General features: G+C 47.5%; 6 protein-coding genes and 1 long non-coding RNA gene across 14 annotated transcripts; 6 read left to right on the top strand and 1 right to left on the bottom strand.

Annotated features, from left to right (window-relative positions):
* The first annotated feature begins 9280 nt into the window (after window positions 1-9280).
* Window positions 9281-12121, top strand: LOC146424262 (M-phase inducer phosphatase 2-like). Its single transcript, XM_085042808.1, has 9 exons — window positions 9281-9340; window positions 9504-9602; window positions 9813-9986; window positions 10108-10203; window positions 10568-10630; window positions 10739-10837; window positions 11299-11432; window positions 11546-11657; window positions 11933-12121. The coding sequence occupies exons 1-9, from the start codon at window positions 9281-9283 to the stop codon at window positions 12065-12067; spliced, it is 972 nt and encodes a 323-aa protein (XP_084898934.1). The 3' UTR covers window positions 12068-12121.
* Window positions 12122-28638: 16517 nt separating this feature from the next.
* Window positions 28639-30815, top strand: LOC146424261 (M-phase inducer phosphatase 1-like). Its single transcript, XM_085043242.1, has 7 exons — window positions 28639-28726; window positions 28848-28943; window positions 29308-29370; window positions 29478-29576; window positions 30038-30171; window positions 30285-30396; window positions 30676-30815. Exons 2-7 carry the CDS (start codon window positions 28890-28892, stop codon window positions 30808-30810), a joined length of 597 nt encoding a protein of 198 aa, XP_084899368.1. The 5' UTR covers window positions 28639-28726; window positions 28848-28889; the 3' UTR covers window positions 30811-30815.
* A 9470-nt stretch (window positions 30816-40285) lies between these two features.
* On the top strand, window positions 40286-41791 carry LOC146424260 (M-phase inducer phosphatase 2-like). The gene is made up of 5 exons (XM_085042807.1): window positions 40286-40477; window positions 40688-40861; window positions 40983-41135; window positions 41211-41381; window positions 41669-41791. The coding sequence occupies exons 1-5, from the start codon at window positions 40286-40288 to the stop codon at window positions 41789-41791; spliced, it is 813 nt and encodes a 270-aa protein (XP_084898933.1).
* Window positions 41792-58259: 16468 nt separating this feature from the next.
* FSD1L (fibronectin type III and SPRY domain containing 1 like) lies at window positions 58260-82841 on the top strand. Of its 4 annotated transcripts, XM_085043241.1 has the most exons (15): window positions 58260-58349; window positions 62767-62862; window positions 63793-63924; window positions 64459-64560; window positions 67043-67065; window positions 70027-70148; window positions 73017-73226; window positions 73555-73653; window positions 74926-75052; window positions 76712-76744; window positions 79910-80007; window positions 80463-80714; window positions 81036-81124; window positions 82379-82416; window positions 82455-82841. In XM_085043241.1, the coding sequence occupies exons 1-15, from the start codon at window positions 58335-58337 to the stop codon at window positions 82570-82572; spliced, it is 1554 nt and encodes a 517-aa protein (XP_084899367.1). In that variant the 5' UTR covers window positions 58260-58334; the 3' UTR covers window positions 82573-82841. The 4 variants fall into 4 exon arrangements, with proteins under 4 accessions (XP_084899367.1, XP_084899363.1, XP_084899365.1 ...); XM_085043237.1 differs by lacking the exon at window positions 82379-82416 and having other exon boundaries at window positions 82499-82841; XM_085043239.1 differs by lacking the exons at window positions 76712-76744; window positions 82379-82416 and having other exon boundaries at window positions 79913-80007; window positions 82499-82841.
* On the bottom strand, window positions 71638-73019 carry LOC146424259 (uncharacterized). Its single transcript, XR_014847004.1, has 3 exons — window positions 72876-73019; window positions 72381-72494; window positions 71638-72288 (listed from the first exon to the last, which is right to left on the bottom strand). It is a non-coding gene; the product is annotated as an uncharacterized LOC146424259 (long non-coding RNA).
* Window positions 82842-85880: 3039 nt separating the features above from the next.
* On the top strand, window positions 85881-99035 carry FKTN (fukutin). Of its 5 annotated transcripts, XR_014846676.1 has the most exons (11): window positions 85881-86053; window positions 87233-87292; window positions 89155-89358; window positions 90803-91080; window positions 91852-91984; window positions 93584-93713; window positions 94831-94964; window positions 95188-95312; window positions 96495-96549; window positions 96861-97035; window positions 98094-98229. XR_014846676.1 is itself a non-coding variant. In XM_085041852.1 (9 exons), the coding sequence occupies exons 1-9, from the start codon at window positions 85949-85951 to the stop codon at window positions 96483-96485; spliced, it is 1269 nt and encodes a 422-aa protein (XP_084897978.1). In that variant the 5' UTR covers window positions 85881-85948; the 3' UTR covers window positions 96486-96504. The 5 variants fall into 5 exon arrangements, 4 of the variants coding, with proteins under 4 accessions (XP_084897978.1, XP_084897976.1, XP_084897977.1 ...); XM_085041852.1 differs by lacking the exons at window positions 96861-97035; window positions 98094-98229 and having other exon boundaries at window positions 96386-96504; XM_085041850.1 differs by lacking the exons at window positions 96495-96549; window positions 96861-97035 and having other exon boundaries at window positions 85882-86053; window positions 98094-99035.
* Window positions 99036-123846: 24811 nt separating this feature from the next.
* On the top strand, window positions 123847-125116 carry TAL2 (TAL bHLH transcription factor 2). The gene has a single exon (XM_085042515.1). The coding sequence runs from the start codon at window positions 123851-123853 to the stop codon at window positions 124202-124204; it is 354 nt and encodes a 117-aa protein (XP_084898641.1). The 5' UTR covers window positions 123847-123850; the 3' UTR covers window positions 124205-125116.
* Window positions 125117-138776: the final 13660 nt, after the last annotated feature.

The following is a 138776-nucleotide window of genomic DNA, read 5'->3' as shown; positions in this document are numbered from 1 at the left end:
GTAGTGAGAATCCTATTTTGGGTGACTGGGCTCAGTGGGACCCTGAAGGGGTGGCTGTTCTTAACACGAGGGTGCCCCAATCTCTCCCTGGCCAGTGGCCTCCCAGTGCCTTCTGCTTCAGTCACTCCTTGGTCGCCTGTCCCCCCTCTCCATTTCCCCAGATTCCTGAGGCGCTCATGTCACTCCAGAATTCCCCAAGGGGCTTTTCCATGTGATCCCCAGAGACCCTTTCCCTGGCTGGCTGACCTTGGCCTGCTTCTTGGTGTTGGGCCTTCCTTGCCCTTGCTTTGCTTTGGTTTGGGCCCCACAGGAGAATCCATCCATGGCCAAAATCCCCCTGGCTCCCCTTCTGCATCTCCTCAGCCCCCACCCATGTCCTGCTCCAGCCCAAGCTGCTGCCAACAGGTTCCATAATATCTCAGTTTTTGAGACAAAATTTCATGAGTAAACGCTCTGGAATGAGTGCTTCCTCCTACAGGAAGGAGCTTCCCCCTTTCTTGCCAGTGAGAGAAATTAACAAAAGAAGGTGAAGGTGGGAAAGTACCAAACTATTTTTTAACACAGAACTGGGAAAACAAAGAGCACTGGAGAAAGGATGCCCACATGGAACCCAGAACTCATATCTGTAATCCTGGGGAAGGGGAAGGAGAAGGGGAAGGGGAGTACACAGCAGCCTGGAGAGGGGCAGATGGAGAAAATACCTGTTGACTCTTGGACGCCAGTCCTCCTCCTCACAGGAGGTGAAACTAGTGGATTCCTGTGTACCTTTGCACCTTCACTCACTGGTGTGGCCTTCCTTGGGGTTCAAACTGGCCAGGGCCACCCTGCAGGCTCCCTGGGCTGGAGAGAAGGGAAGAAAGTTAGGGAGGCTAGGGGGAGGAAAGAAAAGGAAAACATAACCTTTTTCTAAGCTAGCAGGAACAAGAAATAAAAGCACCAAGACAGCAGTGCAATGTTGCTGGTGCACTCCCTCCTGAAGCCCAGCGGAGAGCCCTCTGCAGCCAGGGCTGTTGGACTGAGCTGCACCTGGGGTCCCATGGCTCCAGCCTTGACCCCCGGGTCTATCTCATAGATACAGAAGGCATGGGCATTAAGCAGACAGTTAAGGAGTAAAGCAGCTTCATAATGTCACCCCAGGACATTCTACCCCTTATTCTGTGCCAACAGCTTCATTGCCAATTTAATACATTTTAAATCTAAACAAAACATATATACATATATAGATATATATATATGGATATATATATATACACATAGTTATGTGGAAACAGTGGCAGCCACATTTAACAAACATATATTGGCATTCAAACATTCAAACATTATAAGCAGTTCTCACCAAATCTCCTTGTGCTACACAATGTGTTTCTCCATCCTTTTGCATTATCCACCAGGTGCAACCTGGGTCCTGAGCAAAGATAACCCCACACATGGGTTTGTCTTTACTCAATGCAGAATTAATCCAGACAGTTTTTCCCAAAAGTCCCCTGACATGGACTGCTGGCACCTTGTCTCCATCTGCTTTATGCAGGGGGTCAGATTGAGCAGGGCTTGCTCGGCTGGTGGAGCCTTGGGTTTTAACTCACCATGTGGCCTTAGCTAAGTGCATCTCCCACTTTTTGAAAGTTCCCCCACCCAGTGCCTTCAAGGTGGTTTTGAGAAGGCCATTGCACCGTTCCACTTTCCCTGCCGCTGGTGCACGATAAGGGATATGGTGCAGCCATTCCATACCATGTTCCCCAGCCCAGGTGTTTATCAGGCTGTTCTTGAAATGAGTCCCACTGTCAGACTCCATCCTCTCTGGGGTACCATGCCTCCAAAGGACCTGCTTTCCAAGGCCCAGGATGGTGTTATGGGCAGTGGCATGAGGCACAGGGTAGGTCTTCAGTCACCCAGTGGTGGCCTCTGCCATTGTGAGCACGTAGCACTTGCAATAGCAGGTTTGAGGCAGTGGGATGTAATAGATCTGCCAGGCCTCCCCATACTTGCATTTGGATCACTGCCCACCATACCACAGGGGCTTCACCCCCTTGGCCTGTTTGATTGCAGCACACGTCTCACAGTCATGGATCACCTGGGAGATACAGTCCATGGTTAGATCCACCCCTTGGTCTCGTGCCCACTTATAGGTGGCATCCGTGCCTTGATGGCCTGAGGCATCATGGGCCCATAAAGCTAAGAACAGCTCTCCCTTGTGAAGCCAATCCAGATCTACCTCTGACACCTCTATCTTCACAGCCTCATCTACCTGTGTGTTGTTTTGATGTTCCTCATTAGCTTGGCTCTTGGGGACATGGGCATCTACTTGATGGACTTTCACGGGTAGCTTGTCTACCTGAGTGCCAATGTCTTTCTACTCCTCAGCAGCCCAGATTGGTTTTCCCTTATGCTGCCAATTGGCCTTTTTTCCACCTCTCCAGACACCCCCACAGGGCATTGGCTACCATCCATGTATTTGTATAAAGGTAACAATTTGGCCACTTCTCTCTTTCAGCAATGTCTTGGGCCAACTAGATGGCTTTGAGTTCAGTGAGTTGGCTCGATCCACCTTCTCCTTCTGTAGATTCTTGTTGTGTCATGTGGTGTAGCAGTGGCGCTTGTCCACATGGGTTTGAGTGACCAGCTGCATGGGGCAGCGGCCCCAGAAGAGGAGTCCTGGGTGTCAGGTGAGGTTTCAGTCAGGGTGACAGAGTAGTGCACACCTTGTGGCTGGCGCCATCAATATGCAACAGGCAAGCAGCCCATTGGCCCTGCACATCTCCCCTCCCCTACCCCTTATCTGGTCTATGTTCTAGAACCTTCGCCTTTGTTCTCCCCAGCCGGGTTCCCCCATTGGATTTTCAGTGTTTGTACCCTCCCCTGAAGCGCCTTCATTGTTCTGTACCCCTGTCTATCCCAGTCCCAACACGCTCCTGTTGGACCTTCATAGTAAACCCCTTCCCTTCACCCGACCCTCTTAAACCCTTGCCACCGTGTGCTCGCAGCTCTTGAGCCTCGGATCCAGCCCCTTATCCAACCTCCTCATTCCGCTCCTCCTTCACTCCCCTCCTCCTCTGCCCACTGTCCTCAATAAATCCCTGGATTCCAGCCTCAGCTGCCTATGTTTCCTTCTTTGTCGCCATGGTTCCTGCCTGCCTCCATCCCCTGGGACTCCTCACACTAACCTGCGAGCTCCACTGCCGTGGCCAGTCCAGCGTGGACTCGGCACAGCTCGGCTCTGCAGCCCACCTCTTGGCTGCGGCTCTGGGGCACGCTGCCGTACCAGAGAGGGAAGCTGCAATGTGGGGCTCCATACAGCTGCTTCCCACTTCCAGTTCATTCCTATGATGCGACAGGAACTGTCAGTAAAAAGAGCACAGTGTGTTTCTTCTGCTGGCAGTTGGTTGTATGGTGGAGCTTCCTCAGCATGCCTCATTTGTTCTTGTTCTTCTTCATCAGTGTGACCAGAGCTTTCACCTTCAGGCCAATTTGTAATTATTTCCAAGATCCCAGAGCAATTCAGTTTCCACTGTGGGCGTGTTGTGTGATGAGGGCAATCCATTCAATCCATGTGGCATTGGAGGCATGATGGGTAGAGGGAAACTTTCCCTTCAACATCCACCTGAGCACTGGTAGTCGGGGTGCCAGGAGGAATTGTTCTTCAGTGCCAATGGCCTGTGAGGCAGCTTGGATCCCTTCATAAGCTGACAGAATTTCCTTTTCTGTTGGGCTGTTGCACAGTCCCTCTGTAACTTTGGCTCCAGAATCCCAGTGGTCAAAACCAAGTCTCCCCAGGAACCTTCTGCCAAAGGCTCCAGGACAGTCCATTGTTCCCAGCTGCAGAGTAGAGCATGTATTTCTCCTCTGCTCCTGTCCTGACTGGGCCAAGGGCTACTGCATGAGCTATCTCCTGCTTGATCTGGGTGAAGGCTTGCTGCTGTTCAGGGCCCCAGTGGAAATCGTTCTTCTTACGGGTAACCAGATAGAGAGGGCTCACTATTTGACTGTACTCAGGAATATATATTATCCAAAAGCCCATGGTGCCTAGTAAACCTTATGTTTCCTTCTAGTTGGTTGGTGGAGACATAGCAGTGATCTTATTGATGACCTCAGTGGGCATCTCATGTTGTCCGTCTTGAAAATTCACCCCCAGGAATTAGATCTCTTTGGCAGTTCCCTTGACTTTGTTCTTTTTGATGGCAAAGCCAGCTTCCAGGAGAATCTGGATGATCTTCTCTCCCAAATACCTCCAATACCATGTTCACCCACACAATGATGTCATCGATGTACTGGAGTACTAGAGATGTTCTGGAGCCTCACCCTTTTCCAGCTCAGCCTGGATCAGCCCATGGCAGATGGTGGCAGACTGTGCTTCCACCCCTGGGCCAGTCGGTTCCAGGACTACTGCACGCCCCTCCAGGTGAAAGCAAACTGAGGCCTGCACTCTGCTGCCAGAGGAATGGAGAAAAATGCATTTGCAATGTCAATAGTGGCACCACTTTGCTGCCTTGGTCTCCAGCTCATACTGGAGCTCCAGCACATCTGGCACTGCAGTGCTCAGCAGTGGAGTCACCTCACTGAAGCCACGACAGTCCACTGTCAATCTTCATTCCCCTTCAGACTTGCACACAGCCCAAATGGGGCTGTTGAAGGGTGAGTGGGTCTTGCTGACCATCCCTTGACTCTCCAGCTTATGGATCAGTGGGAGGATGGGAACCACAGAATCTTTATTTGTCTGGTACTGCTGGGGATGCACTGTCAAGGTGGCAATGGGCACTCGCTGCTCTTCTCCCTTCAGAAGCCAAACTGCAGAAGGACCCTCAGACAGCCCAGGCAATGTGCCTAATGCCCTCTGTCTCCACAGCAGCTATTCCAAAGGCTCACCTGAGTCCCCTTGGGTCTTTGAAATACCTGCTCCGGAGGAAGTCTCTGCCCAGAATACACCAGGCCTCTGGGCCAGTAACAATAGGATGTGTCTTCCACTCTTTTCCAGTTAGGCTCTCCGTGGCTTCCAGCAGGGTCAACTGCTGTGATCCCCCGTCACTGCAGAAACAGAAACCAGTTCTGCCCCCACGTGTCTCAATGGGATCAAGGAGCACTGCATGCTCTTGTCAACCAAGGCTTTGTATTTTTGTGGTTGTGATGTTCCAGGCCATCAGACCCACCCTGTCCAAAAGACACGATTTTCCCTCGCCTCTACCTCGCTAGAGGCAGGGCCTCTCTAATTCTGGTTATCAACTGAAATTCAAGCTACTTCCATTCTGGTGGAACTCCCTCTCTGAGCATTACCATGTTTCACCATGCTGCAAGAACAGAAGTTGATTTTCTCTCCCACCTCTTCATGTCTTCCCCATGGTCACACAGGAAAAACCATACTTCTGCTCTTGGGATGTACCCTCTGTCCCTAGCTGCAGGACATCTTCTTCTGGAAGCAGGGCCTCTGGTCTGTACTGATGTGACTTGAAGAAGGATCTCCTGCAGCTCCTTCCTGAGTTTCTGACGAGTCTTCTCCATCCTATCTTCTATTTTCTGGATGGCCTCTGACAGATTCTTTTCCACAGCTGCAATCCTTTCTTGTGTTGGGTCCTGCACAGTGTCTGCATACACCCAGAGCCTCCTCACCATGGTACTCACTGTTTCTTCCATGTAATTCCACGTCATCATTGCTAAAGCAGGGTGTGCTCTGGTGGTGCATGTCGTGCCAGTTTCAGTCACATCATTGGGGTACATTTTACCATGTCAGGGCTCCTAATTGTTTGGTCATCTGAAAATATGATCTCTATCACTGCCGGTTCTCTCAGGCATTGAATCCCTTGCTCCATGGTCTTCCAGAGGTTTAGCTGCAGCTGGAGATCTTCTCAGCACAGCTATCTTTCCTTCACGCTGCTTAAAAGCTGTGTCCAGAGGCTGAGAGCTTCAGGCCCCCTTGTCATCCCTTGGTCAATACTTAAATCAAGGGACAGGTACCCCAAATGTCTCGCTTCAGTGCCATCCAGAATTGTGCCATCACCTGCAGCATCCCAGATTCAGACCATATAATTTAATAGAGTTTCATCAGGCTGTAGGGTGAAATGTTTAGTCAAGGTATGAAGGCTTTCTATGGACAGGACAGGAATCTATTGTATTCCAATGATTTCTGGCTCAGATTCCTGCGCCAGCTGTGCAGGTCCTGGCTGCCCATCATCACCCACTGGGTGAATGGATTTGGTTTTATGTTTCCTTCTCTGAACAGGGGCAGTTATTATTAGTTTCAGCTCCCCACCTGTTTTAGCTCCAGCTGCAGTGATTGGGGTGTCTGCTGACTTATTCTCTTGCCCCTCTAGCTGTATCTTCTGCCCTACAGTATCTAGCAGTGAATGGTGAATGTTGGCCTGGGCCCAGCACATTGCAATGAGCTTCTTTCCATTAAAGTTGTTACTGCAATTTTTCTTCAGACACTTCCCCACTTTGGCTAGATTCTGAATTTCTTCAGTATGGAGGTTCCAAGCTACTGGGTCAGAAAATTGATTCAGGGTCTGGCCTATGTCATCTCATACTCCACACCAGTTAGAATTTTCCACAACTGGGGCAGGTATCTGGGCAATCCCTCTGGAAATCTCAGCTCTTATTTTAGACAAGCTGGTCACTGCATAGAGGAGCCCTGCTTGATAACATAACTAGAAGTTGTTATCTTTGACATCCGGGGGAAACTGAACATTTGGAAAAGTTGCTGTGCCAGATCTGAAGGGGAAGAAGGAGATGAAGGGCTGGGAATTATCATGCCCTGCATTTCCCCGAACTGGGGGTAGTTGCTAATACATCCTGTGTTTTTACCCTAACTGGGTGTAATTGTTATTACATCCCAAAAGAAAACTACCAAGGCCAGAATGCCAATTACCACTCACAAGAGCAAAACAAAGGACAGCACAAAATGGAAAAACTGAAGACCTTTGTCGGAAATCACCCGCAATTTTATTCTGGGTCAAATTCCCATTTCGGCCCTTAAAATGTTTTAAGGCAGCAGTCAGCAATACTTGAATAGTGTAAAATGTCAGAGGCATGAGTGACGCACAGCTTTCTCAGAATTCCTGGCTGACACAGAAGTATCTGTACACATAACAAACAGATGGATATTACCGTGAGCAGGAGGAAGTGGTGCTTTCTGCGGGGTCTTGTCAGAGCTGCTGGCGCTCGGCAGAGGAACGGGGCGCCTTCCCTTCCCAACCCTGTGAAATGCCTTTGGAGTCCTTGGGGTGCTGTGATCTCCAGGCACAGGGAGAAAAGAGAGACACAGCAACCACTCCATTCTGATTTTTCCCCACACTCTTCACCTCCGGTAAAATTCCATTTGCTTTAACACATTCGTGAGGAAACCGAGGCAGGCTGGAGCCACGGAGGAAATAAACACCAGGGATTCCAAGATTTCAGCCTCGCTCTCCTCACACGGGATGCAGCACTCAGCGGCACGGCCGGGCCGGCAAGGCGCTGTCAGGCCATCAGTCGGTCCCCCGCCGCTGGGACAGGAGGGCCACCAGCGCTGCCCGAGTGTCGCTGCAGGGAGGAGCTCCCGCCCTGAGGGGCCGTGAGGGGCCCGGCCTGGCCCCGCCCCTTCCCTTGGCCCCGCCCCTTCCTGCCTGCCCCGCCCCTTCCTGCCTGGCCCCGCCCCTTCTCGCCCCGGCACCCAAACCGCCCCGAGGCTGAGGCTCCGCCCCCGAGCGCCGCCGACACCTCTCATTGGCTGCCGGCGTCCCCTCGCGCCCAACGCCACCTCCCCTTGCCTCGAGCCGTCGCCTCGTGCCCAACGCGCTCTCTCTCCCATTGGCTGCACCTGCCGCTGTTGTTGTTATTGCTGTTAGAGTAAACAGCAGCGGGCGGCTGGCGCCTGTCACCTGTCGCGTCGGTCACCTCTGCCAGCCTCTGCCAGCCTCTGCCAGCCTCTGCCAGCCTCTGCCAGCCTCTGTCGGTCACCTCTGTCAGCCTCTGCCAGCCTCTGCCAGACTCTGCCAGACTCTGCCAGACTCTGCGAGCCCTTCTTTTCTCCTCCTACCCCTTGTCACCTCTTGCCACCTGTCCCCTGTCCCCTGTCCCCTGTCCCCTGTCCCCGGACACTTGCCGGAGCTCGATCGTCGCTCGCTCGGTCCCTGCCCGGACCATGTCACTGTGCGGCGGCCGCGGGCTGCCCGGGCTGCTGGCCATCTCGCCGCTGCCCTCGCCGGGCACGGCCCCGCTCACGCCGCTGGCGCTGGACAGGTGAGGGGGTGGCCGGGGGCCGGAGGGCTGCGGGAGCTTTGGCCACCCGCCCCACGCGGGACTCGCCCCACGGGACACGGCTGCCCCTTTGCGCGGCTCGGGGCTCGGCGCTGGGGCTCGGACGTGCCTTTGCAAAGGGGGCTCGGACGCTTTTGGGATGCCCTCGTTCGGCTCGTGCCCCCGCCCCAGGGCCAGGGGAACGAGGGGCCAGGGACAGCCGGGCCACTGACACATGCCCGTCCCGACCACCCGCAGGCACAGCCCCAAGAGGCGCTACAGGGGGCTGCCCATCCCGCTGCTGTGGGACACGCCGTCCCCGGAGCCGGTGGCCTCGCACTGTCGCCGGGACTCCATCTCCTCGCAGCCCACGCGAGCAGGTGAGGGATGGCGCTGCTCTGCCCCACAACCGTCGCCAACCGCCCCTTGGCGGGCCTGGCGTCGTGCAGGGAGTGCCGGACAGCGGGCAGGGATGTGGCGGGGGGCTTGGCCGAGGGGCTGGAGGTGGGGGAGCCTGTGCGGGAGCGATGGGCGGGAGCCCAAAACCGCACTCGCCGGGGCTCAGCCAGGAGCCGCTCCGGCGGGGACCGTGCTCGGCGTGACACGCGACATTCCATGGGGACCGGTGCTGCCAGCGGCGGCGCCACCCTCCTGCTGGGGGACAGGAGCCCATCCTGCCCAGGGCCCTGCCAGGAGCCCGATCCCCACCCCGGCCTAGCGCTGCCCCTTGTTCCCGCAGGGTCGCGGCCGGACTGCCCTGTCCTGAAGGGCATCTCGCAGCTCCAGCTGCGCAGCGGCACAGGGCGGCGACGCCACAGGGAGCCCGAGGGTGATGATGATGATGAGGTGAGTGGGGCAGCGCGACCTCGAGGGGCAGGGCGGGGGCAGAGCGGTGCTGACGCCGTGTCCTCCCCCGCCGCAGGAGGGCTTTGTCCCCAGGAAGCTGCAGCGGCTGGGCCAGCGGAGCCCACTGCCCGCCGGCCACGGGGCTGCCGAGAGGAACCCCCTTGCCGAGAGCTCCCGGCGCACATCAGAGCTGCTGGTGAGAGAGGCTGCAGGGCTCGGGAGGGCACCGGGGATGGCTGATGCTGGGGCTGCACACACGGCAGCTGCCGCTGCAGCCTTGCCGGCTGTGCCTGTGGGACATGGATGGGCTTGGGGCTCACGGGGACAGCCCGTCTCCAAAGCTGGGAGGCACTGGGAGGTGGATGGAGCTTGGCTATGGGATCCACCTGTGCCTGGGGTGGCAAGGAGGTGGCAGGACTTGTCCCCTTCACAATCTGCTCTGCCTCTCCCCCAAGTGTCCCCAGCTGCCGCCCCGACAGAGTGATGCCGCTGTGGCCCAGCGGACGGAGGAGCTGGTGAGCACGCCAGTGACGAGCAAGGAGGAGGCAAAGCTGGTACGTGGCAGCCTTTGGCGGTGGCCCACAGAGCCCCACAATGGGAAGCCTGAGGCCGGAGCTCTCTGGGCTGGGGGCTGGTTGATGAGCAAGAGCAGCCCAGGGGCCGTGGGCTTGTCTCGGGCCAGGGCAGGGAGAGCCTTGCCCGCGGCCCTGCTGGTGCTGGGGACTCGGCAGAGGCGCAGCCAGCAGCACGGGCTCTCCCCACAGCGTCCGGGGAAGCGCAGCCGCTGCCGGCAGCTCTTCCGCTCGCCCTCGGTGGCCGGCAGCGGCCCCAGGCCCGTCCTGAAGCGGCGACAGCCCTCGCACAGGGACAGCCCCGGCAAGGCCAAGCGGCAGAGGACGGCGGGCGGCAGCCCTGGCCAGGAGACGTCAGCGGAGCCGGTGGGTGACGGGCAAGGCGAGGGCCGAGAGCCAGCCTGGCTGCGGTGGCACTGCGCCGCGCCCCGGCTCTGCCAGCAAGCCTGCTGACGTCGGGGGCTGTCTGTGCTTGGTGCCTCGGCAGGGAGCGTGGCTGGAGCCTCGCAGCTGTGCCCAGCCCGAGGAGATGGAGAAGCTGCCGGCCAGCGATGAGCGGGAGCTCACTGGGGACTTCTCCAAGGTAGGGCCACGAGGATGGGGCAGCTCTGGGGGTGCCGCCCCCGTTATTGTGAAACAGGGACCGTGGTCAGAGCCCCGCAGCCCTGCAAGAGCCCAAAGGCAGCTGGTGGCCCTTGCCTGGGGCCTCGGGGCCTCGGGGCTGTGACTTGGCAGCCTGCAGCCCCTGCAGTGCATGAAGAGCCCCATCACAGCTCTTTTGCTCCAAGCCCGTGCTAGGGCCACGTGTCCCCTGCGCAGATTGTCCCCTCCCTCCCGCAGAAGGGAGAAGAGCAGGCCTCTGGGGTGGCTTCGGGGCTGGGGGGACAGGTGTTAGCCCCGGGAGGTGTCCCTGGGTCGGGTACGAGCCCAGAGCCTGTCTCCTGCAGGCTCACCTCCTGCCGACGGTGGACGGCAAGGACCCGAGCCTCAAGTACATCTCCCCTGCCACGGTAAGGGGGCTGCAGCCCCTCCCCAGCCCCACCGAGGGGCTCCCTGCCTGCTGTCCCCCTGCCTGTCCCCCCTGTGTCCCCTCCCTCGGTGACAAGCTCTCCCCGCAGCTGGCAGCGGTGCTGACGGGGCGCTTCAGCAGCTCCATCGAGAGAAGCATCGTCGTGGACTGCCGCTACCCCTACGAGTACGAGGGGGGCCACGTCAAGGTCAGAACCCCGCTGGGGCCGGCAGGCAGGAGGGTGTCCGGAGCCCAGCCACCCTCAGAGGTGCTGAGCCCACCACGAGGGGCTGAGAGCACAGGGATTCAGGATCCCCCCGGGTTTGTTCAGTACCCGCTGAGAGATTTAGCAGCCCCTCCAAACATACTGAGCCCCCACCACAGATGTGACAAACAGCCACCCGGAGGTACTCTGAGCCCCCAGAGGGGTTGAGCGGCTCCCCATGAAGGGTGCTGAGCCGCCCAGGGGGATGGAGGAGCCCCGTGAGAAGCGCCAAGGCACACCTCCCGGGTAAAGCTAGGTCCCCAGCCGAGAAGAGGAGGCTGATGATGGCTCGCTAGTCTGGGAGATGGTGCTGCTGGGGGAGGCAGTGGGACAGCGCGCTTGGGTCCCTGCAGCAAATGCAGTGGGAGGCAGAGGGCAAACAGGAGCGTGCTGTGCCTCGGCAGGGTGCTGTGAACCTGCCGCTGCAGCACGAAGTGGAGGCATTCCTGCTGGAGCAGCCCGTGGTGGCCCCGGCCGGCGGCAAGAGGGTGATCATCATCTTCCACTGCGAGTTCTCTCTCGAGCGGGGGCCCAAAATGTGAGTGAGTGAGGGATGGCACGGGGGGCACACTGGGCTGTGCCAGCCGCCCAGGCACGGCCGGATGGCGGCACGGGGCTGATGCCGTGGCCTTTGCCCGTGGCCTTTGCCAGGTGCAAGTTCGTGCGGGAGAAGGATCGCTCCTGCCACGAGTACCCGCAGCTGCAGCAGCCCGAGCTGTACGTGTTGAAGGGCGGCTACCGGGAGTTCTTCTTCCAGTTCCCGGTGAGTCCCCGGCCCGCGTCCCCTCGGGGCCAGGGGGTCCGTGCCGGGAGGGCAAGGAGCGGCGGGGCCCGGGGCGGTGGCGAGGGGCAGCTGTGGCTCTGAGCATCCTCACAGCTGCCGTGGCAGGGAGGGAGGGAGGCAGGGAGGGGATCTGCGGGGCTCTCGGGGGCTGCGCCGATCGGGAGGTTGTTCCGGGGGCGCTGCGTTTGTCCCGGGCTGGGGGCGGGCCGGGGGCTGCTCTGTGCTGCGGGGGCTGACGGGGCCGTGGCTTGCAGGGCCACTGCGAGCCCCGGGGCTATCGGCCCATGCACCACCCGGCGTTCAAGGAGGAGCTGCGCAAGTTCCGCGGGCGCTGCTGGCTCGGCGAGCGCGGCCGGCGGGAGCTCTTCAGCCGCGGGAGGCACCTGTGAGCGCTCGGGGGTCCCGCAGCCCCGCTGGGGGAACGCTGGAGCTGCGAGCGGGTGAAGGCTTCTCTCGGCGGCATCGGATGCGCCTCGGCTCGCTCTGCTTTGTTAGGATAATTTTGGGGTGGTGTTAAGTTTAATTTAGTGTTAAGACCGGTTTAATGCTTTTTTGTTGTTATATATATTGTTGTGTTGGTTCATGGTTAGAAATATTGTTGTGCTTGTTCATGGTTATAAATATTTTGGTGTTTGTTCATTGTTATAAATATTTTGGTGTTTGTTCATTGTTAGGATTGTTAGTTCCAGTTTCTATCAATAAACTCCTATTGAAGGAGAACAAATGCTGCTCCTGAGCTCTCACTGCCCACCGCAGGGCTCTGCAGGGATGGGTGCCCCTGATCCCGGGCTGGGGGCACGGGCAGGCTGGGCTGGAGGCGTCTGGGGGCTTGGGGACAGCGAGAGATGGGCCGATGGCTTCCCTGTGGGACGTGGTGGCTTCCCCAGGAACAGGGTGGCTTAGGTAGCAAGCGTTGGCCCCTTGGCTGCTGTTCCTGCACGGTGGGGTGGCAGTGCAGGATGGCCCTGGACACCTCCTGGCAAGGGACCTCCTTTCCAGGGCATGCTGGGCTTGGCAGGACTCCTGGGACACTTGGGTTGGGGACTTTCTGCCCCTTTCCCTGGGACTCCTACAGGCATGTTATCCCTCCTTTTAGGGGGAACTTCTGGCCTTTGCAGGACCCCAGGGTAGTGAGAATCCTATTCTGGGTGACTGGGCTCAGTGGGACCCTGAAGGGGTGGCTGTTCTTAACACGAGGGTGCCCCAATCTCTCCTTGGCTTGCCAGTGGCCTCCCAGTGCCAACTGCTTCAGTCACTCCTTGGTCGCCTGTCCTCCCTCTCCATTTCCCCTGATTCCTGAGGCGCTCATGTCACTCCAGGACTCCCCAGGGGGCTTTTCCATGTGATCCCCAGAGATCCTTTCCCCGGCTGGCTGACCTTGGCCTGCTTCTTGGTGTTGGGCCTTCCTTGCCCTTGCTTTGCTTTGCTTTGGGCCCCACAGGAGAATCCATCCATGGCCAAAATCCCCCTGGCTCCCCTTCTGCATCTCCTCAGCCCCCACCCATGTCCTGCTCTAGCCCAAGCTGCTGCCAACAGGTTCCATAATATTTCAGTTTTTGAGACAAAATTTCATGAGTAAATGCTCTGGAATGAGTGCTTCCTCCTACAGGAAGGGGCTTCCCCCTTTCTTGCCAGTGAGAGAAATTAACAAAAGAAGGTGAAGGTGGGAAAGTACCAAACTATTTTTTAACGCAGAACAGAACTGGGAAAACAAAGAACACTGGAGAAAGGATGCCCACATGGAACCCAGAACTCATACCTGTAATCTTGGGGAAGGGGAAGGAGAAGGGGAAGGGGAGTACACAGCAGCCTGGAGAGGGGCAGATGGAGAAAATACCTGTTGACTCTTGGACGCCAGTCCTCCTCCTCACAGGAGGTGAAACTAGTGGATTCCTGTGTACCTTTGCACCTTCACTCACTGGTGTGGCCTTCCTTGGGGTTCAAACTGGCCAGGGCCACCCTGCAGGCTCCCTGGGCTGGAGAGAAGGGAAGAAAGTTAGGGAGGCTAGGGGGAGGAAAGAAAAGGAAAACATAACCTTTTTCTAAGCTAGCAGGAACAAGAAATAAAAGCACCAAGACAGCAGTGCAGCGTTGCTAGTGTACTCCCTCCTGAAGCCCAGCGGAGAGCCCTCTGCAGCCAGGGCTGTTGGACTGAGCTGCACCTGGGATCCCATGGCTCCAGCCTTGACCCCCGGGTCCATCTCATGGATACAGAAGGCATGGGCATTAAGCAGACAGTTAAGGAGTGAAGCAGCTTCATAACGTCACCCCAGGACATTCTACCCCTTATTCTGTGCCATCAGCTTCATTCCCAATTTAATACACTTTAAATCTAAACACAAACATATATACATATATAGATATATATATATGGATATATATATATACACATAGTTATGTGGGAACAGTGGCAGCCACATTTAACAAACATATATTGGCATTCAAACATTCAAACATTATAAGTGGTTCTCACCAAATCTCCTTGTGCTACACAATGTGTTTCTCCATCCTTTTGCATTATCCACCAGGTGCAGCCTGGGTCCTGAGCAAAGATAACCCCACACATGGGTTTGTCTTTACTCAATGCAGAATTAATCCAGACAGTTTTTCCCAAAAGTCCCCTGACATGCACTGCTGGCACCTTGTCTCCATCTGCTCTAGGCAGGGGGTCAGATTGAGCAGGGCTTGCTCGGCTGGTGGAGCCTTGGGTTTTAACTCACCATGTGGCCTTAGCTAAGTGCATCTCCCACTTTTTGAAAGTTCCCCACCCAGTGCCTTCAAGGTGGTTTTGAGAAGGCCATTGCACCGTTCCACTTTCCCTGCCGCTGGTGCACGATAAGGGATATGGTGCAGCCATTCCATACCATGTTCCCCAGTCCAGGTGTTAATCAGGCTGTTCTTGAAATGAGTCCCACTGTCAGACTCCATCCTCTCTGGGGTACCATGCCTCCAAAGGACCTGCTTTCCAAGGCCCAGGATGGTGTTATGGGCAGTGGCATGAGGCACAGGGTAGGTCTCCAGTCACCCAGTGGTGGCCTCTGCCATTGTGAGCACGTAGCACTTGCAATAGCAGGTTTGAGGCAGTGGGATGTAATAGATCTGCCAGGCCTCCCCATACTTGCATTTGGATCACTGCCCACCATACCACAGGGGCTTCACCTGCTTGGCCTGTTTGATTACAGCACATGTCTCACAGTCATGGATCACCTGGGAGATACAGTCCATGGTTAGATCCACCCCTTGGTCTTGTTCTCACTTATAGGTGGCATCTGTGCCTTGATGGCCTGAGGCATCATGGGCCCATTAAGCTTGGAACAACTCTCCCTTGTGCTGCTAATCCAGATCAATCTCTGACACCTCTATCTTCACAGCCTCATCTACCTGTGTGTTGTTTTGATGTTCCTCATTAGCTTGGCTCTTGGGGACATGGGCATCTACTTGATGGACTTTCACGGGTAGCTTGTCTACCTGAGCGCCAATGTCTTTCTTCTCCTCAGCAGCCCAGATTGGTTTTCCCTTATGCTGCCAATTGGCCTTTTTTCCACCTCTCCAGACACCCCCATAGGGCATTGGCTACCATCCATGTATTTGTATAAAGGTAACAATTTGGCCACTTCTCTCTTTCAGCAATGTCTTGGGCCAACTGGATGGCTTTGAGTTCAGTGAGTTGGCTCGATCCACCTTCTCCTTCTGTAGATTCTTGATGTGTCATGTGGTGTAGCAGTGGCTCTTGTCCAGATGGGTTTGAGTGACCAGCCGCATGGGGCAGCGGCCCCAGAAGAGGAGTCCTGGGTGTGAGGTGAGGTTTCAGTCAGGGTGACAGAGTAGTGCACACCCAGGGCACCTTGTGGCTGGCGCCATCAATATGCAACAGGCAAGCAGCCCATTGGCCCTGCACATCTCCCCTCCCCTACCCCTTATCTGGTCTATGTTCTAGAACCTTCGCCTTTGTTCTCCCCAGCCGGGTTCCCCCATTGGATTTTCAGTGTTTGTACCCTCCCTTGAAGTGCTCTCATTGTTCTGTACCCCTGTCTATCCCAGTCCCAACACGCTCCTATTGGACCTACATAGTAAACCTCTCCCCTTCACCCGACCCTCTTAAACCCTTGCCACTGTGTGCTCGCAGCTCTTGAGCCTCAGATCCAGGCCTTTCTCCAACCTCCTCATTCCGCTCCTCCTTCACGCCCCTCCTCCTCTGCCCTCTATCCTCAATAAATCCCTGGATTCCAGCCTCAGCCGCCTATGTTTCCTTCTTCTTCGCCATGGCTCCTGCCTGCCTCCATCCCCTGGGACTCCTCACACTAACCTGTGAGCTCCACTGCCGTGGCCAGTCCAGCGTGGACTCGGCACAGCTCGGCTCTGCAGCCCACCTCTTGGCTGCGGCTCCGGGGCGCGCTGCCGTACCAGAGAGGGAAGCTGCAATGTGGGGCTCCATACAGCTGCTTCCCACTTCCAGTTCATTCCTATGATGCGACAGGAACTGTCAGTAAAAAGAGCGCAGTGTGTTTCTTCTGCTGGCAGTTGGTTGTATGCTGGAGCTTCCTCAGCATGCCTCATTTGTTCTTGTTCTTCTTCATCAGTGTGACCAGAGCTTTCACCTTCAGACCAATTTGTAATTATTTCCAAGATCCCAGAGTAACTCAGTTTCCACAGTGGGCGTGTTGTGTGATGAGGGCAATCCATTTAATCCATGTGGCATTGGAGGCATGATGGGTAGAGGGAAACTTTCCCTTCAACATCCACCTGAGCACTGGTAGTTGGGGTACTAGGAGGAATTGTTCTTCAGTGCCAATGGCCTCTGAGGCAGCTTGGATCCATTCATAAGCTGCCAGAATTTCCTTTTCTGTTGGGCTGTAGTTGTGCACAGACTCTCTGTAACTTTGGCTCCAGAATCCCAGTGGTCAAACCCAAGTCTCCCCAGGAACCTTCTGCCAAAGGCTCCAGGACAGTCCATTGCTCCCAGCTGCAGAGTAGAGCATGTATTTCTCCTCTGCTCCTGTCCTGACTGGGCCAAGGGCTACTGCATGAGCTATCTCCTGCTTGATCTGGGTGAAGGCTTGCTGCTGTTCAGGGCCCCAGTGGAAATCGTTCTTCTTACGGGTAACTAGATAGAGAGGGCTCACTATTTGACTGTACTCAGGAATATGTATTATCCAAAAGCCTATGGTGCCTAGTAAAGCTTGTGTTTCCTTCTAGTTGGTTGGTGGAGACATAGCAGTGATCTTATTGATGACCTCAGTGGGCATCTGATGTTGTCCATCTTGCCACTTCACCCCCAGGAATTGGATCTCTTTTGCAGTTCCCTTGACTTTGTTCTTTTTGGTGGCAAAGCCAGCTTCCAGGAGAATCTGGATGATCTTCTCTCCCAAATACCTCCAATGCCATGTTCACCCACACAATGATGTCATCGATGTACTGGAGTACTAGAGATGTTCTGGAGCCTCACCCTTTTCCAGCTCAGCCTGGATCAGCCCATGGCAGATGGTGGCAGACTGTGCTTCCACCCCTGGGGCAGTCGGTTCCAGGTATACTGCACGCCCCTCCAGGTGAAAGCAAACTGAGGCCTGCACTCTGCTGCCAGAGGAATGGAGAAAAATGCATTTGCAATGTCATAGTGGCACCACTTTGCTGCCCTGGTCTCCAGCTCATACTGGAGCTCCAGCACATCTGGCACTGCAGCGCTCAGCAGTGGAGTCACCTCACTGAAGCCACGACAGTCCACTGTCAATCTTCATTCCCCTTCAGACTTGCACACAGGCCAGATGGGGCTGTTGAAGGGTGAGTGGGTCTTGCTGACCATCCCTTGACTCTCCAGCTTATGGATCAGTGGGAGGATGGGAACCACAGAATCTTTATTTGTCTGGTACTGCTGGTGATGCACTGTCAAGGTGGCAATGGGCACTCGCTGCTCTTCTCCCTTCAGAAGCCAAACTGCAGAAGGACTCTCAGACAGCCCAGGCAATGTGCCTAATGCCCTCTGCCTCCACAGCAGCTATTCCAAAGGCTCACCTGAGTCCCCTTGGGTCTTTGAAACACCTGCTCCAGAGGAAGTCTATGCCCAGAATACACTGGGCCTCTGGGCCAGTAACAATAGGATGTGTCTTCCACTCTTTTCCAGTTAGGCTCTCCGTGGCTTCCAGCAGGGTCAACTGCTTTGATCCCCCCGTCACTGCAGAAATAGAAACCAGTTCTGCCCCCACGTGTCCCAATGGGATCAAGGAGCACTGCATGCTCTTGTCAACCAAGGCTTTGTATTTTTGTGGTTGTGATGTTCCAGGCCATCAGACCCACCCTGTCCAAAAGACACGATTTTCCCTCGCCTCTGCCTTGCTAGAGGCAGGGCCTGTCTAATTCTGGTTATCAATTGAAATTCAAGCTGCTTCCCTTCTGGTGGAACTCCCTCTCTGAGCATTACCATGTTTCACCATGCTGCAAGGACAGAAGTTGATTTTCTGTCCCACCTCCTCATGTCTTCCCCATGGTCACACAGGAAAAAACATACTTCTGCTCTTGGGATGTACCCTCTGTCCCTTGCTGCAGGACATCTGCTTCTGGAAGCAAGGCCTCTGGTCTGTACTGATGTCACTTGGAGAAGGCCCTCCTGCAGCTCCTTCCTGAGTTTCTGACGAGTCTTCTCCATCCTATCTTCTATTTTCTGGATGGCCTCTGACAGACTCGTTTCCACAGCTGCAATCCTTTCTTGTGTTGGGTCCTGCACAGTGTCTGCATACGCCCAGAGCCTCCTCACCATGTGTCCTAGGTTGCAATATTGATGTAGTTAAGTATTCTATTACCACCAGCTGTGGGCCATTAGCTGCTATCACCCACTCCGGATGACAGGCAATGGGCCATCCTTAGCTATTATCACTTGCTAATGGCCCACCCCGCATGACAGGCAATGGGCCATCAGGGACCCACCGTGTGACTCGTGGACTTATCTCATCCCATTGTGAGATGCTCTGCCAAGGAGGGAGGAGCCAGGTGTTCCCACCTGGATATAACCTGGCCTTGGAACTGCCTGAGCTAGCCCTGTCTACTGGGTTCCCAGAGGACCAGAGCTACTACTGGATCTTCAGCTGGAGGCTAGACCTTCACAGGATCACCGCTTCAACTGGACTACTTCAGTTGGACTGCTACTACCACCCTAACAGGGTGTTAGGTTGTATCTGACTTTGTCAGTGCTTTTTCTTGTATTATTTCACTTTTTTTTTTAATTTCAGTCTTGACTTGTGATCTCTCACTGGTTTGTTTCCAAACCAACACATATTTTGGCGCCCAACGTGGGGCACGACCTGGGGAAACGCAGAAATCCTATCACCATGATGCTCAGCTTATCTATATGGGTGCTTTATCTCGCTCTCTATATCTTTCCTCAACTGGGAAGCTATCTGCCCGTCGTATTGCTCTTGTTACGATCAGGGCATAGCATGAAAATTGCTCTATTGGTTTATTATGCCTATTGCATAGTAACCTGTGAGGCGATGAACACCATTCGGTATATTTACTCGACTTTGTCTGCCTGGCCTAACCTGAGCTGCTCCATCTGGGACCTCCTCAGCAATCGCACCCACCCTCTGGGGCTAGGAAGAGAGAGCGGTTTCTTCCAACATTTCAGGTCAGGCACAGCCGTCCTTGACAATATTGAGTTCTCTCTGGATGCTAGGGATGGCATAATGTTTTTGTCAGTTCTGTTCTCTTTGACCAGCACCGTGTACCTCATGCTGAAGATCAGAACATTATTTTGTCTTCTTGAGGAGAAACAAAGCAAATCAGAACAGCCGAAGCCTGTAGCAGTTGCCCCCGTCCAGAAAAAGAAATCAAAAAGCAAATCAGTCCGCATAGCGACTGATGGGGATGCGGCAGGACCATCTCACCAAGCAGAAGAGACAGAGCCGGAGATTATCACTCGCTCTCTATCCCTGGGGGAGCTGCGTGACCTACGGAGGGAATTCACCCGGCAGGCGAATGAGTCCATCTTAACCTGGCTGCTCCGCATCTGGGATGCCGCCGCTAATGACACCATTCTGGACGGAAGTGAGGCCAGGCAACTGGGATCCCTGTCCCAGGATGTGGTCATTGACCAGGGAATTGGGAAAACCCAGGAAACTCTCAGCCTCTGGCGGCGATTGCTGGCGAGTGTACGGGACAGATACCTGTGCAAAGAAGACCTCCAGATGCACCAAAGAAAATGGAACACAATAGAACAAGGTATCCGATGCCTGAGGGAATTGGCCGTGCTAGAGATCATTTTCTCAGACAATGAGAGATTCCCCAAGAGCCCAGATAACGTCCAGTGCACTTCACAAATGTGGCTAAGATTCGCGCGGCTCGGACCAGAGATATACTCTCGTTACCTGGCAACACTGCAGTGGAGGGAAGGCGAAGACCAGGTGGGCGTGTTAGCAAACAAACTGAGAATTTATGAGGACACTGTCACCGCCCCACTACGCACCCAGGTCTCATCAGTGGAAACAAACCTGGCCGAGCAAGTCCGGAGCTTGATTGAAGAGAATCAGAAACTAAGGAAAGAGCTCAAAGAAGGATTTTTCCATGCCACACCGAAACCAACCCGAGTCTCTGCCATCAGGAGCAGACATCCCCCAGCCAAGGAAAGAAGACAAACTCCACGACGTGACCTCTGGTTTTTCCTTCAAGAGCATGGGGAAGACATGAGGAAGTGGGATAGGAAACCCACCTCCACCTTAGCAGCCCGGGTACGTGAATTGAAAAAGGAAACATCCACTTCAGGAGGCTCATCTAGGTACAACACTGCCCCAGTCTCTTGTGGACAGAACTCCAGACAGAATGGAAGTGATAATATGACTGATCCGCTTGAAGGGACCTCAGGAACACATTTACAGGAGAAGAACATCGTGCACCAAAAACAGGATTAGAGGAGCCCTGCCTCTAGCCAGGTAGAGGAAAGGGACAATCGGATCTATTGGACTGTGTGGATCCGATGGCCTGGCACGTCTGACCCACAAAGATACACGGCTTTGGTTGATACCGGCGCTCAGTGCACCCTGATGCCATCCAGGTATGTGGGGACCAAATCCATTTCTATTTCTGGGGTGACAGGAGGATCCCAGCAGCTGACTGTACTGGAAGCTGAAGTGAGTTTAACTGGGAATGAGTGGCAGAAACACCCCATTGTGACTGGTCCAGACGCACCATGCATCCTCGGCATAGATTATCTCAGGAGTGGATATTTCAAGGACCCAAAGGGACATCGCTGGGCTTTTGGGATAGCAGCCGTAGAGACAGAAGACATAAGACAACTGAATACCCTGCCTGGTCTCTCAGATAACCCGTCTGCTGTAGGACTACTGAGAATTGAAGAACAGCGGGTACCAATTGCTACAGCAACAGTGCATCGCCGGCAATACCGCACTGACAGAGACTCTGTGGCCCCATCCATAAGATGATTCGGGATCTGGAGAGCCAAGGGGTGGTCAGCAAGGCTCACTCACCCTTTAACAGCCCTATATGGCCAGTGCGTAAGTCCAGTGAAGAATGGAGACTGACGGTGGATTACCGTGGCCTGAATGAAGTCACACCACCACTGAGTGCTGCTGTACCGGACATGTTGGAACTTCAGTATGAGCTGGAATCCAAGGAAGCAAAGTGGTATGCGACCATTGATATTGCCAATGCCTTTTTCTCCATTCCTCTGGCAGCAGAGTGCAGGCCTCAGTTTGCTTTCACCTGGAGGGGTGTGCAGTACACATGGAACCGACTGCCCCAGGGGTGGAAGCACAGTCCCACCATCTGCCATGGACTGATCCAGGCTGCACTGGAAAAGGGTGAGGCTCCAGAACATCTGCAGTATATTGATGACATCATTGTGTGGGGGGACACAGCAATGGAAGTATTTGGGAAAGGAGAGAAAATCATCAGAATTCTCCTGGAAGCCGGTTTCGCCATCAAGAAGAGCAAAGTCAAGGGACCTGCCCGAGAGATCCAGTTCCTGGGAGTAAAGTGGCAAGACGGACGGCGTCAGATTCCTTCTGAGGTCATCAATAAGATCATCACGATGTCTCCACCAACCAACAAAAAGGAGACACAAGCCTTCCTAGGCGCCATAGGCTTTTGGAGAATGCACATCCCTGAGTACAGCCAGATTGTGAGTCCTCTCTACCTCATCACCCGCAAGAAGAACGATTTCCACTGGGGCCCTGAACAGCAGCAAGCCTTCACCCAGATCAAACAGGAGATCGCTCATGCGGTAGCCCTGGGACCAGTCAGGACAGGACCAGAGGTAAAGAATGTGCTTTACTCTGCATCCGGGAGCCATGGTCTGTCCTGGAGCCTTTGGCAGAAGGTGCCTGGTGAGACCCGAGGTCGACCACTGGGATTCTGGAGTCGAAGTTACAGAGGGTCTGAAGTCAACTACACTCCCACCGAGAAAGAAATCTTGGCAGCTTACGAAGGAGTTCAAGCCGCCTCAGAGGTGATCGGCACAGAAACACAACTTCTCCTTGCACCCCGACTGCCAGTGCTGGGGTGGATGTTCAAGGGAAGGGTTCCCTCTACCCACCATGCCACTGATGCCACATGGAGCAAATGGATTGCTCTCATCACACAGCGCGCCCGTATTGGAAACCCGAATCGCCCTGGGATTCTGGAAATCATAACAAACTGGCCTGAAGGTGAGACTTTTAAATTATCTTCAGAAGAAGCAGAGGAGCAAGTAGCACGTGCTGAGGAAGCACCCCGTATAACGAGCTGCCGGAGAGTGAAAGACGCTATGCCCTCTTCACCGATGGGTCCTGCCGAATTGTAGGCGCAGATCGGAGATGGAAAGCTGCAGTATGGAGCCCCACACGACAAGCTGTACAGGCTACCGAGGGACAAGGTGGATCGAGTCAGGTCGCAGAGCTTAAAGCCATCCAACTGGCTTTGGATATTGCCGAACGAGAGAAATGGCCAAGGCTTTATCTCTACACCGACTCTTGGATGGTAGCCCATGCACTGTGGGGATGGTTAGATCGCTGGAGAAAGGCTAACTGGCAGCGCAGAGGAAAACCCATCTGGGCCGCTGAGATTTGGCAGGACATCGCCGCCCGGGCAGAAAAGCTGACCGTGAAAGTTCGACACGTGGATGCACATGTACCTCAGAGTCGGGCTAATGAAGAGCATCGTAACAACGAGCAGGTGGACCGAGCTGCCAAGGTGGAAGTGTCACAGGTGGATCTGGACTGGCAGCACAAAGGAGCATTATTTCTAGCTCGTTGGGCCCATGATGCCTCTGGTCATCAAGGGAGAGATGCGACATACAGGTGGGCTCGTGACCGAGGGGTGGACTTGACCATGGACAGCATCTCACAGGTCATCCACAGCTGTGAGACTTGCGCTGCAATCAAACAGGCCAAGCGGGTGAAGCCTCTGTGGTATGGTGGACGATGGTCGAAGTACAGGTATGGGGAAGTATGGCAAGTTGACTACATCACACTTCCCCAAACGCGCCAAGGAAAGCGCTACGTGTTGACCATGGTGGAAGCAACCACAGGATGGTTAGAGACCTACCCTGTGCCTCATGCTACTGCCCGGAACACCATCTTGGGTCTGGAAAAGCAAGTCCTGTGGAGACATGGTACCCCTGAGAGAATCGAGTCTGACAATGGAACCCATTTCAAGAATGGCCTCATTAGCACCTGGGCTAGAGAACACGGAATTGAATGGATATACCACATCCCCTATCATGCACCAGCTGCTGGGAAAGTTGAACGGTGCAACGGAATACTTAAGACAACTTTGAAGGCACTTGGCGGGGGAACCTTCAAAAATTGGGAACTGAACTTAGCAAAGGCCACCTGGATGGTTAACACAAGGGGTTCTATCAATCGAGCCGGTCCTGCTGAGTCCGAACCTTTGCACACAGTGGATGGAGATAAAGTCCCTGTGGTACACGTAAGAGGTTTTTTAGGAAAGACTGTTTGGATTAGTCCCACCTCAGGCAAAGGCAAACCCATCCGTGGAGTGGTTTTTGCCCAAGGACCTGGTTATACTTGGTGGGTGATGAAGGCAGATGGGGAAACCTGTTGTGTACCACAAGGGGACCTTATCTTGAGTGAGAACTGTGTAGATGGTAATAGAATAAGGGGTGGATAATGTCCTAGGTTGCAATATTGATGTAGTTAAGTATTCTATTACCACCAGCTGTGGGCCATTAGCTGCTATCACCCACTCCGGATGACAGGCAATGGGCCATCCTTAGCTATTATCACTTGCTAATGGCCCACCCCGCATGACAGGCAATGGGCCATCAGGGACCCACCGTGTGACTCGTGGACTTATCTCATCCCATTGTGAGATGCTCTGCCAAGGAGGGAGGAGCCAGGTGTTCCCACCTGGATATAACCTGGCCTTGGAACTGCCTGAGCTAGCCCTGTCTACTGGGTTCCCAGAGGACCAGAGCTACTACTGGATCTTCAGCTGGAGGCTAGACCTTCACAGGATCACCGCTTCAACTGGACTACTTCAGTTGGACTGCTACTACCACCCTAACAGGGTGTTAGGTTGTATCTGACTTTGTCAGTGCTTTTTCTTGTATTATTTCACTTTTTTTTTTAATTTCAGTCTTGACTTGTGATCTCTCACTGGTTTGTTTCCAAACCAACACACCATGGTACTCACTGTTTCTTCCATGTAATTCCACATCATCATCACTAAAGCAGGGTGTGCTCTGGTGGTGCATGTCGTGTCAGTTTCAGTCACATCATTGGGGTACATTTTACCATGTCAGGGCTCCTAATTGTTTGGTCATGGGAGAATATGATCTCTATCACTCAGTTCTCTCAGTTCCCTCAGGCATTGAATCCTTTTGTCCATGGTCTTCCAGAGGTTTAGCTGCAGCTGGAGATCTTCTCAGCACAGCTATCTTTCCTTCACGCTTCTTAAAAGCCATGTCCACAGGCTGAGATCTTCAGGCCCCCTTGTCATCCCTTGGTCAATACTTAAATCAAGGGACAGGTACCCCAAATGTCTCGCTTCAGTGCCATCCAGAATTGTGCCATCACCTGCAGCATCCCAGATTCGGAACATACAATTTAATAGAGTTTCATCAGGCTGTAGGGTGAAATCTTTAGTCAAGGTATGAAGGCTTTCTATGGACAGGACAGGAATCTATTGTATTCCAATGATTTCTGGCTCAGATAGCTGCGCTAGCTGTGAAGGTCCTGGCTGCCCATCATCACCCACTGAGTGAATGGATTTGGTTTTATGTTTCCTTCTCTGAACAGGGGCAGTTATTATTAGTTTCAGCTCCCCACCTGTTTTAGCTCCACCTGCAGTGATTGGGGTGTCTGCTGACTTATTCTCTTGCCCCTCTGGCTGTATCTTCTGCCCTACAGTATCTAGCAGCATACGGTAAGCGTTAGCCAGGGCCCAGCACATTGCAATGAGCTTCTTTCCATTAGAGTTGTTAATGCAGTTTTTCTTCAGACACTTCCCCACTTTGGCTAGATTCTGAATTTCTTCAGTATGGAGGTTCCAAGCTACTGGGTCAGAAAATTGATTCAGGGTCTTGCCTAGGTCGCCTCATACTCCACACCACTTAGAATTTTCCACAACTGGGGCAGGTATCTGGGCAATCCCTCTGGAAATCTCAGCTCTTATTTTAGACAAGCTGGTCCCTGCATAGAGGAGCCCTGCTTGATAACATAACTAGAAGTTGTTATCTTTGATATCCAGGGGAAACTGAACATTTGGAAAGGTTCATGTGCCAGATCTGAAGGGGAAGAAGGAGATGAAGGGCTGGGAATTATCATGCCCTGCATTTCCCCGAACTGGGGGTAATTGCTAATACATCCTATGTTTTTACCCTAACTGGGTGTAATTGTTATTACATCCCAAAACAAAACTACCAAGGCCAGAATGCCAATTACCACTCACAAGAGCAAAACAAAGGACAGCACAAAATGGGAAAACTGAAGACCTTTGTCTGAAATCACCCGCAATTTTATTCTCGGTCAAATTCCCATTTCGGCCCTTCAAATGTTTCAAGGCAGCAGTCAGCAACACTGGAATAGTGTAAAATGTCAGAGGCATGAGTGATGCACAGCTTTCTCAGAATTCCTGGCTGACATAGAAGTATCTGTACACATAACAAACAGATGGAAATTAGCCGTGAGCAGGAGGAAGTGGTGCTTTCTGCGGGGTCTTGTCAGAGCTGCTGGCGCTCGGCAGAGGAACGGGGCGCCTTCCCTTCCCAACCCTGTGAAATGGCTTTGGAGTCCTTGGGGTGCTGTGATCTCCAGCCACAGGGAGAAAAGAGAGACACAGCAAACACTCCATTCTGATTTTTCCCCCACACTTTTCACCTCCGGTAAAATTCCATTTGCTTTAACACATTCGTGAGGAAACCGAGGCAGGCTGGAGCCACGGAGGAAATGAACACCAGGGATTCCAAGATTTCAGCCTCGCTCTCCTCACACGGGATGCAGCACTCAGCGACACGGCCGGGCTGGCAAGGCGCTGTCAGGCCATCAGTCGGTCCCCCGCCGCTGGGACAGGAGGGCCACCAGCGCTGCCCGAGTGTCGCTGCAGGGAGGAGCTCCCGCCCTGAGGGGCCGTGAGGGGCCTGGCCTGGCCCCGCCCCTTCTCGCCTGGCCCCGCCTCTCTGCTGTGGCCCCGCCCCTTCCCTTGGCACCGCCCCTTCCCGCCTGGCCCCGCCCCTTCTCGCCGTGGCACCCAAACCGCCCCGAAGCTGCGGCTCCGCCCCCGAGCGCCGCCGACACCTCTCATTGGCTGCCGGCGTCCCCTCGCGCCCAACGCCACCTCCCCTTGCCTCGAGCCGTCGCCTCGTGCCCAACGCGCTCTCTCTCCCATTGGCTGCACCTGCCGCTGTTGTTGTTATTGCTGTTAGAGTAAACAGCAGCGGGCGGCTGGCGCCTGTCACCTGTCGCGTCGGTCACCTCTGCCAGCCTCTGCCAGCCTCTGCCAGCCTCTGCGAGCCTCTGCCAGACTCTGCCAGCCTCTGCCAGCCTCTGCCAGACTCTGCCAGCCTCTGCCAGACTCTGCCAGACTCTGCCAGACTCTGCGAGCCCTTCTTTTCTCCTCCTACCCCTTGTCACCTCTTGCCACCTGTCCCCTGTCCCCTGTCCCCTGTCCCCTGTCCCCGGACACTTGCCGGAGCTCGATCGTCGCTCGCTCGGTCCCTGCCCGGACCATGTCACTGTGCGGCGGCCGCGGGCTGCCCGGGCTGCTGGCCATCTCGCCGCTGCCCTCGCCGGGCACGGCCCCGCTCACGCCGCTGGCGCTGGACAGGTGAGGGGGTGGCCGGGGGCCGGAGGGCTGCGGGAGCTTTGGCCACCCGCCCCACGCGGGACTCGCCCCACGGGACACGGCTGCCCCTTTGCGCGGCTCGGGGCTCGGCGCTGGGGCTCGGACGTGCCTTTGCAAAGGGGGCTCGGACGCTTTTGGGATGCCCTCCTTCGGCTCGTGCCCCCGCCCCAGGGCCAGGGGAGCGAGGGGCCAGGGACAGCCGGGCCACTGACACATGCCCGTCCCGACCGCCCGCAGGCACAGCCCCAAGAGGCGCTACAGGGGGCTGCCCATCCCGCTGCTGTGGGACACGCCGTCCCCGGAGCCGGTGGCCTCGCACTGTCGCCGGGACTCCATCTCCTCGCAGCCCACGCGTGCAGGTGAGGGATGGCGCTGCTCCGCCCCACAACCGTCGCCAACCGCCCCTTGGCGGGCCTGGCGTCGTGCAGGGAGTGCCGGACAGCGGGCAGGGATGTGGCGGGGGGCTTGGCCGAGGGGCTGGAGGTGGGGGAGCCTGTGCGGGAGCGATGGGCGGGAGCCCAAAACCGCACTCGCCGGGGCTCAGCCAGGAGCCGCTCCGGCGGGGACCGTGCTCGGCGTGACACGCGACATTCCATGGGGACCGGTGCTGCCAGCGGCGGCGCCACCCTCCTGCTGGGGGACAGGAGCCCATCCTGCCCAGGGCCCTGCCAGGAGCCCGATCCCCACCCCGGCCTAGCGCTGCCCCTTGTTCCCGCAGGGTCGCGGCCGGACTGCCCTGTCCTGAAGGGCATCTCGCAGCTCCAGCTGCGCAGCGGCACAGGGCGGCGACGCCACAGGGAGCCCGAGGGGGATGATGATGATGAGGTGAGTGGGGCAGCGCGACCTCGAGGGGCAGGGCGGGGGCAGAGCGGTGCTGACGCCGTGTCCTCCCCCGCCGCAGGAGGGCTTTGTCCCCAGGAAGCTGCAGCGGCTGGGCCAGCGGAGCCCACTGCCCGCCGGCCACGGGGCTGCCGAGAGGAACCCCCTTGCCGAGAGCTCCCGGCGCACATCAGAGCTGCTGGTGAGAGAGGCTGCAGGGCTCGGGAGGGCACCGGGGATGGCTGATGCTGGGGCTGCACACACGGCAGCTGCCGCTGCAGCCTTGCCGGCTGTGCCTGTGGGACATGGATGGGCTTGGGGCTCACGGGGACAGCCCGTCTCCAAAGCTGGGAGGCACTGGGACGTGGATGGAGCTTGGCTATGGGATCCACCTGTGCCTGGGGTGGCAAGGAGGTGGCAGGACTTGTCCCCTTCACAATCTGCTCTGCCTCTCCCCCAAGTGCCCCCAGCTGCCGCCCCGACAGAGTGATGCCGCTGTGGCCCAGCGGACGGAGGAGCTGGTGAGCACGCCAGTGACGAGCAAGGAGGAGGCAAAGCTGGTACGTGGCAGCCTTTGGCGGTGGCCCACAGAGCCCCACAATGGGAAGTCTGAGGCCGGAGCTCTCTGGGCTGGGGGCTGGTTGATGAGCAAGAGCAGCCCAGGGGCCGTGGGCTTGTCTCGGGCCAGGGCAGGGAGAGCCTTGCCCGCGGCCCTGCTGGTGCTGGGGACTCGGCAGAGGCGCAGCCAGCAGCACGGGCTCTCCCCACAGCGTCCGGGGAAGCGCAGCCGCTGCCGGCAGCTCTTCCGCTCGCCCTCGGTGGCCGGCAGCGGCCCCAGGCCCGTCCCGAAGCGGCGACAGCCCTCGCACAGGGACAGCCCCGGCAAGGCCAAGCGGCAGAGGACGGCGGGCGGCAGCCCTGGCCAGGAGACGTCAGCGGAGCCGGTGGGTGACGGGCAAGGCGAGGGCCGAGAGCCAGCCTGGCTGCGGTGGCACTGCGCCGCGCCCCGGCTCTGCCAGCAAGCCTGCTGACGTCGGGGGCTGTCTGTGCTTGGTGCCTCGGCAGGGAGCGTGGCTGGAGCCTCGCAGCTGTGCCCAGCCCGAGGAGATGGAGAAGCTGCCGGCCAGCGATGAGCGGGAGCTCACTGGGGACTTCTCCAAGGTAGGGCCACGAGGATGGGGCAGCTCTGGGGGTGCCGCCCCCGTTATTGTGAAACAGGGACCGTGGTCAGAGCCCCGCAGCCCTGCAAGAGCCCAAAGGCAGCTGGTGGCCCTTGCCTGGGGCTTCGGGGCCTCGGGGCTGCGACTTGGCAGCCTGCAGCCTCTGCAGGGGATGAAGAGCCCCATCACAGCTCTTCTGCTCCAAGCCCGTGCTAGGGCCACGAGTCCCCTGCGCAGATTGTCCCCTCCCTCCCGCAGAAGGGAGAAGAGCAGGCCTCTGGGGTGGCTTCGGGACTGGGGGGACAGGTGTTAGCACCGGGAGGTGTCCCTGGGTCGGGTACGAGCCCAGAGCCTGTCTCCTGCAGGCTCACCTCCTGCCGACGGTGGACGGCAAGGACCCGAGCCTCAAGTACATCTCCCCTGCCACGGTAAGGGGGCTGCAGCCCCTCCCCAGCCCCACCGAGGGGCTCCCTGCCTGCTGTCCCCCTGCCTGTCCCCCTGTGTCCCCTCCCTCGGTGACAAGCTCTCCCCGCAGCTGGCAGCGGTGCTGACGGGGCGCTTCAGCAGCTCCATCGAGAGAAGCATCGTCGTGGACTGCCGCTACCCCTACGAGTACGAGGGGGGCCACGTCAAGGTCAGAACCCCGCTGGGGCCGGCAGGCAGGAGGGTGTCCGGAGCCCAGCCACCCTCAGAGGTGCTGAGCCCACCACGAGGGGCTGAGAGCACAGGGATTCAGGATCCCCCCGGGTTTGTTCAGTACCCCCTGAGAGATTCAGCAGCCCCTCCAAGCATACTGAGCCCCCACCACAGATGTGACAAACAGCCCCCCGGAGGTACTCTGAGCCCCCAGCGGGATTCAGCGGCTCCCCATGAAGGGTGCTGAGCCGCCCAGGGGGATGGAGGAGTCCCGTGAGAAGCGCCAAGGCACACCTCCCGGGTAAAGCTAGATCCCCAGCCGAGAAGAGGAGGCTGATGACGGCTCGCTAGTCTGGGAGATGGTGCTGCTGGGGGAGGCAGTGGGACAGCGTGCTTGGGTCCCTGCAGCAAATGCAGTGGGAGGCAGAGGGCAAACAGGAGCGTGCTGTGCCTCGGCAGGGTGCTGTGAACCTGCCGCTGCAGCACGAAGTGGAGGCATTCCTGCTGGAGCAGCCCGTGGTGGCCCCGGCCGGCGGCAAGAGGGTGATCATCATCTTCCACTGCGAGTTCTCTCTCGAGCGGGGGCCCAAAATGTGAGTGAGGGAGGGATGGCACGGGGGGCACACTGGGCTGTGCCAGCCGCCCAGGCACGGCCGGATGGCGGCACGGGGCTGATGCCGTGGCCTTTGCCCGTGGCCTTTGCCAGGTGCAAGTTCGTGCGGGAGAAGGATCGCTCCTGCCACGAGTACCCGCAGCTGCAGCAGCCCGAGCTGTACGTGTTGAAGGGCGGCTACCGGGAGTTCTTCTTCCAGTTCCCGGTGAGTCCCCGGCCCGCGTCCCCTCGGGGCCAGGGGGTCCGTGCCGGGAGGGCAAGGAGCGGCGGGGCCCGGGGCGGTGGCGAGGGGCAGCTGTGGCTCTGAGCATCCTCACAGCTGCCGTGGCAGGGAGGGAGGGAGGGAGGCAGGGAGGGGATCTGCGGGGCTCTCGGGGGCTGCGCCGATCGGGAGGTTGTTCCGGGGGCGCTGCGTTTGTCCCGGGCTGGGGGCGGGCCGGGGGCTGCTCTGTGCTGCGGGGGCTGACGGGGCCGTGGCTTGCAGGGCCACTGCGAGCCCCGGGGCTATCGGCCCATGCACCACCCGGCGTTCAAGGAGGAGCTGCGCAAGTTCCGCGGGCGCTGCTGGCTCGGCGAGCGCGGCCGGCGGGAGCTCTTCAGCCGCGGGAGGCACCTGTGAGCGCTCGGGGGTCCCGCAGCCCCGCCGGGAGAACGCTGGAGCTACGAGCGGGTGAAGGCTTCTCTCGGCGGCATCAGATGCGCCTCGGCTCGCTCTGCTTTGTTAGGATAGTTTTGGGGTGGTGTTAAATTTAATTTAGTGTTAAGACCGGTTTTACGCTTTTTTCTTGTTATACATGTTGTTGTGTTGGTTTATGGTTAGAAATATTGTTGTGCTTGTTCATGGTTATAAATATTTTTGTGTTTGTTCATTGTTATAAATATTTCTGTCTTTGTTTATTGTTAGGATTGCTAGTTACACTTTCTATCAATAAACTCCTATTGAAGGAGAACAAATGCTGCTCCTGAGCTCTCACTGCCCACCGCAGGGCTCTGCAGGGATGGGTGCCCCTGATCCCGGGCTGGGGGCACGGGCAGGCTGGGCTGGAGGCGTCTGGGGGCTTGGGGACAGCGAGAGATGGGCCGATGGCTTCCCTGTGGGACGTGGTGGCTTCCCCAGGAACAGGGTGGCTTAGGTAGCAAGCGTTGGCCCCTTGGCTGCTGTTCCTGCACGGTGGGGTGGCAGTGCAGGATGGCCCTGGACACCTCCTGGCAAGGGACCTCCTTTCCAGGGCATGCTGGGCTTGGCAGGACTCCTGGGACACTTGGGGTAGGGACTTTCTGCCCCTTTCCCTGGGACCCCCATAGCCATTGGTGTGAGAGTCTGAAATAATTCATGCCTCAAACACTGATATAAAATTTTGCTCATTATAACAAAGACTGTATAAAACATCTACAATTAAAGAAGCCTCCCTGAAAATACCTGGCAGAGACTTTGGACTAAAAGTCAGACTGCTGGGATTAGATTAAGGAAATCTATTGTTCTGTCATCTCAGGCTGAGTGAAAGGTGTGCATCCACAATGGCCCAACCTACCAGTTGCTCTGAGAATCATCCCTGGGTGAATTTGGGTTGAGGGAAAGCAGAGCTCACTGAAGCCAGGTTCACACAGACTTTCCCCACAGCCAAGGGGGGAGGAGGTGGTTTTGGTGCATGGCATAACCTCTGGTCAGAGGCAATAAACACCCATCCATCCTCTGTTACACAAACTGGTTCCAGCTGTGGAACCCCCAACCCCACTGCCCACATCCACGGGGCTTCCAGGTGAGAGGCAGCTGAGGGGGAGTCATAATCCATAAAAGAAATCCCACAGTGCTAGGCCTTGCACCACAGGACTGCAAGCAGAGTCTGCTACAAGAGGCTGCCCCTTCCCCCCAGGGGGACATGCCTGGACATTGTCACCTGGCCTGAGTGTACATTAACCCATGGGATTCTGTGCTTCTCAGGGGGAGCATCACCACCAAGCAGACCAGCTGGAGAGGAACAATGCAACATTGTTGAGATCCATGGATGGTGATATTTTCTTTATTCTGTCTCTGTCACCCTATTTCTGTCCCTCCATCCTCTTTTCCTGCTTCTCCTTTTCTTTCTTTTCTTCTCTCTCTATCTCTCATATTTACCACCAAATAAAATCCATACTATTGACTCGCATATGGTGTCATATGCACCTTAATTGGGGCAGAGGTCTTTCTAAGAATCTTAATAATTGGATCTTAACAGCCCCTGAGCAAAGATAACTCCACGCAAGGGTTTGTCTTTACTCAATGCAGAATTAATCCAGACAGTTTTTCCCAAAAGTCCCCTGACATGCACTGCTGGCACCTCATCTCCATCTGCTCTAGGCAGGGGGTTGGATTGAGCAGGGCTTGCTTGGCTGGTGGAGCCTTGGGTTTTAACTCACCATGTGGCCTTAGCTAAGTGCATCTCCCACTTTTTGAAAGTTTCTCCACCTTCAAAGTTCCCCTAGTGCCTTCAAGGTGGTTTTGAGAAGGCAATTGCACCGTTCCACTTTCCCTGCCGCTGGTGCACGATAAGGGATATGGTGCAGCCATTCCATACCATGTTCCCCAGCCCAGGTCTTTATCAGGCTGTTCTTGAAATGAGTCCCACTGTCAGACCCCATCCTCTCTGGGGTACCATGCCTCCAAAGGACCTGCTTTCCAAGGCCCAGGATGGTGTTATGGGCAGTGGCATGAGGCACAGGGTAGGTCTCCAGTCACCCAGTGGTGGCCTCTGCCATTGTGAGCACGTAGCACTTGCAATAGCAGGTTTGAGGCAGTGGGATGTAATAGATCTGCCAGGCCTCCCCATACATGCATTTGGATCACTGCCCACCATACCACAGGGGCTTCACCCCCTTGGCCTGTTTGATTGCAGCACATGTCTCACAGTCATGGATCACCTGGGAGATACAGTCCATGGTTAGATCCACCCCTTGGTCTCGTGCTCACTTATAGGTGGCATCTGTGCCTTGATGGCCTGAGGCATCATGGGCCCATTAAGCTTGGAACAACACTCCCTTGTGAAGCCAATCCAGATCTACCTCTGACACCTCTATCTTCACAGCCTCATCTACCTGTGTGTTGTTTTGATGTTCCTCATTAGCTTGGCTCTTGGGGACATGGGCATCTACTTGATGGACTTTCACGGGTAGCTTGTCTACCTGAGTGCCAATGTCTTTCTACTCCTCAGCAGCACAGATTGGTTTTCCCTTATGCTGCCAATTGGCCTTTTTTCCACCTCTCCAGCCACCCCCACAGGGCATTGGCTACCATCCATGTATTTGTATAAAGGTAACAATTTGGCCACTTCTCTCTTTCAGCAATGTCTTGGGCCAACTGGATGGCTTTGAGTTCAGTGAGTTGGCTCGATCCACCTTCTCCTTCTGTAGATTCTTGATGTGTCATGTGGTGTAGCAGTGGCCCTTGCCCACATGGGTTTGAGCGACCAGCTGCATGGGGCATTGGCCCCAGAAGAGGAGTCCTGGGTGTGAGGTGAGGTTGCAGTCAGGGTGACAGAGTAGTGCACACCCAGGGCACCTTGCGGCTGGCACCATCAATATGCAACAGGCAAGCAGCCCATTGGCCCTGCACATCTCCCCTCCCCTACCCCTTATCTGGTCTATGTTCTAGAACCTTCGCCTTTGTTCTCCCCAGCCAGGTTCCCCCATTGGATTTTCAATCTTTGTACCCTCCCCTGAAGCGCCCTCATTGTTCTGTACCCCTGTCTATCCCAGTCCCAACGCGCTCCTATTGGACCTTCATAGTAAACCCCTTCCCTTCACCTGACCCTCTTAAACCCTTGCCACCGTGTGCTCGCAGCTCTTGAGCCTCAGATCCAGCCCTTTCTCCAACCTCCTCGATCCGCTCCTCCTTCACGCCCCTCCTCCTCTGCCCACTATCCTCAATAAATCCCTGGACTGCAGCCTCAGCTGCCTACATTTCCTTCTTCTTCGCCATGGTTCACTTCCAGTTCATTCCTATGATGCGACAGGAACTGTCAGTAAAAAGAGCACAGTGTGTTTCTTCTGCTGGCAGTTGGTTGTATGCTGGAGCTTCCTCAGCATGCCTCATTTGTTCTTGTTCTTCTTCATCAGTGTGACCAGAGCTTTCACCTTCAGGCCAATTTGTAATTATTTCCAAGATGTCAGAGCAATTCAGTTTCCATTGTGGACGTGTTGTGTGATGAGGGCAATCCATTTAATCCATGTGGCATTGGAAGCATGATGGGTAGAGGGAAACTTTCCCTTCAACATCCACCTGAGCACTGGTAGTCGGGGTGCCAGGAGGAATTGTTCTTCAGTGCCAATGGCCTCTGAGGCAGCTTGGATCCCTTCATAAGCTGACAGAATTTCCTTCTCTGTTGGGCTGTAGTTGTGCATGGACCCTCTGTAACTTTGGCTCCAGAATCCCAGTGGTCAAACCCAAGTCTCCCCAGGAACCTTCTGCCAAAGGCTCCAGGACAGACCATTGTTCCCAGCTGCAGAATAGAGCATGTATTTCTCCTCTGCTCCTGTCCTGACTGGGCCAAGGGCTACTGCATGAGCTATCTCCTGCTTGATCTGGGTCAAGGCTTGCTGCTGTTCAGGGCCCCAGTGGAAATCGTTCTTCTTACGGGTAACCAGATAGAGAGGGCTCACTATTTGACTGTACTCAGGAATATATATTATCCAAAAGCCTATGGTGCCTAGTAAAGCTTGTGTTTCCTTCTAGTTGGTTGGTGGAGACATAGCAGTGATCTTATTGATGACCTCAGTGGGCATCTCATGTTGCCCATCTTGCCACTTCACCCCCAGGAACTGGATCTCTTTGGCAGTTCCCTTGACTTTGTTTTTTTTTGATGGCAAAGCAGGCTTCCAGGAGAATCTGGATGATCTTCTCTCCCAAATACCTCCAACACCATGTTCACCCACACAATGATGTCATCGATGTACTGGAGTACTAGAGATGTTCTGGAGCCTCACCCTTTTCCAGAGCAGCCTGGATCAGCCCATGGCAGACGGTGGGACTGTGCTTCCACCCCTGGCCCAGTCGGTTCCAGGACTACTGCACGCCCCTCCAGGTGAAAGCAAACTGAGGCCTGCACTCTGCTGCCAGAGGAATGGAGAAAAATGCATTTGCAATGTCATAGTGGCACCACTTTGCTGGCCTGGTCTCCAGCTCATACTGGAGCTTCAGCACATCTGGCGCTGCAGCGCTCAGCAGTGGAGTCACCTCACTGAAGCCACGACAGTCCACTGTCAATCTTCATTCCCCTTCAGACTTGCACACAGCCCAAATGGGGCTGTTGAAGGGTGAGTGGGTCTTGCTGACCATCCCTTGACTCTCCAGCTTATGGATCAGTGGGAGGATGGGAACCACAGAATCTTTATTTGTCTGGTACTGCTGGTGATGCACTGTCAAGGTGGCAATGGGCACTCGCTGCTCTTCTCCCTTCAGAAGCCAAACTGCAGAAGGACTCTCAGAGAGCCCAGGCAATGTGCCTAATGCCCTCTGCCTCCACAGCAGCTATTCCAAAGGCTCACCTGAGTCCCCTTGGGTCTTTGAAATACCTGCTCTGGAGGAAGTCTATGCCCAGAATACACTAGGCCTCTGGGCCAGTAACAATAGGATGTGTCTTCCACTCTTTTCCAGTTAGGCTCCCCTTGGCTTCCAGCAGGGTCAACTGCTGTGATCCCCTGTCACTGCAGAAATAGAAACCAGTTCTGCCCCCACGTGTCTCAATGGGATCAAGGAGCACTGCATGCTCATGTCAACCAAGGCTTTGTATTTTCGTGGTTGTGATGTTCCAGGCCATCAGACCCACCCTGTCCAAAAGACACGATTTTCCCTCGCCTCTGCCTCGCTAGAGGCAAGGCCTCTCTAATTGTGGTTATCAACTGCAATTCAAGCTACTTCCCTTCTGGTGGAACTCCCTCTCTGAGCATTACCATGTTTCACCATGCTGCAAAAACAGAAGTTGATTTTCTGTCCCACCTCCTCATGTCTTCCCCATGGTCACACAGGAAAAACCATACTTCTGCTCTTGGGATGTACCCTCTGTCCCTAGCTGCAGGACATCTGCTTCTGGAAACAGGGCCTCTGGTCTGTACTCATGTCACTTGGAGAAGGCCCTCCTGCAGCTCCTTCCTGAGTTTCTGACGAGTCTTCTCCATCCTATCTTCTATTTTCTGGATGGCCTCTGACAGACTCGTTTCCACAGCTGCAATCCTTTCTTGTGTTGGGTCCTGCACAGTGTCTGCATAAACCCAGAGCCTCCTCACCAAGGTACTCACTGTTTCTTCCACGTAATTCCACATCATCCTTGCTAAGGCAGGGTGTGCTCTGGTGGTGCATGTCATGCCAGTTTCAGTCACATCACTGGAGTACATTTTACCATGTCAGGGCTCCTAATTGTTTGGTCATGGGAGAATATGATCTCTATCACTGCCAGTTCCCTCAGGCATTGAATCCCTTGCTCCATGGCCTTCCAGGGGTTTAGCTGCAGCTGGAGATCTTCTCAGCACAGCTATCTTTCCTTCACACTGCTTAAAAGCTGTGTCCACAGGCTGAGAGCTTCAGGGCCCCTTGTCATCCCTTGGTCAATACTTAAATCAAGGGACAGGTACCCCAAATGTCTCGCTTCAGTGCCATCCAGAATTGTGCCATCACCTGCAGCATCCCAGATTCGGACCATACAATTTAATAGAGTTTCATCAGGCTGTAGGGTGAAATCTTTAGTCAAGGTATGAAGGCTTTCTATGGACAGGACAGGAATCTATTGTATTCCAATGATTTCTGGCTCAGATTCCTGCGCTAGCTGTGAAGGTCCTGGCTGCCCATCATCACCCACTGGGTGAATGGATTTGGTTTTATGTTTCCTTCTCTGAACAGGGGCACTTATTATTAGTTTCAGCTCCCCACCTGTTTTAGCTCCAGCTGCAGTGATTGGGGTGTCTGCTGACTTATTCTCTTGCCCCTCTGGCTGTATCTTCTGCCCTACAGTATCTAGCAGTGAATGGTGAATGTTGGCCTGGGCCCAGCACATTGCAATGAGCTTCTTCTTTCCATTAGAGTTGTTACTGCAATTTTTCTTCACACGCTTCCCCACTTTGGCTAGATTCTGAATTTCTTCAGTATGGAGGTTCCAAGCTACGGGGTCAGAAAATTGATTCAGGGTCTGGCCTATGTCATCTCATACTCCACACCAGTTAGAATTTTCCACAACTGGGGCAGGTATCTGGGCAATCCCTCTGGAAATCTCAGCTCTTATTTTAGACAAGCTGGTCACTGCATAGAGGAGCCCTGCTTCATAACATAACTAGAAGTTGTTATCTTTGACAAATGGGGGAAACTGAACATTTGGAAAAGTTGATGTGCCAGATCTGAAGGGGAAGAAGGAGATGAAGGGCTGGGAATTATCATGCCCTGCATTTCCCCAAACTGGAGGTAATTGCTAATACATCCTGTGTTTTTACCCTAACTGGGTGTAATTGTTATTACATCCCAAAAGAAAACTACCAAGGCCAGAATGCCAATTACCACTCACAAGAGCAAAACAAAGGACAGCACAAAATGGAAAAACTGAAGACCTTTGTCTGAAATCACCCGCAATTTTATTCTCGGTCAAATTCATTTCGGCCCTTCAAATGTTTTAAGGCAGCAGTCAGCAATACTTGAATAGCGTAAAATGTCAGATGCATGAGTGATGCACAGCTTTCTCAGCATTGCTGGTTGAGATAGAAGTATCTGTACACATAACAAACAGATGGATATTACCGTGAGCAGGAGGAAGTGGTGCTTTCTGCGGGGTCTTGTCAGAGCTGCTGGCGCTCGGCAGAGGAACGGGGCGCCTTCCCTTCCCAACCCTGTGAAACGCCTTTGGAGTCCTTGGGGTGCTGTGATCTCCAGGCACAGGGAGAAAAGAGAGACACAGCAAACACTCCATTCTGATTTTTCCCCACACTCTTCACCTCTGGTAAAATTCCATCTGCTTTAACACATTCGTGAGGAAACAGAGGCAGGCTGGAGCCACGGAGAAAATAAACACCAGGGATTCCAAGATTTCAGCCTCGCTCTCCTCACACGGGATGCAGCACTCAGCGGCACGGCCGGGCCGGCAAGGCGCTGTCAGGCCATCAGTCGGTCCCCCGCCGCTGGGACAGGAGGGCCACCAGCGCTGCCCGAGTGTCGCTGCAGGGAGGAGCTCCCGCCCTGAGGGGCCGTGAGGGGACCGGCCTGGCCCCGCCCCTTCCCTCGGCCCCGCCCCTTCCCTCGGCCCCGCCCCTTCCAGCCTGGCCCCGCCCCTTCTCGCCTGGCCCCGCCCCTTCTCGCCGTGGCACCCAAACCGCCCCGAGGCTGAGGCTCCGCCCCCGAGCGCCGCCGACACCTCTCATTGGCTGCCGGCGTCCCCTCGCGCCCAACGCCACCTCCCCTTGCCTCGAGCCGTCGCCTCGTGCCCAACGCGCTCTCTCTCCCATTGGCTGCACCTGCCGCTGTTGTTGTTATTGCTGTTAGAGTAAACAGCAGCGGGCGGCTGGCGCCTGTCACCTGTCGCGTCGGTCACCTCTGCCAGCCTCTGCCAGCCTCTGCCAGCCTCTGCGAGCCTCTGCCAGACTCTGCCAGCCTCTGCCAGCCTCTGCCAGACTCTGCCAGCCTCTGCCAGACTCTGCCAGACTCTGCCAGACTCTGCGAGCCCTTCTTTTCTCCTCCTACCCCTTGTCACCTCTTGCCACCTGTCCCCTGTCCCCTGTCCCCGGACACTTGCCGGAGCTCGATCGTCGCTCGCTCGGTCCCTGCCCGGACCATGTCACTGTGCGGCGGCCGCGGGCTGCCCGGGCTGCTGGCCATCTCGCCGCTGCCCTCGCCGGGCACGGCCCCGCTCACGCCGCTGGCGCTGGACAGGTGAGGGGGTGGCCGGGGGCCGGAGGGCTGCGGGAGCTTTGGCCACCCGCCCCACGCGGGACTCGCCCCACGGGACACGGCTGCCCCTTTGCGCGGCTCGGGGCTCGGCGCTGGGGCTCGGACGTGCCTTTGCAAAGGGGGCTCGGACGCTTTTGGGATGCCCTCCTTCGGCTCGTGCCCCCGCCCCAGGGCCAGGGGAACGAGGGGCCAGGGACAGCCGGGCCACTGACACATGCCCGTCCCGACCGCCCGCAGGCACAGCCCCAAGAGGCGCTACAGGGGGCTGCCCATCCCGCTGCTGTGGGACACGCCGTCCCCGGAGCCGGTGGCCTCGCACTGTCGCCGGGACTCCATCTCCTCGCAGCCCACGCGTGCAGGTGAGGGATGGCGCTGCTCCGCCCCACAACCGTCGCCAACCGCCCCTTGGCGGGCCTGGCGTCGTGCAGGGAGTGCCGGACAGCGGGCAGGGATGTGGCGGGGGGCTTGGCCGAGGGGCTGGCGAGGGGCTTGAGGTGGGGGAGCTTGTGCGGGAGCGATGGGCGGGAGCCCAAAACCGCACTCGCCGGGGCTCAGCCAGGAGCCGCTCCGGCGGGGACCCTGCTCGGCGTGACACGCGACATTCCATGGGGACCGGTGCTGCCAGCGGCGGCGCCACCCTCCTGCTGGGGGACAGGAGCCCATCCTGCCCAGGGCCCTGCCAGGAGCCCGATCCCCACCCCGGCCTAGCGCTGCCCCTTGTTCCCGCAGGGTCGCGGCCGGACTGCCCTGTCCTGAAGGGCATCTCGCAGCTCCAGCTGCGCAGCGGCACAGGGCGGCGACGCCACAGGGAGCCCGAGGGTGATGATGATGATGAGGTGAGTGGGGCAGCGCGACCTCGAGGGGCAGGGCGGGGGCAGAGCGGTGCTGACGCCGTGTCCTCCCCCGCCGCAGGAGGGCTTTGTCCCCAGGAAGCTGCAGCGGCTGGGCCAGCGGAGCCCACTGCCCGCCGGCCACGGGGCTGCCGAGAGGAACCCCCTTGCCGAGAGCTCCCGGCGCACATCAGAGCTGCTGGTGAGAGAGGCTGCAGGGCTCGGGAGGGCACCGGGGATGGCTGATGCTGGGGCTGCACACACGGCAGCTGCCGCTGCAGCCTTGCCGGCTGTGCCTGTGGGACATGGATGGGCTTGGGGCTCACGGGGACAGCCCGTCTCCAAAGCTGGGAGGCACTGGGACGTGGATGGAGCTTGGCTATGGGATCCACCTGTGCCTGGGGTGGCAAGGAGGTGGCAGGACTTGTCCCCTTCACAATCTGCTCTGCCTCTCCCCCAAGTGCCCCCAGCTGCCGCCCCGACAGAGTGATGCCGCTGTGGCCCAGCGGACGGAGGAGCTGGTGAGCACGCCAGTGACGAGCAAGGAGGAGGCAAAGCTGGTACGTGGCAGCCTTTGGCGGTGGCCCACAGAGCCTCACAATGGGAAGTGTGAGGCCGGAGCTCTCTGGGCTGGGGGCTGGTTGGTGAGCAAGAGCAGCCCAGGGCCCGTGGACTTGTCTCGGGCCAGGGCAGGGAGAGCCTTGCCCGCGGCCCTGCTGGTGCTGGGGACTCGGCAGAGGCGCAGCCAGCAGCACGGGCTCTCCCCACAGCGTCCGGGGAAGCGCAGCCGCTGCCGGCAGCTCTTCCGCTCGCCCTCGGTGGCCGGCAGCGGCCCCAGGCCCGTCCTGAAGCGGCGACAGCCCTCGCACAGGGACAGCCCCGGCAAGGCCAAGCGGCAGAGGACGGCGGGCGGCAGCCCTGGCCAGGAGACGTCAGCGGAGCCGGTGGGTGACGGGCAAGGCGAGGGCCGAGAGCCAGCCTGGCTGCGGTGGCACTGCGCCGCGCCCCGGCTCTGCCAGCAAGCCTGCTGACGTCGGGGGCTGTCTGTGCTTGGTGCCTCGGCAGGGAGCGTGGCTGGAGCCTCGCAGCTGTGCCCAGCCCGAGGAGATGGAGAAGCTGCCGGCCAGCGATGAGCGGGAGCTCACTGGGGACTTCTACAAGGTAGAGCCGACGGTGGGCGGCAAGGACCCGGGCCTGAAGTACATCTCCTCTGCCACGGTAAGGGGTCTGCAGCCCCTCCCCAGTGAGGGAGGGATGGCACGGGGGGCACACTGGGCTGTGCCAGCCGCCCAGGCACGGCCGGATGGCGGCACGGGGCTGATGCCGTGGCCTTTGCCCGTGGCCTTTGCCAGGTGCAAGTTCGTGCGGGAGAAGGATCGCTCCTGCCACGAGTACCCGCAGCTGCAGCAGCCCGAGCTGTACGTGTTGAAGGGCGGCTACCGGGAGTTCTTCTTCCAGTTCCCGGTGAGTCCCCGGCCCGCGTCCCCTCGGGGCCAGGGGGTCCGTGCCGGGAGGGCAAGGAGCGGCGGGGCCCGGGGCGGTGGCGAGGGGCAGCTGTGGCTCTGAGCATCCTCACAGCTGTCGTGGCAGGGGGTGAGGGAGGCAGGGAGGGGATCTGCGGGGCTCTCGGGGGCTGCGCCGATCGGGAGTTTGTTCCGGGGGCGCTGCGTTTGTCCCGGGCTGGGGGCGGGCCGGGGGCTGCTCTGTGCTGCGGGGGCTGACGGGGCCGTGGCTTGCTGGGCCACTGCGAGCCCCGGGGCTATCGGCCCATGCACCACCCGGCGTTCAAGGAGGAGCTGCGCAAGTTCCGCGGGCGCTGCTGGCTCAGCGAGCGCGGCCGGCGGGAGCTCTTCAGCCGCGGGAGGCACCTGTGAGCGCTCGGGGGTCCCGCAGCCCCGCCGGGGGAACGCTGCAGCTGCGAGCGGGTGAAGGCTTCTCTCGGCGGCATCGGATGCGCCTCGGCTCGCTCTGGCTTTCTGGGATGGTTTTGGGGCGGTAATTTAGTGTTAAGACCGGTTTTACACTTTTTTCTTGTTATATATATTGTTGTGTTGGTTTATGGTTAGAAATATTGTTGTTCTTGTTCATGGTTATAAATATTTTTGTGTTTGTTCATAGTTATATATACTTTCGTGTTCTTTCATGGCTATAAATATTTTGGTGTTTGTTTATTGTTACGATTGTTACTTACCTTCTTTATCAATAAACTCGTATTGAAGGAGAACAAATGCTGCTCCTGAGCTCTCACTGCCCACCGCAGGGCTCTGCAGGGATGGGTGCCCCTGATCCCGGGCTGGGGCACGGGCAGGCTGGGCTGGAGGCGTCTGGGGGCTTGGGGACAGCGAGAGATGGGGCGATGGCTTCCCTGTGGGACGTGGTGGCTTCCCCAGGAACAGGGTGGCTTAGGTAGCAAACATTGGCCCTTTGGCTGCTGTTCCTGCACGGTGGGGTGGCAGTGCAGGATGGTCCTGGACACCCCCTGGCAAGGGACCTCATTTCCAGGGCATGCTGGGCTTGGCAGGACTCCTGGGACACTTGGGGCGGGGACTTTCTGCCCCTTTCCCTGGGACTCCCCCAGCCAGGATACTCTGTTTTCTCGGATGCTCTTCTGAACTCTCCATCAGCCCTCAGGGCTGGGACACCAGGTTCTGAGGGGAGTCTGGGCTCAGGAGCATTCCCAGAGCTGTACAGCCCCATTTTGGGGGTCAGGGCTCAGCAGGACACCCAAGATCATGAAGCCCCTGTCGTGATTTCACCCTTTTTAAATGCCAGGCACCTACGACATCTGCTCTCTCTGCTGCTTTCTCCTGCTGTAGCTGTGCAGAGGAGAAGGGAAAATTCACACACATACACACAGGGCTCATTGGTTGAGTTAATGGACTGGGGGAGGACACACTCAAAAAGTGAAAAAACAGCCTGAAATCTTCAAGTTATAAATCTTCAAGTTATTGGTAACCTAACTCTAAACAGAGTCACAGTAGGCAAATGAACCTGCCACAACATGGGTCCTTGCCCACGAGGCACAGACCTCCGAGTCGAGGCCAGGCTGTTCCATTTTGGGAGCAAGGCCTTTCTCTCTGCTGGGACTTCCACTGGATCACAGCTTCCTCCAGGCATCCACCTGCTCTGGCGTGGGCACCTCCCCACGGGCTGTGGGTGCATCTCTGCACCCCCGTGGACCCCATGGGCTGCAGGGGGACCACCTGCTCCCCCATGGTCATCACCACGGCCAGCAGAGAGATTTCAGCTCTGGCCTGGAGCACCTCCTCCCCCACCTTCTCCCTGACCTTGGTGTCTCCATGTTGTTTTCCCCTCACATTTTCTCACCTCCTCCTCCTCCTCTGTCTAAAAATAAGTGCATGCTCACATTGTTTTGATTTCTTCTTAAATATGTTTTCACATAAATATGTAACTAACATCCCTAATGGGCCCAGGCTTGGCCAGCAGCATTTCCATCATCTTCAGAGCCATCAGAGACTGGCTGTGCTGAACATAGTAAAAACTTCCAGAACATTCACACAGGACACACAGGAGCCATTTTTGTGTCCCTCCCCACCCACTAACAAAAGCTGGGGTAAACAAAACTAACTCATTAACACAGGGGAACGTTTTCTCCCAACCCTTCAATCACTCCTCCAGGCCTACCACAACAGCTTTTGAAGGGTTTAAAGTTCGTCTTAGATGCTAATGACAGCTTGCTGATGTTCTGGTCTAAGCAAAACCAACACAGCCCCCAAATTCTGAGACCCTTCTGTAGTGTTTCCTGCCCCTCTCCATGGGAACCCCAGGAAAACGATACACTTCTTGAGTGGGGCTGGGCTTGGCAGCACCCCCAGGGCTTTAACATCTCATCCCTCTCCCTGGGACCCCCACAGCCACTCTACCCCTCTTTTCTCAGGGGGTCTTCTGGCCTTTGCAGGACCCCAGAGTAGTGAGAATCCTATTTTGGGTGACTGGGCTCAGTGGGACCCTGATGGGGTGGCTGTTCTTAACACGAGGGTGCCCCAATCTCTCCCTGGCCAGTGGCCTCCCAGTGCCTTCTGCTTCAGTCACTCCTTGGTCGCCTGTCCCCCCTCTCCATTTCCCCAGATTCCTGAGGCGCTCATGTCACTCCAGGGCTCCCCAGGGGGCTTTTCCATGTGATCCCCAGAGACCCTTTCCCCGGCTGGTTGACCTTGGCCTGCTTCTTGCTGTTGGGCCTGCCTTGCCCTTGCTTTGCTTTGGGCCCCACAGGAGAATCCATCCATGGCCAAAATCCCCCTGGCTCCCCTTCTGCATCTCCTCAGCCCCCACCCATGTCCTGCTCCAGCCCAAGCTGCTGCCAACAGGCTCCTGGATCAGCTCCTTCCTCATGGATAATCCCTTTTGGAAACTCTTCAAGGAGCATCTGCACACACACAGCGCAAGAGGCAAGTCCTCAGTTAAAGAGAAGCTGTGTGTGTTTGCAGGGAGAATAACAAGGGGGCTGTGGGGTGCCAAGAAGGCCACTTAATCTGCCCCAAAACTGAGAATATAAAGCAGAAAGCAGCAGTGCCAATTGCCACTCACAAGAGCAAAACAAAGGACAGCACAAAATGGCAATACCAAGACCTTTATCTGAAATTACGTGCAATTTTATTCTTTGTCAAATCTCCATTTGGCTCAAAATGTTTTAAGGCAGAAGTTGGCATTGCTTGAATAGCACAAAATGTCACAGACATGAAGCACAGTTTTCTCAGAATTCCTGGTTGAGATATGAATAAATACATATTTTTAAAAACACATGGAAATTCCTTGTGAGCAGAAGGAAGTGGTGCTTTCTCACATCCAAAGCTTCCAGCTGGATCTGCTTCTTGCTCACAGGTAGATCCTTTTCCTCAAGGTTCCTCTCCTCCAGGATATGGGCATCAAATTGTCCCTCTGAGCTACAGACAACATCATGCCTGGATTTCCTGGAGTTTCTGGAAAGAGGTAAGGGAGGGATGCAAAATGATCCCCGAGCTACTGTGGGATGGGTGGCCAGGAAAAGCAGCTCAGGAATTAAGGTCAGATTATTGTCCTTCAGGTGCTAATTTGCTCTTGAATGCTCATTAAAAATAATAATAGTAAAGACACCAAATGTAAAACCTTTCAGGGACTCAAGTGCACTTAAAAGCAATCCTGAAATTTGATAATCCTTCATGGCATCAAGTGCACAAAAAATAAAAAAGGACTCAAAAGGAGAATTCTGCTTTTAAACTGTTAAAATGAGTATTTCTGAGTTTCTAAATCAAATATTTTAGCACAAACTAAAAGTTAAAGGAAAAAAAATTCAGCAAAACCAGCCAAACAATCTGTGCAGTCAGTACCTCAAATTTTAATCTTCAGTATTCTGTCTCATTAAACAGGCACATTCCAGAAGAAATTGAGGTAAAATTTTAACCAGCATTGAAAATGTGTCTTGAAAGAACTAAATACAAATTAAATGAACAGGTAACCTTCCCTGGGCTCATTTCAGGGCTAAACCATACATGAAACAGCCACGGTTGGGCTGCACATTTATTTGTTACCCTCTTCCAATCTTCACTGAAGATTGGCCAAGCTGCTCACTCACCTGGGGCTTAAAAGGTTTCTAGCCTGAAGGATCTACATGGTGTATTAAATTTCTTTTTCAAAAGATGGTGAACAATTTGACAAATTAAATTTACTGGTATAAAACTCTAAACCAAAAACTTGTTATCTTGTAATAATGCCTTTAATTGCATAAGGAAAATAGTGGATGGACCTGAAGAAAACTTATAGAATTCTTAAGTACTGCAGTCTGGCAATTTAGTATCTCCTCAGGTTTGGTCTTATGCAACACCTCTTCTGAGAAATGACCTTCACTCCCAGTACTACTTTAAGCCTTGAGATGCTGCTTCCCTGTTCAAAAATTGTGCTCAGAAATCCTTCATATTGCATATGATTCATGATTTCTAAGAAAAGCCTCACTAACTTTTGAAACTCCCAAGAAAGTTAAAATAAGATACAACAGTGTTATTTGGCATGAAATATTTACCTTTATTATTGCTTGCCAAGAAGTGCATCCATTATAGTAATTTGCAAAACTTGCTTGTTTTGAAATACATCAGGTGTGCTCTGCCTGCTGATATCTCTGTTTGTGATCTGTGTTGCTAGATAGTGATGTTGTGCTAAATTTAACTTTTTTATCACTTGAAAAAGAGAATCTATAGCTATAGCTATATCTATCTGTATATATATATAGATATAGTCTATCTATCTATATATGGAAATAATTATGCAGCTTTTCCAGGAAGTTGTTTTGCCAAACTACCCAAATAATTTTCCAGATAAAATAACAAATGTTTTTGTTCAGCTTGTACTCATGGCAACTGAGGAACCTTCCTTTAACAGGTGGAAGGAAGAAAGGAAAAAACCAGTACATTCAATAAACTGCATAGAATATTCCTGAACTAGGTTATTTCACACACAATTAATCTACAGAAAGCTTCATAACAGTGTCTTATTTCCTTCATTGTCAATTAGGCAAGCACTTTAACCACAACCCAGTAATTGTGTTCTGTGTTTCACCATTTCCCTCAGAGATGCAAAAAATGGGAATATAGAAGTTTTTTCCTACATCAACTGTAGGGAAATCCCTGAGTGATCACCCCTACAATTTTCAGGCTACATTGATCCCTGGAGGTGACAGAAAATTGTTCAACGCAGTTCCAAAACAAGTGTGGTTATTTTTTTTTTCTTGTTTCTATTGTAGAAAGCTACATTCCTTAATGTCATAAAGGTTGCCTTAATGCACCACTAAGGCCATAACAGGAAAAGAAAAAGTCTCTGGAAGAATGGCTAAACATCATAATAATAGTGATTTATTTTTATTTTTCCCTCTTCAGATAGATTTTTGCTACTGCTTCTCATGAGAGAGCTATGGCAAACTATAGAAACTTTGCTTTTACTGCATATGAAATAGATACAGACTTCACGAGAAGTTTCTTTATCAAAATTATTGATTACTTTTTCAGCTGAAGAAAATTCATTTCTTTCCCTCAGAAGCAGAGGAATTAATATTTTATGGTTAAATCTTGCTGATTTCAGCCAGATGTCACTCTTAGTAATTTGCTTCCAGACTGCAATTTTCTTTTCTTTTTTTTTTTAGAGGAGAACTTATTAATGCTGAAAAATAAATTAAAAAAATGATCAAAAGAAACCCCCCAAACAAGAAACAAACCTCAGCCTAGGAACTACATTACTCTCTATTGATAGCAACAACAACAAATATTCAAATAAAACTCAACTACCTTTGGATTTAATTTCACAGAGAGGAAATACAAAATGATCAGGCATCAAGAAGCATTTTGATAATAACAGAAAAAAAAAATCAATTTTCATAGACTCTGGGTAGAACACAAAAGCCATACTTCTTGATTTATATACCATGAAAAAAACAAGGGATACTGCTTTTTTGAATGGTTTAAATTGTGGGCAGTGTAGCCATTGCTCTTTCTTGAGCCAGTCAGGTACAATAAGCCCAAAAAAAAAGTTCTACTTCAGAAAGACTAGCCAACAAACCCTTCCAACCCATAAAGTGCTTTCTTTACAGAGCCAAATAATAGACTTTTCATGCTACAATAAAGCTGGGAAAGATTCCAGGCTGACGTTGGTGATATGATTCACAGCAGCCTTAACATTTACTGAAAGGAACTGTTATTGTCTTTGTAATACCCCAGGAAAACAATACTATTTTTATATATAGTTGTTTTGGTTCATGTTATTGTACTTTTGACTTCAAAAAAACTTTTGAATAGTACCTGCTTAAAGCATAATGTCAATTAAACTGACCTCCTTGCTCAGTTCTATCCAAAATCATCCAAATTACCTCACGCTGTGGAAAAGCTTGAGGAAGACTTCTGTCACCCTTCTCATCACAGCATGGAAGGCAACCAGAGCTCAAGTTCAGAACTTGTTTCCAGGTCTGTGAGTTTGGGGTACATCCAGCTGCCAGCAATGCCCCAGCACCCCATTTTTAGCTGCTGAGCCACCTCCTAAAATGGATGTTTATGATGAAATTGAGCATTTTCAGCTTGCACAACATAATTGCATTAATTACAACACATTAGTAGGATGCAGAGGTACATTTTAGATGTGATAATGGTTATTTTCCATTAATGTGTTCTAATCTTTAGCAAGGTCTCTCTCACAGGGATCTTTAACCCTTCAAAAACTGGGAGTAGTTGATGTTATAGACAAGGTGCACTTAGAAGAAAACCTGCTGTTTGTTCACAGTCTGAAAGCACTGATTAAACATTGTTATTACACAATATCTGATGACCTATTAAAATATGGGGAGGGGGAGATAATATCAAATCAAATTAAGTTTCAATTAATTTCAGTGAATGTTGCCACACCAGTTTGGCTCTGCAATATCCTCCATAAATAATTCTGTTTGCTTCAATTTTCTCTGTGTTGAGCCATACTTATTCTTCTGGGACACTTCTGGCCTGTTCTTTCCACTATGCAAGATGAGGAAACCAAACCAGATCTGCTCATTTCGCTGCAGATCCTTGAAAATTGAGTTTTCCCAGACTGCTGGATCTCACTAGCAGCCCAGAGCTCATTAGGGAATCTGATTTAATGTCTTGGCAGTGTACAACTGCTTCCCACAGCATGCATGGATACATGGCATTCCCTGGATTTGGAAGCCCCTCAGCAATGATGCTCCCATTGTTCTGACTGGAGGCTGAGTGCAACTCTCTGAAAGGAAATAGTGACTTCTTTTTCTCCTCTAGTTTCCCATGGCAGAGCACACTGCTCTTTTTTATATCTATTCTAGGCCTCCTACAAACCAGCAAAGGGCACTTTGTCCTGTGAGAGCCCATGATATGAAATCTTTGACCAGAAAAAATAATCCCAAATCAGCCTGCAGTCTTCAAAGTCACCTCCTGGATTGGCTCCTGTTCTGAGTGAGCTGGGCTGTGTGGCTCAGTGCTCCCCGGATGCAGACATCCCAGTAGAGCTGCCAGAAGCATGGTGAAGAGAAGAGAAGCTTCTCTCTCCACTATTCCAGCCCAGAGTCAGGAGATGATCTTCCCAGGCTCCTGTCTTTGCCTCCTCCCATCCTTGCTGGTTGCCAAGGTGATGCACTGGATGTTCGTGCTCTCCAAGGGTGGCAGAAAATCAGCCTTTGGCACAAACTTGATTTGCTACCTTTGTGTTTCAGGCACAGTAATCAGAAGACCCATTTCATGCTCCCCAGATTCTTGTGAACTCATCATGCCAGCCACGGGTTATTTCTTGCTGACAATCTTCTGCTGTGCAGCCAGACTTCCTGGCAGGATCTGGGAAGTTCAGGGATCAGATCCATCATCTGCTGCAGCACTCCTAAGATGGCACACAAGCATATGCAACACTGCCTTCACAGAGGTGCAGAAATGTGACTTTCAACCCTTTTGTAATTCTCTTCTTGTCCTTCAGGGTCACACTCCTTGAATTCTGCTTTTTACCTCACCTCAATCATTGCAGTAGTAATTTTTTATTTTCTTTGAACACACAGGAGGTTCTTCATGCCACATGTAGAACTCAGTCTGTGCTTCTGCTGACAGTTTCCTCCTCCATTATCTGCCTTAAGCCCTTTCTCTCCCCGACACTCTCACCCAAACTTTCCCTGGTTTTGCCTCCCTGTTTTCTGCTGTCCCATTATTTCCCAAGATCAAACCCTTGGTCCCAGCCTTGCACACCACCTATGATCCCCACCTCTCCCCCACCCAGACCTTCCCTCCACGACTTCTCTGCTCCTCCACCTCAGACCCAAGGTGTCAAACAGGCTGCACACCCCAACTCTGCTCCTGACAGCTGTGACAAACCTCCTCACCTTTCCACCTCCATCTCTCTGTCATTTGTCAAGCTAGATATAAAATCTGTCTCACAGATTAAACATCACCTGAGAGAAAGGAGAATGGAAGCTGTCTCCAACTCTGGCTTGCCCTGATAGCAGATGGACAATATATTGAACTCCCTGCTCTGCCTTTTACAAGGTCAGTTGATGACCATGTAGTTCTGCTGCTATTTTAAGCTTTAATCTCCTTGCTTTCTGCTGGCAACAGTGAAAGTGGATGCCTTGCTACCTCCTTGCACATCCTCTGTGGAGGAAACCAGGGTTCTCACTCCCTGCAAAATGCCATGGTGGAATTTTCAATTGCTCTTGGCTCTGACACCCTCAACAAGCAAAGCAGAGGGCACAAAGAAATGCACTTTCAAGTAGTTTTAACCATCTCACCTTTATATTATTTGAACAAGGACTCTATACAGGGTGGATTTGAACTTCACTCTTCAAGTACCATTAAGGTGGAAGGGCTAGATGCAGGGTCCCTTGTTAGCACTGCATGCTCCACAGGGCAACAAAACCATAAATAGAAGCAGCAATTTGTCTACATTTCATTCAGAGACAAAACTTAGACTCAGGTCTAGTGGGGATGTGGCAGAAGCCCTGGGATAATGCAGGTCATGGCAAAGCCAGCAAAAGTGCTTGTAAATTCACATCCTCCATCTCTCCGCCTTGGCTTGGCTCTTCAGATCTTTAACAAAGTTGTCCAAAAACTTCTATTGCCCTGAGCAAAACTGCAGCTACTTCAAAAGAGAACACGCCCCCGGGAGGATTGGGTAAAAACACTATTAAATATAAATGCCTGTCGGACAAAAGCCAGTGACTCATTCGGCCAGCAAAGAGCAGGCTTTTCCAGCCAGGCACAGGAGAATCTCATTCTCCAGACTGACGGGGACACAGTGCCATCAGCTGGGCGCTCGCAGCCACCAGCCCAGCGCTCTCCCACCCGAAGGCAGGGGCTCCACACAACCATAATTTTCCCCTGGAGAAGCTCCCTGTGGCTGACAACAGCCACACAGAGCCTGTGCCTGCCCTAGGTGAGGAGGACAAGCCAGCCTGCGGCACAAAATCAGGATTAGGAGGTCTTGAGCCCATTAGGAGGACAGCAGTTAATCCTTGCTGTGAAGGAGCTTTAGGGACCTTGTGTCCTGCAAGGTGCATCCTGCCCTCCACCATCTACCTGGAGTAGGCATTCGTGCTGGTTTTGGCTGGGATAGAGTTAATTTTCTTCAGAGTCGCTAGGCTACTGGACTAGGCTGTGTTGAAAACAGTGTTGGTAACACAGGGATGTTTTTTATATTGCTGAAGAGGATTTGCACAGCATCAATCCCTTTCCTGCTTCTCACACTGCCCTGCCAGCGAGGGGGTGAGCAAGGATTTGGGAGGAGGCACAGCTGGGAGAGCTGATCCCAACTGACCAAGGGGATATTCCAGACCATATGGTGTCGGGCTCAGCACACAGAGCTGTGGGGAGAAGGAGGCAGGGGTGTGTTTGGAGCAATGGCCTTTGTCTTCCCAAGCCACCTGTGATGGAGCCCAGGTTTCCTGAGGATGGCTGAACACCTGCCTGCCCATGGTGAATTAATTCCTTGTTTTCCTTTCCTCGTGTGTGTGGCTTTTGCTTTCCCTATTAAACTGCTTTTTATCTCAACCTATGATTTTTTTCCCTTTTACCCTTCTGATTCTCTCCCTGATCTCGCTGGAGGGGCAGTGAAGGAGAAGCTGCATGGGGCTAGTTGCTGGCTGGGGTTAAATCAGTGACACCAGTGGTGGCCTTGGCCCTAGCACCACCGTGCCAGGCAGGCAGAAGCTTTTGCCTGCAATTTGCTTTGGGAACCTCTTAAAAAGAAATGGGAGATCCATGTGACAAGCTGGAGAAGAAGTATTCCTTAATCTTTAATGGCCAGAGGAGTGCAGCTGGCTGAATAGCCCAGTAAAGTGCATGCAGCCTTGAAAACCTTATTAATTATGCTCCCTCTCTTCCAAACTGCAAGTGGCCTCTCCACTGCAGTATGCCAGCACATCTCTCCCTGAAAAGGAGAGCTTATATTTTCTTCTCTCCTCTTGCCTTCTGCTCCCTGAGAAAACCAAGCAGCTACAGACCCTTTTCCCCAGGTGTGCTTGCTATTATGCCAGGTGAAAAAACTCCCTTTCTCTTCTTTTTCCATCTTTTTGTTACCCCTGCTCCTCCACAGTTTATCTCCCCACTGCCTGTCTTCTTTCTGCTGCTGGCTGGCTTCAGGGCTTCTCAAAACTGGTTTTAAAATGTAAAGTGACTTCTGAACTGTGTGGCTCTGGGCCAATCCTTCACTAAGGTGGCTAAGAAAATGTACTTATTCCCTGCTCTCTGATGTGGGTCAAAGCTTATTCCAATAGGTGCCTTGGCGTGAGAGGAGCAACTTCAGAAGCTGACAAGATGATGTGATTTTAGGGACTCAGGCTTCAGCTTCATGGGTGGGTGAGTCCTGAGCAATGTATGTGTTTTCCTGTAGTGGGTTTTTGGTTTCTTTTCTATCAGCTCTCATGAATTTCTCTGTTTCTGCTTAATTCAAGCCATGTATGTGGGTATATCCAATTTATACAGATATATCCTGTCTCCTGAAGGGTTTCTCTTTCTCCCTCAGGGGTTGTTGAGGGAATTGTCCTGCCTGACCACTCTGGAGTCACTTTGGGAATCACACTCCCACCACACAAGTCCTTATCTGCTGGGTCTGAAGCAGTTTCACAGTAGACAGTGAGAGACAGCAAAAAAAGAAATTCACATTACTTAAATCAAATTGAAGGCCAAACTCAACTCAGCTGGGTCCTTTTGAAACTCACCCAACAGAATCAGTAGCAGGAAAATGAAATTCACAGCAGGGCAGTGTCCCAGACATGGAACAAGTCCTGCCAAGGATGTGTTACCAGAGCAGCACAAGGCAATGGATAGCATGAGCAGAACTGATTTTACTGGGCTTGGATACTCCCTTTTATCCCTCCCACAGCTCGTGTAATTTAATGCCAGGCCAATTATCTAGGATGGAGAACGGCTGTTTTCTTTCAGTCCTGGCTACATGAGCTCTGCATCAACTTGTGGCACTGAAAGGTTGTTTTCTGCAGGCTTAGATATACCCAAAATATGCACCACCTATCTCCTCTGCAGCCACGTGCAGTTTTTGTTATGATTCTGCTGATCTGAACAAGACAGGGCACAGCTGTGAGTGTCTCTGTGATACCTGTGGTGCCATGGCATGGAGTAGGAGCCAGGGAGTTTGGAAGTTTGTCTCACAAATTTAGAAGTTTGTCTCACAATTCTCACTCAGACAAAGGAGCTGACTTAAAATATGGGTGTGAAACGGTGTGTGGTGTTAAAGAGAAGGTCATGCATGGTAGCAATATCAAGAGGGACACCCTAGGGACACTGAAATAGGAAGTGGGAGAGAAAAGAAATGTGGAATTTAACAGTGAAAGGTACTCTAGAGAGCACAAGGTGTCTAACTGATTAGCTTAGGTATGGTTCTCTGTCATGTCTTCTAGATTTTTTTTAAACAGATAATAACCTTTGTGAGAACATGAGAACTACGAGGAGCATGTACAGGTGTTTCCAACAAACCCACAGAATTAATCTGTGTGGGGCAAGAGGTTTATGTCTTCTGGAAGAGGCTGTGGTTCAACACCAGGCCAGCAATACTCTCCTCCACAAGCTACAGTGCTCCTGTGGGGCAGCATGTCCTGCATCCATTGCCTTCCCTGCTAACTGTGCTCACAGGAATCAAGTTTCTACCCAGGCAAACAGCAAAACTTCCAACATCCAGGTGCTGTGACTGACAAAGGAAGTGCCTGCCCATGCCACGTTTCTTCTTTTCTTGTTTTCTCTTCCCCTCAGAAATACCCAAAGCTTGAACTCCAGGCTGCAGGGAGCAAGGGGGAGAGAGCCAGCACAGCCACTCTACTACCTGGTACAGGATGTGTCCTTAATGCATTTGGACTCCAAGTTTTTCTGTCACATTGATGATGTCAAGAGCTGGAGTTGGGGAGAAAAATATTTCATCCTGCCTATCCTGATTTGTTATCTATTAAGTGAGGATGGTGGTTTCTACATCAATCTCACTTAACTCCTCTCCTCCCTCCTTGCAATTCACTGGAGACAGATATGCCTCTGACTTACAGCATTTTAAATGATAAAAATACTGTTTTTAAAGATTCAACACCCTCCCTCCCCCATTTGACACCATATTTATACTGGGCATGAAGGTATCACTAAATGCAGAGCAATTAAAATCTCAGGGTTTGGGGGTTTTTTATCTCATACCATGAGTTTCCTCACTTTTACCCTTCCGATTCTCTCCCCATCTGGCTGGAAGGGCAGTGAGAGAATGGCTGTGTGATGGTTGGTTTCCAGCTGGGGTTAAACTAAAATATGTGTATAAAACCAGAAATACAGTAGATTTTAATGGGAATACTAGTGGAGGAAAATCAGTTGGTCAAGTCTCAGAACACATTTTCACTCTCCTCCTTTGCTAATTGGAAGACTACTAAGGAAATTCATTAAAAAAATCAAAGCTCTACTGTACTGAGTATATGTACATAACACACAGCTCTTATCACAAAGCTGTGTTTGTGAGTAGATTTTAATTTTAAATAGGTGCAGAGCCTACTGTAGAAACAATAAAGCAGATTTGATAGTCACAGCCTTCTCTGCATGCACATAAATAAAACCTTCAGTGTCTCCTTCAGTGCAATGACTGATTCAGAGAACTGAGAGAAAGCCTGTTTTCCTTTGCCCACTGTCTTCTGTCCTTACTGTGCAGCAGAACTCTCTGAGAGAGGCAGCAGAAGCTGTTAGTGGGGAGAAAGGAACTTCACAAATCTTATTTTTTTGAGTTATGACAGGAACATTGTTAATTACTTTCAAAGCAACAAGCCGTCAGCGGTGTGACTTCTGAGGCTTTGGTGTTCATCAAGGTAATGAAGTGATAAACAAGCATTGTCATGATCTCTCTGCCCACCCACAGTGACTCTCTGCAGTGCAGCTCAGCCATTTCCAGGAATTTTGATGGGAGGAAAAGCAGGGAAGTCTTTTTTGTTCTTAGATTATTTCATGTTCCATACACAGAGGCTTCTCTGCTGCTCCACTGATCCTCCTCTGGCTGGCTGGTCGTGCTGGTGGCTCGACCTTCTCAAAATAGGGGAAAAATATGGATAAACAAGGAAAGAATGATGCATCAAGAAAAGCCTGCACCAGTGAAGAGCCTGCTGATGCAGTTTGTGACTCACTCCTTGCTTTGTCCATTTACAGACCCTCAAAAACACAGGAGGGCTCCAGGAGTGAGCTGGCCTTGTGGGGTTGGTTTAACCACCCCAAAAAAAGGTGTTTTCAAAGTCACAGTGACTTGGAGCTGAACAAGGAGAGGGGCTGGTTGGAGGCAGAACAACAGTGAGCTGCGCATAAGCATGTTCATGGAAATCACCATGGGGATCAGCACTTCTCAAAGCCAGCACAAACAAAATTCACTGTGTCATAAAGGCCTTCCTCCTCCCTTGTTATTTGGTTTGCTTGGTTCCTCAGACAGAGCTTAGGAAGCATTATATTATGCTGGCAGAAGAAAATTGCCCTGGGGAAAAATCCTTCCTTAAAACTCTAACCTTTGCTTTAACAAAAAGTTTGGTAAATAGGTGCATCTAATTCACCACCCTGCATGGAGACAGTTTAAATGCAACTTCTGCTTCACTATTCTGTGATTGCCCAAGTTGCTCCATTATTGTTTTAGGGGCCTGAAATATTTCTTCCTCCTCCAACTTCCTGCCATTGTTTCCTTTGGGTCATCTGTCTGGGACATTTCTTTTTGGCCCAAAATATGCTGTGTTAACTCTGAAGATATTCTCTATCCCCTCTAGTACCACCATCTGTGCCAGGGCCTCACGATCCCCACAGTGAAGAATTTTCTTCCCAATGCCTAATCTAACCCAGCTCTGTGCCAGTGTGAAGTCATTCCCTCTTGTCCTGTCCCTCCAGGCCCTTGTTAATAGTCTCTTTCCTTCCTTCTTGTTGGCTCCTTCAGGTATTGGAATTGAAATCAGATCTCCCCAGAGCCTTCTCCTCTCCAGGCTGAACAATCCCAATTCTCCCAGCTTTTCCTTGTAGGAGATGTGCCCCATCCCTCTGATCAGCTCAGTGGGCCTCCTCCAGACTTGTGTTCACAAGGGTGCTGAAGGAACCCACCAAACTGTGGAAATACATTTTTGATGGTGACACTTCCCCTGCATTTGCAGTTTACAAAGAAGAAAGCACATAGATGTGTGGGTGAATCTTCCCACACAATTCAGATCTGGAATTAAGAAGTGGGCCCACAACTACAGAAATAAATTTAACCACCCACCCAAATACACTGCAGAGGGTCTCAGAGACAAATGTGCCCCTTCCTGAGGCTGCTGTTTCTGGTACCCTGTGTGTCTGACCACAGGCACTATTTTGATCCAGCTGCCTCCCATGCCAAGAAATGAAAAATCCCTTTAGATTTCAGTATTTTATTTCTAAACTCTTTGGGGAAGACCACCAGTGCCCTTGATTCATGGGCTCATGCTCATGGTCAGTGTCCTTGTCTCTGGTCAGCCTGAGGTGTGGCATGACCAGACATCACTTTCCTTCCTTCTTGCTGGTTTTAAGTGGAAACTACCAGCCCAGGCTGCAGGGTGTTAATTGGAAAAATTAAGATACCAGGTACTTGGAATACAACAGGAACATTTAAACCACAGCCAAGGCCCAGCCTTGTGCCAGTTAATTCAGTCCCAGGAGATCTCTGGGTGGAGCTGGGAAGCCTGGAGCAATGCTTCTGCATCCTCCTGCCCTGGATTTGTGCAGTGCTGCCGATGCAGAAGGCACAGCAGTGGTGAGAGAGGACTCACAGAGGCAGAGATGGCTTTAGAGAGGCACATTTTGCCACCTTCACTGGCAGGGGGCAAAATCTCCCCACTGTGATGAATTGACACCCTGGAAGTGGGCTCCTATGGCTCTGTCCATGTCAAAAGTGCTGGATTTTAATTCCAGCACAGCTCTCAGGGCTGCCAGAAAACGACCATGCTGCACTTCAGCCCAGTGGCTGATTTATGGATGCATCTCTGCCAAATGCCATAGGAAAAAAAGCCTTCTTTAAGATTGGATTAGTGAGCTGTGATGTAAAAAATCAGCCTCACTGGACGTCCAACTTCACACAAACATCAGGGAGTGATGTCCAGGGAAGGTAATGGAGCTGGGAAGGGGCTGGAGCACCAGGAGTGGCTGAGGGAGCTGGGAAAGGAGCTCAGCCTGGAGAAAAGGAGGCTCAGGGTGACCTTGTGGCTCTGCACAGCTCCCTGACAGGAGGGGACAGCTGGGGGGGGAGTGGGTCAGGCTCTGCTTCCAAGTCCAACTGGACTGTCCAGTGCAGGGACACCTGGAGCAGGGGACACAGGAAGATGTCCAGATGGGGTTTGAATGTCTTCAGAGAAGCAGCCTCCCTCAAAAAATTGGAAAAAGACGATGTTATAGATGCATAATGTGTGAGAGGATCTCCTAGGCAACTTCCAGAGCTCTTGGTCACTTAGGGCACAAGCATTTCAAGCGCTGAGCACACATAAGCCGCATTGCACTGTAATTTCTTGCACACCCAACTATCACTGTTTGGTGTGTTTAATGGCTCTCCATGGGCACAATTTTGACAGTTTCCCATGCCACAATTATAATTTTTAAGTCTCTTTGTTCACCTCTAAATAATTCCCTGCACTTAAGCATCATTATTCCTTCAGTTGCACAATTATGTAACCCCGTTAAAATCCATGCTGTATTTGGGCATGAAGAATACACTGTTGGATGCATCAATTTTTTCTTTTTTTTTCTTCTTCTTTCCCTTCCCTTCCCTTCCCTTCCCTTCCCTTCCCTTCCCTTCCCTTCCCTTCCCTTCCCTTCCCTTCCCTTCCCTTCCCTTCCCTTCCCTTCCCCCAGAATAACAAGTAATTAAAGGAATAAATGCCCCACACCAAATCAAAAGTATCCCCTCCAACAAAAACGCTGGGGGAGGTTAAAATGAACACAGGTGGGTGAGCTGTTCCCTGTCCACTGCCACTCTCAGCGGGAAAGTCGAGGTGGACCTTCTGGTGCCAAGTTCATACCACTGGGCACCACCAACAGCAGTTTGGAGATGTTTATATGGATTGGAGGTATTTGTATGGATTGGAGATGTTTACATGGATTGGATATATTTATAGGGATTTGAGATGTTTATAGGGATTGGAGATATTTACACGGATTGAAGAGCTGCCCTCTCAGCCTTCTCCTCCCCACCCTGCAGAAGCCCAGCACTGACCCAAGCGGGGCGAGCAGCCCAGCGCGGTGACCACCGCCCCTCCCGGGCCGGGACTCGAACCCGCGGCGCTGCGGGGGCGGCGGGCGCGCAGGCGCGCGCAGGCCCGGTGCGCGCGGGGCGGGGCGGGGCGGGGCGGGGCGCGCGGGCGCTGGCCGCGGCGGAGCGGCGGAGCGGCGGGCCGGGAGCGCTTCCCCTCAGCGCTGCCCGCTGCCCGCTGCCCGCCGGGCCGCCGCGCCCGGCGACATGGACGAGGAGCGGGTGAGTCCCCGAGGGGCAGGGGCGGAGGCCGGCCGCGGAGGCCGGCCGCGGAGGCCGCCGGGGCGTTTCACGGGCGTTTTCCCCGTGTTTACCGGCGTTTTCCGGGCTCTCGGCCTGGGAAGAGGCGCATGGAGGGGCTGTGCGGGGAGGGCAGCGGCGCTGGCGGAATTCTGGGCCACCCCGAGTCTGTCTCTGTCTCTCTCCCCCCCTCTGGAGACATTCCAGCCCCACCTGCTCCAGGTGACCCTGCTTTGCCGGGGGGGGGGGGGGTTGGATTTGCTTGTCCCCGGCGGTGAATTCCATCCCTGCCTATTCCGCGGCTCTGGGATGGAACTCCAGCGGTGGAAGAGCTCTTTCACTCTGTGTATTCCTGTCATGAGTAATTATGGTGCGTGCGTAAGCCCTTCTGTTTGCCACTGATGTAATCTAGTGTTGAAGGGAATTAATGCGTAAAAGGGTTTTGTGGGGGATTTTTTTGTTGTTGTTTTTTTTTTTTCCCTATAATTCCCTCCTTCGCTTCCTTGCCATCAGACCCCTCGGGGAACTCACTGAGGAGCAGAGATGTGCCCACCCGAGCGTTGGGGCTTTCCAAAAATGATAAACGCTGCGAAAAGTTGTGACTCAGCCTCTTGGTTTGCAGTCTGTTAGTGCAGAAGGGGGCTCCTCTTTCTGTGTTCTGTGCTTTCCTCAGCTTGGGAACGAGTTTGGGTCTGTGGGGCGTGAGTAGCTTAGTGCTGATAATGGCTTGAAATTTACAGGTCAGTGTAATTTTCTCTGCTAAAGCCAAGCCCCAGCACTGTACGCGTTGCTGGGTAATTATTGGGGAAGTTAACTCTGTCCCAGCCACGACAGAACTTGGTGTGAATTCACAGCTGGCAGCCTAGGGCTTCAGCAAATCCAGCTGCTCATCCTCAGCAAGCAACACCCTAAATCACACAGTATTGTAGTATAACTCATTTTACTTAAAAATTATTTGTGCTAAGCAACTAATACAATCTCTAAATAGGTGCTTTGGAAAGTGAGATGTGAGATACTATAAAAAGTGTGCTTTTGGTAGAAGCTCTGTGGATTTGAATCTCTCTGCCTTTGCTTGCTTATTGTGAGATTTGTCCCTCTGGGGGAGGAGTAAATGAGGGCTGCCCCTGTTGTGGGTGCTCCAGGTGGATGTTTCTGCAGATTGGTCTTATTTGAATTCCAGAGGTTCTGAAGACAGCTGTAAAATTGCATTGGATCTTGTGTTTTACAGTACTTTCTGTAGCAAGAGTTAATTTGGTAATGTCACCTGTACTGTACGAAGTTCTCCTTCAAACTCTGGCAGCTTCACTGTGTTGACAAGTGCAGGAGGTTAAATTAATGGAGGCTAAGTAAGCATATCCTCCTTGAAATTTGATCTGGATATGAAGGTTATAATGTCTCATGATTTTGTTCTAGTCCCAGGACTGCTTCAGAAGCTGTTATGCATGAAATCAGCTCACGAGCTTTCAGTATGGTCTTGAGCAAGTCCATAACTTGTACCTTATACGGACCTGCTGTGATTGTTTAATTTACTAGTTTTTATGCGGTGCCTGTCGGCTTCAAGAGGTGCTATGTCATGCTAGTTACTCACTGTTCAAATGTGGGTGTATTGTTTTTCTCCACTTGGCAAGAATAAAAGGTACATGTAGGGCTTCCCATCCTTTTTCCTATCCTTTTTTACTTTTTATCCTTTGCACAGCCACACTCTACCAGTGGCATGATTTTTTTTTTTCCCCAGAAAGTGCATTAGATTCAGAGAGTAAGAGTAGGACACAAAAGGGAAGAGCAGCATGAAGCTCACTGACAGCAGCAAAAATGTCCTCCGTAATAAACATTCCATAATGCTTTGAAAATCCATTTGAAACTGACCTCACATAGAGGTCAGAGAGAAAGCTCAACGAAAATTGCATGTAATAGAATTCTATGAAATACTGCATCTATCAGTGGGCAATTGAATTAAATGTCCTTCAGTGCAAAAATACCAAGAAGCTGTACTGGGCTTAGTGCTGTTGTAATTTTTCTATGAGCTGATGTATAATGCAGACCCCATCTGCTGCTCACATTGGTAATTTTTCTAGAAAAATGTTTGTTACATGAAATCATAGTGATTTTTCAAAAGCTCCCACTAAAGGAAGAAATAGCAGCATTGCAGTGTGCTTTTAATTTGGTATGTGTGGTATGTCTGGAAGGAAATCTATTTATTATGTATTAGTGATTAGAAAATCATGTTGGAAAATAGAGTAAGATAGTGGTTCCCAAAAGCTGCCTTTCTGTTCTGGTGGCTTGTACATTGGTGTTTTAGAAAAATTATGTCTGCTGGTGGTGTGTACTTTTAAAGGGCATTTAAACTCATTCAAATTTGACCAAACCTGGTTAAATTTCTTTACAGAGAAATTGGTAGCTTGCTTAAAAAGAGCCACACCAACCCACGCTTTGTCAGTTAAATGTAACTTTAGGTGAAAATCTTGTTCACAGCTGGCTTCCAGTTGCTGCTGTGTACTTGGCTGTGCAAAGGCCCTTCATCTAAAATGTAGATATTTTCCTTTGGTCATAATTAGCTATAAAACCAAACAGCATTGTTCAGCACTACACACAAGAACACTTTTCCCCCATGTGTTGCAGCTGAGTAAGCCCTAAGATCCGTGCTGAAAGAGGATTGTGAGTTTTCCTGTTCATCCAAATTGACAGTTGTGCTCATAGGATCTAAGGCTTATCTCCAGGCTATCTGGCCTGTGAAAACAATTGCCTCTGGTCAGTGGTGAATGCAGAAGCAGCTGGCTGGACAATGGCTATTCATCTGGCATTCTGATGTGTACAAAATTGCCTTTAAACATTCTCAGTTCTCACCAGACGAGGAAAAGGTTCAGTAATGAAGTGGTCAAGATTTTGTGTGCCTCTGTTTCTGAAAGAAGCCGAAGTCTTGTTTCTGTTCCCCCACATCTGAGTCATTGCTGTCTGGTTTGTTACCTCTGCATGTAACACCATCAACACCTCTGGTAAAAGCACTAAAATTTGTTTTTTCTACTCGTGTATGACACGATTAAACAGGCAGGGGGATGGAGTACCCAGAAATACCTCATTGCAGATGTTTGGAAACTGCCCAGGAAGGGGTCAGAAGAAGGAGGAAAGAGCACAGCTTAGGACTAGTGGAGGAGTTAATTGAATCTGATGCACTGTTGAGGTTCACTGTAGCTGTTGTGAAAGGATAAAATATTCTTCTTGCTTTTTTAGCAAACGAATGTGATCTAGGTAGTAATTAAGCAATTAAGAAACTGCTTCTGGGAGAGACTTCTGCAACATCCCTTTGGTGTTCTGGCTGTTTTAAAAATATGTTTATTATCTCTCCATGCCTTGGTTTCCTAAATATTATCAAGTAACAGTGTTAGGATGAGCAATTGAAACTCTAGGTCAACTGATTAATAATGACTAACAGTGTTTACCTATATTTTTAGAGCATTTTAGAGTTAGATTTGCTTCTAAAACCTAACAACCAGCCTGAATTAAATTACAAAAAATTTTTAGTTAGCTCCTCATCTTGTCCTTTATTTTTACTTACATATGCTGATATGCTTTCATAATACAACTTCACTTAATTTTAAGTAGCAAGCATTGATGTGTTTCTGTCAAATTTGTAGAATATGTGACTGGCTGCTCAACATAATTAGAGTTGGTGGTCTTACTTAATTTAATTACTTAAGTTTTGATGCACTTAATAATTTTACTGGCTTGGTATGTGGTTTGTAAGCTGAATCCACTGCTTTTTGAACAGCCGGAATATGCATCGCTGAAATAATCTGTATTCTGTTTTTCAGCTACCGGTAAGCTTTCTTCTTTGAGGTCACTTTTAATTGGAATATAGAAATTACTCACCTAAAATATTTTTCCACTTGTAGAATATGTTTGCAGATCACTTTTACATATCTGTTCTGTGTATAGAATAAACTGTCAGCGTGGTTATTTTACACTAGCTTCATTTGACACGAGGAAATCTTAACTTTTTTTCTGGGTTTCCTTTTACCAGCTTTTTAATTTTCTTTACTGGTTCTCTGTTTGGCTGTACAAGCGCCAGCTTTCTCATCTGGAGAAGCTGAGTGGTGCCAGTGGGTGTTTTGTTGCAGGTGACCCGTGTAGAAAAGCATGTGAAACAGTGGGGTATCTATCATAAAGCAGGTTCTTGATTCCCCTCAAACTAACACCTAGAGATTTTTAATTTGGTGGGATGCTTATTAGAGCTTTGCTGTTCTTCCTCTGTCCTGGGAAAACACATTTCCTGATCCCATCAGAACTGAATTTGCTGGAACTGGAATGTCTGTGATGAATTTTCATGTATGTTGAAATAGTGATGGTTTAAAAACATTGCATGACGATTTTACAACTTCTTTTGCTTGTTTTGTAATTCTAGGAGACTCTGCAAAGGATTGTCAGTACGCTAGTGAACAAAAATGATGAAATTCACAACTTCATTGACATGCTGAACCATACAATATCAAATGTTCAGGTATTTATATTAAGGTTCACTCCTTGTGTCTGAGAGGGGGACATTTTCCCACTCTGGTTAGTCTCAAAATGGGTAATGTCTAAAGGATGCGCTGTAAGAATCAAGTTCAAAATGTATCTTCGTGTTGGAACTAGATGGAAAAAACATTTTTTTAAGTCTGTCTTTAGATGGAAGGTGTGAGAAATTGCATTTTGCATTTTGCAATTGCATTTTGTGTGAAAAGGTTTTGTAGAACTTCATTTGTGTGGGAAAGAGAGTCTAATCTGATGCAAGATCTGAAACTCCCATTAGTGGAAAATAGTATTTTCAGACTTCTACTCTGTTTGCTGGACTGGAAAATGATACTTGAGAAAAAATTCTTTGTTCTTTCTCTTTTCAGCAGTTTCAAGTTGTTGGATTCCAGCTTAGAGTTAGACCGAATTGTTGGAGCATCTGCACAAGGATGAGGTTTTGGTTCCTTTGGCCTGTTAGTAAGCTGCAATCAGAAATCAGAATTTTCATCCTAAAGCTGAGCTAGGTTGGCTGCAGAAATGGGAGTTGTCCAGCAGATCTTTAAACTGCCTTCTTGAGTGCTGTTTTGAGTATCAAATGAAATAATGTTATTTGGTACTGGGTAACTTCCTCCTTCCAAACATCCAGCAATACAAATACAATTGTGAGAGGTAAATCAAGGCTTTTGGCATGGAACAGAGTTGATGAGTGTGCTGGTTCTGTGCAAGTTTGAGTATCATGGAATTTTCACAGATTTCGATATTCGGTGTCCTGATGCAGAGCCTGCTTAGGAGACTCTTTCCTCATTCCTAATGTTTTCTGCCTTTTTGATATGCTGAGAAGCAGTCACAAGGTCATGGCAAAATATGGGGAATAATGTGACTTTCCAAGTGTTTCTGTTGTTTCCAGTGTAAACAGCATTTTCAATTTTCCTCTCAGAAAAACTCTTCTAATGCCATCAGCGAGCTGGATGAGGAGTTTGATGGTCTGTATTCTGTACTGCATGAGATGAAGGGGAGTATGGCCAACACTATTCAGCAAGAAGAGGCTCGTAAAATTCAAGTTCTGCAGGTAAACAAATAACTCAATCTGAAAAATTTTGCATTTGCATAGAAGCATTTTTGAACTTCCTCTGCTCCCGTCATGCTATCCCCATTTGTTACACAGCAATATTGATTTTCAGGATTGCCTTGTGACAGTTCCAGAGCTGGTAAAGTCAAGTCACTGCCTTTTTCAAGGCTATTGCCACACTGTCACTCAGTGATGAAGTGCAGTCCTGTAAATAGAAATTGTAGTGCTCATGAGTATAAGTGTTTATTTCTCTGCTTCTGAAACCCTGATGCTGGGAGAAACAGGGTGTTGAAATTAAATCTGGCTTTTAAGTCAGACTTCAGCTTTTTCCCCGTTGGAGTTGTGGGATGTGCCAAGTGTCACTGTGCACTTGTCAAGCACAGTGAAGTTAGGACACTGTCAGAGGCCTTGGTTATGTAAGGGAATAAGTTGTCAGAAATGCATAACAAATCCGAGTAGTTCCTAGAACTGGTGCTTCACAAACCGCTGGTTTAATGGGAATACATCAAATTATTCTCTCTGCTTTTGCTCCAGGATCAGCTTAGCCAGTGCAGCCGTGCCCTGGAGAGCTCAGAAGAGCTGCTGGAGCTTGCTGTGCAGTCGCTGGACATAAAGAACCCTGTGGAGCTCTTAGAGGTAGAAAACATTGACTAGATGTGTGAGGCAGGTGTTGGCATCTGTCTCAATTTGAAATGTCCTTTGCTTTGCTCTCCTCAACACTGCAGACTTACCAGATGTATTTAGAGTGAGGATAGAGAGGCATATAAAAATACAGTTATTGCTCTGCTGAAAAAAAGTAAAGCACTGTAGTCCTGACCTTTTGTGCAATTTCTGATAAAACAAGTTGAGGTTTTTTCTGTATTTAGAGTGAAGGGGGAAGGAATACAATGCCTTCTCCTGGACATTATTAAGCAAACTTGCATGGCTGAGCCCAGAAACTGAGGGTGAAATAACATGTATCTAACTGGAAGAATATACTTGTAAATTAAGGAAACAGTTCCACGTATACACTGAAATCAGTGCACTAATGCTTGCTACAGTAATCCTGTAGTACACACCAAATCAGCCACACCAAATCCAAAGCCCAGTTACTTTTCTTCTTTTTGCATTTTAACGGGAACAAGGACACAAATCAGTTTAAAAGAGTGAGGGGGAAAGCTGTCTTCCTGTGTCAGTTTTACCTTTTGCCTGCATGTTTGTGTGCTGTCGTGCTTTCTGGGTGTCAGCTTTGATTTATTTGCCTCGAAGAGCAGCAATTCCTAAGCAGTATTTTTCTTCAGTTGGAGTTGTCCTTTCTGTCTTGTAGCAAATAATTTAAGTTAGCTCTTGAATTCTGTGAAAAACACAGCTTAGGTTTTCCTGGAAGTTGTTCTATTTCAGATCTCTCTAATGGTTTTTTTCCATTCAAATACACCAAGGAGAGCTGTTTGAGTGTTTGCTGGGAGGAAAGCTCTTCAGATTTGGAGTCTGAAGCTTAAGATACTGAAATCCAATTCAATGAGCTCTAATATGTAGGATTTGATACTGGTATTACACTTGTGCATTTGGGGATGACATTTTAAGGTAATATTGCCTTGGCTATTAGGCAGCTAATTCTATTACTCTACTGGTAGGAATAGCAAAGGGCAGCTCCAGCCCTGACTTCTGCATTAGCACAGATTTTCTTTGGATACTCAAAGTCAGTTCAGGAGCAACTAGTATAAGATTATTATTTTTTTTTCCTATGTTAATTTTTTGTGGCTTTATTCTCTGAGTTTATTTGAGTAGCAGATTGCAGGAGAGTTCAGTAGTTAGGTTGGATGTGATAAGACAGTTCTGGGCAGCTCCTCTGGGATGGGCTGATCCTTCTCTGTCAGTAGCCTGGAAACAAACTGAAGTCAATGGAGTTAAGCTGGGACTGTCTTGCAGATGATACTGAGTCCTGGCTACCACATATTTTACAAGACATGGAGATTAAACCCAAGGATTTTGTTGTGCAGTAGCTCTGTTTTATCTACAGCTGTCATGAAGGAAAATCAGCCAGTAGAGTAGCTCTGTTTTATCTACGGCTGTCATGAAGGAAAACCAGCCAGTAGCTCCTGCAATAATTTTGTTTTGAAGTAAAGCAAAGCTACCTCTTAAGCTCAATGTTTTCTAAACACTTGGGTTGTTTTTTTTCTGCTTCCCACTTTGGGAATATATAATTAGTTTTGCAGCAGGGACAGCTTGATTTCCTGTTTACTTTTTTCAGTGTGGTTTGTATTTAGTGAAAAATTGGGAAGTTCTTCACTTTTGACTTCAAACTGGGAAGCTGCCTGATGATTCCTGTCCTTTTGAAAGGGAAGATAATTCAGCTGAATGAGCAACTGAATCAAGGAGCAGTGTTAACTCCAAGCATGGCTTCAACAGACACAACTAAGTCATCACTACTTCAACATTAACCTTTTGTCTTAGGTTTGCAGCTCCTTTGGTGAAGGGGAGGGATTTTTGTCTTTCCACCTGCCAGCTGGTGTTTATCTTTTAAATGTCATCACTTCTGCAATTACTTCAAGGTTATAATTTAGGAAGACCTTCTTGCTGTAATTTTTGAATGCTGACATACAGTCTTTTATTACACTTTTCCAAAAGTACCTCCTAACTTTCAGAGGAAAATTTAGAATTAAGTCCTATTTTTTCTTGTTTTTCAAGGCATGCATGCCATGATGTGTAGCTCAGCAAATCAGGCAAGGTTACATGTGACTAGTAAGCACTCCTTAGTTTCACAGAAAATGATAGTTAAATGTTGCTGGGTTGGTCCTGTAGCTTTTTTAAAAAGCCATGGAGAGTAACTTTAACTAATTAAGAGAAATCTGAAAAGACAAAGTCACACCCATAAAGAAGAGTAATTTGGAATTGTTTTGGTGTGGTTCTGGAAGTCGTTTTTTTTTTTTCCAGGTGATAACGGTTTTCCTGTGCTAACCCATGCTATTAACATACTTAATGGGACAATTTATTTTGAGGAAAATGTTAAACTCATTTTGAACTTCAAATCTGAGCATTGCAGCAGGGATTGTTCTTGGCCTTCTTGCATGTTACTGCCATTGGGACTTGCATGGAAATACTAACTACTTTCTCTCTCTTCTCCCTGACATGCATCAAGGCTTCCAGACAGATCAAAGATAGGTACAGTACAAAATCTATCACTTTTGTGTCTTTGAATTAATCTTAGTCTTGAAAATGCATTTGCTTTGAAAGGGCCATAGTCAGCTTTAATAAAATTCATTCATTTAATCAAATTCTAAGTGTTAGTCATTACGAGTGTTGAGGGGTAACTAAAAACTTCTGTGCTGCTCATGTAGTGTTTTTCCTGGCTTTTTATAACCTTAAATAAGAAGATGTTTCTGATGCAGGGAAGTAGAACTCTGCATCATCTGCTGCTATAATTGTTATGTCTTTAAATATAAATGTATATCATTAATAAGCTTATTTATTATTAATACCTCATGGCTGAAATTTAATGATGTTTCAAGCTGACTCTGCCCCTTTGAGTTGTGAGAGAATCTTGTTGTTTATTTTCTTTTCTTTTTCAAGTACTTAAAGACTTTTGCTAGCTAATTTTCCTTCAGAATGTAAAATGTCTTGTAGCTGTTGAAATGCTTCTGTTGACATTAGTGACAGTGAAATTATTATTTCTGGTAGCTTTTCTTTGAGCTATTGTTTAAAAAGCAAGACTTTGCTGTTTCAAAATCAATACTAAGGCCATTTTTCTTCACTTGGAAGAATGTTAAGTCTATTTCGAGAGTATGACCTTCTGGTTCAGAAAACCTTCCATGATGTGCACAATATTTTGAGAAGCAGCTCATATGATGTTGTTGCTCTTGTGGACCAAATAGGTTGGCTTTGAATTTACAGGTTTTTCAGTGAAGGCTCTGATTTACTAAATTCTCTGAACCTCTGTGTAAAATGAGTAGTTGTTAGATTTTTAAATTCATCTTTGCTTTTCCAAGGGTAAAGATTTAGTATCCTTAACAGATCAGAGGGTTAGTGGATAGTGTCAGTGATGGGACTCCTAATACTTTTTATCAGTAATAAGCACCCTCTTATGGTTTCTTGAAATTATCACCAAATCCTTTGTGGCTCTCAGTCCAAGACTGGTGTATGAGCAGAAGTTAAAAAGCTGTCTGAAGCCCACTGTTCCCTGGTGTTCTCTTGCTGCTAATCAGAGGATTATTCTTCCTTAAGGAGAGATTTACTCTGCCCATCTGGCTGAGCATTAATGTGCTAGGCAGCCCAGCCTGAATTTCAGAATGTGAGCTCTGTCTTGGGAAATCAATTGAATTGTCTTTCATGATGTTCAGCTCAGTCTCATAATACTCTCATATCCCAGAATTGCAGAGCTCATCACTCCTGACTTGCATATATCCTTAACAGTAAACTTCTCGTTTTCTCCCCCTTTCCCACTACCACGGTTTTTGGTTTTCAGTGTTCTTTGATGAATCTATGGTTAGCACACAATCTCTCTCACATAGTAGTGAGGTGCAGGAAGTGACATGCATTAGGTGTTCCGAAGGGGCTGCACATTTGTGGGTGTAAAATGGATTCAGGTCTTTGCAGTTGACTTTGTGGTGTGTATATTACTTTGTAGTTGAGAATTAGTTTTTTTTAAAAGCAGGAGTTGAGACTTCTCTGCTGTCAAATTCTGCTGCATGGCTTGGTGTCTTCAGAATTAGAGAACTATATGAGAGCCTTGTCTTTTTTATTTTTGATGGTGTAGTTGGAGTACAGAAATGTCTCAGGAGTGTTCAGAGTAAGTACTGAGCTAAGATTTCAGGAGTGAAAGTGAGAGCTTTGCTTCACAGAATCCCAGGATGGGTCAGGTTGGAAGGGACCACAGTGGGTCATCTGGTCCCACCTACCTGCTCAAGCAGGGTCATCCCAGAGCACATGGTGCAGAATTGTGTCCAGAGGGTTCTGGAATATCTCCAGTGAGAGACACCACACCCCTTCTGGGCAGTCTTTTCAGTGCGTGGTCACTGCACAGGGAAGAAATTCTTCCTCATGTTCAGATGGAGCTTCCCAGGCATCAGTTCCTGCCTGTTCCTCCCATGCCATTGCTCCCCATGGAGCAGAGCCTGGCCCTGCTCTGAGCCCTCCCTGCACACAGCGACAGACAGGGCTGAGGGCTCCTCTCAGCTGGGCTCCTCTGCAGGCTGAGCAGCCCCAGCTCCCTCAGCCTTTCCTGGGCAGGGAGATACTCCAGGCCCTTCCTCATCTCCACAGCATTTGCTGCCCTGCTCCAGGAGCTCCCTGTCCCTGCAGTGCTGAGGATCCAGAGCTGGACACAGCACTCCAGAGGTGCCTCCTGAGCTGGGCAGAGGGCAGGATTCCCTCCCTGACCTGCTGGCAGTGTCCTTCTAAATGCACCTGAGGATCCCATTGGCCTCCTTGTTCCCAGGACACTGCTGGCTCAGGGACAGCTGTTTGTCTCCAGGACCTCCAAGTCCTTCTCTCTAGAGCTGATTTCCAACAGATCACCCTGGTCAGTGCTGGTGGATGGGATTATTCCTGCCCAGGTGCAGGACCTTGCATTTGCCTTTGTTGGATGAAGGTTCTTCGGTGTTTCACTGTATTTTGTAAAACTAGTCTGGTACTTGCATGTTCCCATCTGCAGCTTGAAAAAACTCTTCATCCCCTGAAAAGGTCATAGATAGAGATACAATCAGCATAGTCAGGTCGTTCATTGCTGTTTAGAAATGTCTGAACATGATTCTGAATCTGCACTACTTTACACTTTTCATACTTGCTGAATTTAAGTCAAGTGATACGAATTTTGTTTTGTTTCTTATCCAGTTTCCTTTTCACTAGTAAAAAGTTTAAAACTCTTTAGTCACCTCTAGTATTACTTGCTGAGTAATATGGAACAGCTGGTAGCCTGCACTATTATCTTGAGTCAGTCACATTAGCAAAACTTTCTATTTTGAGTGTGCTAAATGGTAAACAGCCCTGTGATAGAAAAATGTTCTAATCTTTGATCGGTAGTTTGACGTCAGTGATACAGATTGTCTTGATTGCTGGTTTGGAATATGGGCTGTGGGGCTTGACAATGTAAAATACATTTTGCTAATGCTGCTTTCTTGGCTTCAGTGTCACAGTGGCCTCAGCATTCCGCCTCTCTCTGAAACCAAAAGTCAGTGACAGCATGACTCATATGATGGTGGACTTTGCTCTGGAAAAGCGTATGCTTCAAGCTGTGAAATTTTTGCCAGGTAAAAACTGAATCCAGAGAATTAAATTTGTTGCTATGTGAACAACTTACTATATTTGAACCAACCAAACAAGAGGAAACTACGCCACTTGCACACTAATGAGCAAATTTTTCAGAGTACCTAAAACCATTCTTACTCATTATATGTTAAAGTAAATACCTTGAGGTGAGAGTTTTCTAGTTTTATTGTGTAAATTTGTGTAATAAGAGAACATTTTGGAAAATAGTATCGATCTCAGAAATGAGAATGAGTCTTCCAGACCATGTTTTTTCCCGAGTTGTCAGTTCCTCTGTACTTTGTGAAGTCACCTGAGATTTTTCAGGTCTGTCCCTGCCAGCCTGATGCTGAGTGACATTCCCAGGTCCTGCTCATGTGCAGGGGTGTTATGTGTGTAGCTGTAAACTAATACATTGCTTACCAGAGTGGTGAAATGGTCTGAAATACCGGAGAGGGGCAGTCTCCTAGTTACAGTGATACTACTATATTACAAAATGTGTATTAATGCAGCTATTCCTGTTTGACAGTAAACCTGGGTGCATCAGACCAGTATGTATCTTTCATGCCTTTTTATTCCTATTGCTTTCCTATTTAAAAAGCAATTTTTAACTTTGCCCTTGGCTGTTACTGAGAATATATTGACAAGAGCATTGCTGGCAGGGATGTAAAGTTGTTTCATCTCTAGGTCACAAATCCAAATGTGTTAAGGACTTGGCAGCATCAGTTTACATTTCTGCCCTATGTGTTGCAGATACAGTATGTGGTAGCAGGTGTAGTAAATGACCAGTGTTATTCCTAGTGGTCAGCTGGCAGTGTCCAGGCAGAAATTCACCTTCTAGTCTTGGGCTCTGGGTGTCAATCAGTGCTCTGCATTTCACAGCTAAGGGTACAGGGCACCTGTTTGACAGGAATGGGAGTGTAAAGATCTAACAGCAAGCGTGAACAAAGTTTTGCATCTAGATGAAGGTAATATTTAGTATTACCTTTCTTACACATTTTTCCTTGTCAAATACATAGGAATTTAAATTGGGCCTTTCATTTGTAAACAGGAAAATTGACTGTCTGTGTATCAATCTTGCTTTTTCTACTATAGAGCCAACCTTCCAAATCACCCAGACACCAAAAGCTCAAACTGCTGCAGGCAAATTTACACTGAGCACTGGTAGGCCTTCATACACAATGAAATACTGGTGTCCTAGTGTGGGAAGTTGACGACAGGTTTGGTGTTGTGGTAATTTGAATCCTGCTTGCCAGCATTACACTGAAGCTTTGGTCGCCCTAAGCACATGGAAGACTCTTTACCTGCAATCTTATAGTATGACAAAATTGATTGAGATAGTTAGCTAAACTTACAGATTAATGTGCTGAAATAATTGTCCTAATATTAATTGTTCTTTGAAGGGATCTTCTCAGATTATTGTTGGATGACTTTGAAGCTTGATGTCAAATACTGTAATTAACACTTGAGCCTTTTTTTGTAGCTTAACACCTAGCAGGCACCGCACAGGTGGGATAGGGAAGAGAATGAGAAGGGTCAAAGTGAGAAAAACTGTGGCTTGAAATAAACACAGTTTAATAGATAAAACAAAAGTGTGTAAGTGGCTTTATTTGTTGCTTCCCACGGGCAGGCAGGTGTTCATCCAGCCCCAGTAAAGCTCCATCCCCTGTAGCAGAGACTCGGGAAGACAAAAATGCCATCACCCGGAATATCTCCCCCGTCCCTTCCTTCTCCCCCTTTTTTTATATACTGAGTGTGATATCCTATGGTCTGGAATATCCTTGGATCAGTTGGGGCCAGCTGTCTTGACCATGAATCATTTTAAACCTATTCCCCAGTTTCAATGTTATTTCCTGCTTGGCTTAAGCTGCAGGAGTGTGTGAGGGTAAAAGAGTGTGTTTTAGTAGTGCTGGGTTAAAATATTGGAACAGATCATGAAGAGAAGGTGTGAAGAGGGTGTTCATAAAGCAAACTAGGTGATCCTGCTGTAGCTAGGAGGGGTTTGTGTCTAGACAGTAAAATTACACATCTCTAAGTGGCTCACCCATAGATAATAGGAAGCTGATTGTCATCAAGTCATTGTGGAGGGAAATTGTGATGAACAATCTGTTCAAGAAAAGGTTGTTTCTGCTTCACAAAGCCAGCCTGTATGAAATCAGGACTTGGTCAATGAGACCTCTACAGAGCAGCACAGTTAAGGGCTAGAGTGTTCAAAAAAGAGATGGCTTCTGACATACAAAATCTGCAGGTTTGTCACTTCCACAGGTGCATCAGTATTGTGCTTTTTTGATGTTCCTGCTTGATACATTGACTTTCAGGCCACCTTTATATCTATTTTGAACTTGTCAATGCTGAAACAATAGAAAAGAATTTTGCAGACCTTTTCTCCAAAAATGAAAACAATAAAACCTCCGTTTCATTTCCTGCAGCAAAATCTTCCTTGAATGTCCTTTAGACACTCCAAATAGTATATAAATGCCTTCTTTTTCAGTTTTTTTTTTTTCCTGAGGCTTAAGTGCTCTTTGATTTAATGGAAATAGAATTCTATTGTCTATAAACAAAACTTCAGTCTTTAGAGTGCCTTAGGAATTGTTTCCCCTTCTTTCAAGACAAAGGGGTTAAAAGGAAAGAACACTGGGTAACTGAAGAGATGCTAGTGGAAAATATTACAGAGTCTGTAGTGATGGAAATAAATGTAAGGGATGCTGTGTGAGGAGGGCAGCTGAACTTACCTTCCAAGGACCTAGGAACAGAGGTTTGCTTCCTAGTGTTCTTCCTGTGTGGTGTTGATTCCAAATGTGGGTTCATAACTAAGTTCACTCTACTCTAGCATTCCCTTCTTTAAGCTGACCTGTGTGCTTGTCATTTTGCAGTCCCTAAAGCTCCGGAGATAGATGTAGCAGCATGTCTGGTTGCTGACAACTGCATAACAATTTCGTGGAGGATGCCTGAGGAGGACAGCAGAATTGACCATTTTGTGCTGGAGTACAGGAAAACCAACTTTGATGGGCTCCCTCGACTGAAAGGTGAACAGCACTGGGAACTGGTAGACTACATTAAAACTACTCAGTACACGTTATCAGGTAAAGATTTTTTATACTTCAGACCCAAGAGTATTGATATAACTCTTTGTGCTTGGGAGTTTTGCAAAGTGCCTCTTTTTGTGCACGTAATGAAGCTGTCATTATATTACATTAGTCTTGGGTGCTTTGTACAATAACAGTTCTTTCTTTTATTTTGACTAAGAGGTTTTGCAAAAAATCGTGTGCTAAATGAAGTTCACACTGGTATTCAGGCATGTTTTTTGGGGATTGAGATAAATGCAAGACAACTGCTTAGGGATGGGTGTTAGTCTTGTAGGAGTTGTCAGTAATTAACATAATTTCAAATTTCTAAACATTCACTTTTTAGGTCTGAAATTTGATACAAAATACATGAACCTTAGAGTACAAGCTTGCAACAAAGCTGTGGCCGGTGAATACTCTGACCCCGTGACTCTGGAAACCAAAGGTAAAATTTGAAAAACTCTTAAACCTTATCTGTGGTGAAAACCTTTCACTTGAACTCCTCTGCCTTCATACCTGTATGTTCAGTCTGCTTCTGCATGAGCACTGCTGAAACACATCCTACATGGAAAGGAAAACTGTAAAGGATTAAGAAGGTTATTGGCTCAAAGCTGCCCTTTTGGCATTCAGACCCTGGAAAATGGGGCAGTTAATGTCACTTCCTCCAAAAGCTTGGCACTGGTTTCTTTGAGCTGTGGAGTGACAGTCCCATGTGCTGCTGCATGATGCCAGCATACAGCAAGAAGAAGGATGAATGTTGTGGATGACTCTTAGGTCATCTAAACAGTTGGTGTGATTATCCTGTTATTAGTGACAGACACAGCTTTCTGTAACTAGAAGAAAGGAAAAGGTTTTCTTGACTTTGTAGCTGCAGTTTCTAATTGCTGTCAATATTTATAAAGCTGGCAGCTTCAAACTGCTGAAGGTGCACAGTCATCATATTAGAAGTTGATCTGAGAATTGTTAGAATGGATTCCTAACATCCTTTCATAAATAAACTGAGAGAGAAATTTCCTGGAATGGTTGTTTTGTGACAGAACATAATCTTAACTTTTGAGGTGAAAGAGTGATCCTGAAGCTGGACTTGCAACCAGGTCTGTGATGAAAAGGGCAAAATGACTGGTATCAACTATATAAATTTATATAAATATAAATTCTGTTCCTTGTGAATGTTACTTCATAAGAATAAAACTATATACCATTTGAATGAGCTGATGGGCATTCTGGTAACTTTTCTAAAATTATTTTAGTACTCTTAAGCAACAGTTATAGTCAGAGATGTAATACCCATTTAATAGCCATGTAATTCCCATACTATTTTTGTTATTCCTGGGTGAACACTTTGTTCACTTTCTTTAATAACCAACCCACAGAAAATAAGTTTCCTCATCAATGTGTTTAACCTGACTTGTTTACAGTTGTGCACTTTTAAGCTCTAAACTCCTAAAATTCTCAAGTATGCTTTCTTTCAGAGTAAGACTCTAATATGTGGTGGTATTAGGACATTTATAAAACAGTCTGTAAACATATTTAGGGAATTCAACCAGTTGTATTAGGTTTTTTGATTGCAAGTGTCAGACTGAAAAGCTGATGTTTCAGTTATGTTCAATAATACTCTGCTTCAGTTTTACTACTGCTTCTATAATTTGCTATGAATAAGCACTACTGGGAGAGAGCATTGTACCATTTTCACTGTTTTCTATTTTGTCTTGACCAGCATTTGTATTCAGTTTGGACAGTACTTCATCTCATCTGAACTTGAAAGTTGAAGACACCTATGTTGAATGGGATCCTACTGGAGGCAAAGGCCAAGAAAAAATAAAAGGGAAGGAAAATAAAAACAGGTAAGAACTCTGTTTTCTAAGGGTCTGGGGTATCCCATCAAGCAATTAAAGGAAGAGGGCAGGGAGGAATTAAAGCACTTGAGGACAGTGGGACATGAAGGGAATTTTCATTCAGAAATGTTTCTTTGAAGAAATTTTAATTTTTTCCCTTCTTCTGTTACAGAGATGTAGAGGCTAAAATTGTGTCATAATTGTTAACTAATATTTCTTTTTAAAATGCATTTGTTAGGGTATCATTCACTGTAGTGTTATGAAGTGTAGGTTGGGTGCATTGATCTTGGCTACCCACCAGGTGCCCACCCACCTGCCCTATGGCTTCCCCTTCTCCTGGTACCAAAACCTTGCCACTTAAGCCCAGGACAGTACATAAGGTAAATGTGAGCAGGCAGCTGATGAAATTCTATGTTTACCAGTGATGCAGGTCACTGCTGGTGAATAGACAGCATTTCTATTTCTGTATAAAAAGTAAGGAAAGAACTGACTGTCTTGTCCTTTTGAGAAAGAAAAGGTTAAATAAAATTGGTACTATATGTAGGTGGTGTGTGAATTCATCTTAAACTTTCATGGGAGGGGAAAAGGCACTAATAGAACAAAATAGATTGCAAAAGGTGATGGATAATTAAACATAGCTATTGTGAAAGTGGCAGCTCTAAACATACTTACTGTCCTTTTCCAGGAAAAGCATTTCAGCAGAATTCTTGGTAGCTTGTTACATGTCTTGCATTCTGAGTCATAAGATAGATAATGCTGGAAGAACATTTAACTCTGTCTACTCTGACTGAGCCTTGAATGTATACAAGGATAAAGAATGTGTTACCTTGCTTAGCCCTCTGTTTCAGGCCGCTTTTCTGGGAAGGGAGGAATATCCTGGTACCTGAGTGGAATTCCCTGGTGCCTCTCAGCCATCAGAATGACCACTTCTGAGGAAAACCTGGCTTGATCTTCTCTGCTCCCCTTCCTGTTACCTCGTTAAAGACAGCAGTTGGTTCTTGTCTTCCTCAGGCTGGGCAAACCCAGTTGTCTTTCTGTTCTCCAGACCCTTAATTGTGGTGCTGCCTCTCCACTGGACTTACTCTGTTATGTCAGGGTGTAAATCCAAGGAGCCCAGACCTGAACACAGGAGGGCTTCAGGGTCAGTCTGACGGCTGCTGAAAGGAGAGGAGTCACTTGCCTTGGGCTCCTGGTCACTGTGTTGTGGCCACAGGCCGGGTTGTGGCTGTCCACCTCTGCCAAGAGGGCACAGGGCACAGCTGTTGCCAGTTTCTGCTTTCCAAGTTCCCAGTGGCTTTTCTGCAGAGCAGTTCTGCCCTCAGGTGTCCCCCAGCCTGTCCTGCTGTGTGGATTTCTCTCACCTGGAGAGCTGTGAGCCTGGTGTTCAGCTGGATGTGTGCAGAGCCCGTGGCCCCACTCCCCAGTCTATGCCTCTTGGGCTTTGAGGATACTCTGTGTGAATGGGTCCACACAACTGGCTGCTCCCTCAACCACAATTTATTGTCTTTCCACTTGAACAGCTTGAGATAATTTATGAACAAATGCCTTCTCCACAGGAATATATTGCTGGAAGCATGATAGAATAACTTTTATTGGCATTTTAAAAATGGGGATGATTTACTGTAGTAATAGAACAGCTCTTTAATGACTACTTATTTCTGTCGACAGTGGCCAGAATCCTCTGCTGAAGAGCAATAGAAGGTGATAATATACGTCTTGTTCCTAGGATATAGCACCTAGTTTTGTTGGGAATCTGTGCTACTTTCCTTTGCTTGACGTCATGAGAAACAAATCTAATAGCCTTTATCAGTAACAGTGCACATGCAGGTTTAGAAATGATTTTGAAGTTTAATTTGGATTCATAGTGACTGGAAGAGAGCCTTTCTGGCAGGATTCATCCTAATGTGTGTGAAACCTGATTTGCAATAGTTGAAATGGCATCATATATTCTAATATTGATCCAGAGAGCCCTGTTATTTACAGACATATTGTTGCTTTCTTAACTCTTTGGCACATTTTTACAAATATGGTAAAGATCTCCTTTTTGAGAACTCTAAAATAATTTTTTTTCTTACTTTTTAATCTGAAACCTGATTGCTTCTGAACTTGTGCTGTAGATGTTACTAGACATCAGAGGGTAAGAAGTGTGTTTTACATGTTTGAAGAGGATGATGGCATATGTTAAAAGATTCATGACAATTCTCATTGCAGAATGAATTGTTTGAATGAGAAATCCTCTTTTTTGAGATAGAAAATTAGGTAAAATATTCTCCTATTCCATGTGCAGTCATGGGTTTTTAGAGTCACATTTTTTCATTGTTTTTTGAGTAAAATTATCTTTTGAGAAATTACTTCTATTTATGCTCTCTTGCTCTCTTTTGCTGGCTTAGAAGTTATGGGACCAAGAGAAATGCCCAGGTTCCTAACTTCTTACAGGTTTAACTCCCCTGTATACAGGGGATATAGATACAGATAGATCCAGGTGGATCTATCTCTGATTTGAAATCTGGAGTAAAGAAAACCTTACCTAAAAAGCAAAATAAGCTCTTGAAGCCATGCAGTGTCAATTGTTCTAGTACACAAAGTATAGTAATTTCTGCTGAACTTATTTTTAAAAATGTCTTGAAGATGCTCCTACTTGCCCAGCTCAGGGGATTTTACACTTTGGCCTCCCTTTGTAGCTGTCAGTACAGGACTTCTCTAGTTTTACCTCTGCTTGGGTAGAAGGACATGGTCACATGTTCAACTTGGTATCTCAGACTGACCTTTTCTAGGAGGGGATTATGATGAGCTTTGTTCTGGTAGGAGGCTTTTGTTTCCTCTTAAAAACATGTATGAGATGTCTGTGTTAGAGGACAAATTTGGAGCTGGCTCCATGAGAGGTGGGGAAAAATTTGCAGTATAGTTACTTTAAAAAATGAATATGCAGTTTTTAAGGGTTGGAAACACATGATGGCAACAAAATTCTTAATCGTCTTTAATTTATTAGACCGAAAAAAAGCTTCTCAGTAATTTCTGATCTCTTTCCTTGACTTTTCTTCTCCAGAAGAGTACATCTTGCTTTGAATATGTTGTGTTTGATGAAATGGATGAGAAAGCAGGGACTGATTGCAGTACTGTAGGCAACAGTCCTAAACCATGAGACAAGAATATCTAGCCACTGAAGAGTGGAAGAAATATGTCAGTTACTGGCTAATAAGGACTGTGCTCCACTGGAAAATGGGCACAAAACTGACTTCCTGCTATGAAATTGGTACCTTCTATTGGAAGGCAGACTTCAGTACTGTGGATGGAAAAAAGCCTGAAAAACTGTTTTTTTTTTAAAGCTTTTATGTCAAATAGTCAGTGTAATTTTCTGAACTGGTAAAGGCTATTAAATTTTGAGAGGACAAAGCACATGCAGTGGCCATTTACAGACTTGAACAAAATAAATGAATACCAAGAAACCTTTAATGCTTTCTTAACCCTGAGAAAATTCTAGCAAAGTGCCTGCATTTTTCTTACTGTGATTCTCTAAATGGCCACGTTGCTTTCTGCATAACCCGTTTGTACTGGGTCTAATAGAAAATTTTCAGCAGCGTTTGTTGGGAATGTGAGTGGATGAAGCAGGATGGAATCTGCAGAGTGCCTCCCTCTGAAATGATGCTTTAATTCTTGGCTTTGCTTATTTTTTTTTCCCCCATGCTATCACTTGCTAACTTTTTCCTTTGGTAAGTAAACTGCAGCATCCCCCATGTTTACAAAATCCAAAAGCACTGGATGTGGTGCACCTGCACTTACCCCCTTCATGTAGCTCTTGTGAGCAATTTGGAAGCATAGTTGTCTTCTGATCACTGTTGTCAAATTACATGCCAGAATGGTGATGCCCAAGTAAACAGGTTTTTGATCAGTGATTTCTTGTAGACATCTGTAGATGGAGTAAAACAAATTTGGTCATGAACTAGATTTTAGCATCCTTATGTATGACAGCTTAATACCACTTAGCTTTTGATTCCCACGTGACTTTTTTTTATCATTATGGTATAAGACAAAAGGGACATTTCCTAAACCTTTTTGAAATGGTTTTTGAGAATAATGAATGAATTGGAAAGAAAACAAACTGAACTTCACTGTGTTAATGGACATAAAAGTAGCAAGTAGCTTTACTAAATTGTAGCTGAAGGAAAAGTTGGAGAGAAAACTGTTTTGTGGTTGGTATTTGTTCCAAGGTTAATGTTTGATAGACTACAGAAGGTTAATGTTTGATAGACTGCAGAGGATGAGAAATTGAAAATAACTTCTCAAGTGTGTTTCAGAGACTGACTTTGTATTTTTTTGGGGGTTTTGTCAAATTAAATTGTAATCTGCGTAGCTATTTCTGAGAAGTTAAAATTCTTTGCTACTGATTGCCTTTAAAATAGTAATCAGATATGATTCTCTGTCTACTGAAGAACATTGCAAATAGCCTGCACTTGGTTTAATGGTTAAATTATTGGCAGTTATTTCTGAGGGCCTAACTGAGGTAAAAAAAAAGTTTGAAAACCTCATTAGGTTAAAATTACTCTTTTATACAACTGATTGCTCATTAGAATACTCTCCATCCTGAAGTGTTTCATTCAAACCACGTGCCACACATCTGCTTTTTTCCCCCCTCTGTTTCCGTTCTCAGCTGCCTCTGAACTTGTTTTTGACAACATTCTGTATGTCTTTCTCTGTCTGCCACCTCTTTCTTCTCAGCCCTCATGCATGCATGCTGTTGGAGGCATGAACTAACGTGTCATTTCAAGAGTTTTTGTGTGTGTCTCTTGCACCTGATGGACTCGGGGACACGTGAGTGTGCATTTCTGTAGCTGTGTCCAGGTTTTGAGTGGTTCATCTCTCCTTTAGAAGCAACACAGCGTCTCCGAAGAGATCCACCAACAGCCCGAGAGCCTCGGCGAGGGGCGGCCGCGATCGCTTTGCTGGAGAATCGTACACAGTGCTGGGTGAGCTGAGCTGGTCTGCTCTGTTAGGAAAGGGCAGATGAGGCAAGAATTAGAGGGAAAGTTTATGGTTGTTCCATCAAGGCTGTGTACTCAACATTGTCCTGCCCAGAGTAGTTTGCCCATATAACACCAGAATTTTGTGTTTTCAGCTCTGTTCAAGCTCTTTATTACAAAGCTCTTAGTGACTCACACTCACTGCTATTAAACATAAATTGGTGTTAAATGTGTCTTGTCACAATGAGCACAGGTAAATACAATCTCATTGTTCTGTTTTATATTTATATTCTATTGTACAGTTTTCTTAATTGTTATAGTTCAGGGGTTTTTTTATTTTTCCACCTTGGAATAAAAATAGAGAAGACATCACTGGTGGGTGTTAGGAAGGCAGCACTGTAAGGTACAATCAATTGTAATTAATTACACTTAATTGTAATTAAATACATTTCTTTTGGTAGGAGACACTGCTATTGAAAGTGGGCAGCATTACTGGGAAGTGAGAGCCCAGAAGGATTGCAAATCCTACAGCGTGGGAGTCACATACAGAAACCCGGGGAAGTTTGACCAGCTGGGAAAGACTAACTCGAGCTGGTGCATCCATATCAACAACTGGCTGCAAACCACATTCTCAGCAAAGCATAACAACAAAGCAAAGACTCTTGAGATACCTGTCCCAGACAGAATAGGAGTGTACTGTGACTTTGATGGAGGTAAATTACACTCAGGAGATTTAGCTAAAAATTTAGTTGGCTATTGAGTTGGAGCAGTGTAAGGAGGAAGTGCATTACTTCCAGGCTGATCCAGTCTTGTATGACTGTATGACCCTAGGTACTTGTCATGTCAAATGACCTGAGTTCATCTGTGTTACAGAGCTACAGAAATTCACTGAAAACAGTGAATTTTCACTCTTATGGGCTGTACTTAGTGTGTGCTGGAAATGAATAATTTTTTTTGTACAAGTCAGACAGCAAGAACATCAGAGCTTAAACTATGTTTTAGCTGAGTTTCAACTTGTTCTCTCTCTCTCATAGGTCAGCTCGCATTTTATAATGCGAACTCAAAGGCACTGTTACACACCTTCAGAGCAAAGTTTACCCAGCCATTGCTACCAGGCTTCATGGTCAGTATCTATAAAATTTTGCAGTTTCTAGAACTGAATGCAGATTTAATAGTTTCTTTTTTTTTAAAGAAGGAAACTGGAAGCGCTTGGTTTGGCTGACCAGTAATTTTTGAAAAGTTTAACTGTTTTCTTTTGGATTTCATGTGGTGCTTATAGTAGTACTCAGCAGGACTCTGCACCTGGATGTCTCAGCTGTAAACAGAAATCATTAAATTTCTGTATAGTAAGTTAATAGAACATTGCAGTGGCTGATGAGCCTGCTGCAATAATTGATCTGAACTGATGGAGTCCAGGAAGCTCTGAGCTGTCAGAGCAGGTGTTGTGGGACAGAACAGCACCAGATGCTTTCCAGTGAAAAAGAAGACTCCATCTTTAAAAGCTTGATGGGATTTTCTTGCCAGTCATTTCAGTGCTCTGCATAACCTTTTTTGTGGCTCTAAGCTAGTTGGCAACAACTTGCTGCAATGTTAAAGGCTAAACCTTGCCCATGCACAGGAGAATGATTAGTTACTGCATATTAGTTTTCCTTTAATGAGTTAAGTAATTTGTTTAGCTGAATTTGGAGGCCTCAGCTGTGTTGTAAGGTGCCATCAAGTGCCTCATACTTTGGGAGCAGGATGTGTAGGCCTGGGATTTTAACAGGTCTGGGTTTTTTCATGGCTGTTTATTTGCTTTGCTGATCCTTCTCAGCATAGGTGAAAAGAATAGCTTCACAGCTGTTGGGATACATGTGTTGGCCATCCCCTAGCATTGCTAAGGCTGACTCATATAAATTCAGTTCACAAGTCACCTGGGGAAACAGTTGCCAAAATTCAGGCTAGCCCTCTGCAGCTCACCCAGCCAGCCCCTCACACTGTGTGACAGCAGCCTTATTGACTGAACAGAAAAATGACAAACTACTTAATTACAGCTCTGAAATTTACTTATAAACATGAAAATACAGCATTCTTTCATGCACCTCATTTGCAGAAGAGGACACTGGCACCTTTGCCCCTGAAACTTCCATTTTTTTTTTTTGGTACAATGTTTATGCTGATATAATTTTAGCATGACATGGCAGAAATAAACACTGCTTTCAGGCACTGGAGCACAGTGAGAGAGTTGCTTTTCACTGTCACTCTGGCCTTTGAAGAATTGTTTCTTACTAGGAGCAAGTGATTTTAGTATTAGATCAGTTATACACTTGCTCATAAAGCATAGTATATGAAGCATATTACACTTTCTGGACTCAAAAATTAGCATGTCTGTGATTAGAATGTTTTACAGAGTGCTGTGACAGAAGACATGCAGCTGTGTTTGTGTTAGTTAATTGTGGGATGGGAAGAGAGAGATGTGTTTGGTTCATAATGCAGATTTTTTTTTTCCCTCCCTCAGATCTGGTGTGGTGGGCTCACAGTGAGTACTGGATTGCAGGTGCCAAGTGCCGTCAAAACTCTTCAGAAGAGTGAAAATGGATTGGGTGGTTCAACAAGCAGCCTAAACAATGTTGCCTAGTAATAGCTGTTCAACTCTTCTATTGCTGAATGTTTCTGTTTCTCTGTATAGCTATTACTCACAGAAGCTTGTGAGCATTGGAGTATATTGGATTTGCTATCTTCTGCTATTTAGGGCCTGCGTACTGATAGTGCAAAGGTTTGGGGCTAAAGTGTTAGGAACCAGTACTGGGGATCCAGAAAAATGTCAGAAAGCTGAACCGTTGCCTACTTAAAAAAAGAAATCAAGAGCTGTAACTATGTACTTTTCTAATGCTATATTCAAGCATTTTATTATGAACTTGAATATTAGTTTTGTTACAAATAATATTTTTCTATGAAGAATATAGCAAATGCTGGTTTTTAGCTCTCCTAATGCAAATTACGTAACTCTATTTAATTATGACTAGGCTTCCCATTAGAAATTGTGATTTCCGAAATACATTTTGAAAATAGACTGATTTGCTGGCCTAGCTTGACAAAATATCACAGCAGCATGATTTCGGAAGGATATCATGAGAATGTGTAGGGCCGGTATGAAGAAACAGTAAGAGCAGGCTGTGATTATTCCTCCCCCTCTCTCCCCCCCCAGTATAAAATCTTCCTATTTTTCACAGGTAGCTAATTTTTAAAATCAAGTCTATTGAGATTAGCTCCTGTTTGTCACAATTCCATTAATTACATTCTAATTACATTTGAAAATATAAGTATATACAGGTGTTCCATCCCATTGACTCCTATTTGCAAGCCTAGTAAAACAGTAGTCAAATGATTCATAATAATGGGAGAGCTAAAAAAAGAAAAAAATCATGTTATATTCTTTGTGGAAAATCCCACCTTGTCAGTGGGAATTACTTGGTTATTACAGACTTTTTTAATCTGCTTTCTGCCCTCTAATCAAGCCGAGGAGCCTAGAAATAGTTTTCAGGTACACTCTTGAATCAGGTGTTTCCTAACTGAAGATTGTTTTCTGGTATCACCTGGAAACTCTTATAAATTCATGGTCCATAATGATTTGGCTCATTTGCTGCTGGGCCAGTATAATTTTTCCTTCTGTGTATCCTTTAGCCCATAAAACCATGAACATCTAATCATGTTAAACCTCAGTATTACCAACGGCTCCTTTCTGTCCATCACAGTTTCTCAAGAGGAAGAGAAAGTCCTTGAGATACCTTCTAATAAACTGGCATTGATGTTCAGTGGAAAGTTAAAATTAACAAGGATATGTAATTACGTGTTCTCAAAAGTGTTATTTTTCTTGAGGAATCATGAAGTTGACAGGTTGGCTGAGCCCTAGATGTTTATTTTGTATCTGGAACTTGAGTGTTTCTTAAGTATTTGCATTGTGAACTTGTGATCTCTTTTTGCAGAGGAAAGTGCAAAGTAGTTCGCAATTTAACTGTACCTTCTTCTGCCTGTTCTGTTGCTTGGGCTTTGGGACAAAGATACTCAGACGTGATGTGGTTCTTGGTCAAGTGTCTGAATCTGTTTTATACATTATCTGCAGATGTTATTGTTATGCAAATACTCTGTTAATAATATTTTCTCTCTCCATTTTACTGTAATGGACACCTGACTAGGAGTTCTTGGGGATAAACTGCTACAAACTCAGTTTTGAGGTCAGTTCTGGTCCAGGGCTGTAGTGCACAGACACCAGGACAGACTGGCACCTCCTCATCTTCACCATCATGTCATGACCTTGAGTGTGCAGCTGCAGTTCCTCTTCAAATTTCCCTCTGTGGAAAGAAAGGGGATGTTTACAACCAGCTAATGTGTAGTGAGAACCATGAGTATTTTCCAGCCCTCCATGAGAACATTTAAATTACGAATTTTATTTTTTTTCATTTGGGTTTTTTTCATTTGTTTGTTTTTTGTTAGCAAGCTTTATTGTAACATGCAAGGTGAACTTGATATTCACCTATGTAAAAATGTAATTTTTCTTCAACAGTTAGTTAGAGGAAAGCTTGGAAGTGTTTCATACTGTGACTTGTGACTTGCAAGTTTTGGTTTAACTAATTTCCTAGGTGAACTTTAACATGTGACTTTTTATCCTTAAAATGATGGGTTTGTTATATAATAGTTTGCACAGATGTCAGATTTTTGCTGCTAACATCTAGTCCAGCTGTTTTTAGTATATGGGGATATGAAGAATTGCCTTAAGCACTTTGGGTATTTTTTTTTTTAGACTGTTTTTTCTGGACTAGTGTCTCTCCAGCACCCATCATCATAGGAAGATGAGTGACACCACACTGCTCCCAGTAATGGTTTTTGTTGCAGTTGGTGCAGGGCTTGTACCTGCAGCTGGACAGGGATGCCTGGAGCCCATGGAGTTACCTTTTCCTTTGTGAATCCACTTTCAGGGATTGGAGGCACTGTTCTTTGGCAGTGGATTAGACTTTTTGAAGGTCTGTAGTTTTGCCCTGTAGTTGAATCCACCAGGCAAATGCTATTTACTGTTAATTACTTTGGAGGTGATACTGCATGGTGGCTAATCAGGAATTTTCTGCTCTATGACCAAAAGGAGATGCTTAATTTTTTTAAACTACTGACTGCTGGTATTCTGAAGTTGTTTAAACTCCAAAAGCCTGACTTTTGAGGAGCTGGGGGTTTCCCTTGAGGTATTAATACATTAAATGAGTGCAGCTGTCATTGTCCTGTGGAAAAATATGAGGAGAACAGTGTGAACTGCAGCTAGCGATGTCAGTGTCAGACAGGATAATTAAAAAACCAAACAACCAAACAACAAAAAAACATCTGGGGATATAAATGCTTCTGCAGACACCAAACAGGCGGGGCAGAAGCGGCAGGTTAATTTCTTTGAAACGCAGGAAAAGCCAGTGTACAAATCCTATTTCCTCACCCCTCCCACGCTTCAGATGGAGACCGGGCGAACCACCTGGGAGCGTGCTGGGCTCGTCCGTGCTTTCATTTTAGAGACTGCGGGGTGTTGGATGGACGCTGACCGTGACTTGTGTCGATGTTGTGCGCCAGCGTCGCTATTTTTGGGTGTGCTGTGGCAAGGGCAGCCTGGCCGCGGGTTCCCTCCGGAGCAAAGCATCCATGCCCGGAGGCCCCGGCCTATGTGCGGGGTCCGTCCGCGTGTGACGCGATGTTTTGTACTAATACAGAAGTCTGGAACCCTGCGTGTGTGGCCTTGTGTGGTTTTACCGCCGCTTTTTGGGGGATTTGGGGAGGTTTGGGTTGGCGAGACCTTCGTGAGGGGGGGATTTGCGACGGCCGGGGGGGGGGGGGGGGGGTGCGTTTTGCGACGGGCGGCGGCGCTTTGCGGCGGCGCTTTCCGGCGTGAAGCCGCATCGCGGTGAGGGCGGCCGGGCAGGAGCTGCCGGGGCTGATGCAGAAAATCAACAGGAACGTCGTCCTGGCCCTCCTCTCGCTCACCAGCCTGGTTTTCCTGCTCTTCCAGCTGTGCTATTACAAGTTCTACCTGTCGCAGAAGGTAGGAGAGGCAGCGCGCTGCCCGCGTTCCCCTGCGGAGCTCTGTGGGCGTCAATCCAGCCCCGAATTCCCCGGGGCGGCTCGCGTTTCCCTCAGCGAGCCCAGGCCGTGTCTGGTGCCAGGGTACAGTGGGGTTTGAGTTCCCAGCCTGGTATCCGAGTCACTGTGTCAGACAGGGGTGTCCCATTTCTCCCGGACAGAATGATGCTCCTGCCAGGAGCTTTTAACCCTCAGCTCTCGTTGCTCGGCGACTTTTATTGACCCCCAGATCGAGCTGAAGGCTCTGCCAAAGGGAGGCAGCAGCTGTGGGTTGCGTGTTTTCCAGCACTGGTGCTGGGGAGAGAAATCCCAACTTTTTTTGCAGTCGTGACTCGGTGCTCCTAATGTGCTGGATGTCACAGATTAAATCCCGTTTATAAAAGCCGGAATGCCCTTTGTACTTCTTTTTACACCTGGCCTGGAAATGTCCAGGGGAGTGATTTTCTGTAGCAGCAAAAGAGGTGGATGTTACTGTAAATTAAGTACTCTGGGGGCTTCATAGTTTACAGTTGCACCTCCAATTCAACAGAGGAACTCCCTTTGTTTTTACGGAAGAATCGTCTAGGATTCAAGTGTCCTGACTTGTTTTTTGGCTTTTCTTCCCTTATTAAGTGCTGGCAGGGTCAATGACAGGTGCTTCTGCAACCTTCGACTTCTTTCTCACCGTTTCTTAAACAACAAATGAGGAATTCTTTTGAAAAGCCAAAAACTGAGCCAGGAGCTGCTTGGAATCACTCATATGAATGTGCTTCCTTTAAAACAGAATTGTCTAGGATTACACCTGGAAAGACTGAGGCATAGTCCTGCTGTCTTCCCCCCTGTGATCTTTGTATGACAGGGTTTGTCATCCTCCCATTTTATGTCTGCTGGCACATTGACTGGGAAACCTGAGGCCTCACCATGCAATCCTTGCATGTCTGGAGGTCCCTGAGGCTTGTGTTGTCCTTCTAAATATACTAAGCTAGGACAGTTGTTTATGATTTCACATTCAATACTGTAGCTGAGACACCAGAGGCATAACCCCTGCCATAACCATAAAGTGGATAAATGTCACATTAGAAAGCAAAGATTCAGCTGAAACTTTGGGGTTTTTTCTCTTCTTTCTCCCTCCTCTCCTTCTTTTTGTTTTGTTTTTTAATAGAATGGAACAGCTTTTTCCAAACTCAGAGGAAGCCAGTCAGGCCAAGACAGCACTAGATGGGTATGTACAGTGTCATTGTTCATACAGCTCTTCCACAAGTCTCAGAGAAAGAACTCACTCGGAGCTGCAAATTCAGGGTCCAGCTCTCTTCACTGGGTACTTTCTACTTGGAAGGATGAAGAGATACACTTCGTAACTTTGCTCAGTGAAGAGAGTATCAAAACCTCAGTGTAACATGAACATGAGAAACAGTTACAGCTTCTCAACCTTTGCCTGCGCTTAGCAGTGTTGGTACTGTTTCAGTAAGCAACGCTTGTCCTTCCGAGGCAAATCCACCGTTTTGTGTCCTTTCAGACTGAGTATTGAACAGATCGGCTGGTTTGCCACGCAGTGCCAAGCTGCTGTGCCATGCAGCTTCTTTGTCAGTCTGAAAAGGTGCTGGGTCACACAATCCTCCTTTGCCCACTCCAGGTGTTAAACCTGCTGCCCACTGTTCTGTGTCACCTGCTTGTGCTGGGTTGTAAAGCTCTTCACAAGCAGGAAAATGTCACATTTCAGCATTCACCAGCTGCTGTATTCCAGCCCTCGTGACCAGTGCTGGGAGTGCCATTAGGCACTGGAAATGGGATATATTTGTTGTGTCTTGCTTCAGGCTCATGAGACTGAATGCAACCAAAACATCAGCCCTGGGGAACCAGGAACTAGGTTATCATATCTGTTGTTAGGATTTGTTTGGAAACAGTTTTACAGAAGACTTTTGTTAACTGATCTCCCAGTGGAAAAACAGCACAGATGGTTAAGGAGAAGGATGTGCTGGGGGCTGGCTGCCTTTCAGTTTGGATGCAACATGATAATGTTGCTAATTAGCAGAATGGCCATTTAAAGGCCTGGTTTCTGCTGAGCAAGAGGGAAGGTGCTCTGGTTAAGAGCTGTCCCTGGAAATAATCCAAACCAACTGCTCTGTGGACTTCTGGCTTGTGCCAGGAATGTCTTGCTGGTGACACCCCTTGGAGCTGCCTATCAGGTGTGAGGTGTCATGGTCACAGGGGGCTTCCAGTCTGTGAGCAGAGTTCTCCTAAGGGTTTAACTTGCTTTTCTGAGATTGTTAGTGATAAAGGATGCTCCATGATCCTGCCAGAGACCTGTTGCACTCCAAGCTTTCCTCAGAGTCCCTGCAGAGGTGTGTCCAAAATACTAAATTTGAACACGTTTTCTCATGATGACTTGACATCAGGCCATCTCTTTCTACCATTATTTAGGTTTTTTTAAACTTATTTAAGTTTGAGCTGAAAGCATCTGTTTTCCTGGAGAAGTGATGGGTTGGGGAAGGGGAAGTAGATAGTTTTGCACAGATTTTTTTTTCCTGTTCATCAGTCTGATGTGCCAGTTTTAGTCACAGAAGTAATATGAGCACATCATTTACCTTTCAGCTCCGTGTAGCTGAAATCACAGCCTTGCTTCTGCCTGTACCACACAGGTGATGCTGCTGCCAAAACTCTGTTGCTGACCCACATCCTGTCCTCATGTTTTCACATCTCTCTGAAGCCAGAGCTTTAAAATCATTAAATTTAAATGTTGCAGTTGAATACATTTAAGTAGCAGGGTGACTGTGATTGCTGTAAATGGCTTCTGTGTGCCATTTAACTGTGCTTGATTAATGTTCTCCACTGAATCAAGTTAATAACTCCTGTCTCAGGCACAGAGCCTTCTTCCTACAGCTTTTAACCCCTAATGCAGTGTTGAGTGCCCCAGGTAGAATCCAAATTTTCTGTGGCACTTGATCCTACCTTCTCAGTCATGTGGAAGTGAAGTGTACACTCAGAGGATGTATTGGGGGATAAAATTTCCTTTTTTTAGTGGGTTGGGTTTTCCTTCTCTCAGAGAGTTTTAATGCATTAACCTTTGTGTCCTCTGTCAAACAGCATGTGGTTAGGAAGTTCCTAGGATTAATATCCAGTCACAATATTCCAGTGTATTTGATTGATCCTTTGATTCTGGGACTGGTTGACAAAGACATTGAGCAGATCAGAAGCTCTCCTGATGGCCCCAGCCCAGAATGCAAGTACTTCTGTGCTCCAAGAGACTTCACTACCTTTGCACTACTGGACAAAACGTGGAAACATGAAGTGAGTGCATGTTTTCAGTTCACATTTGTGTATTTTAATGCATTCAGCTGTTCTTCGATGTTGTGACTTGATGCATCCATGTTTGTACCTGAATTCATGTGGTGATAATATTTTAGGCAGGGGGAACTTTGTTTGAAAGTAAAAGTATTCCATTCACTAGCCTGGATACATTAAGAGTCATTTATAGGTAAAACTTCTTAGAAGCTGTCTGCAATATTCAAAAAACCACTCATAGTAAGAGTCCATGCCAAAAAGGAAAGAAAGAAGGTCTGTTAGAAAGGAAAGAGGAGAACCCTGAGCCTGTAATGTAGGTGAAGCTGTCAAAAATCTGGAGTTTGGGGAATTGTAAAGAAGGAAATGCAGGTATTGATGTGACAACTCTGGAAAAATTATCATAGTCTGCTGGTTTACGTTTCTTGTAGCACATCCTTGTATTTAATACCATTTAATGTGCTGGTATGTCTGCTTCTCTGTGCTGTTAGGAGATTTTTTAGTGAGTGTATTAAAACCAGAGCTTTAGCAAGTGATGAAGGACAAAATTAAATCCCGGATTACTTCATCAATTAGGTGAAATTGGAAATATTTATTAGATTAATTTGTACAGACTAAAGATACCAGTGGCAAACAGCTTTTTCCTTTTTTTTTTTTTTTTTTTTTTAAATTAGAAAAAGCAGGAGACATGGAAATTATCTGAGACTATTTTAGTGAAGAACTTGAGTGAACAGGGGTGTCACTCTGGACCTGATCAGACAGTTGTTTTACCCATAGCTGTGAAGGACTTAAAGAAACTGAGAATCAAGTCGTGTGGCAGCACACTCATAATTAATCCCTTTCCCCCCTGCTTTGTGTCTCAGTGGTAATATCTGTGTCATCCAGAGGAGAAGCTGATATGCTTTTATAAAACCTTGCAAGGGGGACAGTTGAAAAGCTCTTCAGATGCTGGTTGGTTCTTTTGTTTTTAATCATCCAGAATTTAATTCCCTTTATTTACAGAAATATGAAAGTCTGTTACCTAGAGCAGCGTTCAGCGAGATTTTTATTTGCCCCATAAAAGAAGAATTTGCAGTAATCATTTTTGTATTAGTGGTGGTGTTACTAAAGAACTTAGGAACATCAAGTTTGGCAGAAGGATAATTTTAGAGAATAGTTTAAGAATACGGGGTAGGGTACTGTGACAAGGAATAAACCTAATCCAAGCATGGTTTACAACCTTTATTTGTTGTTTTATTTTATTGTTGGAAAAAAAAATTAAGACAAGGAAAGAAGGTGTTTGGAATTGCTTGTGGCTTCTGGTCTTCAAGCTCTTAGAAATTTTTGATTCATCTGTGCTTTGATTAAAAAATGAAAATGGGAAAAGGTATCAGTTAATAACAAGCATTTAGCATGCAGTTTTGGTTTTCTCTAACCTTCAGCCTGCTGTGCCTCCTGCCTCTCTCACTTTCAGGTGGGCCTTTTTAGAACTGCTGAGAAGATGGGGTTCCAGTGGCTGAAGGTTATCAACAAGGACCCCCGCTTGGATGGGATGGATGACCTGTCTGGGATGGAAATTCCCTTGCACTACATATTCAAACTGGCATCCCATGCCATTCACCTGGTGGTCTTCTATGAGAGGAGTGGCAATTTCCTCTGGCATGGACCCCTGAGACTCAAGCAGCACATGGACAGGAAGTTTGTGCCTTTCCGGAAACTCCACTTTGGTCGATACCCTGGAGCCTATGAAAAGTGAGTTCACAATGGGAGAAGGAAAAAGTCATCATGGCACTCCCAAAATGACTTCTTTTCTCTTGGGTGTAAAACTACCCTCTTTCCTGATGTGAGGCTGTAAAATTTAGCTCACGTGTGATTCAGACCCAGAAGTGTAGGCTTTGAGAACTTTGTGTCTGAGAAAAGGAGAGGAACATTGAGACATTTCACAGGTCAAAATAAATCTGTTTAACTTTTTCCTTTAATTTGACCCCATTCTTTCATCCTTTTAAAATGTGGAATCTGTATGGGTTATGTGCCTAAAAGTTTGGAGTAAACTGTGTAAGCTATTAAATAATCACACTTTCAGTCATTACAAATGCTGAACAGTTTTTAATTTTTAAAACAAATAGCCTCAAAGTATGGTGTAAAATTTGATTCTTAAGTGCACCCCATACTTAGACAACCAAATAGCCTGAATTTTCAAATGCACTGGACATTTACCCAGCTATGGGTAAAACATCTCTGAACAAATTCAAGTCATGAGTCAGTAAAGCAATCAGTGATTTGAAAAACTGACTTGGGGTTTGTAAGTGTAGGAATTCTTTTTAAACAAAATTTTGTAATGTATGGGGAATTTGTTGAAGCTCTTGTTGCTTTTTTTGTTTATAATTGGTTTTGGCTGTATTTGGGCAGAGGAATCACTACCAGTAGTGTGCATGATGATTATAATCTGAGTTAAAGAAAGAAGAGCCATGTGGTTTGCAAAGGAATTAAATGGGGTAATGTATTATCTTTCTTTCCATGCAGGCCAGAACTTCTGCTTGTTTCCATTGACGACTTAAAGGTTCAAATTCCAAAAAATCCATCCAGTTTTCTAGAGGAGATGTCCCACTCTAGATTTCTTGAATGTAGGTACAGAGAAGCTCGGGCTTTCTTTCAGGTTAGTGGTAACCAGGTGGTGTCTCTGAGATGAAATGTATGTTTTCACTGATTGACCCAAAACTAAGAACAGTTCACTGTTTGGTTTTTTTTTTTTACCTAAATGGAACTGTTCACATGCACAAAGCTAAATACAGCCCTTGATCTTCAGTCCACAGAGCTTACTAAGTGGTAATGAAAGCAAAATTTTACCTGAAGATCATGACTTTTTTTTTCCATTTGTGAGCATATATTTTTCCAAGAGGAAACCAACATGTGCAGTTATCACACTCCCTTACTGTTTAATAGATCTCACGTAAATAAAACTAAGATCTTGTGTATCTTCATGGCTGAAAACTTTCCTTATGGCAGTCCTCAGGGTTTTGAGTAGTGTTTCATTTTACATTTTTTGAACCATGTCCGTGTTCCTTGTTTGGCCTATTTGAATTTGTTTATTCATTCCCAAGTGACATATTTAGTTGCTTTTCTGACTATGTAAGCTAATGTGTTCACCACGATTCAGAGCACTATTTTTAGAATATTGCTCCCTGATTCAGCAGATAGTGGAAAAGTCTCTGCTGCAGTCTGGGGAGTATTTTGTCCTAACTTGAAAAATACATGAATTATAAAGTGACCAGTTCACAGTTAAGACTGTGGAGTCAGGGTCAGGCCACTGAATCTGAGCCATCTCTGAGTTCATGGAAGGGGGGAAAAGGACACTAGAGGCTCCCCTCTTCATTCATTTAGGTGTTGGGTAAAGGGAGGACCACTCTTGTTCAGTCTAGTGGGCTGTAGATCCCCATTTGTGTAGCAGTAGGGTCACAAGGGCACCTGTGTTCTGTCCCTTCAAGTGTGAAAGACAGAAAAGTATGTTCCAATTCAGCCTCCAGGCAGAAATCACCACAGAAAATATGCCCCCAAAATGTTTATTGGGCTTTGCTGGAGCTTTAACACTGAGATAAGTAGCTGGCACCTGTTTTGAACAGTTCATTTTGGCTGCTGGTTGCCCAAGAGCTCTTAAAGAAATCCATCACGAAGCTGAATATTTATTTTCGTGTTAGACTTGCTAATGCTTGGCCAGCCTGCCGTGTTGGTTTTGGCTTTGCATGGACAGCAGACCTTGCCACAGTTGTGGCTGGAAGATTTTTGTGTTCACTCTTTCTCCGCCACAGCAGTTCTTAAAACTCAACACCCGGTTCTGACACTTGGTGGCGCCAAATAAATTAATCATGGAGTTCTGGAGGCTGGAAAAACCTTGATGTGTGCTGGGAGGGACTGATTGTATCCCTGCGTTCCCCTTGGACTCCAGGAATTGACTTCAGCGTGTGCAGAAAAAGGGCTCAGCCATGTTGCTGCCAAGTGCTGAGAATCAGTGTCTAATATGTATTTTCTTTTTCTAGTCTACTGTGAATTTGCATTCTGATGGGTTGCAAAAAAAAAAATGAAGGTTGCTGATTGAGTTTTAATTTTAACCTGTCATTCCAGTGCATGTTCTGAAAATGGGCTGTGTATGTGAAAACAGGTATTAGTTAAGTAAATTTTTAAAGATCATTTTCTCCTAGAACACTGAGAAAAATGAAGTTTGCTCTCTGACAGTAACTTGCTTACTCTTGCCTTCCAGCTGTATCCTGATGATGCTTCTCTTGATGCAGTGGAATTCAGGAAGAAAGCAAAATCCTTGCTTCATCTGGCTGCCCTGACACTGAATAACTTGGGGGTAAAGTTCTGGCTGAGCAGTGGAACATGTCTTGGTAAAACATTTGTGTTGTGTTGCATTTTTAAACTCATCTGAAACTTTAAACACTTCATCCTCCACTGCTTGTGGTGTCAGCAGAGGCCATAAATACTGGTTTGGAAGGTAATAACTGTATTGAAATAGGCCTTTTACCTCCTGAGAAAACACTTTTTCTTTAGAAACCTGAGTGTTGGAGATGCTGGGCAAATTTCCAGCGAAGCATTTAGTGTTGTTAGCAATTACTTATGTTGTGTTCATCACTGCTAGGAAGTAATCAACAGTTCCCTAATTTGTGTGCCTTGGAATTTAACTGAAGTGCCAGTTGGAAAACACTGTGATGAGCACGTATTTCTGCTGTCCAAGTACACTCTAACCCTCTTTTTGCTCCCATACAATTTGATGCTTATCACTGACTTCTGAAATACAGTTTGCATTCATTTATTTATTTACTGAAAACGAACTTTTAATAAAATGACAGTCCATCAGAGCAGGTAATGCAGGTTTTCAGTTCTGCTGGAGGTGGAAGTAGTGTCTTATTGCTGATGGGGATTCTTTTGTTATTGAAACAGTTTGTGAAAACTTGTTTTCAATACAAGCACATTTGGCTTGTGTTTATTTAATCCCAAGGAATATAATTTTCTGAATGAACAGTTACTAAAAGCTGCCTTAATGAAACAGACAAAAGGGTGTCCCACTTCTTGTCTTTCTGCTTTGCAGTGGTAATTGAAAGATGATTAACATCTTGGATGCTGTATAAAACAATAGTTGCAAATCAGAAGCACAGCTGTGGCCCTGTAGCTGTTCATTGCTGATTAGATTTAGGTCCAGATAAAGTTTTTGTTTTTCCTAATGTAAATGCATTTAAAATAGAAAACTGAAGATATTTTATCTTTGTTTTCTCTCTCATTCTTGGCTTTCTGAGGGGGGAGAGGTGACTATAAGTGCAGTAATACTTGTCTTTGATGTGGATCATTCCATGCTAAAGAAAGGCAGAAGTACTGTTTGTGGCCTCAGTCAGAGCCTTCTACCTGGTGATCTTAGGACCACCTCATTTTTGTCTTGCTTTTGTTCTGTTGAATTCATGTTCCTGAATTAACTAGTTTGGGATTTTTCTGTTTTATTTTCTTCCCCAGGCTGGTATAGACAGTGCAATATTATTCCTCACAGCAAAGATGTGGATTTGGGGATCTTTATAAGGGACTACAAAGCAGAAATCATTCCAGCCTTCCAGAAAGCAGGGTTGCCACTGAAGCACAAATTTGGCAAGGTACATAGATAATGAACATTTTGCTCTATGTGTGTCTTTCTGTAGGTTTGTAACTTTGAGTTCAGTTGCAGAACTGTTAAAGAAGTTTAAAAATTGCGGAATTAGTGTGTTTTCTTCAGTTAGGAGTCACCTTGTAATTCTGATGAAAATAAGTTTGTTTTCTGTTGGCATAAGTTGCTTTGTATTTTTATGTTTATATACAGTGTGTATCTGTGTCTTCCAGGTGGAAGACAGCTTGGAACTTTCTTTCCAGGGAGATGATGTGAAACTTGATATTTTTTTCTTCTATGAAGAGGATGACCACATATGGAATGGAGGAACTCAGGCCAAGTCCGGCAAGAAATTTAAGTAAGAGCTGGATTTGTACCACTAATAGGAAAGAAATTGAACAAGTTAGTGTTTAGCTATGGCATTTTATGTGCTGTTGCCTGGCAGAGTCTGTGCTCTTTGTGGAAAAGGTGGATGTCAGAGGGGAATCAGTGGAGATTCTCACTCTGAGACCAGTGAAGCAGAGAGAGAACAGTCCTATGCCTTACTAGACAGTAAATGTCAGTTCTCTTGTGAAATCAAAAGCAGGGCTGACATATCATGTATCAAGCAGATCTTATCTGACTGTGACAGACTCTCAGTTACATAAACACCCAAGATGAGAAAAAGCCTTTAAAACAGTGTTTATTGCACAAACTAATTTTGCAGTAGAAGATTAATCCTTAGGCATATGTCTTGATGGGCAAATATTATGGCAAAAAACCTCAGCTCTCCTTGCACAGCAAAACCCACAATTTGAGATTTTGAGGTAACAGTTTGGAATGCTGGGTTCACTGTAGTGTTGTGACAGCAAGGTAGATGATTCCTGCAGGCCTCACTGTTCATGTTCTGGAAATTAAATTTTTAATAGGATCCCACGTTTCTTGTTTTATACCTTTCAGTATTAAATCAGCAAACAAGCTTCCCAATCAACTCAGCAAACTGAAGGTGGGTTTTGATAATTAGATTTATTTTTTTCCATCACCCACCTTCACTCAGAAGGAGATAGATGCAGACTAATTGACTTCTATGTGGTTTCATTATTTTTCATAATTTATCTGAAATGTATTTGTTTATATTTAGCTAATGGGAACTTAGTGAGCACTGTCATCCACTTGGAGATAATGTCCAAATCCTTGTCTTAGTTATTATTGTTCTGAAGTGATAAATAAAGGCTGGGGAAGATACTCTGATGATCAGATCCAAAGGGATGTTTAGAAATAGACTAAAGGAAGAGCTCTTGGAACATCTCCACAGAAAATATGTTGTGTTGCAGAGTATTTTTTTAGAATACAGCAGCAATTCCAGTTTTCTTGTGTGATGCATTCTGAAAAGCAAGCTGACCAATAAATTCCTTTCCTTTTCTTTGTGCTCCTGTTGCATCTAAATTGCAGTAGCTGTTTCCATGCCAATGGAGTTGACATGCTCCTGCAAAATTCCACTGTAGCATCAAACCTTGGATACTTGAGAGCTATTTTTTCCCCCTCCCTATGATAATGACAGGTCCCAGGCATGAAAATAGGAGGCAAATGTGAAGTTGTGCTGCACTCCAGCTTCTGTATCTTTGGATATTGCAGCTCTTTTGGAACTTCAGCTTTCACAAAACTCTTTCCTTTTCTAGAGGCTCGTGCTTATTTTTGGTGGCAGCTTTTTAGAAGTTCCAAACGAGGCTTTCTAGTTCAACGAGAACCAGATAATAACTTTTCTTAGGCATAGCATCATAAGGAAGCCAAGCCTCTAATTCTGAGCTGGTGTTTCTTGGTTTTATGCATACAGAAAAGGAGTGAGAAAACTGCTTGTTTGCCATCATAAAGGCCCTGAGCCATGACAGAACAAAGCTGTTCAGAATCCTTAGCCAAGTAATTCCAGACATGTGTTATTCCAAATACATTCCCAGGAAGAGAAAAGACATCCAGCTTTTGTTACTGTGAGATGTGAGAGCATTTGGCATGCTTGATCTGAATGCCTGCAACACCAGAATGACCCTCAGTTTTGCTCAGCCTTCATTTCTGTCAGAATTTTGGAGGAAGGCAAAAGTGAGGAGGTCAGTCAGAAGAGAAGTGATTGTTTGGTTATGCTGAATCCTAAATCCACTCTAATAATTTTAAAGAAATCTCCCCAAACAATTCCCCAGCATTGCTGACACAAGCCTGTGCATCCTCCTGATCTTGTCTTGGGGTTGCAGCAATTGAAGCCTCCTGTTTGTTTGCAAAATTAATACTGGGCAGTTGCATTTGCAAGCAGAGAATGAGTATCTACAAAAACTGAGTCTGGGAATCAAATGCACACTGTTTGCTTTTATGCTTAAAATGAGTTAATTTTGTATTTTTTTAACAAAGAGGACTTAGTGTAAGAGTTAATTTAATTGGTAGTCTCTGGATAGATCTAAAAAAATGCTTGATCACTTAGTTCTTCCCCTCCATTTAAGGCACAAAGCAAAATGGTTTTGTTTTCTCATACTGTTTGCTCAGAGCTTAGAAACAAAATTAACTTCATGCTTGCAAGAACATGGAGGGGATAGTTCTAGTTCTTCATACAAATGCACAAACCTTTTCCAAAAGGACTAAGTGCTTATGGTTTAATTTTAATCTTTGAACACGAATTTTAGGATTTTTTTTTTTTTTTGGTAGAAATCTTCAGAACTTCAGAAGTGGGAGTAGTCTTTTATAGGAATAGTAGGTAGGCTTTGGTATTGTGTAACACCTGGACTTGGACACTTCTGTAGGATGTCATTCTGGTCAAACTGTGAAATTTACCTGTGAACTGGCACTGCTGTAATCATGTGTCAGCCTCTTGACACATTTTTGAAAGGGGTAACTATTAAATCCCATTTGTAACTGGCAAAGCAGAGGCAGGGACTAACCCATAGGTGGCAGAACGATATGAGCACAAGCAACAAAAGAATTAGAATTGCTCCTTCCTAAGCACATGAGGCAAATGTTCACCACTTACTGTTGATAATGCACTTGTCCTCTGTGTAAGAGAAAAAACAGTATAAATGTAACATGCCCATTTGCTGCAGTTGCTTCCTTTCTCCTTGAACTTACTTAGAGGTGTATTTCAGTCTTCTGCCAGTGACCATACCCTTCTGTTGTGACACAGGTATCTCTTTCCCAAGTTTTCTCTGTGCTGGACTGAATTTGTGGAGCTCAAGGTCCATGTGCCCTGTGAAACCCTGCAGTACGTGGAGGCCAACTATGGCCCTGAGTGGAAGGTGCCTGTGAAGATGTGGGACTGGAAGAGCTCACCTGCCAACGTGCAGGACAATGGTGTCTGGCCTGTGGATGAGTGGGATGATGTAATCCAAATCTACTAACCCCTGGCTGCTGACAGAGCCTGTCCCCAGAACTGTCACTTTGTGACTTCCCACAGCCCAAAGGCATCAACATGGTTCCCTTTGTAACGCCCCATGTGTTTCCTAAGGAGACATTTACCTCCTTTTGCTTAACAGGTATTTTCTTCGCCTTCATCATGCTTTTTCCAAGTGGTTAAAGGAGAAAATGAAAGGCAACTGGAGGAAAGGGAAGCTGAAAGGAAAGCTGCACAAAGGGAATAGAGAGGAAATGTTGCAGTGAACTTATGGGCAGTTGACTGTTTAAATGTAAACAGTGGCCATGTGGCTTCGACACTCCTGGGATCATCAAAACCTTCAGACTGTTCAACTCTCAAGCTTGATAGAGGGTTAGGATGGGAAAATCTCAGAGAAGTTCCTCTTTTTTCAAAGGAGGTCATGTGACTGCTTAACTTCAAAAAACCAGAGTTACGAGTACCTTGTATGTGCTTGGTTTGAGACTGATACATTCCTACCATGTGCAACAGGTTGCTCTTGGGAGTGGAATGTTTTTATTGCACAAAACCCCTGTGACCACCTGCTTTACATCTAGGAGGTGTCTGGTAAAGGTGCAACACTAAATGGATGGAATGAGAGACTCTCCACATTGGACATTTTTCAATCTGCTCTTTTCGTCTTTAAGAATGTGAAGGTGCATGCTGCTGGGATAGCTTCCCCATGGAAAAAAATAAAATTCTGGTTTTAATGTCCCAGTTCTTGTGTTCTCCCTGTAAAATGTTTGGTTTTTAGAAAATTACAGCTATCCCTGCTTTCCTGCAAGTAGATAGAAATGGGGGTTATTCATAGCTTTCTGTTTCACCAAACAGAGGCCTCTCTCTAAGGGAAAGAAGAAATGTGTACAAATACCAACTGTTCTATCAAATTTGCAGCAGCAATCCTGCCAGTCCTCTCAGTTTCAGTTTCTCCTGCCACTGAAACAGTGGAGTAAATTATTCAGCTTCTGGCAACAGCTTGTCAGGCTGGCTCTTCAGTTGGATGGTAACTTTGTTAGCCTTGCCTGGTTAAGAAGAAAGAGATGTAAAATCCTGCTAACACCATTCACTTGCTAAAGTAACCATGACATCATAAGGGATAATTTCTCAGGTAGAATTTTTGGTACTTTTTCCATCAAATGGGGGAAAAAAGTGAATGTTCTTGTGGTTTTCATGTTTGTAACTCTGTTGTCCTGAACTACTTGGTGTAATAACATGTGGTAAGCCTCTGAGTTTCCCAAATGTGGTAGGTGTTAAAGAGTGAAAGAAAAGATGCTCTCAGAAAATTATAATCTGTCAAATTTTTGATTGTGTAGATGAAAAGACTAATGGAAAAAAAAATGCATGTCCCTGAAAGAGAGCTTCTCTTGAGCAGTTGATTATACCTGCAAGGTATTTTTCAGGTTAAAATGTTTTATCTTCAGAAAATACAAGTGTATATTTAACACTGATTAAAAGGGGAGTCTAATTTGCAACTGGAGATGCTGTTTTATCCTTTGTTTTGTCATCTTGGGCAGCATTTAACACACTTCATTGCAGTTACTGTGACATAATGCACAGAGAAAAATCCCGAATGTTTCTTACACTGCTTGTTGACTGCCTGTCTTTGAGCTTTTATTTTTTAATAAAGATACCTGGATACAACAAAGATACATGGAATGAAGCAGATGCCCACATGGAGGAGAAAGGATCCCGCAGCTGCACAAACAGATTGCACTTTGCACATCTCCTGTCACACTCTGTGCTGTGCTCTGGCCACAGATTTCCTGCTTGGACACAGACTGGGTCCCAAGGAGTGCTGTGAACATCATGGAACTGCTGCTTTCTGAAGGCACTTTTGAAATCATGAGGCTTTTGAAGGCTGCTTTTTGAAGTCATGAGGCTGAAGCATTACCATTGTCCCAGAAACAGCCAGATTGAGGTGTGTTTTCCTGTTAGATTCTCCTGAACTGGCTCATCTGAAATGGATTCTTAATTCTGTGTTACCTTCTTAACTCAGTAAATGCCTTCATTTTGGAAGTGCTCTGGAGAGGAGGGCAATTCCTAAATTCTCCTAATGGCCTTAAGCAACCCCATGCAAAATCCCTTGACTTTCCTATAGCAAAGAAGGCACGTTATTTATGTTATTTATTAGAGATAGAAAAATGTTCAAAGCTCCAGAATAACGACAAAAAATATTGAAGAAATAGCATTGCCTGAGGAGAAGGGACCATAAAAGGCCATTTTCAAAAGCCATAAAAGATGGTTACAAAAAAATGAAGGGATGTGTGTGCACACCCTTTCCATGGGTGGTAGGAAATAGAAGTGTATGGGAGGAATGCAAATTGATCCCGCTGCATGTATAATACTGGAGTATTTTACATGTAGAAATGTGTAAAACCTTTGACTTTGGGGGTCTCTGAGAACACATCAGGCAAAGGCCAGCCAAGGCTGACTGTAGTTAATCCTATCTTCCAGCTGGAGGAAGTTCCTATTTCCCATGATTCCTAGTAGTTTTCCATAACTTTCTGCTTTTACAAAGTGGAAATTGGAATCATTGTTTGTATATGAGCTTAAGAAAGGACCTATTTCTAGCATCACACTCTACAGCTCATGCCAGGAGTGATGGTGAATTGACAGTGGAAATGATGACAGAAAACTGCAGCATCTTGAACACTTGAAAAAAATGTGATCGTTTGCAACAAAAGTGCAAATGCAGCTCTTCCAAAAAGGGTATGTCTGAACCAAACTGAGGCTGCAGAGCAATCATGGGATGGACAGTGCTTGACTGCACAGGGCAGGGAGGGTCTGAGGGAGATGCTGATGCTTTTCACCTGTCCAGGAGCAATCTTCTGACAGAAGGGCCTGTGTGTGTTCCACCATGCTGCTCTTTTAACCTCAGAAACAGAAGATGGGCAAAACTGTGGTGATACAGGAAGGAGAGGGTCCTGGAAGTATGACTGAGTCTTTCTCTGCTGTCCAGATGAAAAAGGAGTAGCTGATCTTGTTATGGTTTTGCTGTTGAAGCACTGTCTGGGAGATGCTGGTTGCTGGTGTTAAACAGCCTTGCATTCTTTGCTGCTTTAGAATTCTCTAAAAGTCTGAAGTCTGTCAGCTCAAGAGAAAACCATCTCTGCTTTGCACTGTCTGCTGTAATTGTGTGTTTTGCACAGATGAACGAGATGTTAAGTGAGTAATATCTGTGTAACAACACAGATACCTTCCTTCCAAGGGCTGGCTTGTCCCAGTGGCTCCCAGGGACATAGCTCTGTCCTTTATTACTCATCAGCAGAGTTCTCTGAATTCAAGCAGCTCAGGAAGCTCAGGGGCAGCTGCCTCACTGCTCAGGCTTGTTTCCTTCCTCTTCATATGTTTCTATCGTACTGTCTATTGCAGAATAAGCCAAGTGGCTCTCTTTGAGTTTGAAATAATTACAGTGAAATTTGAAATAATTACAGTGCCTTTTACCCAGCCAATTCCTGTCAGAAAAGTCAAAACTCCTGAGTAAATCAGCTTCCACGAGGAGCTGCTGTTGAACTGTGTGGCCTCTCTTCTTGAGCTGACACTAGCCCTTTTTTATCACTGCCACTGTCCAAAGCAGTGTCTCAGGAGCCTGTTGGGCCAGCAGGAGCATTTTCTGTTGAAAAATCTCTGTGTTTGCTCTTTGGGCACCTGTAGTCATCTCACATTGTCAGCATTCAGGCTTGGTTGCCTGTTGGTAACAACCTTTTCCAGCTGCACTGGAAGAGGGATTTCTGAACAAACATGGAAAGGGAGAGTAGATTAAATAGGTAACAGCTGGTAAAGACAGGAGCCAGCCAGGCTGTTGGGTTTGGTGGTCTTTTAAATTTATTTTTCTTTTAATTAATTATTTTGTTTTGGGAAGCCAAGATACATTTTTGTCACGCTAAAGGGCTCCCTCATGCTGACCAGATAACTGGTGCCTTATTCCCTTATTTTCTTTATTGTCATGGTTTCAGCTGGGACAGAGTTAATTTTCTTCTCAGTTGCTGGTGTGGTGCTGTGATTTTGGATTCAGTAGGAGAATAGATGTTGGTAACACGCCTGTGTATTAGCTGTTGCTATGTAATGCTTACCCCAAATCAAGGACTTTTCAGTTTCTCATGCTGTCCCAGTGAGCAGGTGAGTAAGAAGCCATTGGGAGAGGTGAGCTGAACAATCCAAGGGTTTCAGAGAACATCATGCTCTGTGTGTAAACTGGGGGGAGTTGGGTGGGAGGGACTGATCACTGCTGGGGGACAGGATGGGCATCAGTCTGTGGGTGGTGAGCAACTGTTCTGTGCGTCATTTTCTCCTGGGGTTTGCTCTCTCTCATTATTATTTTTGTTATTATTGTCAACATTATTGGTATGTTACTTTGTTTTCAGTTATTAAATTGTTCTTATCTCAGCCCATGAGTTTTATGGGGTTTTTTTTCCCTGATTCTCCTCCCCATCCCTCTGTGGGGGTGAGATGTGAGCAGATTATTCCCTGTACCACTTAAGGGATGCAGTGGTTCTTGTGCATTATTTGGAGGAAAGGGAGGAATTTTTAACTTGGAGCATGCCTTCTCTGCTCCAGAATCTGACATCCTCTGCAGCAGTGCAGTGTAGCTTCCCCTCCTCCAAAGGGTGATGTGTCCTGCTCCATGAGCCTAATAAATACATGTGAGAGAATCAGATAGATTGGAAAATATCTCTGAGATCATCAAGTGCAACCTGTGAGTGATCACCACCTTGTCAACCAGACCAGAGCACTGAGTGCCACATCCAGTGTTTCCTCAAACATCTCCAAGGACTGTGACTCCCCCATGACCCTGGGCAGCCCCTTCCCATGTCTGATGACCTTTTCTGGGAAGAAATTCTTCCTGATGTCCAAACTAAACCTCCCCTGGCACAGCTTCAGGCTGTTCCCTCTCATCCTGTCCCTGTTCTCTGGGAGCAAAGCCCCACCTGGCTGTCCCTTCCTGTCAGGAGCTGTGCAGAGCCACAAGGTCCCCCTGAGCCTCCTTTTCTCCAGGCTGAGCTCCTTTCCAGCTCCCTCAGCCATTCCAGGTGCTCCAGCCCCTTCCCAGCTCCATTCCCTTCCCTGGACACTCTGCAGCCCCTCAGTCTCTTGTCGGGAGAGGCCCAGAACTGGACACAGCACTCGAGGTGTGGCCTCAGCAGTGCCCAGCACAGGATGGTCACTGCCCTGCTCCTGCTGCCACACCATGGCTGGCACAGCCCAGGGGCCACTGGCCTTCTTGGCCACCTGGGCACCCCTGGGCTCATGCCCAGCTGCTGTCAGCAGCACCCCCAGGGCCTTTTCCAGCTTCCAGACACTTTTCCCCCAGCCTGGAGCTGCAGGGCTTGTTGTGCCCCCAGGGCAGCACCCAGCACTTCCCCTGGCTGTCTCTCACCCCACTGGCCTCATCCCACAGCTCCAGCCTGTCCAGATCCCCTGCAGAGCCCTCCTGCCCTCCAGCACATCCACACTCCCAGCCAGCTTAGTGTCATCTACAGATTTCCTAATGGTAAACTCGATCCCCATATTCCCAACATACCTGGAAACACAGGAGCACCACCAGTGAGGGAGCTTGGGGCCAACCTCTGTCAAACACCCTGGCATGTGCTGCCTGCAGCCACCTGGGATGGCTTTCCTGCACTGCTGATGCCTTTAGCCCCTGGCTGTTTGCTGCAGCCACTTCTCTGGGTTAATGATGCCTCTGAAATGAATTTGTTGTTGGATCAGAAAAAGTGCCAATCCTTTCTTGCCGAGATAAAGCTGTTGCTGAGGTTAATGTGCTCAGACCATCGTTAGCCTTTTCATTACTGGTCTTCTACTGCAAGCAGCTAATGAAGTCAGGCAATTAATCTGCTGCCCCTCAGCCCTCCTCAGACCTGCCTTTCCATGTAGCACAGTGGAGGTGTTCTAACCTCTGAGTAAAAGTCCACAATACCTCCTGTGAACAAGACAAGGAAAGGCAGTGTTCTTCCTTTGTCCACGAAATCTTCCAGTCCCTCCCAGCATCACTTCTGAGCAGCTCTGGTTGTTAACCACTCCTCACTGATGTCTCATTTGGCAGGCAGGCATGAAGCTCTTACAAGCCTGGGGTGGGTATTTTGGATTCTGGGATCTCCAATCCCACTTACTGAGGCAAGAGGGTTTCATGAGAACTTCCACTGAAGTGATATGAGGTTTCACCACTGGGGCCCATGAGCCCAGATTTCACCCACAAATGGGCCTGAAAAGGAGGAACCTGTTTGAAATGGGGCTGATGCAACTTTTGGGATGGTCACTGGTGCTCATGCAGAGGGTTGCAGTCCCTAAAAGGTGTGGGAGAGAGCTGTACTTAGCTGTAGCACTAATTGTTGTGTTACTCCACAGCATTGGCAAGGACTAAGGTAGAAATGCAAAGCCCTACCAGGGTCCTTTCTGCCTTGCTAAGGTCTTCTGCCAAAAAAAAAGCCCAAATAAAAGTGTGTGCAGCAATGGCAGCTGGAAAAAACAGATGACACAGATAAAGTTACTTTGTAATTTTGTTGGCTGTCAAACCATGGAAGGCCTTGCGTTGTTAATTGTTTTTGTGTGGCTGCCTCTCCCTGGGACTCTTCATCCAGGGGTGACTGGAAAGGGAATTTCTGAATCTGAGTTACTGTGTAATATCTGAATAATGCCCAGGGTCTGTGCAGAAACAGGCATTTCCCTCCTGCAAAGGCAGCACTGTCCAAACTGAATGGCCTTGGTGTGTTCCCTGCAAACACTGCAGGTGCTGGGAAAGAAAAGAGGGGGAGAGGGTGAGCACCTGAGGGTGCTCTAGCAGTTTTCCATGATTCATCAAGGCTTTTTTAGAGCAAAATGCCTGACTATGGCCTGTTTGAAGAGGGAAGAAAGAAGACTGCCAGGGGTCTGGGAGTCCATAAATCTGCATCTTAGGGGCTGTGATTTTTTCATGGGAGGAAATGGGGAAACACAAAATAGAGGGAAACATGTATAAACTCCTTTTTGCTGTTCTGATCCTTGGTTGGTGCAAAGAGGGAAGGCTGCTGATGCCAGCCCAGCTGCTCTGGTTTACTCTGGTTTACTCTGGAAAGGGCAAATCCAAAGCACCCACCAGGTGGGCACTGCTGCCCTCCCACTCACTGTGGATCAGGACCGGGGCTCTAACAGTGACCAGTTGCAGCTGGGAGGTTTCAGGCTATTCTTCCTTGTCCTCCCCAGCCCTCCCCCACTGTTTCCCACTCCGTATTCCATCCCAGAGACCCAGGACACAAGCAGGGACCTTAATTTATAGGGGGAGAAAAAATGTCAGCGCTGATGGGCAGAGGGGTGTGAGTGGAAATGAGTTGTGCTGATAAGCCCTTCTGACTGTATTTTATTTTACCGAGGTTCTTAACAAACAATCTTTATGAAATGCAAACCTGGCTTATCAGGCTAATGCAGATTGTCTGAAATCCTTATCTCCATGGGCCAGTTAGCTGGAGTGATTCCCTTTTCACAGGGAATAGAGAATGAAGAGCTGCACACAAGCCTCCCCCCTCCTCCTCCCAATCACTGCCATTTACTGGCAGTGAACCGAACGGCTCTGATTCCCAAACTCATAAATAACGCAGAGCCCCAGAGCTGAGCTGTCCTGTGCTCCCAAACAGTTGTTCAGCTGCACAGGGAGCTGGAATCAGCCGGGAGGGGCCCGGGGGCAGGTCTGGGAAAGGCAGAAAGGGAAGAGCCCCTGGTTTGTTGCACCTTTTGGAGGAGAACACTCAATATTTAAGCTGACACTTAATGCTGGAGCAGCACAGATGCATCCCTCCCTCTCACCACTGCGAGCAGACCTAGACCCTGACATTTGAATGTGTTTCCTTGGCATGATTTTTTGCTCCATAACTTTGCCTGCTGTCTGCTAGGGAGGGGCTGCTGCTATTTGTATGTTGAAGACTTATTGTGAGAAATGTGCCCGCTGCTCAGGAGAAGGGCTTTTTTCTTCGTTCTGTTTGCTCTGTCTGTGTGTTTTCTGTGCCTCATGTGGGTCAAGTTTGTGTGCCTGGGGAATGGATGGCAGCTAAATAGCTCTGCTGCTTTTTCTGGGGACAGAAGCATGGAAAAAAAGGTAATAGCAGCTGTGAGGAAATGTTTTTCTTCTGGCTGCTGAGCCTCTGGGGAATATATATAAAAGTCCATGTCTGGGAGCACACAATGGGGTGAACAGATGCTGCTGTTGTCTCTGTTGTCTCTGCTGTGTCTGATCTGTGGAAATGTTCTCCTTTCCTGGGACAACATGAGATGCCATATGATCTGCACCAGATCTCAGCCCTTCAATTCCAAAACACAGAACAAGTGAAGAAGGGGCCTGACTTTTATCTACCAACACATGCAGGTTCATTTCCCATCTATTTTGGCTCTTGCCATTTTGAATGTTTTTCTGATGAGGAGACAAGGGTATAGATTCAACAATCAGGAGCTGTGAGGGAGCCTCACAGAGCTACAGCTGTACAGGGAAATAAGGCTCTGCAGGAAACAGGTTTCCCACAGCACGTGGCACAGGGAAATTCTAGTGGGGTTGTTGTCGGTTCCTCATTCCTCTTGACTTCTGGGAAGATGCCAGCATGAAGGATTAGTTTAGCAACAGAGATTAAGTTTCTCAAAGCAGGAGAGCTTGTGTGCCCCAGGATGCAGTTTTATCCCTTTCTGTAGGTACTGGTTAACTCCTAAATCTGGGAATGTGAATTACACCAAAGCATGAAAATTTCTTGGCGACACCTCTGCCATGGAGAGGAGCACAGGGATGCCACTGCCACCTTGGCCACCTTGCTGGACATCCCACAATTGTCCAGCTGGGTGGGGTCAGGGTTTCCAGGCAGCACTGAGGGTCAAACAGTGAAAAGACATTTCTCTGTGTCACAGTTCCTGGAAAAAAACAAACCACTCAGTGAGGATGGCTCTGCACACACTCAACATGTCCTCTGGTGGCTGCTTCTCAGCCTTTGTTCTTGTGTTTTCTACCCCCAAGTCAGGAGCATTTCCCCTCCTTGCTTAAAAAGGAGGAAAATCTGACAGGCAGGATGGCTTCACCTCTGCAACCTCCCTGTTTTACGAGGCCACTGTGTTCCATTGTTCATTCACACTGTGGCTAGGAGTAAGGAAGACACACTGAGCTGTAAATCTGTTTAGGTGGTGTCTGTGAATGGCAGCTGTCAGGCAGGTCTTCAGAGACAAATGCAGCAGCCTGAGTCACGAGTGAATATGTAAAGCATCTCCAGACCTCGCTGTGAGGATGGAGTGTGCTCCTGGAAACAAAGACTCACAATTAGTCTTGGGTGATTATACTGCAGCACTTCTTCTGGGGGAATTAAATTTGGTTGTGTCTCTTTTCTTCTAGAAAGTCCAGTTTTAATTTCCTTGGAAGGTTCTAAAACCTCTTAATAGTTGCATGCCTTACAGATGTCCCTATGTATAATGGAAAAAAAAACAACAAAAAACCAAACCCCAACTTCTTCATCTTTCCCTGGTTTTGATATGAGTGTGTGTGGGAGAGTCCAGCTCACACTATCTGGTTTTTTTTCCCTGAGATTGAGATCTCTGTGTCCCCAGTTCTTTCCATTCAAGGGTTCACATGTTTCTCAGTTTGCAGTTTCAGCCCTCCATCATGGAAGGATTCTTGGCATTCAGACTTGGTTCTTTTGAAACCAGCAGCTGAACCCAAATTGTCTTGCCAGGACCTGAATTTCACCCACCTCCCACTCCTTCTAGGAGAGCTGGACTCAATCCCAGGCCATGCCCTTATGTGCTGCTGAGTTTTGTAGTGTGTTCAAGGACCTATGGCATTTACCTGTCCTTCCTTTCAGGTTTTTTGTAAGCCTGCCTGCTGAATTGTTACAAGAGAGTTCACTGCTCTCCTCTATGAGAACTGGAATTATTTAGCCTGCAGAAAAGCAGGCTTGGACTAGGAGGAGACATTATTTTTCTCTCAGTTACCTGGAGGGAGGTTGTAGCTAGGTGGGGATTGATCTCCTCTCCCAGGTGATGGGATGAGAGGAAATGGTCTCAAATTGGAGACTTAGATTAAATACAAGGAAAAATTTCTCCTCCAAGAGTATTGTCAAGCACTGGTACAAGCTGCCAAGAGAAATGGTGGAATCACCATCCTTGGAGGGACATAAAAGACAAGTATTAGACACTTAGGGACATGGTTTATGGTGGACTTGGCAGTGTTGTGTTGGTGGCTGGACTTGATGATCCTAGAGGTGTTTTCCAGCCTCGGGTATTCTGTGAGTCTGTGGGAGATCCTGTGCTTTGGGAGACCTGCTTTGGACACTCATTCCCTCTCCCCCTGAGGGGTTGCTCTGCTCCTGCTGCTCTTCCCACAGCTTCCCAACATCCTCCCAGTTGCTACCTGAGCCAAGGCCCTGGCAAACTGGACCACGGGTGACAAAAAGGTGGCATATTGGGTGTCAGACCTTGCCAGCCCCGAGCAGACTCCTTCCCTGTCCCCACACTGCCCCTGGGGCAGAGGTGTGGGCTACAGCCTGAGAAGTTCTCCGGTGGTTTTAGAGCAAGTGTTGGGCTTGGTTTGCTCCCAGCTGAGTGAGGCACAGGAGAAGTTGTGCTTTAGGTCCTTGCATGTGCCCCTTTCAGGATGGCCTGAACTGGCCACAGGGAAGCTGGCAGGAGCCACACAAGCTGGCCCTTTTCAAAAGTGATGGCTGTTCCTGATAATGCCAACTGGCTCAGCTTTCATTTCATCTTCCTAGTGACTAATGCAGACAGATCAATTAGGGGCTGCACACAAGGAGCTGCAGCTCCTCAACCCTCCCACAGATAATAATAAAAATATGCCCCCGCTTTTTTCCTTCCTTGAAGTCCCCAGGAGAGTATTAGCTGGTGCTGCAGGTGCAGCAGCCCTGCAGGGTGGTGAGAGCAATGAATAGTAAGGTTTTTAGCTCAAGCACACTAAGGCTGTTCAGCAGCCATTGGATAATCCTCTGTTAATCAGATTATGTAAATTACTACTTCAGCATCCCCATCCCATCTCTCGTCCCCCTGCTCTCCAAGCTGGAAATAAAAGGCACTCTAAAAAGGAACATTTAAACTGCAAAAAGGCAGCTCTGCTGAAAGGGGTGGGCAGAGGGTGCCGGGATGAGGAGCAGGGCTTTGTTTCCATGCAGGCAGGCAGGCGTTCTGCCTCGGCCAAGCAGTGAGAAACACCAGCAAACCCAAGGTCAGGAGTGGGTGCTGCCTGTGCATGAGCAGTGCCTTGGTGCTGGGCTGGGGAGGGCAGTGCTGGTGCATTCCTGGAGGTCATTCCATTTTCACCAGGGTGGCACCTCTGGTGTGCTGGAAAAGCATCCCTGACCTCCTGGGAGCACAGAGAAGTGTTTGGACAATGCTCTCAGGTACATGGTGCTATGCAGGGCCAGGAGCTGGGCTGATGATCCTTGAGGTTCTCTTCCAAATCAGCTCATTCTGTGATTCCTGCCTGCCACTTTGCATTCGTGATGTATTACAAGTTTGTTCACTCATAGTGGAAAGCCCAGCACCTCAAACAGTCCCACCAGCACCTCAAACAGTCCCACCAGCACCTCAAACAGTCCCACCAGCACCTCCCTGGACTTTGACCATCGCTCAGAACACGGCTCTTGGCTCTCACTTGGTCTCTGAGGCTGTCACGTTTTCCATGCAGGGCGAACCAATGGCATTTTTTTTTTACCAAGTGGAGTAGAAAGCTGGAGAAGGCAAGAGAGGTCAGTTGCAACTAAAGCAGAGGAGCTGAGAGCTGATTAATTCTTTGTGTGCCCACTGGAAATGACCCAGAAAACTGAGCTGAGCTACATTTGTGGTGAGATGCTCCTGGATGAATGAGATTTGTCTGTGACAAGGACGAGGCTGCCTCTGTTGCAGCACACACAACCAGGGCTTTGCACTGGGTTTTTGGAACTCCCAGAGGGCCAAGAGGATTTGCCCCCCAGTCCTTCTCTGCAGCTGAACACACATCCTGATATTTAGGTCTTGCTCACCCAGGGTAGGCAAAGATGTCTTGAGGGCTGTTTAAAATTTGCACTTTCCGGTTCTGCAGTTTGATGGGTCCAGCAGGTCACAGGGCATGTCCTGGTTCCGTGGGCTCAGGTGGCAGACACAGGTGGGATGGGAATGTGCTGATGTGTGCAGGAAGGACTGAACTGGTGTTAGTGCAGCTGTGCTGTGGTGTGGAAGGCTGGGACATCAGCTCTGCAGGAGCAATACTCATGGTCAGGTGGGGAATGGACACCCTGGCCCAAACTATTAAGAGCTTCTGCCTGACTTTGAAAAATTTGAAAATGCAGGTGGTCGATGTGCAGCTTTCACAGTTCTCACCTGGAGGAATTCTTCCAGAAATTTGTCTTCCTTTCTCTGTCTGTTGGCTTCTGCAGAGGCAGTGGGAAGTAAAGAGGTGTATAGCACAGTCATATGGTGGAATACAGGTAAATTAAAAGAGTAATGGGTTGATTTCTACACTCTGCAAATCAGCGCTGGTCTCTAGTAACTGATGGAAGTCTGTCAGTTTGCACCAGCTGAGCATCTGAAATACAGAAATGTACTTAAAAACAATGGAAACACAGCCATTGAGAATGAAATTTGAAACTACACCACCTCTCCACCATCAAGGCAGCAATATGGGCATACATTCACAAGTCAGCAAAATAATAGGATGGAATAACTTTAAAAGCAAATGAAGAATGCTACCTTTAAGAGTCAGAATAGTGAGAACCTCTGTTTTTTCTGTATGAAATGGACTGTGTAATCATGATGAACTCCTGAAACACCAGGTTTATCAGATTTTCCCTTTGCACACACCAGGACCAGCCTCAAGCACCAAAGAGGGGAGGGACCTCTCCTTCCAGGATTTCAACCTCAGCCATTCCCATGCAGCAACCTGCACAAAGAGAAGTGAGAGAGATTCAGAGCAAATCCCCTTCTTTCTTAGAAGAGTTCACCTCAAAGAGCTACCAATGAGGTTCCAAAGACTTGCACACGAAGGAAGAGGACTTGCCAGACTGTGGAAAATCCTGGAGATTCCCAACACATGGAATCCACATGACTGAGGGTTTAGGGTTTTGCCCGAAGTCATACTGGAAATTAAACCTCTTGGTCTCTTGACGACTTTTTGTCATTAGTTTTAAGTCTGTTGTAGAAGGTGCATCTATGGCAAAGACCCTTCAGGGGTTTTAGTGTGGTCAAAAAGGTTTTCTTGAAATCCACATTTCTCTGAATCTCTGTTTTGAGTGATGCTGATGTGGTTGCCTTATTTCTGCATGCAACCTCGCTGAGTTCCACATTGTGTGCCCCTGAAAGTGGCAGCTGCTGATCCTCTCAGAGGCCTGCCTTGTTTTCATCTATTTTAGGTGATTTCCAAGAACTTTTAATGTCGAGGTGCATCTGTGTCAAGTGGAAAATGAGCTGTTTGTCTCTCCCCTTGCTCCTAGTGAAAAGGTTTAGAGGTACATTAGGTTTTCAGTCTCTTTATTCTGTGGCTAAACGTTTTCTTCAATGCTATCAGCAAGTCTCAGCATTAAGAAAGGGATTTTTGGCTTCTGGAATTAAGCCAAAAAGTGTGGCCAGAATTTAAAGCACCCCCTGATGTGTTTTGTTAACACTAACAAGAGATTCAAAATGCTATGAAAAAGCTTCAGATGATGGAAGTTTAATATTTCAGCAGTCTGCATGCAGCTGCTATTCTGAACCTCAAGCAGCCTCCTCCAGCTCAATATACTCAAAATCTATTAATCCAAATTATGATTTTAAAGGGCAGGAGCCCAGATGCGCATAATTGTTTCTCATTGTTCCCATATGCAGAGCATGGCTCTGAACTCACAGTGACAACACAGCTGTGTGTTTGCAGCCTCTCACTGTCCTTTTCCTGCCCACCACTCTGTGTGTGCTGCTTTCATCAGGCTCACCTGGGTCACCTCACAAAGCAGAAAAAATTACATTTATCCAGGCCCATCTTTTGAAACCTCTGCTCATACCTAGGCAGGATTCTCTGCTATATCCTGGTCACCTGCAAGGAAGAGTTTTGCTGGAGAAAGACAGAGTTGGAGGTTTGAGGTCTGGCCCAGTGTGAACCACAAACATTTCTTTGCCCATCTGAGCATCACTGTCTTGGAGAGGCTTCTGTTGGCCCTGGAAGTTGTGTATCAGGATAAAGTAGCAGGATAAAGTAGCAGGATAAAGCCTTTTGCTCCTGCTGGTTTACCACACAGTCCCCTATGCCAGGAACAGATCTCAGGGAGAGGAACGATGAGGGCTATTCCTCTAGGATGTTTCAGGGGCTGGAATTTTAAACCTGACACACTGAATTTATAAAAGAGACCCAGTTTTGAGATGTTCACACTTTGCAGCCACCCACAGGTTCTCAGCCTCTTTGAAGTGGCCAACTCTCAAGTGTTCAAGGGATCACACAAGGAAGTGCAGCAGCAGAAGACAGTGCAGTCAGCCTGCTGCTTCATCCAGGTCAAGCAGTCCCTGCTGCCTGTGGAGCAGAGGTGAGATGGCTGAAGTGACCTGTTAATATCACACTTTACAAAATGCATTCTATTTCCCCTTCACTTTTCATGAACTGGTAATGGGTGGCTGCTGAAATCCAGACCTGTTGCAGGTAAAGACTCCAGGGAAACTGCCAGGATGTATCCCAGCAGAAATTTTTGTCAGGAGGAGCAAGCCCAGGGTACAACGTTGCTTCCACAGCATTTGTTCCTGGCTGAGCTATCCTATCCTGGCAGCTGTGGGTTGGTCTACAGACAAGTAATGCCAGGACTGCAGGGATGGATTGGTAATGTGTTCCCCCTGTTGCCAGGTCACTGGTAATTATGGAGAGGAAGATGAATGAGCCTGGTGTGGTTCATGGGTGCCAAGTAATCACAGCTCAATAGGAAGTTTAATAAAGACACAGTGAAGCAGACTATGACGTATGACCCCTTCAGAGCATTTTGAACAGGGTGACAAAGACCCTTGAAGTTGGTGTAAAAGTCAGCAAATGTGTGCCATCTCATCAGCATTCCCAGTTTTGGCTCTGCAGCTGGCACCTCCTGCCCAGTGCCTGGCAGTGCATCCTAGACACAGCACTGTCATGCTTCCATGCTCTCCTGTGTGGATAAATGCAGTTCATCCTGCCCCTCTCCCTTCAAGGAAAGACACTTTCCTGACTGTGTGCTTTGTGGTGCTTTGCCTGGCCAGGTTTTGAAAGCTCTAGGCAGTGGAATATCTGTGCAGTTAGGGATCAAGAGCTTCAGTTCCCTTCCCTTCCAGGACCTACAGGCTTCCCTACTGCTGGCTGCAGCATCTCAGGGCAGGTTTTGGGTACATAATGGGCTGGTTGGAGGAAGTAACAGAGAGGAGGGGGCACTCTCCAACTCTCCAATGTAAATTACATGGAAATTAGACTTCTGTGAGGCCAAAGGCCCCTCCGGAATAGGGCCTTTAGTTAACATAACACTTGTGCTAAATGAAGCGGTTGACACAGCTTTCAGGCTGTAGTGCCACTGTTAATTTAGCGTGTGAAAGGGCTGAACCTTCAGTCGAGTTCTGCAGGGAACAGCTCTGCCCCGGCAGGGACCCGAGGCTCATTCTCTCCGGAGAGCAACCGCATCATTCCACTGCTGGCTTATTAATATTTATGGGGGCAATCCTGTTAGCTGAAACATTCTCAGTGCTTTTAAAAGCCCAGTAGGTGAGCACTGCTGAGCCGTTTTGCTGTTTGGGGTGAGCTTTCCTGGGATTTGGCAGAGGGAAGTGGTGGAGTGTGCTTTAAAGCTGCCTTATCCTGGGCATGGAGGCTTTCCTGCCCTGGGAAAGTGGGGTGATGAGCTGAGGCTTCTCCTTTCCCATCTCTCTTTCCCCTTTGTATCTCCAGGATATTTCCTGTTGCTCCAGGGTATAAGTAGAAATTTTGCTCTTGTTGTCCCTTATTTACCCTTATGTCTATCCAATGCAAACTGCCAGACTTCATGGAGAAGTGGATGGAGGTGCAGAAAGGATTGCAAGGGTCCCAAAGGATCTGTATGATTTTAGTCAGCCTAGCTGACTTGTGCCTGGGGCAATTTTGTGGCCATTTTCAGAAACAAAGCCTGATTTGGGTTGGAGGGGACATTTAAAGGCCACCTTGTCCAACCTCCCTGCACCGAGCAGTGACATCTTCAATTAGATCAGGTTGTTCAATACTCCATCTAATATAACCTGGAGTATTTCCAGGGATGGGGCATCTGCCACCTCTCTGGGCAACCTGTGCCAGTGTTTGACCAGTGAATGAGTTGTTACTCTGGCAAGGGTGAGGCTGGATGGACCAGTCTCTGTCATGGACACAGACGTGTGATGGGGATGAGGTTATTCTGCAGGTTTGGGGTTTTGCACTCAGATGTCACCTTGCTTACCTTGAGCAGAGAGGAAGCTTTGGGGACACCACAAGAATCTGTGTTTCACCAACCCTACATCTTAGCCACAGGAGTATGGAGCTGACTCATCTCTGCTGTGAAAGAATGAGTTAAACGTGCTGTGCACTGCCTGAAGTGAAGGGCAGGCTGGAAGAGGTGTGAATTCACCTCCTGCTGTCACACAGAGTGAGGCAGAGGGACAGACAGGGCTCGGGGCAGCACTGGGACAGCAGCAGCTGCCACTGTCCTCTGGCTGCAGAAGGTGCCAGCTGTGACTCCAAGTGAGAGGAAGCTTCCAACCGAGAAGGGAGTGCAGGATCCACTGGCTGGCTAAATAAGTAAAATTTAAAAAAAAAAAAAAATCCCCAAAACAGAAGAGGTAAAAGAGAGGAAAATCAGATTTTTGCAAATGCCAGTTCCATTCATTCCTGCAAAGTTCACCTGACCTAGCCACAGCCACTGGGCTAAGTGACTAAGGCTGGTAGGGATGGCTCTAGTTACCACCCCAGAAAAAGGGCAGGGGGCATGTGGTGAGCAGAGAAAAGGCAGGACAAGAGAGAGAATCTCCTGGGAGATGCAAAACAAGCTCCCTGGATTGCCAGGACTAGTGGTGACACGCGCCAGACAAAGGACCTGCTACTCTATAAATGAGGCAGCCGGGACCAGCGCTGGGCTGACTCCGGGAAGAGCAAGCTCTGTGGCCAGGCACTGGAAAAGCAGTCGGGAAAGAAACGTGGGAAGTGTCTGATTTTGCTGCCTGTTCGCCCACTGACCAGGTTTCCAGAGGCACAAGTACCAGAAAAGTAAGTGACAATGGCCTCTTCTCTTTACAGCTATCCTCCCCTCTTCCAGGCTTATCTTGCAACTTTCTTAGGAATGCCAAAGTTTCACCTCAGGGCAGGGAATTTCCCTAAAGGAAGGGATTTCTGCACTAGCCTTTTACCAGTTTGCTGGATTTTGATTTCTTATTGTGGCACACCTGGTTCTTGTCATCAAAAATTTAAGAGTGAGGCACCTTATCTGACAAACAGCCACTTACAGGTGGCTGCAGTTCAGTTCGTACCTGAACTTTCCAAATTCCTAGGATCCTCAGAGACTCAGACCTTACCAGAAGAAAATATTGATTGGTTTTACTGCTTTTGAGAGAAATGTTGGTGATGATACGCGGAGGAAAGTAAAGTGATTTTTAAATCACTGTTCTTTACTATACCCAGATTTTCTTACATTGTGGCTGTGTAATTAAACACTAGGCAAACTCATTTATAGCATTGCAAAGTTCTGTAAGTCAGAGTTATTGCACTGGTGCAAAAGGATTAGACAGAGCATCATAGAATCCCTGAGTTCAGAACTAAAACTTAACTGAATTTTCCAATGCTGTTTGACATTTAAAACAAATTCCTTGCAAAAACACAGATAATCATGTCCTAATTAGTCTTATGCTGTATGCTTATTCACTAGAATGTGTGGAAATTCACTAACTGTGTCAACAGGTAAAGGTGTAAGGAATCAGTTTTAAATTCCAATTCTCATATATTTAAAAATATCCCCATACTTTACTAGTCATCTGTGTTACAGCTGATACAGTTGCAAAAATACATAGGCATTTGAATTTTCCTCAGTTCAACAGCACACTTAGGAGGAAAAGTTTAGCTTTTTTTTTTTTTTTTAATTTCACTTCTACGGTTAAATATTACTAACTCTCAGTTTTGGGAAAATACTTTTGAAACTGCCTGTCTAAAATATGTTTCTATTTGCAGGGGTAGCCTTCTGCATAACACTGTTTGCCTGAGAAAGTTAATAAACAGCAAAACATACACTTTTTCTGAAGTAGCTGCCTCTATCCTTCCTGATTTCCTTGTAACACTATGGGACAATGTTTCATTTTCAGAATCTTTTTCCACTGTGCATTTCTATATTATTTCACACACACCAACCAAAAAAAAAAAAAAAAAAAAAAAAAAAGCAGAACAAACAACCGACCACAAAGCCAACCAACCAGAAAAAAATACTCTAAAATAAATGCAGCTTGTTTTTACTGCCTGTTTACATAAACCTTTATGGTAGTTGTGATAGGAGCTGACTATACAAGACATGACATTCTCACAGAGCCAGCATGCCAGGCAGGAAGCTTGGGGACTAAATGCAGGTGGTTGAGGCAGGGATGATCTTTGTGCTGCTGTTTCCACCAGGAGTAGCCCCACAGAGGTTGGTGGCAAGACATTCAGGGGAAAATGGGATGGTGCTCTTTGTCTTGCAGTGGTTTGTATCTCACTTTTGAAAGCCACATTTTGGCGTGGTGACCAGGTTTCTCTGTGCTCATGATGAGAGCAGGCAGTGGTGTGACCCAAGGTGGTCAGCAGACTGGCTTGAGCTTTGGCAGGAGAACAAAGGGTTGCCACCAGCCTCAGGGCAGATCTGGACAGAATGCAAAAGCAAATGCTGTTTGGAGGCAACATCCAAACATAATAAAGATCTGCCTTCCCCCTGATGCAAATGCCCTGGATTTTCCCCTCTCCGCTCCTAACAACTTCTCTAAACAGCGTGAGCTGCTGCAGACTGCTCTCTGCTGATGTGTTAGATGCAGCATCTGGCTCCTCTCCTCCCTTACATCCTCCTTCCAGAAAGGAGGACGTGGACTTTCCTACATATGCAGGCAGGGAAAATGGTTTCTGCTATTCACAGCTGCCTTCCTGCCTCATTGTGGCAGGCGGAGAGAGAGGAAGGCAGGAATGAGGGAGGAGATGAGGTGGGAGAAATATCAGTGTGGAATAGAGTTCTGCACAGTGGGTCTGGGGAGAAAAAAACCCAACAAATTCCTGAAGAACTCCTGGAAGAGAACCAAACTGTTTTTCTTCTCTGTGTTTACCTTAAAGCACAGGGAGAGTGTCTGTATGTAGTATTTGGGCTGTTAATTTGGCAGAGACTGTTGCTAAAGGAAACTCATAAGAACTGTCATTCAGGCCACGGAAGCATTTTTCCAAGAGAGACTCTCAGATTCTCTGGAACAGAAAATAACACCAGTGAAACTTTAGCAAATAAAGACTAAACCTCCTGCTGGCAGAGTGTTCCTTTCTCAGCTTAGCAAGCTGTCATGCCCCTGCCAATGCACTAGAACTCCATTTAGCAAAAGCTGTTGCAGCCCATGAGTGGGTTCTATTTTTTTTTTTTTGTGCAAAGCTTTGGTATAATTCATCTCTTTGCAGAGGACCATAAAAAGTATTGAGCAGAAGGGAGGCACAAGAAAAAAACCCCAGCCCAGAAAAACCAAACCAAAAAATAAAAGCCCACTCCCATGTGCAGAGTAAACCTTTCCTTGAGCTACATCTTCATCGCGATTGGCAACTTGGCCACATATTTCCTGCTCTCCCAAACCCCATCTGGGTGGCAGCCCATTGCTTTGCAGATCTTCCTTTCCCAAGGCAGGCCTGGAGGACACAATGCCACAGTGTGAATGCTGTGGAGTCTGCAAACAAGGCTGATTTCCCAGAAAGCAGAGAGCTCTTCTCTGCTGAAGACCTGCAGCCTCCAGGAGGGCAACTGCATTACAAAGCTCAGCAACCCAGGGGCAGCACTGGGTCAGGTGAAAGACTTGCCTCTGGAAACTGGGATCACAGGCAGCACAGCAACCCCAAACATGAAGGCTGACTTAATCCTAAGACCTTCACAGAGCCGCTTCTAAAGACTCCAGTGATTTCCTTTTTCTAAAGGTTCAGTGAGAGCACAGTGTGGCTCTGAGAGTTCCTGTAAATGCTGCCCTTAGACAGGAGGGCTCCCAGAAGCAGATATTCTACTATGTGCATTTTGTCCTAGATTTACAGACTCTAAAAAAGCTAAATCACAGTGTCAGCACGGACTGGTTTTTATAGTGCTTTTGCTGCTCTGCTGTACTGTGTACCATGGAATGATTGTCAGATAACACTCCCAACAGAGGCATGAGGCAGAGAGAGGAGCCCTTGTTTATTCTTGAAGTAGTTCCTCTTCCCACATCTTATTTGAAATAAGATGAAGTTCACTGATAGTGTTAGGAATCACCCTGGGAATGCTGGTAGAAGCTCCACTCATTCATTACACCAGCACTGCAAGGCTGGGCCACCATGTGCTCCTGTCTGCTCTGACACACAAATGCTCACACATACTTGATAATTTTTTCCACGAACCTTGCAGAGTAGGCAACCTAATTGTAAGCAGGAAGGACAAGGAGGTGCAGGGACAGAAGTTTGGCTCCCTGGATGCCAGCCCAGCATTCACTCTCAACACTGAGATGTCTCTGTGTCCATGAATGCACCTGTGGGATTTCAGGTGGGAGGCTCCTTGGGAAGGTGCAGTGCCAAGATACAGGGAGGCAGCAATGGAGACAGTGAGCTGAGGAAAGCTCAGAGAGCCTGAACCTAATGCTGAGCTGCTCCTCTGGCAATCCATCAAGCTGGGGTGCATTGTCCCTTCTCCCCTTCCTTCCCCTCCCAAGCCAAAGAAAGTCCCTGAAATCCAAGAGGGAACAGAGAGAACAGTGCATGGTTTAGCTGCAAAGAGTGAGTTTATTCGTCCTAGGGAATGGAAAAAAGAATCAAGTCACATGTTAGGGACAGGTAGTCTCCTGTCTTGTGACACCCATGCCCAGTCTTGCCCTCTGCATGAAGCTGAGTCCCATGCTCTGAGGCTTGTGTGAAATGAAGAGGGAAACCGTGAATTTCCCCTTTCTCCTCTTGCCCAGGTCACAGGGATGCGAAGCAAACAAAACACGGCAGCAAGGAGTGATAGCTGGGGAATCTTTCCTCCCTGCGGCAGATCGGGCTCACAAGCACCTGCCTGGTAGAGGAAACAGGCACCATCTGCTCTTCTGTTGCCATTTACTTAAGGGCTGGGGGGACTTCCCAAAATCCAGTGCAATGTGTTAAATAACCAATTTTAGCAGGCGCTGGGTTTCCCCCGTGGAGTGATGGTGTGGCACCGCGGGTTTACTAGAAGCACTCCAATTCTTGGTGGCAGCAGGCATCTGCTGTCTGATTAAGATTTGCAGGAGTAGGTCTCCAGTGGCCAGTTTCAACATGGATTTAACTTCACCGAGGTCAGAGGTATAACTTGAGGGAGGAACTTTCTCGTCCAAGATCTTTAGTTAATAGCATCCTGCTAATTATGACTGAGTGCTGGGCTCCCGGCGAGTCCCCTGCCAGCCCTCAGACATTAACCGCTGGCTCGGGGGTTGTTTGCTGGGGAATGTCTGGCAGAGATGTGCTTTGTGCCTAAGCTGCTCTGCTGCTGCCTGAATTGCCTGAAAGGCTTTTTGCACGGAGAGGCTGTGAGAACTGCTGCTACGGGAGAGATCTTCATCTCTTCTGCAGTTCAGTCTTTTGTCTGGCGACACTCGAGGCTGCATTAAAAACAGCCAGGATTCCGCCCACCACATATTTTTATATTTTTCAGATGGGTAGGCAGGGAGGTGGGAAAAGCTTCAGCTGTCTGTTTGGTGGTGGTTTGTTTTTCCTTTGTTTTTTTTTTCTCTTTCTGGTTGTTGGAGCAGATTTGCTGCAGTTATTTCTTTGCACAATTCTCTATGTGTTGCAGATGTGCACCTTAGCACAAGAAACTGCATTTTTCTCCTACTTCTGGACATGTCCTCTCGACCTGAGTTAAGTCCTTTCCTCAGTGCAAAATTTTGTCCTTCAGGGTGATTCCTCCCCTGAAAATGGTGTAAACTTCCAGATTTACATTCCTGAGAGCAGAATTAATCCTCTTGAATCTAAGATGTTGTCTTCCTGGGGTTTCAATTGTCAGCTCAATGTGGGGCTGTTAATCTGTGGTTAGGGAAGGTAAGCAGAAAGTACAGAGTCCAGACCTGCAGGTTAATGCAATAAATCTGTACAGTATATGTACAAACAGGTGATTCTGCACAGATTTAAAACAGATCAGTGGGACATGAGCTGGACACAACCAGTAGATGACATTTATTTCATACAGTGCATCAGAGAAAGCTAAAGAATACATTGCTCAGATGTGCAAAATTAGCAAAGGCCCAAAGTTGCAAATAATATATTGAAAGGCAAGTTTGGGGGGAAGGGTTGGAGAGAAGGAAGGAAGAGAAGGAGGGGAATGAGACAAAAGAAGTGGAAATCAGATCTCTTGCCAGCAAACTGGCTGCATTTTAACTAGAAGGTGCTGATGTTATATAGAGAACTCAAAGGATGTGTGACTAGAGAAAAAAATCTGTGCTGAAACATTACAATTACTGCAAGATTGGACCAGGATAATTTTTCTTCTGTGTTTCTAACTGAAATTCCAAGCACAACAACAGGAAAGCCACACCAGTAAAAATAAAAAGGAATGGAATTTAAGGGGGAGAGATGTATGGAGGTGAACCTGAAACAAAGCTCCCCACAGAGCTATCAGTGCAAGAGGAGGCACTGGGAAAAGGAAAGAAGCTGTTGTTTGCTGATCTCGAATAAATGTCAGAAATACAAACACACGTTTTTGAAGTGTAAAGCAGGAGCTGTTCTCACAAAGGCATCTGTTTGCTGACAAGGCTTGTGACCACAAACGTGGCATTGTCCTTTCCAAAGGCATAAGTAGAGAGACAAAGAAAGCATGGCCGTGAAGGAGTAGGCTGGGTTTATTTTTCCACCAAGAACACCACTAGCAGGACAAGAGGGCATGTTCACAGCCCCGGGCTGGGTGTTAACCTGCTTTCCTGGAGTGCTGTGCTGGGGACTGTCTGGAGCACGGGGAAGAGAAGTAAGAGACTCTGTCTTGCTATTTGTAGCTGGTATTTGATGTAAACAGGCATCCAGCAAACACTGACCCACATGGCAGAATTACAGGGCAGAGACCCAAACGCCTGGCAAAATATAGTCCAGTCAACCCATGAGAAGAAACAAAGAAGCCCAAATAACTTTCCCTATGTTATAAAAGTAGCTACCTTTGTACACAGATAAGTATGTCTTCAGAAGAAAGAAAAAACAAAGAAAACAAAATCAAACAACAACATAAACACCAAAACAGAAGACAGAGAGAAGCAGGTGGCACTCTGAATTTCACATGGATCTGAGCAGCTGCTTGGAAGAATAAATCTGTAAAGGCAAAAGTTTTGCCTTGGGCAGTGAACACATTGCAGTACAGAGGAGCACTGGAAGACAGTGTTTAAAATCTGTACCACTGATGTGGCAGTGTTCTTGCCAAAAAGGTACATGTTTGAGGTAGGTGCAAAACACCCAGCAGATTTGTTCCCATAGCAAAAACCAAAAATGATTCACAGAGTAGGAGAGCAATTAAAAAAAAATAAATAAAAAGAGAGATATAATAATCCCCATCGGGATCAAGCAATGAGTCCTAATGTAAGTCTATTAAAGATAAGAGAAACTCTCAGCAATCTGAAATATGAGGGTTTGTTTTCTAAAGGAGCCCTTCATGAAGCAAGGCCATTTTGATGAGACAATTTTCTCATCCCCTAAAGATATGACAGTAATTTCAGACTTCTATCAAAACAGAAATGTGCTAGCAGTGTAAAGGCCACTCAAGAGGAGTCTGTGAGGTATTGTCAGTGTGAGCAGCCTTTTACAATGTACAGGGTGTGCATGTACTGCCTGCATCCCTGACCAGAGGTCTCTGAGCACACCTGTGACAGGATTTATAGCGCTGCAGCTGTGCTCCCCTGGCAGCTGGTAATCCATGCTGGACTGGGAACTGAGGGAGCTGGGCAGGAACTTCCCTGCCTTGGCTCCCTGATAGGGCATCCCAACTAATCTATGAGTCACAGTTGTGTTTCTTTATTCACTTGGACTCTTACCATGTATTTTGGTGAACCCCGAGTGTCTTGTGTGGTGTGAAGCTGCTTCAGATGGGAACAGGATCACAGCTGGGCTGTCATCCCAAAGTTTCCTCTCCCTGGGGATGAAGGATGCTTTTCTGTCTGCTCCCCAGTTCCCTTTACAGGACTTCTGTAAAGAAGGGTTTGCCAATGAGTATAAAAAGCTGAGGTTTTCATATGCATAAGAAGGTAAATGGAAACATTTGTCCTTCAGTCTCTTGGCTGTGAAGAGCTTTTCCCTGCTCCAGCTGTCTGCATGCCATTGGCATAAAGAGCTGCTTCAGAAATGGAGGAGTCAGTGCCTTCTCCAGGGCTGTGGGAGAGAAGGGAAAACACTTTCCCATGGTGGTACGAGAAGGGTTTGGGCAACACAAAGGATTTTTGACAGTCTTTCTGGTAAATGGCATTTAAAATCACTGTGCACCTGTTGCTCAGTACTCTTATGTTGCCAGGTCTGCTCTGGGCACTGAGCTCACTTTGCTTGGCTCTGTGAGGCGGGGTGGACAGGGAGTACTTAGGGAGATGTTTTGTTTGGGATGCCAGCATGCTTTGTAGGAATCACACTTTCCCTCATGCACTTATGGCACTTGTAGCTCAGTCTTGGCATCTCTCAGAGGCTAAAGCAGAAGCCAAACTGAAAAGTATCTGACACCAGCAGTGAGCAGCCAGGGTGGGCTGGGCAGGGAACCAGACTGGTGCCTCCCTGGAGAAGCCTCCTGAAACAACCACAGTCACACAGGTCTGTGGTGTTGGCTGGCTGCCATGGTGAAGGTCCACCTGGCTTCATTTCAGCCAGGAATCACCAGTTCCAGGAAGGTGTGAAATGAGGCCGGGAAAGTGTGGATGTGTTTTGCATTGGTCTTGCCTGCCTTCCCCCAAAAAAAGTGCCTGTGTGGCTCTCAGTGCTGAGGGATCTTTTCTCCAAAAGAGGTTTATCACAGGGTCCTCTCTTGTGCTCTGCTGGGTGTGCAATCCAGGGCAGCAAAATAAACTGTGGAGCCTGGTGGGATGACAAATGCATTGTCAGTTGGGAATTCTGTTGCAGGGGAATGTTGAGGAGCATGGAGAAGCTGGGCTTGTAGCAGCACCAAATGGTTGTATGAGGAAATTAAACTCCTTTATCTCCTTTGTGAAGCCCTTAATGAACTCTGGCATCTGGTTGCATCTCCAACACTTACCATGACATTAGGGTGAATCTGTGGAGGACATGCAGGACAAGAGCAGTAGCCACAAAGGGTAAAAATCAGAAGCCTGGCACCATCACTGTGTCTTGCCACTGGCCCAGAGGTTGCAGTACCCCTAAAAAGGCAGCCTGTGTGAAACCCAGGCATATCCAGCATTCACTCACCATCTCCTTTGTTTGCAGCCCCTCAAGAATGACAAGGAAGATCTTCACCAACACCAGGGAGAGGTGGAGGCAGCAAAATGTCAACAGTGCCTTTGCCAAGCTGAGGAAACTCATTCCCACCCACCCACCAGACAAAAAACTGAGCAAGAACGAGACGCTCAGGTTGGCCATGAGATACATCAACTTCCTCGTCAAGGTCCTGGGAGAGCCAGGCCTGCAGCAGACAGCAGTGGCAGCTCGGGGCAGCATCCTGGGATTCTTCCAGCAAGCCCCACACTTGCAGAGCATGGAGGAGCTGACACTGATTGAAAACTGTGGAGTCTCCTGTCCCGGAATGAGCAGCAATATAGTAGAATGCTGGTCGGAGGCATCATCTCCCTAGCAGACAATGGGATGTGCAGTCATGGTGTTAGTGTGATAGTCCCTCTCTCCTGGCAGAATCTCTGGGTTGCTTTTCTGTGTATTGTGGTTATTTATTTATATTTATTGCTATTTTATTTGATATGCATTTTTATTTAATAGGAGAGGAAATCCTTGGCTGTGCAAAAACCTGAAAGTCCAGACGGGGAACTTGCAGTCTCTGGGAGCTTAGAAGGACTCACTGCTGTCATGGCAGAGTCCAGGTCAGAAGAGTCTTCTGCCTGGATCTCCTCCATAAATCAGAGCGTAGAAATTCATTCAGTGTTTCTGACAGGCAAAGAGATTATTCTCCTATGCTATTTCAAGGAAACACTATTGAGATGAAGAATTATGACAGCACCACAAAATTTGTCCATGACAGACATCTGGCCTCGGTAGTGAAAGAGATTGAGAGATGTGATATTTGACACAGTCCTCCACCACTTGTTCTAGGGGCTAATTGCACTCACTATTGAACTTGTGAATCTTATTTCTAGCTTGATTATTTCTTTTTTTTTTAATATAAGTCCTAATCCTTGAACCTAGCTACATGTTTCTTCATCAGACTGGAGGGATCCCTTGTGTCAGAGCAGAGCACATTAAATAAAATTAAATGCTCAGTTAAAGCAAAAAGTACCAAATTAAAATGACAAAATACACAGTCATAGATGAGTTTCAGTGGGTTCAACAGGCAAAGTAAATCTCCTCCATAGAAGTGACAGTGTGCATGTGAAGGAAGATGGTCAGTTATGCCCCAGCTGCCTTAAAAGCGCATCAAAGAGGTTGGTGGCTCAATGCCTTTGTTCTTCTGCAGGAGCTGTAGCAACGGAGGAGGTCCTGCTTTGGGAGGGAGGTCACAGGACAAAGGCCCTAGTGATGCTCTGTGAAAACTTTTGTGGACAAGACTGTGTCCATGGTTATGCCTGCACACCCCTGATTGCCCTAAAACTCCCTGCTTTCACCTACTGCAGATGACATTCTCCCACCTGGATACAATCCCAAATGGGCCAATGGAACAACCACGAAGAAATTGTTGTAAATATCTTTCCTCTGTGAGTCATTTCCCTGTAGGAAAAGCACCAACCACCATGCTGTAGGTGTTTGGGTGATAAGTGGGATGAAAAGAGGTTTCATAAAAGTAGCCCCTGTGGCTTTTTGTTGCCCACAAAAAAATTTCAGCTAAATTTCCTGACTGAATTATAACCTGTGCCAGCCAAGGCCTGGTCTGCTCATGTGAGTTACGAGCAGCCCAGAGCAGCAGAGAAAATGACAGCAGGTTTAAGTAGCACAGCTCTCTGGTGAGATCCTGCTCCCTCTTGATTTCCACGTGGACCAAGGTATATGTCAAGGCTTAGAAAAGACAATTGTTCATGACTGGTGAAGAAATGTAGCTCCTGTAGGCCTAGGCATGTCCCTGGGCTGTTTCTGTTTGTTCATGAGACAAAGAGGTGCTTTCAGAAAGCAGAACTAGGGTTTGTGCATGCAGCATGTACTGCCCTTCTGCATGAGGGGATTTGGCACCTGAAGCTGAGCTGCCTTTCAGTGCCTCACCAAGAACCAGATGCACCAAAGAAGCCAGGGCTGGCTCCTGCTATGGGTACAACTGAGCTGTCCTCAGCACTGACAAAAGCCAAGATCTGACAAGAACACAGCTCACCCCATCCAGCACTGGTGCTGTGAGGCACGGGCATGCCAGCGGACAGAATTTGACCAAAAGAAAGGAAAAAAATAAAAAGGTGAAAGGGCTCATGTTGGTTTGGTTTCACTTCTGAACACTGCCAATGGCCAGCCTGCTTATCCCTGGGTTTGTGAGCTGTCAGGACTGCCCTGGGGAGCAGCTGAGTGGAAAGGCAGAGAGAGTCCTTTGCATGGTTTGTTTCTCCCCACCTCTGCCCACCATAATGTGACTAAATGGAGCCACAGCCTCTTCTGCACAGCACCTGGAAGGTAATGAGCCACGTCCTCCTCCCAGCTCTCCCTGCTGGAGTTGCAGCTGGACAAATTAGTCCAAGTAAATCAGAGCACTTACTGCTGAGGCGTGGTGGTGCTATTTGGTCTATCAGTCACTTGCTATCCTAGGAAACACACATCACCGAGGCAAGGAAAAACATCTTGCGAGCAGCTGTCATACTGGGAAGGGGAAAGAAAACCTGGCAATTTTGTAACATAACTTGCTTGTTGTATTTTCTATGCTAAAAACCTTCCCTTCTTGTTATTGCTTTGGTTCATATCACTGCTTTCTTTGATCTCCTTTCAGTTTAGGGGCTCCCTACTGTCACATTCAGCAAGTATTTCACTAGATTTATCTACCAAAGATTTCTTTTTTTTTGGTCAAGTTTCTTCTTTGTATTTTGGGGATTTCTTATCTGTGTGATCATGAACAAATACAGTGCAACTGATGACATTTTGTGCTATATTATGTTATTTAACACCTAATATATTCCAAATAAATTATTTAAGAAACTAATCTTTGTCTTTCTAAACTTCTCTACAATTTCATTTTACATTTGCATACCACTTGGTAAAGGATCCCAAAAACATTAGGATGTAATTTCCAGCAGAGGTTCTTCTACTATGCAAGACTCTTGATGCTAGAAACACATTATCAGATGATGAATAATGACAGGAATTCTTTGTTTATGACAACTTCTTACACTTTTGGGTTGTACATATATTTGCATCCACATGCTAAGAAGATTTTAACCAGCCCTTGAAAAAGACAGATAACTAAAATTTCACTGTGCAATATTGTTATCTATCTCTTCCAGACATTCACAATTCAAAAGATTTTAATCAACTCCATTTTAAAAGCATAAGACACCCTAAGGAATTAATTTGGAGTCCATTGTTATCTGGAGATGTTCAGATAGGCACAACCTAAAGATTCAAACAGGAGTCCAGGTTCAGATAATTCAAAGTTGAGGGCAGCTTAGGATGTAAAGCTGCTCTTTCTGGCTAACATCTGGTGGGGCTAATCCCCAAATGAATCTGGGGCTAGGAGAGGGAAAGGAAGCACTAGGATGACAAATGCAGAAGTTGTGCTGAAGAGATGGGAAATCACTAGGACACAGGGCCAGTTTAAGTTTCATGCTTGACTGGATGTCTCACATTCCTGACAGTGTTCTGTGATGCACCAAGAGAGGAATTTCTACACAAAATGTGTGTCAGAAAAACATTGTCCCAAGGAATTATATATTAAAGTCATAAAACCAGCAAATGAGAAATTCAAAATGTATTTATATGTGATGTCCAGTATGTATTTATATCAAGCAAGGCAATGTCACCTTAGAGAGAGCCCTCTGCTTACAGCAGGTAATGCCAAATTAATTTGTATGCTGAGGATCATGTGGCAATCCCTCCTCTGGAAGTGGGCAGGGTACAGCCATGCCAACATAGTGCTGTGAGGTGACAGGACCTGTGCCATGGAGATGAACCAAGTGATTTGGAGTTGGATGAAAATGCCTCAGATATGTTGTTGCAGTGGCAAAACCTTAGTAATAGTCACAAAAATATCCCTAGTCCTAAGGATTCTACTGTCCCCTTTCTGTAACTAGCAGTGCTGAAGAGAGTTGTGCGAACAGCATTTTTTTATTTGCATAATTTTTTGTTTGTTTGTTTGGTTGGTTTTTTTTGGTTTTTTTTTGGTGAGGCTATGACTGTCAATATTGCAAGGAAGACCGGCTAAGGTGACATTTCTAGAAGCACCTTTGTATCTCCTGGTGAAAAAATGAGTGCTGAAAAGTTAAATGAGTCATGGCCCAGTCCAACCCATGGTACTCCTAACCTGCACAGAGGGTGTGAGGCGTGCTCCCGTGATAATGTGATGCAGAAATCTCAGTGAGACACTCCTTTATTTGGAATTTCCAACAGGATCAGTGGAAGAATACAGCTCCAGATTTCAGCTCCAATGAGGATTACTTTAGCCAAAGGCAGGAAACAAGTTCTGCCACTGCTCAGCTGTCAGAGAGCCTAAGAGAACTGATGCCAGGAGAGGTGCAATGTCACTGACACTGTTCCTAACAGCAACCAGGAACAAGGATGCAGCCTGCTGTCCATCATGTCCATCATGTCCATCATGTCCATCATGTCCATCATGTCCACTTTCTCAATATCTCCAGTTTCTGGAGTATTGCCCATGCTGAGGAAGACTTTGTGGAGAGGCTTGTACCCAGCAGCCTTGTTTGCTCTACCTTATCTAAATCAGTGGGGAGGAGGGTACAACGAGGAGCATAGAGGGGGAAACATAGGATTCATGGGACAGCCACACTAAATGGCAAAGCAGAGCTGTTTTAGAACACAAAGATCCATCCAAGCACCTTGCTCTGAGCAAGAAGTGAAAGGTGCAGCACCACTGTCTTTCACAGGTGTATGATTCATGAACCATTTAGCAATTTATCTTCCAGCATCTAACCAGTTCCCACAAATTTCTTTGCTGCTAGGGAATGATATGCAGTGACCATGGCGAAAGTAGTGTGAGCAAGACAGATCTGACTTTTGTTCTTTGAAGGCTGGGTGATGAAAGGAGGTGGAGAGAATGGGCGACTTAACTACTGACCTGTGGGGCAGGGGTCACTTGGGAGCCAGTCTTAAATCTAAAGGTCATTGACACAGTGACAGAGTCTAAATCCGGCACTTTTCATGGGTGTAATTGTATTTTTAATACAGCAGGTGCTGAGAGAATCAGAGGGGAGAAGGTGGGTGGAAGAAGCAGCTCAAAAAAGTACTTGGGTGACAGAAGGTAATGATTGTCCTGTGCCCAGACAATACCTATATGTGGTTCAATTTATTCACTTCTGTTCTCTCTGTAAGCCACAGGCAGCATTTTCTTTGCACTCTGAGCTGGTCCAACTCTTCTCTGTAAGGAACAGAGCCTCATTCCCATTGTATTCTCACTCCATCCCCTCTCCATATGTGCACATAAATGCACATCCCATCCCTCCACAGTTTATTTTGCTGCCCTGGATTGCACACCCAGCAGAGCACAAGAGAGGACCCTGTGATAAACCTCTTTTGGAGAAAAGATCCCTCAGCACTGAGAGCCAGAGAGACAAAGAGCAGCCAACCTTTCTGTGGGTACATCTGCCCTGCTGAGTGTCAATGTCACAAAACAGCGCAGAAGATGCTCAGGCTGAAGGGCAGGCAGAAGTCAGTGAGACTCCTGTGGATCTCAGCATGGACTGCACTGGGATTCAGATGAGGTCTCTGACTTTTCTGCTGGCAAGCAACGCAGAGAGGTATTCACGAGCACAGGGCAGGAGAGGTTTTCAATGCATCCACCTTTCTGCAGATGGCTGGGGGTACAGCATCTCAGAGCTGGGGTAGGTCCCTCACTTTCATTGAAATTCCCCACTCTACACCTTGAAAGACAGACTCTTAGGTAGCCTAAAACCTTAATGAAAAGCTAAAGGACGACAGCCTGCAGCCAGCAAGGTCTCCAGGGAGTCATTCTGCTTCCAGCCCTGTCTGTAGACATTGATTAGCATTGATTTTCTCTTGGTGACTGTATTTGGCAAACCGTGGCAGGCAGCAGTGCTCAGTCCTGGAGCTGAGAAAGGCCAAGAGCAGACAATATTAACTCTGTCTTCAGATCACAGCAGAATTGCCATGCCCTGATACATTGATGTACAACCAACTAGGATGTAACCTATGAATTCCCTCAGCTCAAGACTTCACAGTACTAAATTCCAGCTTTAAAAAGCTTTACACTTACTGGAAAGACCCCAGCTCCCAAGAGAAAACTGAAATGCCTAAAAGCACCTTGAGTGGAGGCTATTAGACCTAGTTAACCACAGGATCTCAGGCCAGCTGACCGTGACCTGAAATGTTTTACTGCCTGTAGGTTAAAAGGTATTTCAGAAGGAAGAATCTGGCCCTGCTGAGAGGCTTTGCAGTGATCTCTGTGAGTCTGAATGGCAAAAAATCAGCTGCCAGTTGAGAGTTCCCTACTGAGAGAGTGAGCTTGGCAGATTGGACTTGCCAAGAGCACTTGGTTCTGGCACAGCCTGCTTGGGTGGGAAACATTCCCACCACTTGAAAGGGAACTGAAATAACTCAATACTGAAGGGAGCTGCCTGCTCTGGCTCTTCCTCCTGAGCTATGCTACAAACATTTTTCCTAAATTTTCAGGCACAGAAGAGCAGCCAGCTGCTGTCTGGTGAACATGCCCAGCCACTCTGCTTGGCACAGGACAGCCTAGTCTCGAAGGCCACATTTCTGCACAGACATGTGGAATGCAAATGGGTGTTTCCCAGCTCTCAGGTTTAGAAGGGAGAAAGTCATGGCAGGTAACTTCAGCAGCATAATTTTACCTGTCAATTTTGAACAGAATAGCTGAGCAGATATAGAAAACACAAAGAAAGCAAACATGTCTATCTTTAGATCTTTCTATCTATTATCTATTGATCTATATTACCCTTATAATCTCCTTGAAATCCATCTTGAAGTTCATTTAAGGTCAAATGAAAATGAAAACCCACAAATTTTGCCTCTACAATCAAAATTATTCTTCTTTTGGACTAAAGAATAATATAAGTGAAAAAAATGAAAACAAGACAGCTTGCCAGTGAAAGCATAGAGGATGAATTAACTATCCTGAAATAACCTGGATGGACATGACACTTGTTGTAGGGGGGTAGACCTGCCACTTAGGTAATTTGGATACAGTGGCTCCTATTAATTTCAAACATTTCCCAGGAGTACAGGCTGCTGAACCAGTACAGACATACATTAATTATTTGTTTCTGATTATCAAATGTTTTCTATTTCCCTCAACAATAGAGCTGTAAGTTGCTAACGTCTAATTTCTAAATACAAAGAAGTGAAAATACTGTGAAAATAATAGTAAAAAAAAAAAGTTTCTCTGCTATTTATCTCAAGTTCATCAGTTAAATATTTCCAGCAGCTCTCTGTGTGGTGCTGTTAAGATAAATCAAACCAAGACGATACTTCTTGAAAACTGCAGGTTCAAGTTAGGCAGGAGTTTGTCATAAATACTGCCTCAAAGCTTGACTTACCCTGACATTTATGTTTCCTTTTATCCTTACTCTCTGAAGTACTGAAAAAGTCTAGGGCTGGGGCTGTCAGTAAGACTCTTGATCTCGAGGGCTCAACTTAAAACATTTTAGGGTTGCCATGACTGCTTTTTGGGGTGTTTTTCTTGTAATCTCTGTCCACACATGCTTTTAAGATACATCAGAAAGATGAGGGCGACTGGTCAGACAATTCAGCTGGAAGAGCTGGTACTGCAGAAGCAGTTGGAAGATATTTTTAAAAATAGGCACCTTCAAGTCATTTAATCCCATGTTCCTGAATGCAAAAGCATACAGGGCCCCGAGCTGCTTTTAAAACCTGTGGCTACGGATTTGAGTCTTGAGCCCTCTGGGAGCATTCATCTCCCAGCAAGGGTAGAAAGAAGAGAATTAAGGCAGGCACTATGGCAATCAAGCAGATTGTTTACTACTCATAGCAAGGCAAGTCCACCACAGAAAATGCCCAGGAACCCTCCCCCCCAGACACATACCTTGCCCCTAGACAGCTGGCTTTTTTCCCTACCACATTTCTTATCAGTCTCCTGCAGAGACTCTAAAAGTCTTATCTTGATAGGCCAGATTACCAAGATGATCTCCTCTCCATGATGAATAGAAATCAAACTGTTTTTCTCTGTCAGCAAACAATACATTTCCCTGTCCAGACAGTTAAATTAATAGAATGTCTCCTCTCCTCTCCTCTCCTCTCCTCTCCTCTCCTCTCCTCTCCTCTCCTCTCCTCTCCTCTCCTCTCCTCTCCTCTCCTCTCCTCTCTTCTCCATCCCAGCCATCCTTTCAGTCTCCTAACCCTCCCCCCAATTAATTCCTATGCTTTAATACCATCTGAGAGTCCTTAGTGAGAAGAGGATCTGCTTGCTATGCAGGTGCAAGTTTTCAGCACCACAGCACAACAGCAATGCCACCCGCTCTGCCCTCCTCAGGGCTTCTCTTTGTGAGACACTTTTTCTTTTCTTCCTTTTCAGCTCCGTGCTGAACAACCCCATGCAGATAATCTGATTATGCTAATTTGTACTTCATGAACCCAAAGTAAGGGGATCTGCGGAGGGTGAGCTGGGCTGGGGATAAGGGTGGTGAGGGCAGGAGAGAGGTTTGGGAGGGGGGGTGCACAGACAATGGGTTCAAGTCAGTTAACAAAAAAAGCCGTCTGTATTGCCAAACAAAGCACACTCTGGGTAACCCCTTGCTGCTCTTGACAATTTAGAGTGTCCCAAACTGGCCTGCGCCACTGAGCAGAAAAGGGAACACGGAGAATGTACAATGAAGGGGCACAATGAGAAGTCTGTTTCCTGTTGAATGTTGCTTTTTTTTTTCCTCCTTAACTAATCCTTCCCAGAATCTAGTAGTTGAAGTACGGTCCACAAATTGTTTGTCAGATGGTAGCTATGGCACTGAGCACATACACCCTCATCTGTCCAATTAGACTGATGATGCACTCAGAATTTATTGAATAATGGACAGTGACTTTGCAGACACAGGCTCACAACTCTCAGCTTGGACTCCTCCCTCTGCAGGGGCAGACAGAGACCCAGCTTGGTTTTACATCATCTTTGCTGCAACTGGAATTGGTCAGGACACAACCCTGAGAAAAAAACATGTAAAGGGTCTGGAAAAAAAATATTTTCAAGATTAAAGCAATCCCAAAACCGTTTCCATTGGCAGGGACCTCCTGAGATCGTTTGGTCTAAGCTTCCTGCTCAAGCCATGTCACTGGGAGTTGTTTGCCAGGATTGTGCCCAGTCAAGTATCTCCACAGATCCTTTGCTATTGCAAGGGAAAATAGGAGAGGGAGGGAAGACAGTTGCTCTGCACTCCACCTCAAATAGGACAGCTCCTCCTTCTCATGCAGAACAGACTATTTGCTCAGTCCTGCAGCCCTAAACAGAATACCTCTGGACACTATTTGATGAAAGCAAATGGATGAGGGAAAATGACTGTCCTAAAGCTGTCATCTCAGGTCCAGTCTTCAGTTCAGCTGCATTTGCATTAGGGTATTACATGAAGTTTACCTGACAGGGTAGAAAATATGCAGTTATCTTGCCAGGATTGCTATTCTATATCCGAGATCTCATTTGTTGAATGCATAGTGCATTACAAGGTATACACCAATATTTAACAAAACTAGCTCTAAATAACACTGTGAGTGGAGCAACTAAGCAAAGAAACAGAAAAGTATCAGAAATGTAAGATTATCAGGTTAAATTCAAGCATAAAGAATATTCTGAAATTACAGTATGCTGATGGGAGCCTCTATGTTCACAGCATGCATGGAAATCAGCCCCAGATCACTGCTTTTCCTAGATTTTTGTTGATAGAGATAGTGAGTTAAAGAAGCAAGGATGTTTATTTTGCTATATATATACAGGGAGTCGAATGCAATGGGTATTGGCCTCATTTGAAACTCTTAAGTAATATTGTGACACACAATGCTAATACGTAACAAGAACATGTAAAGAACGTATTGCCAACCACAATTGATTACATGGATGGACAGAAACTAGCTACCAGTGATTATTACTCACAGGTGTTTTTCCAGAAAAAGAAAACCCTGAGTGGTTGGATGAAGCAGGCCCACAACTTCCAGACCCAGAGGAGACACTCCTGTGGATAGAGTGGGACTGATGAATTTCCTGCAGTTACAAAAGGCACAGTAGGTGTGTTGAGCACCCAGTCCTGAGAATCACAGACCTCCTGAGAGGACAGGGGGGCTGCTCAGTGATTGTTGGACCTGAACCACGAGTCAAAACAATGGATAAAAGCTCACCTAGGGAACATTACAGGACAGTGTCAGTGCAGCACTTCTGAATGCCATTGCTGAAGGAAAGTCACAGTTGTGGGGACAGGCATCCTTTGAACCTTGCTTAGTTGGGTCAACAGAGGGCTGGAGCTTGCCTCAGTACTATCAACTAATCAGCAAGTGATATATCTAATGATGAAGTGGAAAGACAAACACAGTAATAAGAGCTGAAGTCCACTCTACAAGTCAGCTCTTTAAAAAAAAAAACCACTATTAAGGAACAAGACATGCTAAGGAGAGGCTTAGCAGCCAAGATTCTAAATTTTGTTAACTTGAATTCAGCTCTTTGTGAAGTCATGACTGAGTTTACTACTGCAATAAGGATACAAATTACCAGAGCATTTATTTTGTAGGTGTACAAACTTTTGTCACCATCCATAGCCTGAAGCACATGCTTTTGCCTATTTGTGTGTCCATGACTCAAGGGTAGATGCCAGGGAGTTTCTGGATACAGCCAACAGCATTGGCTACAGCTATGGTCCTAGGTCCTAGGCTTCACCCAGGACTGAACACAGTGCTGCTGCTTTTAAGGCTGTAGGAGAAGAGAAATTTTAAATGGATCCTTAAGTATTTGTGAGAATCTAATCTGGAGTGAAGGAGGAGGGATCTGAGGTGGATGTAAGTCAAACACCACCACTGCTCAGTTTAAAGAAAACATTATTTCTCCACTTTGCAATTTAAATTGGCACTCACCAGCACGCAAGGAAAATAAACCAGAGTAATGTTGTGTTAGGAGAAAATTGGCCATCTGAACTTCCTATGGTTTATTTTCTCAACTTTTTTTCCCCAGGAAATCTGAAAGGAGACAGGACCTGACCTTCTCCAGGAAAACTGGACAGGAAGGAAGGTAACAGGAGAGAAACACAAAGTTGGAAGGCACACAAAGGCAAAGGTGGGGCCTGAGTATATGAGCATTGATTGAAGGCATGCACAAGCAAGTTGACAAAGATGGAATGAACAGCTGGGTTCTCAGAGGCAGACAGGAGAGTGAGAGGTGTGCTAAGCCATGAGTAAATGCTGAGGATGGCATTAAGAAAGCAAGAAAACCAGGGAAACTGTGGGGGGTGACACTGAAAGAAATATGCAGGGCTGATGAATATACAGTGCTGGTGAGAGAGGAAACAGAGGAAACTGTACTAGAAGATCAAAGTAAGCAGCTTGATGGGGATAAAAGACTGCTGGAAAATGGGGAAACAAGGACAAGGCAGAAAACTGTGGAACAGAGCAAGAATTTGATTGGAAGGAGACAGATTGGAAGGAGACAGATGGCGACAAACACAAACATGGCAGGATGAGAGCAAACAGTGGAAATGTCCATTTCCATATGTGACAAAGATTACTATTTTCACCTGACTTGATTTTGCAGACTTGACTTTGAGAGATCCTCTTAGAAGATAAAAATATTTAACCTAATAATTTATAAAAAAAGAATATTCCCAATTTCCTGATTTCAGGAAGAAAAGTAAGAGTTTTGAGAAATACTGATGAAATATACTGAAGGAGTCCTCCTCCTTTTTCTCCCTAAGGCAGCATTTTTGAATTCCAGGCCACTGCCTGTAGGATCCCAACAGACATTATGAAATAAAACACTGAATAAATATATCCCACATTAAGCAGCAACTTCAACTATACTTCCATGCTAAGTACACTGACCTTTTTTCAAGCACAAAATTAGCACAATCCTGTTGAAAAGTACTCTGGAGAATGTGCAACTTGGGTAACTATTCAGCAGGTGTTTACAGTGGGGTTTTTTGAGGTCAGGATAGCATTCCTCGGGCAAGAGAGTCAGTTCAGGCTTGTGCTTTGATTTCATGTTGAACTTTATACTCATACAACACAGCAGTGTACTAACCAGTCCATCTTTAAATTTCTTGTAAGCATGCTGTGCTGCTCAGGTCTAATGCTGCAGGTCTGTGCTGCTCAGCCTGCTTGCAAGGAATGAAGAAAGGGGCTTCTGTTCCTCCAGTTTAAAATCAGAAAAACACAAAAAATTGTGTCACACACAGAGACAAGTGTACCTATCTTATACACTAATACCATCAGCTCACACTGTCACAGTTCCCTCAGCATCTGTATAGTTGCATCAAGGATGAACAGGGTTATTTCAGAGGTTTTATTCTCTGCTATCTTTAAATTATTGCTGAAATATCCGCAACAGCTGGGAAAACTGATCAAATTTTAAGTTTTCTTATTTGTTACTCTACTTTTATTACAGAGATTGTGTTCTGTCATCTGATTTCTCTCTAGTGGCTTCCTCTGTTCTCTGCTTTGCTAATATGCCACCCTGAACACGCAGGAATCTCTCCCTGGTTACCAGCAAACTTAGAGAAACTGCTGCTCTTATTTCCCACTGGAGCTAGAGGTAGAAAACTCACCAAAACTTCTTTCTTGTTTAACTGTGCTGGTTAACATGCTTTCCCACCTCACTGCTTTGAGATCCACCCTCACACCAGCTGTCTCCATGTTGTTTAACCCCAGCTACCAGCTCAGCCCCTCGCAGCCACTTGCTCACTCTCCCACCAGTGGGAGTGGGGAGAGAATTGGAAGGGTAAAAATTCAGGGGTTGTTATAACGACAGTTTAATAGGGAAAGCAAAAGCTGCTCACACAAGCAAAGCAAACCAAGGAATTAACTCCCTGCTTCCCATGGCTGGGCAAGTGTTCAGCCATCTCCAGCAGAGCAGGGTCCCATCACACGTCACAGTGATTTGGGAAGACAAGCTCTGTCATGCCAAATGTCCCTTCCCCTTCCCCTTCCCCTTCCCCTTCCCCTTCCCCTTCCCCTTCCCCTTCCCCTTCCCCTTCCCCTTCCCCTTCCCCTTCCCCTTCCCTCTTCTTCCCCCCACTTTACACACTGAGCATGATGTCACATGTATCCCTGGGGGCATTCCTGGAGTATCCCTGGGGTCACTTGGGGTCACCTGTCCTGGCTGGGTCTCCTCAGCACGAAGAGCAGCAAAGGCCTTGTCTCTGTGCAAGCCATGCTCGGCAATAACAAAAACATCTCTGTACCATCAACCCTGAGTTCAGCAGACATCCAAAATGTAGCCTCACACTGGCCCCTGGGAATGAAATTAACTTTACCCCAGCTCAAACCAGCACAACTTTGCTTTGGAGAGCAATGCTTCAGGTGCAGTGTCAATGCAGTATTACATATTTGAAGATCTGACTAAAAATTCAAAGTCCAGGCAGGTATTTCTGATCAGCTGCAAAATAGCACCAGTAAAGGCATTGCTGCTGGCAAATTAGAGAATTTGGGTATATCTATACGAGTTGCAGGCACAGTGGTGGCTGCAGTGCAGATGTTGATGGCCCAAATTGCGACTTCTTTTGTGTCACCATAGATTCGCTGCGGTCATTGCCATTTTTATTTCTCTCTCTCTCTCCTATGATCACATATGAGATTGTCTGAGTAGGTTTCACTGCCTAGCAATGAAACGGATGCCACTCGGTGGGGGTAAACCAGTACTGCAAGGAGTGAAAATGACTACATCCTTTTAAATACCATCAGAATCGCCGTGGCTGCAGCTGCACGGACACAGAGCCCTGCTCAGGGGGAAATAAAATGATGCTGAACTGATTTCTGCCACACAATGCAGCTCACTAATTATTATGTCTTATTATCTATCAACTGAGGCAAGTCAATATCCTGATCTAGAAAACAAACTGTGGTTTCTGTGTCTGCACACAAGCGCGACAGAAAATAAGATATATTAATGGTAAGACTAGTAAGAGATCACTTTGACTACATCATGATCTCTTCATGTAGATGAGATGAAGATGGAAATGGCCAGGAAATAGAAATGAGCTGCACTCACATGGGTCAATTGTCAGGAGTACATGAGTCACTGGATGCACAGAAAGGAAGAGATATTGAGAATAAGAACTTATTCTGTGAATATGACACTGATAGAAGGCAATTCAATGGAAATAATGGCTTGCTATTCATAGCAAGCTGAAATTACTCTGGGAAAAGTTCAAGTGCTTGCTGTGTTGACTAGCACGAACCTTTTTCCCAGAATGATTCTACAGTTCCACTTATTTCCTGAAATTAGTTCTTGGTAGGCAAAGAACAAGTCTAAAAGCACCTGTGAAACTTGCATATTTTCAGACTGCTTTGCTTGACTTCACCATACAGTGCGTAAAACTTAGAGACTTTAAGAGCTCTTTTCACCAGCGTGTGGAAGTTTAATGGAAAAGACAAAAATGGTGGTGGGAAAATTTAGTAGGGAAAAACAGCCAAAAAATCACAAACAAGTAAACATAACTTCCATCTCCGGGAGGGGGTGGGGAGGGGGGCGGAGGAAGAAAAAAGTTAAATATGCAGAAAAGGTGAGAAAAACAAACCTGAACAGGGATCCATCAAGAACAGTGTGGAGTTAGTGTACTTTGGCGGGATTGTTGAAAATATTGTGATACTTGGCTACAGATCTTTCAAGAGTCAAAGTTAGCAATCATCGCTATCAAAATGGCTGTAAAGATGTATTGAATGGATGTGAAGATGTATTACATGGATGTGAAGATGTATTTCTGCTGGGCTCTGACAGGATCTGGTGTACATCAACACCCTCAGTTAACTAACAAATAGATGGCATAAGCCTGGGAAAGACCACATGTTGAACGGACCGTACACGCTGGTAATGATAAATATTCTTGACGAGCTTCAGAAATAGTCAACAGGGAGGCAAAAAAAAAGAGAAAGAAAAATGTATCAGG

Source organism: Lichenostomus cassidix, chromosome Z (genome assembly GCF_008360975.1).
Source record: "Lichenostomus cassidix isolate B80296 chromosome Z, HeHo_3.0, whole genome shotgun sequence".
Lineage (NCBI taxonomy): Eukaryota > Metazoa > Chordata > Aves > Passeriformes > Meliphagidae > Lichenostomus > Lichenostomus cassidix.
This window is presented reverse-complemented; position numbering and strand designations above follow the sequence as displayed.

What these genes read in the sequence shown, in the direction of transcription:
- LOC146424262 (XM_085042808.1), top strand. Translation starts at nt 9,281, where the DNA reads ATGGCTGATGCTGGGGCTGCACACACGGCAGCTGCCGCTGCAGCCTTG. An exon ending in AGGAGACGTCAGCGGAGCCG is followed by an intron (nt 9,987 to 10,107) that starts GTGGGTGACGGG and finishes GTGCCTCGGCAG; the next exon opens with GGAGCGTGGCTGGAGCCTCG. An exon ending in TCACTGGGGACTTCTCCAAG is followed by an intron (nt 10,204 to 10,567) that starts GTAGGGCCACGA and finishes TGTCTCCTGCAG; the next exon opens with GCTCACCTCCTGCCGACGGT.
- LOC146424261 (XM_085043242.1), top strand. Translation starts at nt 28,890, where the DNA reads ATGGAGAAGCTGCCGGCCAGCGATGAGCGGGAGCTCACTGGGGACTTC. An exon ending in AGTACATCTCCCCTGCCACG is followed by an intron (nt 29,371 to 29,477) that starts GTAAGGGGGCTG and finishes CTCTCCCCGCAG; the next exon opens with CTGGCAGCGGTGCTGACGGG. An exon ending in AGTTCTTCTTCCAGTTCCCG is followed by an intron (nt 30,397 to 30,675) that starts GTGAGTCCCCGG and finishes CGTGGCTTGCAG; the next exon opens with GGCCACTGCGAGCCCCGGGG.
- LOC146424260 (XM_085042807.1), top strand. Translation starts at nt 40,286, where the DNA reads ATGGAGCTTGGCTATGGGATCCACCTGTGCCTGGGGTGGCAAGGAGGT. An exon ending in AGGAGACGTCAGCGGAGCCG is followed by an intron (nt 40,862 to 40,982) that starts GTGGGTGACGGG and finishes GTGCCTCGGCAG; the next exon opens with GGAGCGTGGCTGGAGCCTCG. An exon ending in AGTACATCTCCTCTGCCACG is followed by an intron (nt 41,136 to 41,210) that starts GTAAGGGGTCTG and finishes CCAGCCGCCCAG; the next exon opens with GCACGGCCGGATGGCGGCAC.
- FSD1L (XM_085043241.1), top strand. An exon ending in GTAAAATTCAAGTTCTGCAG is followed by an intron (nt 63,925 to 64,458) that starts GTAAACAAATAA and finishes CTTTTGCTCCAG; the next exon opens with GATCAGCTTAGCCAGTGCAG. An exon ending in AGAATCGTACACAGTGCTGG is followed by an intron (nt 80,008 to 80,462) that starts GTGAGCTGAGCT and finishes TTCTTTTGGTAG; the next exon opens with GAGACACTGCTATTGAAAGT.
- FKTN (XM_085041850.1), top strand. Translation starts at nt 85,949, where the DNA reads ATGCAGAAAATCAACAGGAACGTCGTCCTGGCCCTCCTCTCGCTCACC. An exon ending in GCCAAGACAGCACTAGATGG is followed by an intron (nt 87,293 to 89,154) that starts GTATGTACAGTG and finishes TCTGTCAAACAG; the next exon opens with CATGTGGTTAGGAAGTTCCT. An exon ending in GAGCAGTGGAACATGTCTTG is followed by an intron (nt 93,714 to 94,830) that starts GTAAAACATTTG and finishes TTTCTTCCCCAG; the next exon opens with GCTGGTATAGACAGTGCAAT.
- TAL2 (XM_085042515.1), top strand. Translation starts at nt 123,851, where the DNA reads ATGACAAGGAAGATCTTCACCAACACCAGGGAGAGGTGGAGGCAGCAA.